This window comes from Sus scrofa, chromosome 17 (assembly GCF_000003025.6).
Source record: "Sus scrofa isolate TJ Tabasco breed Duroc chromosome 17, Sscrofa11.1, whole genome shotgun sequence".
In the NCBI taxonomy this organism is placed as follows: Eukaryota; Metazoa; Chordata; class Mammalia; order Artiodactyla; family Suidae; genus Sus; species Sus scrofa.
The window spans coordinates 40,307,993-40,419,601 of record NC_010459.5 but is presented as its reverse complement, the minus strand read 5'-3'; the positions used below and the strand labels follow the sequence as shown (position 1 = coordinate 40,419,601).

General features: G+C 45.3%; 2 protein-coding genes across 7 annotated transcripts; one reads left to right on the top strand and one right to left on the bottom strand.

Annotated features, from left to right (window-relative positions):
• GHRH (growth hormone releasing hormone) lies at window positions 21,290–32,877 on the top strand. 2 transcript variants are annotated; one of them, XM_005672915.3, is made up of 5 exons: window positions 21,290–21,787; window positions 25,784–25,884; window positions 26,167–26,271; window positions 29,692–29,811; window positions 32,120–32,877. In XM_005672915.3, the coding sequence occupies exons 2-5, from the start codon at window positions 25,805–25,807 to the stop codon at window positions 32,133–32,135; spliced, it is 321 nt and encodes a 106-aa protein (XP_005672972.1). In that variant the 5' UTR covers window positions 21,290–21,787; window positions 25,784–25,804; the 3' UTR covers window positions 32,136–32,877. The 2 variants fall into 2 exon arrangements, with proteins under 2 accessions (XP_005672972.1, NP_001182047.1); NM_001195118.1 differs by having other exon boundaries at window positions 21,745–21,905; window positions 32,120–32,258.
• RPN2 (ribophorin II) lies at window positions 40,736–97,238 on the bottom strand. Of its 5 annotated transcripts, none has more exons than XM_021077219.1 (18): window positions 96,900–97,238; window positions 93,201–93,394; window positions 80,365–80,460; window positions 79,436–79,611; window positions 74,951–75,026; window positions 73,573–73,707; window positions 71,298–71,474; window positions 69,263–69,381; window positions 68,204–68,309; window positions 56,755–56,846; window positions 54,585–54,699; window positions 51,615–51,809; window positions 50,154–50,240; window positions 49,212–49,307; window positions 46,952–47,027; window positions 45,265–45,394; window positions 43,726–43,773; window positions 40,736–41,067 (listed from the first exon to the last, which is right to left on the bottom strand). In XM_021077219.1, the coding sequence occupies exons 1-18, from the start codon at window positions 96,910–96,912 to the stop codon at window positions 41,055–41,057; spliced, it is 1,944 nt and encodes a 647-aa protein (XP_020932878.1). In that variant the 5' UTR covers window positions 96,913–97,238; the 3' UTR covers window positions 40,736–41,054.

Sequence of the window (111,609 nt, the reverse complement as noted above, 5' to 3'; positions counted from 1 at the left end):
TAGTTTTTTAAGGAAACTCATACTGTTTTCTATAGTGGCAGCACCAATTTACATTCCTACCAACAGTGAAGGGGGGTTCTCTTTCCTCCACACACTCTCCAGCATTTATTATTTGTAGACTTTTTGATGATGGCCATTCTGACTGATCTGATGTGATGCCTTAGTGTAGATTTGACTTGCATTGTATAGAAGCCTTAACTCTATGCTAGGGCCTGAGCTAAGAGCCTGCAATGCAGAGAGGAGACAAACAAGCACAGTTTTATAATTCAGACAGAAGCAGATTAATAGAATTCATTCAAAACATTCACTGAGTACCTAATCTATGCCTTGTGCTAGTTGCTGAACCACAGAGATGTGGTCTCAGCCCTTATGGGCAGCTTACAGTTTGAACACATTATCATAAAATGTGATGTGTTTGGCTGACAGTACAGAGTTCCTGACTGAGTATAGGTAGGGCATGTAATGGTAAGAAAGGAGAATTAGTAGGACATGGTAACCAGCTTCCACTATAGACCTGGATGATTCTTTTTTTTTTTTTTTTCTTTTTCTTTTTAGGACCCCGCCTTCAGCATAAGAAATTTCCCAGGCTAGGGGTTGAATTGGAACTGCACCTGCCAGCCTATACCACAGCTGGATCTGAGCTGCATCTGCGACCTATGCCACAGCTTGAAGCAGCACCAGATCCTTAACCCACTGAGCGAGGCTGGGGATCAAACCCACATCCTCATGAATACCAGCCATGTTCTTATCCCACTGAGCCACAATGGGAACTCCAAGAATGAATCTCCTATTTTTTTTTTTAATTTTATGGCTGCATCAGCAGCATATTGAAGTTCCTGGGCCAGGGGTTGAATCCGAGCCACAGCTGCAGCGTACACTGCAACTGCAGCAATCCAGATCCTTTAATCCACCACACTGGACCAGGGATTGGACCCACACTTCTGCAGCAACCAGAGCCGCTGCAATCAGGTTCTTAACCCACTGTGCCATGGCAGGAACTCAGACCTGGATGATTCTTGACTGCTGGTATCTATGCCCTTGTATGGCCCCTTCCCACATTGAATAGGGCTGACAGATAACAGCCAATAGGATACTGTGGAAATCATGGAGTATGAGTTCCAAGATTAAGACATAAAAGACGGAGTTCCTGTCGTGGCGCAGTGGTTAACGAATCCGACTAGGAGCCATGAGGTTGCGGGTTCGGTCCCTGCCACCTTGCTCAGTGGGTTAACGATCAGGTGTTGCCGTGAGCTGTGGTGTAGGTTGTAGACGTGGCTCGGATCCCGCGTTGCTGTGGCTCTGGCGTAGGCCGGTGGCTACAGCTCCAATTTGACCCCTAGTCTGGGAACCTCCATAGCAAAAAGACAAAAAAAAAAAAAAAAAAAGACGTAAAAGACATTGTTCTTCCTTGATCATTCATGGGATTCATGTTGTAAGGACACTCAAGCAGCCCTGGGGAGAGGTTTGCTTATATAATAGCTAAGCCTCTTGCCAACAACCAACTCCAACTTGCCAGCCATGTCTGTGTGCTATCTTGGGAGTGGATCCTCCAGTCAAAGCTTCAGATGACTACAGCTCTGGTCAAATCTTGAATATAATCTCATGAGAGACCTTGAGCCAGAAACACTCAGAAAAATGACTCTCAAATTCCTGACCCACAGAAATTGTGAAATAAAAATATCACTGTTTTAAACCTGAGTTTCAGGGTAATTTGCTTTCTGCATAGATAGCTAGTACAGAGAAGATCAAGGAGGAGGGGCTGGATGCTAGAGATTCAAAAAAGAATGAGACGTACTCTTACTCTCAAGGAACTCACTCTCTCTTGAAAGACACAGACAGAAATAATTATAATTCACTCAACATCCCCTAATCCCATGCTATGTGAGATGATATGGAGGGTCTAAAGATGTATTATTTATGCATTCACTCAAGAAATATTTGTGGAGTTTCTGCTCTGGATCATACACTGTGGAATCAGCAAGGCAATAATGAGTATATAGGTCCTACCCTCACTGTTTACAGATGAGGGGTTATCTGACACCCTCATTAATCGATTGCAAAGAAATGTATACTTGTGAGCCATGAAATGTGTAGGGAGAAGAGGAAACCAAGAGAAAATAAGCAACATGGGAGATACAATCAAGAAAAGGTGATCAAGGAGTTCTTATTGTGGCCTAGCGGGCTAAGCACTCTACCCAGTATCTGGGAGGATGCAGGTTTGATCCTTGGCCTTGAGGGTAAGATTAGGTCTCAGTGGGTTAAGGATCTGGTGTTAATGCGAGATGGTGTTTGCAAATGTGGCTCAGATCTTGTGTTGCTGTGGCTGTGGTACAGGCCTGCAGCTGCAGCTCGGATTCAGCCCCTACCCTAGGACCATATGCTACAGGTATAGCCATTAACAGAAAAAAAGAACAAGGAGAAGGGAGGGAGGGGGAAGGAGGGAGGAGGGAGTGGGAGGGAGGGGGGAGGGAGTCTTAACCCACTGCCCCACAGTGGGAACGCCTCCATTCTAAATGTAATAGTTTGCCTCTGCTAACCTCAAACTCTCAGTCCATCCCCCCTCCCTCTTGGCAACCACAAGTCTATTCTCCATGTCCTGGGGTCTGTTTCTGTTACAGAGATGCCATGTGTTCAATTGTGTCCCCCCAACAAAAAAAAAAATTTTTTTTTGTTGGAGAACTAACCCCAGTCCCTCAGAATGTGATCATATATGGAGACAGGGTCTTTGCAGAGGTAATCAAATTAAAATGAGGTTATTAGGATGGGCCCGAATCCCATATGATTGGTGTCCTCATTAAAGGGGGAGATTTGGACACACATAGGGAGCATGCCATGTGACGATGAAGGCAGAGATCAGGGTGATGCTTTTATAAGTCAAGGGATGCCAAAGATTGCCAGCAAACTGCTGGAAACCAGGGAAGAGACACGCAACAGATTCTTCTCCACAGCCCTTGGCCTTGATGTCTGATTCCTAGCTGCCAGGACTGTGAGAAAATAAATGTGCTGTTTAAGCCATCCAGTGTGCAGAACTGTGTTAGGGCAGCCCTAGCAACCTCATACAGATGTGCAGGTGCTTTGAAACCTGTTATTATCTGGATCCAAATGGGAAAGATCCCCAGCATGGCTGCTGCAAGCACAGCTCTTTTCTCACCCTCTGGAAGCTTCTGGATGGATCCAGCTGAGTCTTACTTATCTCTGTGCTTTGCATGGCTCCATTAGCACCACAACACAGGGGAGAGCTCTGCGGCATGCTTGCTCCTACCCGTAACATCTACGTGAGGCACGCTGCTTTGCATGATGAAAGAGGGAAAGTTGAAAAAGGCCTGGCATCTGCTCTGAGGAAACATTCTAAAATAGATTAACACGACAGGGTGAACCAGTCTGAAATGATTAATCAGAGCTGCTATGTCTTGAGTGTTCACCACCATGTGGCTTGGGCTTCTCACAGCTCTGTGGTCTCAGGCTTGTTGCACTTCCAGGGTGGCTGACTTCCAGGCCAGTTAGGCGCCAGGCCCAAAACATCTCTTCCACGCTACGCTAGGGGTCCGAGCAGCCATGAGGCCAAAGGGCCCGTGGGATGGGCAATTCTGCAGGAGCCACCTCTAGAAAAAAATGATTAGCTAGAAAGGGCCATCAGGGAAGTCTTTTCTGAAGACGCAGTATTTGGCTGAGCCCCAAGGGATGAGAGCAAGCCTGTCATGTGAAGAGCAGGGGAACAGAGCATTCCAAGGCAAGACACCAACAAAGGCAAAGGCTTGGAGGTGGAAAAGTGAGGCTTGCAGCTCCACTCTCCTTTTCCCATATCCAAATCCAGCCCGTCATATGAGACCCACACTGAGCCACCTCCCTCATGAAGCCCTCCCAGATACCTCATGTCCTGCTGACCCTTCTCCTCTTCCTGGAGAACTCAGGCCTGGAGCGCTCATCTGGCTTGAACTGCTTGGTTGGGTGGCGAGCCGGTTATGCACACAAGCTCTGAGAGGCCTGGGGGAAGTTGCTTAACCTCTCCAGCCCTCAGTTACTTCGCCTGTAGTTGAGAATAATAATACCTATCTTTCAGGGTTGCTGAGGGGAGAATATTGATAGATACAGAGTGCTGGGCACCTGGTGAATACTGCGTCTTCAGAAAGGACTTCCCTGATGGCCCTTTCTAGATAATCATTTTTTTCTAGAGGTGGCTCCTGCAGAATTGCCCATCCCACGGACCCTTTGGCCTCATGGCTGCTCGGACCCCTAGCGTAGCGTGGAAGAGATGTTTTGGGCCTGGCGCCTAACTGGCCTGGAAGTCAGCCACCCTGGAAGTGCAACAAGCCTGAGACCACAGAGCTGTGAGAAGCCCGAGCCACGTGGGGAGGAAGGGGATCCAGGAGTGTCAGACACCAGCCCTGGGAGTGAGGACACCACCTTGGGGAGGTGAGAGATGGGTAGATGTGCGATAAAGCAAAGACTGTCGAGTGGTAAGTGCAGAATGTAGGTGGTAGGTATAGTGCGTGCTGTTCAGGTCGTTCACTTTTTTTAATATATTTGAAAATTTTTCACTATAAAATGTGGACAGGGGGTTCCTGTTGTGCTTCAGCGGCAACAAACCCAACTAAGATCCATGAGGATGCAGGTTCGATCCCTGCCCTTGTTCAGTGGGTTGAGGATCCAGCATTGCCATGAGCTGTGGTATAGGTCACAAATGTGGCTCAGATCTGGCGTTGCTGTGGCTGTGGCATAGGCCGGCAGCTGGAGGTCTGATTCAACCCCTAGCCTGGGAACTTCTATATGCCTCAGGTGCAGCTCTAAAAAGCAAAAAAAAAAAAAAAAAGTGTGTGACAAAAAGAAACCGTCTTGGAAGTAGATTCTGCAGCCCCAGAAACCCTCAGCTGATATCGATGAGTCCAGCCCAGATACCTCCCAGGCCAGCCTTTCCCAAATTCCCCACCCACAACATCATGAGCTAAATAAATAAGGTTTTTCTTTGTTTTTTGTTTTTGTTTTAGCCACACCCACGGCGTATGAATTCCTGGGCCAGGGATCAAACCTCAGCCACAGCTGCAACCTACACCTCAGCTATGGCAACGCCAGATCCTTAACCCAATCTACCAGGTTAGGGATCAAACCCACACCTCAGCAGTGACCCAGGCCGCTGCAGAAATAACGCTGGATCCTTAACCCACTGCACCACAGAGGGAACTCCAATAAGTGAGTATTTTAAACCACTAGGTTTTGGGGTATAGGTTGCAGAGACTCTCTAAGTAGAAATTCTTTCTTTTCTTTTCTTTTTTTCTTTTTTTTTTTTTTTTTTTTTTTTTTGCTTTTTAGGGCCACACCCTCAGCATATGGAGGTTCCCAGACTATGGGTCCAATCAGAGCTATGGCTGCCTGCCTGCACCACAGCCACAGCAACATTGGATTCGAGCAGCATCTGTGACCCACGCTACAGGTCATGGCAACGCCAGATCCGTAACCCACTGATCGAGGCCAGGGATAAAACCCAAAACCTCATCGTTCCTAGTCAGATTCATTTCTGCTGTGCCACAACGGGAACTTCAGAACTTCCTTACTTTCTATCACGGCTCCCTGCCCACTTCCTCGATGGCACTATCACAATCTGTAACTCTTTTTTGCTTATTTATCATCAGTCTCAACCACTAGAATGTAAAATTTACTTCCTTTGTTCATTCCTGCCTCCTAGCACCTAGCACCCTGCTGGTACATGTAGGCTCAGATGAATGTTTGTTGAGTGACTAATTGGGCCCAGGAGAAGGTGTCCTTCTGAAGAGGACTAGAAGAGAATATGGGGTTCACAGAGTGGGGGGAAAGCTGGTATTTGTCACTTGGGCTGCACAAGATCTGAACCCCCATCTGGGAATCCTAAGAGATAGGAAGGGTCAGCCCTCCTCCCCCATTATGGCAGATGGATGAACTCATCCTCTTCTCAGTCCCTGATGGAACAAAGATGCTGTACCTAACCATGACCATCAGAAGCCCACAGCCCAGACTCTGAACCTGGAGGCAGCCGTGCCAGTGGCAAGGGTCAGCTAGAGACCGTGATGAGTTCCAAGTCCAGGACCTTGTTCAGAGCAGGGGGTTCTTGGGGCAGAATCTTGTCCACATCCGGCCTCGAGCCCAGCTCTGCAGTGTTCTATCACTCTTTCTCTGCCCTTAATTTCAGCTCCAGCATGAAACCAGGAATGCCAAGCATGGTTTCTGATGAATCCAGAAAGCAGGACCCAAACCAGGGGCCACTTTCCTCCAAATGGTAGGGCCATTTTCTATGTGCCGGAAAGGCCAGGAACTTCATTTCAGAGCCAGCAGAGCCCAGAGAGTGTTGGGGGCTCTATCTGGGCTCGTCGGGCCTCCAGGAGCCTTCTAGCTGATAACCAGCTTTGAGAGTTCAAGGCCTGTTCTCCTGCTTTCCACAAGGTGTAAACTGAGGGCTAGATTCTTGGGTGTCTGTAAACCCATGGTAGCCAGGTCCTATTCCTGTGCTCTCAGATCTTCCAGAATCTTCCTGTTACAAAGGAGAAGGGTTCACATGTCAATTCTGGGCTCCTTAGAGATGTCATCAAACAGAATTTCCATCAGAAGGGAGACAGACGCTTCAGCACCACAGAGGACTTGCCCATCCCAGGAAAATCCAAATGGCTATAACTTTTTTTTTTTTTCCCTGTTGCACCACAGCAGGAACTCCCATAACTTGTTCTTGAGACCCAAGGTTTCCCACAGTTTTGAAATCTGAAAAGCTTTGGAATTCCCTTGTGGTGCAGTAGGTTAAGGACCTGGCCTTGTCACTGCTGTGGCTCTGGTCCCTGCTGTGGCGCGGGTTCGATCCCTGACCTGGGAACTTCTGCATGCTTCGAGCACAGCCAATAAATAAATAAAAATGAAAAGCTTTATTCAGCAGACATTCTTTGGAGTGTCAGCTGTATGTCAGATAAACACTGGGAAAAAATCTTGGGCTCTTATGAGAGAGACAGACATAGAAACAAACTAATATAATAGAGTGTGTTCGGTTCTCCAAAGGAAGTGTGTGCAATGACATAAGAACCCTAGAGAAGGAATTCCATTGTGGCTCAGCGGGTTAAAAACCCAGCATGGTATCTGTGAGAATGAGGGTTCAATCCCTGACCTCACTCAGTGGGTTAAGGATCTGGACCTGCCATGAGTTGTGGCATAGGGCGTAGGTCAGAGTTGCAGCTTGGATCCTGTGTTGCTGTGGCTGTGGTATAGGCAGGCAGCTGCAGCTCTGATTCAGCCCCTAGCCTGGGAACTTCATATGCCACAGGTGCAGCCCTAAAAAAAAAAAAAAAAAAAAGAATCCAAGAGAAGCATCAGATTCTGCCTTTGGCAATCATGGAAGGCTCCCCAGAGTAGGTAGCATTCAATCTCCAGCAGGAGATTACAGCTGAAGCAAAGGCCCAGGCAGGGCACATACTTCCAGATCTCCCTGAGGAAAGACTCCAGAACTTCTTCTCCCTGAAAATGCTTCAGTCATAGAAGCTGCACAAACTTCACATGCATCCAGCATCTGGATGGTACTAATTACTTCCACATTATTAAGCGCCACATTAAACTTGACTCTAACCAGTTACACACAGCACAAGCAGAATCATATTGGGTGGAGATCAATTCACTTGGCCTGCGAAGGCGTTTTTCCAGCTGAATAATGATGGTGCCTTTCAATTGTGTGCTGTCTCCCTCCTGCGGGATTTTAAGTGAGACCATCTCACCACAGGGAACCAGAAACTGGGTGTTGTCATCTCCATTTTGTAGTCGGATGGACTCAGCAAAGAGATCTGGCCCCAGCTGGATTTCCCGTTGTGGCTCAGCAGTAACAAACCCAACTAGTATGCATGGGGACTCGGGTTCAGTCTCTGGCCTGGCTCGGTGGGTTAAGAATCCGGCCTTGCCGTGAGCTGTGATGTAGGTCACAGATGTGGCTTGGATCCCCCGTTGCTGTGGCTGTGGCATAGGCCAGCAGCTACAGCTCCAATTTGGCCCCCTAGCCTGGGAACCTCCATATACCATGGGTGTGGCCCTAAAAAGTCAAGAAAAAAAAAGAGAGAGAGCTCTGACCCCAGTCATATAACCTGAATCTTACTTCTCCCTCAGGGCCCAGCTCAAATTAACTCTTCTTAGAAGATTTGGGGTTCCTCCACCAGAATTTCCCTGCTGTACATGACGCTGGAAGAAGCTGAGAGAAATGGCTGAGTCCTCACTGTTGACAGGGTCCTGTGATGGATCCTTGACCTCCATTCACTCACTTGATCCTCCCAACAACTCTGAGATCTTATTCCCATTTCACAGCTGAAGAAACTGAGGCACAGAGAAATTGAGTGATGGGTCTTAGATTACACAACTAATAAATGTTAGAGTCAGGATTCAAACCCAGGTCTCCAAGCCCATTATCTTAACCACACACAATGCTGGCCCATTCATTAAGGATTTATTGAGCACCTACTATATACCCAGTGCTTATTACTGTAGTACTTGCTAGGGATGCAGGACAGAGGAAAATATGGTCCCTACCCTAACAAAGATGATCATCTAGCAGGGAAGACAGATTTGAAACACTTCCACTAACAATTATTTAATTACATGTCAGGCTTCAGGCAATCTTAGTAGAATTTACCCGAACTAGCAGGGCAAGAGAAGAAATCAGGTTTCAGGATGGCTCTTTCTTGCCTGCAATTCAAGAGTCAGTCAATTCTTCCTTCTTCCTTAGATTCAATGCCTATAGATGCTCACAGTTGCTTTGGAAGTTTCTATAAATCACTTCCCACCCTGAATCATGGCTTTTCCAGCTGTAAAATGGGGATGAAAATAGCAAAAGACTGAAAAGTAACCCAAATACCTATCAACAGAAGACTGCTTAAATAAGTGATGGTACATCTACACCATGGAATAGGCAGCTATTAAAAGCATGAGGTTGGGGAGTTCCCACTGTGCCTCAATGGGATTGGCAGTATCTCTGGAGCGCTTGGACACAGCTTCCATCCCTGGCCTGGCACAGTGAGTTAAGGATCTAGTGTTGGTTGCCGCAGTCACAGCTGTGGCTCAGTTGAATCTGATCCTTGGCCCAGGAACTCAATATGCCGAGGGGCAGCCAAAAAACAAACAAACAAACAAAAAGCATGAGGTTGGGAGTTCCCTGGTGGTCTAGTGATTAAGGACTCAGCATTGTCACTGCTATGGCTTGGGTTTGATCCCTGGCCTGGAAACTTTGGAATGCCATGGGCACAGCCAAAAAAAAAGATAAAAAGCATGAGGTGACTCTAAATGCTGGAGAATGACCCAGGGAGTCATGGGGTGACTTACTCTTAATGTGTGCTCTTTTGTTATGGGTGGGGTTTTTTTTGTTTGGTTTTTTTTTTCTATAGCCACAACTTCAGCATATGAAAGTCCCAGGGCCAGGCGTCAAATCAAAGCTGTAGCTTCGGCCTACACCCCAGCCACAGCAACACCAGAAATGAGCCATATCTCAGAGTTCCTGTCATGGCTCAGTGGAAATGGATCCGACTAGCATCCATGAGGACACAGTTTCGATCCCTACCCTTGTTCTGTGGGTTGAGGATCCAGCATTGCTGTGAGCTGTGGTATAGGTTGCAGACGCGGCATTGCTGTGGCTGCTGTGGTGTATGCCAGCAGCTGCATCTCCAATTCAACTCCTAGCCTGGGAACTTCCATATATCTCAGGTGCAGCACTAAAAAGCAAAAAAAAAAAAATAAGAAAAGAAATGAGTCACATCTGTGACCTATACTGCAGCTTATAGCAATTCCAGATCCTTAACCCACTGAGTGAGGCCAGGGATCAAACCTGCATCCTCAGAGACAACATTGGGTCCTTAACCTGCTGAGACACAATGGGAACTCAGTGTGTGCCATTTTGTATCTTTAGAATTTTGCACTCTATGCATGTACCTTATCAAAAGATAATCAATTCAAGAACATATTAATACAACATTTCGATGGAGATAAAAATGAATTCAAATAGCCCCCATTCACATCAGCCTACATTGTGGTGTTATTGTTAGTTTCAAAGGAGAGGTTAGATTTGGCAGCCCTTGGAAAATCTAAAACAATTAGAACACATGTTGCTTCTAATGAGTTGAGGGAGGAATAAGGGCCAGCTAGAGAAGAAAGGAGGAGGAAAAAAGGAGAAAAACAAAGAGGCCAGGCATAGACCAGCAGAGAAAAAATCCACAATCACTTTAGTGCCGCTGAGACCCCAAGGCAGCTGTGCTACCTGCTTCTTTCTAGCCAGCTGCCAGGTTGCCATGGTAATGTAATAGCCTGTGATAAGCTTATTTATGATTCTGAAAACATTAAAAAAAAAAAAAAAAACCACCAGTAAGCTGAAGCTATGCAGCAATGAGCAGAGAAGGTGCCCGCGTGAGAGAAGGCATCAAGGTGACCTTCCTGGAGCTTGTGGTCCCCCCTTGAAAACTGAGAGGGGGGATCAGCTTAGAGCAGAGGGTCCCAAACCTGAGCATGTAACCAAATCACCTGGGGGCTAGTTCAAACAGATTGTTACACCCATGCCAGAGATTCAGATTCCATAGGTCTCGGGTGGCCCATTTCAAACAAGTTCCCAGGAGGTCCAGAAACTGAGGTTTGGGGACCACCATTCTATTGATCGCTAAAGGCCTCTCCGTGAGATCCCTGATGGCTCAGCAGGTTAAGGATCAGGCATTGTCACTGCAGCAGATTGGGTCACTACTGTGGTGCAGGTTTGATCTCTGGCCTGGGAATTTCCCCATGCTGTGCACGTGACCAAAAAAATAAAATAAAATACAAAATAAAGGCCTCTCCAACTCAGGATTCCATGAGCTGTGGGCTCCAGCTCCCACTTGCCCTGAAATAGAAGATAATGCTTAAGAATTGAGGGGGAAAGCACATCCACCCCCTCCATCAGCTCCTCTGTTAACTGAGTAGCTGCAACATACTGACAGAAAGCCCAGCATGGGTTGTAAGGTAGCCCAAAGCACCTGGTGAGCCAAGGGCTTTGAGGGCAATTTCCGAAGCCGAGGCCAGCGCCTCATACAAGCAATTGCATGGGAAGATTGGCCGGCATCCCAGCTGTCTTTGCCAGAACTCTCTCATGGGGCCAATTAACTGGGTGTGATGGCCAACAGGTGCCACTGGGCCAGAGGAAAGGTGGCTGCCAGTCAAGACTGTGGCCGAGCAAGGGCCAGAGCTGGTGGGAGAGGATTTGAAAATGACAGAAGCCAAATCTTCAGGCACTATAATTTACCACAGTGGGATTCTGATTCCCCACAGAAATGGAGGCAGCCAGAAAATCCAAACACCCAACCCCATCCAGCACACACGGTGTCCTGAGTGAGAAAGCTCGTGGCTGGGGCAGGATGCAATATTAGTGACAAGTCCCTCCAAATTCAAGATTTCTTGTTATTCAACAAATATTTATAGTAGTTCCTGTCGTGGCTCAGTGCTCATGAGGATGCAGGTTTGATCCCTGGCCTTGCTCAGTGGGTTAAGGATCCGGCATTGCTGTGAGCTGCAGTGTAGAGCACAGACCAAGCTCAGATTTGGAGTTGCTGTGACTGTGGTGTAGCCTGGGGACTTCTATAGGCCACAGGTGCAGCCTTAAAAAGACAAGAAAAAAGCTCAAAAACCCCCCACAGTTATGTATATTATCTATTCATGTATGATTACATATATAACCTATATAATCTATATTATATAAATATACATAGGCAGAGAAATGATAGGGCAACTCTGTTAAAATGTTAACAATTGTTAAATCTGGGCAAAGAATAGATGGGAAGGGGTTCTTTGTATTGTTCTTATAATTTTTCTGAAAGCTTGAAGCTATTTTTAAATTAGAAATGTAAAAAAGGATCCCATTCTGAAATTGCAACTTGTCCTTTTTCTTAGAATTACAGGTGTTGCCAAAAGAATTTTTTAGGTCGAGTGTTGATGTATGGAAGCAAAGGAGCTGGTCTGCTGAATCAGAAGTGGTTTGAGATACTGAACTGTTATTTTTGCACCTTTGAACACTTTGCAGGCTGGCTCTGCAAAAACGTATCCTCTGGTTTTCTATACATTGTAAATATTTAGACCATAATTTCATTATAAACAGATGAATAAATGTGCAAAAAATAAAAATTTAAAAGGATCATGTAAATACATAACCAATTATAAATAGCCAAGAGAGCTATTTTTTTTAAAAGTATGTAATGATGTGAGGAACTAAAGATAGAGTGGTTTGTCTTTGATAAGGGAAGTCAAGGAGGGCTTCCTAGAGGAGGCAGGTTTGAGTTGAGGTTGGAGTAGAAGTTGACCAGCAGAAGAGAGTTGCCTTCTAGGTAGAGGACCAGCTCTGTCAAAAGCCCTTCATGGGAAAGAGCCGAGTTGGAGGAACCAAAGAAAAGATATCAGGGCAGCTGGAGCAGGACACATACTCTCCTTCCCAGCCTGATGCCTGGCGAGGAGCTGGGTCGGGGGCAGGGTGTCTGGAAAGGGCTGCTCTTCTGGCCCAGGATGGGATCTGCTTGGTGTCTCCCCTACCTGTTCAAGCTGCAGTTCTCTTGTATCTTCCTCTAGCTCCCCTCTGACTCCCAGTCTTAAGACTCTGTTCGAATGCAGCTCCCCAGGCCAAGGTCCAGAATCCCAGCAACATATGGCTCTGAGATCTGACAGCTTCTCACAGGCCCCTTCCCTTTAGCTCCATCTCAGCCCCACATCCCTGGTTGCCATCCATCAACCCCTTTACCTGCCGTAAAAAAACCACTGGCTGTCATTTAAACTTATTTCTACAATTTGCTTCCTGAGCCTCAGGCAACCAGCCCCATCTGCAGAGGGCTCTGTGCAGGTTCCGTCGGTCTCCATCCACCGCTGGTTTCCCAAGAGCGCATATGGAGCTGCTCTTGGATTTCCTCCCGGGGCTCAGCCAAGTGCAACCCTGGGTGATTTTGGAGCGTGAAGCTGCATGAGAAAACGTGGCGTCTCCATGGCATCCTGCATCTAGGTTAGCCAAGCATTTTGCAGACACGAAGTAACATCAAACCAAACCCTGGGAACACTTTCTAAACTCCAGGAGATGAGTGCCATTTCATCAGGTGTCCACTGAATCACCGAATTGAGGACCTGAAGGGAAATCTGAAGTCTTGGGGTCTAACACCCTCATGTTGCATATCAGCTCAGAGAGGTGAAGTAATTTGGCCAAGGTCACAGAGCAAGTTTGTAGAGGAGCTGGGCCTAGGAACCAGGTTGTTTGGAGCCCAGTGGAAGGACAGAGTCCAGTTAAGGGACCAGGTAATAAACAATATACAGGGTGTCCCAGGAAGCTAAGTCTGCACAGCAGTGGCGGCATGATAGTCCTTAGCTATGCAGTGAGCGTCTGAGCGCCTTGGTGGGAAACCTGCCCCATGAATCTGCCTTGTTGTGTTTAGAAACTACTCATTGTGTTATTTTTATCCATTTGGTTTCACTTTAGACCTGGTTCCTATTTCGCATTTATGACTAAGGGCCCTTGGGTGAGGAAAAGAGAAGTCAGAAAGAAGATTCTTTTCTCTTGTACTTTGCAAACTTTTCCAGGCTTTTTTTTTTTTTTTTTTTTTCCTTTACAACATTTCTTTCCAGGGCCCCCAAAGCTTCTCAAATCTCTTGCATTTCCAATCCCCTGTTCAGCCTTCACTCTAATTATCTTGGGAAAATTTAAATTTCTTATCGAGGCTCTGTGACAATACCGGCTCAAGATAAGCACCTTCTGAGGTCTTGTCAAATTGCCCTCAATAGATTCCCTTAATAGGAATTACCGCCAGAGTTTTCTTTACATGTGATAATGGTATTGTGACTATGTGGAGGAAAAAGCCCTTATCTTTTTGAGATACATCCTGAAATATTTATGGATGAGATGATATGAAGTCTAGGATTTGCTTCAGAATATTCTTGTGGGGAGAGCAAAAAAAAATGTTTCCTTAAGACACTGTTCTCCGCTGACGTTCTCTCGCAAGTTCTTCTGGCAGCATCTTCCCCTCCCGCAATCTATGAATCTGTTTATTTCGTATCCGGGGATGGGATTTGCCTCCTGGGGTCACAGCAGAGAAGAGAGTATAGGTGTTGGAGCCAAAGAGGCTTAGGTTCAAAATCCCAGCTCCACCCTCATGAAAACTGTGACCGAGGACAAGCCACTAAAATGTCTTAGTTCTAGTTTTCCCATCTGCAAAGAGGAGATAATACATTGACAACAAACCGCCTACTTTTCTAATCTGGTCTTTGCTCCCCAGTTTTTCTAATTTTCCCTCCACCTGCCCTGAAGATGTGGATCCCACCCAAGCCCTTCTGCGCTCCCAAGCCCCTCCCGTCGTCTCCACGGGCTCCTCTGCCGCGGCCCCTGGCTGGGAGCTCCAGGGTGGGTCCAAGTGCCTGGAGGTGCACTGAGTACGAAAAAATCACTCCACACGTGTACATTGGAACTCATTGCTCTTCCTCCCAGTCTGCCCCCCCACCTCCAAAGCATCCGATCACCCCTCAGGGCCCCTAGGGCTCCCCCTCCTCCCCCTCCCTCCCCCTGTCTACCTCAGGCCTGGGGTCCCATCTTCCAGAGTCCTCTCAAATCCACCTCCGCTGCTCCCCACCACCTCCTTTGTGGGCCTTGGCTCAGGCCCTCAGGCCCGCAGGCAGGGCCAGCTGTACAAGCGTCCTCACTGGGCTCTTTCCCCCGGGGTCCCCGCTCTGCTTTCCAGGACCCCCTTCCAGGCTGCTGACAACACTCTCCTTCCAAAGCCGTCACTCTTGGGCTGGAAGACCTCCCACGGGCTCGCTCCACTGAGAGGGGAGGCCCTAATTCCCTAGCACGGTATTCGACACCCTGAGCAGCGTGGCCTTTCGTGTATCATTCCAAAATCATCTTCTGCATTCCCTGCCAAAGAAGCCTTCGGCCTGGTTTCTCAGACTGCCGCCTCTCACACCTGCATCAGAATCACCTGGGGCCCTGGTGAAAAATGCAGACCCCTGGGCCCTATCCCCAGACAACCGAACCTGGGGGTCCGGGCCCGATGCACCTGAAACCTGAGGACCCTCTCTCTAGCCACACGGACCTGATCAGCCCCCAGGCCTCTGTTTAGGCTGCGTCAGTGTTTCTCCTCTCTTCGCTGCCCAGCCCAAATGTCATCTCTGTACAGCATCTCCTGCTCCCTTGAAAAGCGAATTCCCCACCTACCCTGCTCCTCTAACACCAGGCACACACCTCTATTGTGAACGTGTGTATCGCGCTGTACGTAATTATGTTTACCCGCCTGCCTGCTGGCCTGGCTTCCTAGCTGCACTCTCCATCAAAGCAAGGCCACTGAAGGCCTGGAACCCCCAACACAGTGAAAGGCACACAGCAGGCCCTTGATAAATATTAATTCATTTGAATCCTATCTTAATTATTTCTTGGCTCCAGGATCTTAAACAGAATGCTTAGCTCCCGGCAGGTTTTATTACATTGCTGTCTGATGGATGAATTATCAAAGGAAGGATGAGAGCCTGAATGAGTGATGAAATATGCAAATAAACTAATGATGAATTTTCATGGTTGATTAGGATTCTGGAATGCCTGTGTGTGCCTGAGACTGTCTCTAACCTGAAGATGTGGGCATCGGTTCCGAGGTGAGGCCAGGACTTTTGGTTCCAAGTTCACTGGTGAAATCACTGGATCAAAGTTCTGATGTTAATCAGACATGTCACCATCACCCTTATGAGTGCTTGTGAAAAATACAGTGCCATCTCCCACTGCAACTTCCATGGTATCAGCCATGGGAAATTATCACTTAGTATATTGATCACTCCATCTCACAGGGTCCACAGAGACCCAACTGATACCTGCTCAAAGGGAAATCTGATATCTGCTGTAAGGAGCTGGCCTTAAAATGCTGGGGCTGGGGCTGGGGCTGGGGCTGGGGCAGGGGGTAGCCTTGGGGAGCAAGGACATGAGGCTTGTCTGGAGGCAGAGAGGTGCCTTAAGATTATCAAATGAGATCATGTATGTTACATGATTAGCACATAGCATCGGGAGATGGTTATGGCCAAAAAGCCAAAAAAAAACAACAACAAAAAAAATTTTTTTAAGGGAGTTCCTGCTGTAATACAACAGGTTAAGGATCCAGCTTTGTCTCAGTAGAAGCTCAGGTTCAATCCCAAGCCTGAAACAGCGGGTTAAAGATCCAGCGTTGCCATTGCTGTGGTGTAGGTCTCAGATGCAGTTTGGATTGGATCCCTGGCCCAGGAACTTCCACATGCTGTGGATGCAGCCAAAAAAAAGGAAAAAAAAGAGATATGTTCTGGCTACACAGCCGTGACCCAGGACAACTAGATTCCTGTCAAGGATTTGGTGGTGGTGAGCGAGGCTGACCCAGGGCTAGAGGGATGGGAGTTAGGAAGCCAGGTCTTGGCCATCGATTAGGGACAGATTCCCAGATTAGAGGAGAGTTCCAGCTCCAAGGATGGGGTTGAGTGTGCAAGCTGACCTTCCTTCTGCTCTGTGGCCTAGGTGTTCAGGGACCAAAGGGCACAGAATGGGGAAAGGCCAGGAGAATGTGGCCAGAGCCAGAGGAAAACCCCAGCAACTCTTCTTCCAGTCTGGAGTCAAGGCTCTTTTAGCCCTGCAGCCACAGAGGGGAAGTGAAGCTGTACCCCGGCCCCTGCACCTGGTGCCCATTTCAGATGGGAAACTTGAAACTAGAGTCCCAGGCAGCCCTCGGGTTTTTCCTGTAGATATTCATTAATGGCAACTTCCTCTTTCTGTGTCTGCAGGTCCTGTCGTCACTGAGATGCAGCAACTCGGACTCTAAGTGAGAAGGGGCTTCCCAACATTGGCCTTAGTCCTCATCGGACCATGTTCTTGCCTGATGAGCCAGGCTGGAGGAAGGCTCCAAGTGCTGGGTTTTCTCCTTGGGACTTTGTCCTGGGGATCCTGGGGTAGGGGCTGGACTTGGGGATCCCGTAGCCTCCCCTAACTGGAAAAATAGCCGAGAACCCAGGGCAGGAACTGGGCAGAGAAAGATGGGGGGCCCAGGTGGCTGAGGAGGGGATGGCCTGATAATGTAACTGTCCTGGACAGTGCTCCCAGGATTTCACAAGGAACAAAGCCCTGGCTTTGGGGCATCTGGCTTTCTCAGCGAAGCCTGACATCACCAACGACTGGGAAACAGTGACATCTGCCGGCTGCCTGAGGCCAGAGCCCTCCTCCTTGGTTGGAGAACCACAGGGCGTTAGACCATCTTAGAATCCTGGAACAAAGAGGATTTGGCCTTTGATTCAGCTGTCTGGGAGGAGCCCAGGATTCTGCATTTCTAACAAGCCGCTAATACCACTGGGTCTGGGTCGGCAGTGCACCTTGTTTAGAAAGCTTTATTTATATCAATTATATCTCAGTAAAATTGAAGGAGTTCCTGTCGTGGCGCAGTGGTTAACAAATCCAACTAGGAACCATGAGGTTGTGGGTTCGATCCCTGGCCTTGCTCAGGGGGTCAAGGATCCTGCGTTGCCGTGAGCTGTGGTGTAGGTTGAAGACGCGGCTCGGATCCCTCGTTGCTGTGGCTCTGCCGTAAGCCAGTGGCTACAGCTCTGATTAGACCCCTAGCCTGGGAATCTCCATATGCTGCAGGAGCAGTCCTAGAAAAGGCAAAAAGACAAAAAGACAAAAAAAAAAAAAAAAAAAAAAAAAGGAGGAAAAAATGTTTTAGGGGGCTCAGAGATGAATCAGATCTGGTCCCAGACATCCCAAGTGTCTTAGGGGTGCTTTTCCACATATAAAATCTGTTGATCACAAGGCAAGACCAGTAGGGAACATTTCTTGGAGAGGTGGGATCCATAGAGTGCTTTGAAGAGGGGTCAGATAGATCTTTGCCTGGGAGAGCTTGCTTGAAGGATCAGCCAGGGACTGGCTTCCTGTGCTGCATGCCTGGCACCAGCACTTCATCTCCCAACCCAGAAAAACAGCCTGGTAAACAGCCATAATAACTGACTTGGGACAAGCCCAAAGATTCCAAGCAAGGTGACTGTTTAAAATACTAATGAGGGGGAGTTCCCCTTGTGGTGCAGTGGAAACCAATCCGACTAGGAACCATGAGGTTGCAGGTTTGATCCCTGGCCTTTCTTGGTGGGTTAAAGATCCAACATTGCTGTGAGCTGTGGTGCAGGTTGCAGGCACAGCTCAGATCTGGCTTTGCTGTGGCTCTGGCGTAGGCCAGCAGCTGTAGCTTCAATTAGACCCCTAGCCTGGGAACCTCCATATGCTGCAGGTGCGGCCCTTAAAAAAAAAAAAAAAAAAGCTAAATAAGTAAAAGTAAAGTAAAATACTCATGAGGGTAATATTTCCAAGCAACCCAGAGTCACTTAATTGACTTGCTAAGTACGACCGACTTTACCTCTTTAAAAGAGTTCTAATGGCCTTCCCAAATGCAGACTTTTCCAGAAAGAGGTGAACCTGGATCACCATCCATTCACAGGCACTTATGCTAGGATAGGACGTGAAATAGGAGACAGAACCTTTTGGCCCCATTTCACAGAAGAGGAAACCGAGGCTTGGGAAAGTCCTGTGACTTTGCCCGAGGCCACCAAGCCAGGCCAACCCCTACGACATCGCTCTCATAAGCACTCCTGTTGACATCTGCTGCTGCTGACTCCACAGAAGGGCCTAGAAGGCATAGAGTGGGCAGCAGGGGATAACAAAGGAATCTGGGAGTCTGGGGTCCAGGCCTTCCAGCCTTGCATGGTGGCCTCAGGCTGGGAACACCGCCGTCATCCAGGGAGAGCGATGAAAGCAGCTTTTACAAAGCAGGGTCTGAAGCCCTGGGACAGGCCCCCTTTGTCGATTCCCTCTGCGCTCCCCACCCCCAGGCCTAGGCCTCTAGCATCATCGCCCTCTGAATGGCTGGCTCCGGCACACTGGAAATTTGCAACACAAATGCTCCACTTGTCTCTCGGCGGAGCCTCGCTGCCCCAGCCTTTTGGGGCTTTTTAAAGCCAGCCTTTCTCTAGGGCGCTTTCTTTCCACAGCTCAAGCCCCCAACCCTTATACACAGGCACGATCACTAATTAGCGCTGGGTTCAAACCCATCCTGGGAAGAGAGCCGGGTGGTGAGCAAGCCGTTCCCACCCCTCGGAGGATAAGGACGAGGCGGCTGGCAGCAGGACTTGGTGGAGGGGGCCTGGCTCTCACTCTCAAGGCACATTTTCACTTCCTCCCTCCCATCTCCTTCCTTGATGGGTTGGAGCAATGACAGCAAATTAAGCTCCTCACCCAGGAGGGCTCCCAGCTCTCCCGCCTGGCTTTCTGAGCTCAGCTCTGATCATTAGACCTACAGTGATGGCTACATTTGCCAGGTGTATCAGGTACTTTACAAGCATAGTTTCTGATCCTCACAACAACCTGGGGAGGTAGGTATTATCATGCCCATTGTACAGATGTGGTAACTGAGGCTCAGCACAGCTAAACACCTTGCCCAAAAATCACACAGTTGGCTCCAAACCCATTTGATACTTTCCCAGCTTTACCGTGACTTCTCCCTTTTCTTGATTCTTGGAACATTTAGTGGTGTGTCCCTCTCTGGGTCCACCTCCTTGAGGTAGATGGTGGCACAACTGTAGAAGTTTATGAAGATTCACTGAACCATAGACTTCAAACAGGTGACTTTTTTGGTGTGTTAATTATACTTCAGTAAAACCCTTAACTTTTGGGAGGTTTTTTTTGGCTGCACCCATGGCATGTGGAAGGTCCCAGGCCAGGGACTGAATCCAAGTCACAGCAGTGACAACACCAGAGCCTTAACTTCTGGATCACCAAGAAACTCCTAAAGTTCTTAAAAAAAACTAGAAGAATTAGAATTGGTGGGCCATAGTAGCTCAGGTTGTTGTGGAATACTAAATTTGCAAGCTAGAAAACTTTGAGTCCTGGCTCTACCATTGCACAGCTGTGTGACTGTGGAAAAGTGGGTAACCTTTCTGTGCCTCTTTCCTCATTTAGAACAACGGTGATAGCAGTAGGAGCTTACTTATGTGACTTACTCTATTCCAGGCCTGTACCCTATCCACAGTCATATTTAATCCTCACCCAACAGCCTCATGAGATGAGCCCCATCACTCTCATTTCACAGATGAGAAAACTGAGATTAGGCATGAAGTCTTTAGCTCAATCCCTAACACAGAGCTTCAGCTGGGGTTGAATTCTCATCCCTGTGGTTTCTTGGGCCAGTTCTGTGTGTCCCATGTCTGTACTCTGGCCTGGTGTCCATTCTGGGTGCCCAACTCTGGGTGGTACCCACCTTGCATTCGCTGAGATAACCCCACACCTCCTGACTGTAAGAGAGCCCACTGCCCTGGGCTTCCTAACTCCTCCATCTGCCACCTGCAGCTGTGACCCATCAGCCATTCTTAGTCCCTGGGGATCTGGCCTGACCTGACCACACCACGTTGTGTCCAGGCCTGCAGGGTGATGCTGCTCAGTCCCTGCTTCTCTGGGGAACATCCCATGTTTGCTCTGTGCCAGGAACATGGCTCAGTGAAGGCTAAGAAGCAGGTTCATAAAGTGTCACTTGGAGGAGGTTCCAGAAACTACTGGTTCTAACTGCGAACCAGAGAGGTGTCCCGGGGCAGGCAAAGGCAGTCTCCACTCCTCAATCTCTAACCAGTGCAGCTCCATTTTAAAAATCTGTTTTAGGAGTTTCCTGGTGGCTCAGCAAGTTAAGGACCTGGTCACTGCTATGGCTCAGGTTCCTCAGCAGTGACCTGGGTTTGATTCCTGGTCCCAGAATTTCTGCATGCAGTGGGTACGGCCAAGAAAAAAATCTGCTTTGTATACTGCACTTCCATAGACGATTTCCAAAGAAAGTTCTGTGTCACTATTTACAAACTTGGAAAACTTCTGTTCTCTGCTGTTTTCCCTGAGCTGTGATGGGAGTAGAAATCGATAGTGTAGAAACTGAGGCCTGGAAGGCAGAAGTAACTTCTGAAGGTCACCAAAGTCATGACGGACAGACACGGAGGGGTAGTTGGACTCAGCTCACAGCAATTTCCAGTCCTCCACAGCAGCCCTATGGGAAACCAGGGCTTCTGCCTCGCACACTTTCATGCCGTTCTTGAGGCTTCTTTTGCTATCGGCTAGAGAAATCTGGAAGCACAACTCTCCCAAGGCACTCCATCTCTCCCCTCTCACCTCACACACCTCTGAGGCAGCCTTGACACATGAAACAGATGCTCCCCAGGCTCGCTGCCTACACCGACCTGTGACCGCAGCAGGTACAAGTCAAGAGGGGAAAATCTTGATAATTGGATGACAAGGGAAATAGCAAGCAACTTTCCTCACTAAGAGGAGAAAAACACCCAGCCTGTAATGTTGGCTGCCCTAAAGTGAAATAAAGTTGCACACGGACAAAACAAGATTATACCAACTTTTTAAAACGCCCATTTATCTCTGAGAGTAAATGGTGGTTCACTGTTCTGAGTACTCCAATTATTAGAGTAGCAGGATTATACTCTCTCTTCTTCTCGGAATAATATAATTTTTTTTTTTTTGCTCTGTCCGTGCTCTCGAAGATAAAGGGCAAGTTCAATACGAGTCTGAATTGGCGAGGGGCAAAACCTCTTTCCCCCGTTAGGGTTTGTCAGTGCGATGCTAAAAACGGTCCTTTGGTGGACTTGTGTGTAATTGATTCTCTGACGCTGACAACACTTAGGAAAATGAAGGTATAAATGATGCGAGTACCACGCAGGCGCTGAAGCAAACGGCGAGCCCGAGGCCCGTGGAACTGGAGCCGCGTCTTCTGGCAGAGGGAGACCTGCCACATCGGAGGTGAGAGGGGGGTGGCCCTGGGGGCCGGGCTGGATGGGGGCAAGACAGTTGATCTTCTCACCAGTTCAGAGACACCCAGTTCACCAGGCCCACTGCCGTCTTCTTTGCCCGTGGACTGGTGAGTACCTTTTAGGCCCCTTGTTAGTGGCTCTGGAACGTGCTCTTGATGGTTGGCGCCATTTTGAGGTTGTCTTGGACGCTTGGCCACTCAGTCCTCGGAGAGGTGGCAGGCAGACATGTGCCAGGTGTCTGTCAGGGGCAGCTGAGGTCTCGGTGCTCCTTCATGGGTGTGGGGGTGGGCTGCTAGAGCAAGGCACCCGCTGGCTAGATTCTCCTGCCCACAACGGGATTCTGCCACGGACCCGAAAGGAAGCAAGTGGCTGTGCAAATCAATACCACTCACCGATTGCTCAGGACCGATTTAATACAATTGCCTGGAAATTGATAACGTTTTGCTTTCTTGCTCAATTGCAGCCGCACTCCTTACTCTAGGTTTTAGACACAATGACCTGCTCCTGAAGCTTGTCTCTTGACCCTTCGGGGCTTCAGGGATCCTGAGTATTTGCGTCTTTTACCATAAGCCACCTCCAACCTTTCTGGAAGGGGGTGGGGCACCACCCTTTTGAATGACCGTTCAAGATGCTTCCTCACTAAAAACTTAGATCTCCCTCAACTTAGAGCACTATTGCTGGAAACAGTTTATAAACAGAGTCAGGATTGGGGGGGGCGGGGTTCTTAAATCACACAGTAGAATATTCGAGAAAGGTAAAAGATTTGTTTTTTTTCCCCCAGGAGTTCAAAAATGGCCTCGCTAGTTTGGCACTTGAGATCTGACCTCTGTCGTCAGTTGAAGGTTCATCTGCAGAATTCTTGTAGCATTCTTGGCACCAAGTCTGGCAAAAGGTGCCAGCTGCTGTGAATCAAGTGCCCATTTTTCCTGAAGCCAGACAACCTCGAATATATCTAATGACAAAATTAGTTTGTAAGCACTGTTGAGAACTGACTGATACTTGTAATGATAGATGATAAACCCTAAGATGACTTTGAGGCCATCAAGGAGTTGTCGGTGGTGCTGTTGGATATGCACTAGATTTAATTCCATGAATTCTAGCTCCTTGGACTGGCCATGTGGAAGATATCTGTCAACAGCTAGCTTCTCCGCTGTTCTCATCTCATAGGCTGGGTTATTCTTGTTGTTTTCCTTTTTTGTCCAGTGGGATTTTGCAACCACATGGATTAGGTTCTCAGCCCAGAGGTTACAAGGGTGTCATGACCCATCCCTCGGGCATGTGGTTTATAGCAAATGTGGTGCCTCTTGGTGGACCAGACTATGAGGTTACCCCACCTCATTCCTGAATGACCAGGGGTCATTGGACTTACGTTGACTTGCCCCCCAAAGACTGCCCTCTTATCGGGCTATTTTCAACTCCCTAAAACCACTGGCTGTGCATAGGAACACGCCAACCAAGCAGGTGTTCCTGTCTTTCCCCCTTATTTCTTCCCCAGAGACTTAGTGACAAAGAGCAAAAGCATGTGGTCTTCTCAGAACCGTTTCCCACGCACAGGTGATGAATTCTGAGGCGCCCGCATGAATAGGGGATTGTATCTGAGAGGGCGCCTCGCGGAGCAGGAGGAAGTCTGCTGGCCTGGGAATCACGAGGCCCCTTCTGAAGTGCCCACTCCGAGACTAATTTGTTGGAGGACCACAGAAAAAGGCCCTTCTCTTCTCTGGGCTCATTTCCCTGATGGTAAAATAGAGGTGGTGATACCTGCTCTGGAGGACAAAGGTGGGGGTGTCCTGGGAATCCCTTGAGCCAGCCCTGGGAGAAGTGGTGGCGGGTGGGGAGACCCAGGGGGAGCCTAGGCCAAGAGCAGGGGTTTGGGTTTCACTCTGGCGGGGATGGAGTGCCAAGGCTTCTGAGAGGTGAGTGAGTGATTAAGGGTCTGGATGTGCCCTGGTGGTTAAAGGACCAGCAGGACAGAAGGCAAGAAAGCCCAGGCTGCAGCTGGGAGACGGAAGAGCAGTGGTGTGTGGAGGAGATTTTCTGCCTCCAAATATCTCCCTGCTGAGGAAACCAGCAGTGGACCAGCTCAGAAAAGGGGGAGCCAGTTGTGACAGTGTGATGAGAAGGGCAGAAGACGAAAGACCCTCGGTTTGGGGGACGGGGTCTAAGTCAGGTGCAAAGCGCATCTAAAGGGCTTTTCGTGGGAGCTCCTCCTGTGGCACAAGGGGATCGGTGGCGGCGTGTTGGGAGCGCTGGGACATGGGTTCGATCCCCAGCCCAGCTCAGTGGGTTAAGGATCCAGCATTGCTGCAACTGTGTCTTAGGTCGTGATGGCAGCTAGGATCTGATCCCTGGCCCGGGAACTCTGTATGCCTCAGGGTGGCCAAAAATAAAAAAATAAAGGGCTTTTCGTGTGGATGGAGGTGCAGAAGCTCTGGGAGGCACAGCAGGTAGACATCGAAGGGGCTGCCCTCGAGGGCCGATATCACGGTCTCATCTTTTCTCTGGCCCCAACCCTCCCCAGAATCATGAAAGCTTAACAAGAATTTGCAGCAAAAGGGGACTTGGAACTTGATGCAATGAGAAAAACCTCCTAACAAGAGGAGCTGCCTGGAAATGGGACAGACTGGCTTGGAGGTAGTGAGCTCCCTGTCACTCACTGGCAGTGAGTGTTTGAGCTGAAACTGGAGATTGTCTGTCTGGGGGGAGAGGGCGCACGTCAAAGAGGAGCTGGTGACTGAGGTCTGGACCGCCCCCTCCTCTAGCTCTGGAGGTGCAGGGGTCTCAAGGCATGCCTGGGTTAGTTGAGACCCCAGTGTCTGGGAGAAGGGGGGTGAGCCCAGAAAAGGGAGTGGATTCCTGCAGCGCTGGCTCTGCCTGCCGGAAATCCCTCCTCAGCAGGACCAACTGGAAATGGAACCTGATGGGCAGATGGTCCTGGCCTCTCTGGGGCTGGCTGGGCCTCCAGGGCGGGGGGCTGCATCCCCATGGAGTGGACATCCTGCGGAGAGGGGGTGCCCCTGGGATATGAGAAGACCCAACTCTTAGGTGGCCGAGACACGCCGAAGCCAGCCATCTCTGCCACGCACTCGGTCTGCGTTGACGGCAGAGGCACCTCCCCTGCCGAGGCGCGAGGCGGGCTCTCTCCCCTGTTGACTGTTCTTCCCCTAATTGCATGGTGTCAGCAGGCCCCAATTAAGGATAATTACGTGATCTATGAGATGCTTCTGCCTCACGGGCTCCCCAGGCTCCCTGGTTTCTATCAGGACTAGAAGTCTTTGGCAAAATCTAAGCATCTGGAGCAAGAGGTATAGCCTCCCCCCACCCCACCCCCAGCTCCACACAAAAACAAAGCAGCCTGCCCTCTGAGCATCAGAGGATTGTGGAGAATTCCCCACACACCACACCCTCCAGGTACCCCATCTCATGCTCACAAGGACCCTATGCCCTGGGCAGAGTTAGCAACTCCATTTTGTGGGTAAACGGAGATCCAGAAAAGAGAAGCCCCCCGTCCTGGGATGCACAGCTAGTGATGGATGTGAACTCTGATTTGTCTGACCCAGAGCCTGAGCTGTTAGTCCCGCTCACCGCTGTCAGTGCCGCTGATTTAGAGGACGAAGGGAAGATGCTTGCTTTCCCCTGCTTCCTCGATGAGGCCTGAATGCCACGTGCAATGCCTCACAGCCAGGGGCAGGTTCACCATTATCCTTCACTTAATACGCAACCCCGTGAGGTCAGCCGGGTGGCTTTATCATACCCATTTTACAGATGAAAAAAAAAATGAGGTCAGAGCTTGTGTCTAGCAGAGGCCAGACTTGAACCCAACTGTGTCTGACTTCCAAAGTCTGTGTTCTTTTTCCTGCCCCACAGCTTCCAAAGGACAAGGACCAAAGCTTGCATGGGGCCAAGACCTGAGCTGGGCCCAGCCAGCAAAAGGTGTCCCAGTGGCTATGGCTCCAGCTGACCTTTTCCTCCTGTCTGTCACTCCCAGGTGCCACCACAGGGGTGAAGGATGCTGCTCTGGGTGTTCTTCCTCGTCACCCTCACCCTCAGCAGCGGCTCCCTCAGCTCCCTGCCGTCCCAGCCCCTCAGGTAAGCAGTCCTGACAACAGGCCCTGGGGTTCCTGCCAGCCCACTGCTGTCCGTGCAGGTGTGGTGTCAGGGGATGCAGAATTGAGCTGTCAGCTGGCCACAGGCAGCCTCCCCTGCTCCTCTCTGGGAGGGAGGTGGACTCCGAGCCCCAGAGAGGTCACCCCCACCCTCCTCTCTAGGGGGTGAGCAGGGCAAAGGGCAACAGAAGGACCTTACTGAGATCCGGTGAGACAGCCCACCGGCCTCCCACCCTGTCCTTTGACCTCTGACTCCTTCCACTAGGATGCCGCGGTATGCAGATGCCATCTTCACCAACAGCTACCGGAAGGTGCTGGGCCAGCTCTCTGCCCGAAAGCTCCTCCAGGACATCATGAGCAGGCAGCAGGGGTGAGCCGACATTCTAGTGACTTCTTGCACTCCAAATGCCCCTCAGTTTGCAGGGACCAACTCTGGTCTCTTCCCTTGCTCAGTACCTGTCATTTCGGGAGTTGCCAAATCTCAGCTTACTTCTAATAAATGATCATTGGACCCCCACTATGTGGTTGTCCCCATTACCACTTGGTTATGACTCTGTGCCAGAAACAAAGGCTACATGGGGACAGGTACACACCTTTGACACAGCGCCGGGCACAGAGTAAGCCCTTGGTAGTATTAGCCATTTTCTTAGTTTCATTGCTCTAACAACTCTGCAAAGGAGGTACTCTTACCCCCATCATACAGAAGCTACATTAATAGCTTCCAAAGGGCACACACCAGAGTGGCAGAGTCAGCATCCAAGGAGCCTGACTGCACAGCTTGAACACATTTTATGTTTCTTTTTTCTTTTCGTTTTTAGGGCTACACTTGCAGCATATGGAAGTTCCCAGGCTACACCAGGGCAGCACCAAACCCGAGCCACGACTTCAACCTACGCCACAGCTCATGGTAACTGGATCCTTAACCCACTGAGCAAGGCCAGGGTAAACTAGTCAGGTTTGTTTACCTCTGAGCCACATCAGAAACTCCCTGAACACATTTTGGTTTTTATTTTGAAAAAATTCCACGAGTTCCTGCTATGGCACAGAGGGTTAAGGAACCAACTTCAGTGGCTCAAGTCACTGCAGAGGTGTGGGTTGGATCCCTGGCCTAGCACACTGGGTTAAAGGATCCAGCACTACCACAGCTATGGCACAGGTCACAGCTGTGACCCTGATTCAACCCCTGGCCAGGGAACTTCCATATGCCATGGGTGCAGCCATTTAAAAAAAAAAAAAAAAAATCCAGGAGTTCCCGTCGTGGCGCAGTGGTTAACGAATCCGACTAGGAACCATGAGGTTGCGGGTTCGATCCCTGCCCTTGCTCAGTGGGTTAACGATCCGGCGTTGCCGTGAGCTGTGGTGTAGGTTGCAGACGCGGCTCAGATCCTGCGTTGCTGTGGCTCTGGCATAGGCTGGCGGCCACAGCTCCGAGTAGACCCCTAGCCTGGGAACCTCCACATGCCGCGGGAGCGGCCCAAGAAATAGCAAAGAGACAAAAAAAAAAAAAATTCCAAAATTTCAGAGAAGTTTCAGCAATAATACAAAGAGCTTTCATATATCTTTCCTCATATTCAACAATTCCTAATATTTTTATTATATTTGCTTGCTCTATATCTGTACATCGATACACTAACCCATGTACATATTATTATTATTGTTTTGCTGAGCCATTTGAGAGTGAATTGCTGTCATCGTGACCCTCTACCCTTAAGGACTGCCTGTGTCCTAATATCCAAACAAAGAATACTCTTTGAGGAGTTCCCGTCTAGCATAGTGGTTAATGAATCCGACTAGGAACCATGAGGTTGCGGGTTCGATCCCTGCCCTTGCTCAGGGGGTTAAGGATCCTGCGTTGCCGTGAGCTGTGGTGTAGGTTGCAGACATGGCTCGGATCCCGCGTTGCTGTGGCTGTGGCGTAGGCCAGTGGCTACAGCTCTGATTAGACCCCTAGCCTGGGAACCTCCATATGTCATGGGAGCAGCCCTAGAAAAAGGCAAAAAGACAAAAAAAAAAAAAAAAAAAAAAAAAGAATACTCTTTGAGGAGTCCCCGTCATGTGGCTCAGGAGAAACGAAACTGATGAGCATCCAAGAGGACACAGGTTCCATCCCTGGCCTCCCTCAGTGGGTTGAGGATCTGACGTTGCTGTGAGCTGTGGTGTGTGGTCCTAAAAAGACCGAAAAAAAAAAAAAAAAGAATACTCTTTGACATAATCACAGTGTAATCATTTCTAAGAGTCCATATTCAAATTTTACCAGTTGTCTCCCCATGTCCTTTAGAACAATTATTGATATTCCTCATTCAGGATCCAAACTAGCATCACAGGTGGCATTTAGTTGTCATGTCTCTTCAGTTTTTTTTCATCTGGACCCATCTTTCGTGATACTGACTTTAGTGATTAGTAAAGGCCAATTCTTGGTAAAATGTCCCTCATCTTGGACTTGCCTGGTCCTTCTTCATGATTGGAGTCATGCTGTATAAAGGAAGTGATGTCTCACCCTATCACGAGGCAGCAGGTGTCAATTTCTCCCATTTGCAATGGTGACTTTGATCCCTTGGTTAACATGATATTTGCCAGGTTTCTCCTCTGTAGAGTTAACATTTTCTCCGTTGTAGTTACTAAGTCACGGGGTTAGTAGATGCAAACTGTTACATTTAGAATGGATAAGCAATGGGGTCCCGCTGTATAGCCCAGGGAACTATACCCAACCAATCACTTGTGATGGAACATGATGGAAGATAATATGAGAAAAAGAATGTGTGTATATATATATATATACATATATATATATATTCATTATTATGCGTCACTTTGCTGTACCACAGAAATTGACAGAACATTATAAATCAATGATTATTTATTTATTTTTGCCTTTTTTAGGGCCTCACCTGTGGCATATGGAGTTTCCCAGGCTAGGGGTCAAATTGGAGCTACACCACAGCCACAGCCACAGCAATACCATATCCAAGCTGTATCTGCAACCTACACCACAGCTCATGGCAACGCTGGATCCTTAACACACTGAACGAGGGCAGGGATTGAACCTGCGTCCTCATGGGTACTAGTCAGATTCCTTTCCACTGAGCCATGAAGGGAATTCCCTAAATCAACTATAATTTAAAAAAAAGAATTCAGGGAGTTCCCATTGTGGCGAGCAGATATGAATACGACTAGGAACCATGAAGTTTCAGGTTCCATCCCTGGCCTCGCTCAACAGGGTGAGGATCTGGCATTGCCGTGAGCTGTGGTGTAGGTCACAGATGCAGCTTGGATCTGGCATTGCTGTGGCTGGCATAGGCCGGCAGCTGTAGCTCTGATTAGACCCCTGGCCTGGGAACTGTCATATGCCGCAGATGTGGCCCTAAAAAGCAAAAAAATAATAAAATATATAAAATTAAAAAAAGAAATTCAATGAAGAATACTAAGTCATCAGGGGGAAGATATTTGCAAAAGTATATTTCATAGCTTATAGTCTTCACTCCTATATATACCACCTTTTTTTGGGGGGGGGGCAGAAGTCCCAGGCCAGGGATCAAACCTGCACCACATCAGCGACCCCAGCCACTGCAATGACAACGCCTTAAACCGCTGCACAGCAAAGGAACTCCTATACGGCCTTCTTAAATGTTGCTGAGTACTGTCGGGTACGAGAGTCGAGAGTCTATGCCAGACATTGGCCTCGGCACAGAGACACCCCCAGCTCTGCTCCCTTTGCCCTGGCTTTTCCCAGGCCTCTCTGTGTCCTACCCAATTAGCAACCTCAGGTGTTTATCTTTGTCTGCTCGAATAGGGAGAGAAACCAGGAGCAAGGAGCAAGGGTACGGCTTGGCCGTCAGGTGGACAGCATGTGGGCAGACCAAAAGCAGATGGCATTGGAGAGCATCCTGGCGACCCTGCTGCAAGAGCACAGGTAGGAATCCGTGTGCACGTGTGCCTATGTGTGTGTGTTTAGGGACCTCGGTGGCTTCCTTCCCAGAGGGTAGCCAGGGAAAGGACAGAAGCGCCTCCTTTCCAAAGGCGCGGGGCTCTGCCAAGCAAACTGCGGACGAGGGCCCTCCTTCCATACATCAAGAACTGGAAGAAGGAGAGAAAACGCATGCCGGAGACTGGATCTCATCCACTGCTGTACCTCCAGTGTGTCTCAAGAGGCCAGGCTCAGTGTCTGTGTCCAGAAATATTACTTACTCAACAGTTCTGGGATAGGACCCAGGAACCTGAAGGGTTTTTTTTGTTTCTTTTTTGGCCACCCTGAGACATATGGAGCTCCCGGGCCAGGGCTCAGATCTGAGCCACAGTCATGACCCACACTGCAGCTGCAGCAATGCAGGATGCTTTAACCCGCTGTGCCAGGCTGGGGATCCAACCCGCATCCTGGTGCTGCAGAGATGCTGCTGATCCCATTGCACCACAGCTGGAGCTGCAGAACCTGAAATTTAACCAGGTTCCCAGGGGACTCTGCTGCTGATGGTCTGAGAGGCATGCCCCTGATCTCTTGCCAAGTTCACAAAACTGTACTGTCAAAGGAAGACCAGCCCTCCCCACACCCTCAGGTGGACTAGTGTGAACAGTGCTCCTGAGAGGGAGGGAAGGGAGTGACGGTCATCTCCCATCTCACTGACCCTCACATTCCCCCTGGGAATCAGGGAAGATGAGGAATGAGTTTTCCCATTTTATAGAGGAAAACAGAGACAAAGAAAGGGGCACCATCAGGGACTAGGCAGCCCTGAGACCCTCACCCAAACTCCACAGACCAAGTTTCCCCAAGAGGACCTGACTGTTGGCACAAACTCTGCTATAATCTCAGAGCCTGGCTTTGAACTGTGAGCATAAACAGGTCCCGGCAGGTCTCTGCCAGGCATTTCTGGACCAACCAGCTCCCAGCAGGGCTCTCTGTGTGTGCCCTCACCTTCGTCCCAGCCTAATTAGACACCAAGAGCTCACAGATCTGGCCAAAAGCAGTCCCGGGGAGACGCAAGCAGCAGCAGCTGAAAGGCAGCGCACAGGGGGTGAGTGAACCAGCCTGGGAGGCAGGATGCACACCTGAACCCCAGCCCCACTTCTGCAGCCGGCTCTCCGCACACAGCAAATCAGTTTCCCAGTTCCCTCCTCCAGGAAAGGAGTGGGTCAGCTCCAATTACTGCCAAGGTCCCTTAGGCTAGAATTCTAAAAATAATGCCCCTAAGAATAATGCCTCTCACGCTGAGATTAGGTAATCATTCCCCTGCTTCGTGGCTCCCACCAGACCCCGGTGGGGTGGAGTGGCCCCGAGGAAGGCCAAGCCCTAAGAATGCAGGCTTTGTTCCTGTGGTTAAAAGCCAGAGACTTCACAGAGCTTGAAGTCAGAGAGCAGCAGGAGGGGCCTGGAGGCTGCTCCAGCCATTGTTTCCCCTCCAGTTGAACTGCTGCAATACTAGGACCTAACTGGTGGGCCTGAAAAAACATAACAAAATGCGTTCTTATACCTTAATGGCACAGAGTAGGAGCTGGCAGATGGCATCCTCTTGCATCCACCTCCCTTTATGTGCATATAACAGTCCTGTAAGGTAACAAGTTCAGATTTCTCCATCTTCCCATCCTTTGAAAAGCACCCAAAAATGGCCAGGCTCTGGGCTGGGGGTACAGTGGCGGTTTTGGCTCTCATGGAAATCATAATGCACTGAGGCAGACAGAGATTAAACATGTACTTGTACAGTGGGTTATTTAATTTGTGGTAAATGGTAAGAGATGTTGGGGTGGATGAATGTGCGTGCTGGAAGGAATAACTCGATCTAACCTGGTCTGGGTATTATGGTGGCTGCTGCTTCTTCTCCTTCTCCTCCTTTTCCTCCTTCTTCCTCTTCTTCCTTTTTCTTCTCCTCCTCCCTCCACCTTCTCCTTCCCCTTCTTCTTCTTGTTTGGCTGCATACTTTGCATGTGGAAATTCCCAGGCCAGGGATCAAACCCACACCACAGCAGCGACCTGAGCCACTATAGTGACAACGCTGGATCCTCCACCTGCTGAGCCACACAGGCAGCTCAGCTTCTTTAATGGGAGGTGACTGGCCCAGATCTCACTGGGAGTGAGTTGGGAGAGCTGGGACTAAGATGGAGGTCCTTTTGGGACCCCAGCAGTCAGTCTTGACACTGGAGCCTCCATCACCCTAGTTCCAGGTGCCCTGTCCTATTTTCTCTTACTCCAGTGCCCCCAGATTGAACTTTCTCTTCTTTTTCTGCAACAGGAATTCCCAAGGATGAAGATTCTGCCTGTGTTTTCTGCTACCTGCAGCTGAGACAAAACTGCATCCAGTTAAAGCTATTTAATTTCTGACCTGCTTTTTCCTTTATAAATACAATAAAATTCCCCCATACTGGTCTGCATTTCAATTTCCTTTTATCTTCAGCCTATTTTTTTACATGCTTTACATAGTTACATTTCCAAAAATGGTATCACAAGATAAAAAAAAAAAAAAAAAAAAAAAAAAAGCTAACATTTACCAAACACTCAGAGACCCAGGCCAGGCAGCTTCACATGTACAGTCTCACGTGCTGCTCACACAGCCTAATGGGAGGTGTCAGCACCCTTCTCGTCACTGATACGGAACTGAGGCACAGAAGGGTGAACAGAATTGCCATGGTCACAACTGACAAGGAGAGAGTTGGGATTCAAACCCATGTGGTCCAGCCCAGAACTGGGCTCTTAAACACATTCATCCACTCTGGGTAAAGTCATCCTTGATCCACTGGTGACGTAGGAGCGATACCATTTAGTCAATTCAACAAATACCTACAAAGCTATGGGCCAAGAACTGTTCTAGACCCTGGGAATACAGTCGTGAGTAAAACAAAGCCTCTAACCTCAAACAGCTTATGTTCTAACAGGGGAAAGAATGAAAACAAATACAGAAGATGTAAGATGGTGGTGACTGCAAAGGGAAAAAAATTAAGGGGATGACGAGTGCTGGAGGGCATTATTATTTTTTAAAATATTTTTATCTTATTTCATTTTATTTTATTTTTAGGATTGTACCCGCACATAGAGGTTCCAGGGCTAGGGGTTGAATTGGAATTGCAGCTGCTGGCCTACATCACAGCCATAGCAAGATCCAAGCCACATCTGCAACCTACGCCACAGCTTATTGCAAAGCCAGATCCTCGACCCACTGAGTGAGGCCAGGGATCACACCCACGTCTTCATGGACACTATGTCAGGTTGTTAACCTGCTGAACCACAACGGGAACACCCTGATCTGATATGCATTTAATGTCAGTCTAAGAAAGGGTCAAATTTGGGTACATTCTTAGTGCAGAACTCATTTGCTGATGGATAGAGTGTGGGAATTGGAGAGGGGTCAAGAACAACTCCAAAGTTTTTGGCCTGAGCAACTCGAAGCATGGAGTTGCCATTTGGAGCTTTGCAGGGAGAATTAGGAGTTTGGGTTTAGACATGTTGAATCTGAGATATCCTTTAAAAGTCCCAGTAAGGATGTTGCGTAGGCATCTGAGTGTAAGAGTCTGGAGCCAGGAGAGAGGTCTGGGCAGATGGTTTGGTTTGGTAGCTGTCACCATTTAGACGGCCTTTAAAAAGTCAGGAGAGGAGTTCCCATCGTGGCGCAGTGGTTAACGACTAGGAACCATGAGGTTGAGGGTTCGATCCCTGCCCTTCCTCAGTGGGTTAAGGATCCGGCGTTGCCGTGAGCTGTGGTGTAGGTTGCAGACGCGGCTCGGATCCCGCGTTGCTGTGGCTCTGGCGTAGGCTGGTGGCTACAGCTCCGATTCAATCCCTAGCCTGGGAACCTCCATATGCCGCGGGAGCGGCCCAAAGAAATAGCAAAAAGACAAAAAAAAATAATAATAAAAAAAATAAAAAGTCAGGAGAGTGGGTAAAATCACTGAAGAAGAACAGAAAGAGCAGAGGTGCAAGGGCTAACCCCAGGGGCACCCCACATTTAAAGTTTGGAGGGGAGTTCCCATTGAAGCTCAGCAGGTTGAGAACCCAACATAGCCTCCATGAAGATGCAGGTTCAATTTCTGTCCTCACGCAGTGAGTTAGAGATCTGGTGTTGCTGCAAGCTGCAGCATAGTTTGCAGATCTGGCTGGGATCCAGCACTGCTGTGGCTGTGGTGTATATTGCAGCTGCAGCTCCGATTCGACTTCTAGCACAGGAACTTCCATATGCTGCAGATGTGGCCATAAAAAGGAAAAAAAAAAAAAGAAAAAGAAAAGACAAAAAAATAATAAAATTTGGAGGAAAGATGAGGAATCAGCAAAGGAGACTAAGAAACAAGCAGTGAGATAACTATAAGAAAACTACAAGAGAGGAATTCCAGAAGCCAACTGAAGAAAGCATTTCAAGAAGAGAGAGATCTACTATACAAAATGCTGCTGATGGGTCAAGCCAGCTGAGAATTGAACATGAAAGTGACCGTGAAAGTCACTGATGACCTGAGCAAGAACAAATGTTGGGTGGATGATGGAGGCAAAAGTCTGACTCGAGCGTGTTCAAGAGCAAATGGTAGGAGAGGAATTAGAGCTGGTGGGTAGAGACCTGGCTGTCCAGTATGGTAGCCACCAGCCTATGTGGCTGCTGAACACTTGAAATGTGGCTAGTATCAACTGAGATGTGTTTTAAGTGGATTTCAGAGACAGTATGAAAAAAGAATACCCAAATATCTCAATAAAGTCTTTATATTGACTACAAATTAAAATAATATTTGGGATAGACTGGGTTAAATAAAATATATGAAAATTGATTTCACCTGCTTCTTTTTTTTAACCTCTTTATTGTCATTACTACAAAATTTTCAGTCACCCATGCAGCTTGCATTATATTTCTATTGGATGGCACTGATAGAGACAGTTGAGAAGTATTACTGTAAAGGGAAGCAGAGAGCTGAAGCCATGACCAGAGGTAGCTATGGCAGGGATTACTCATCTTTTTCTGCTCCTGAGCCATTTGACATGGGCCAGATATCCCACACATCACCCAACACATCAGCTCTTATTAGAATCTGTGGAGTTCCCGTCATGGCACAGTGGAAACAAATCCAACTAGTACCCATGAGGATGCGGGTTCCATCCCTGGCTTTGCTAAGTGGGTCGGGGATCTGGCATTGCCATGTGCTGTGGTGTAGGCCGCAGACGTGGCTCAGATCCTCCGTGGCTGTGGCTCCAGCGCAGGCCAGCAGCTGTGGCTCCAGAGATTCCACCCCTAGCCTGGGAACCTCTATATGCTGTGGCCCTATAAAGCAAAAAAACAAACAAAAAAACCCAAAAAACTGAATCTGTGAAGTTTCTGGGGGAGATCAAAATGTTCTACATTATGATTTGGGTAATGGTTACACTAGTGTGGTTAGATATGAAAACGCACTTAAGGTTTGTGCACTTTACTATACGTTAAATCTTTTTTTTTTTATGGTCTTTTTAGGAAGTTCCCCAGCCTAGGGGTCCAATCCCAGCTGTAGCCACCACAGCCATGACGGCTCCAGATCCAAGCTGCATCCTTGACCTATGCTGCAGCAATGCCAGATCCTTAACCCACTGAGCAAGGCCAGGGATCAAACCCGAACCCTCATGTAGACTAGTCGGGTTCTTAACCTACTGAGTCACAATGGGAACTCCAGTATACTAAATCTTAAAAAAAAAAAAAAAAAAGTGAGGAGCTCCCTGGTGGCCTAGCAGTTAAGGATTTGGCATTGTCGTTACTGTGGCTCAAGTCACTGCTGCAGCTTGAGTTCCATCTCTGGCCTGGGAACGCCTGCTTACCGCAGGCTCCACCAAAGAATAAACTAAAATTAAATAAAAGTGAAAAGTCTGGATGATGGGATTCTGTGTCGATTAAAAGTACAAGAAGATTGGCAGCATCTCAGAGTCACTGGGGACTGGGAGCTGAGCCATCCCATCTCCAGCCTTCTCCACCCTGGGACCCCCAGGGCTGGCCCCGTGTCCCATGGGCCTGTCTCTCACACCAGGGCTGTAGAGCCAGCTCAGGGCTTCACAGGGTTCAGACCACCTGCTCTCCCTGAGAGTCCCCCAGTTCCCCTCCAAGAAAGAATACGAAGCGTGGGAAAGGCTGGGGGGGGCCACTGCAGCTCCCCGGAGGAGACAATACCAACAATGGGGAACAAAAGCCCCCTCCAGAGGAGAAGGCTGGCCATTGAGGGCCGCAGTCCACTTCAACCAAGCCGAGCAGGCTGCCCAGGACCTGCCAAGGAAGGAGAACAAAGGCGGAGGCTGCTGAATGCGGGCCTCGCCGGCCAGCCCGAGCCCCCCTCCATCCCCCAGCCCCACCTGCTCATCTCTTTCCTCCGCCTGCCCCGACAAAGGCAAAGACTGAGGGCTCTCTCAATTTCCAATTAGTTTTTCAAATGAAATAATGACCACTGGGACCCACTGCTACTTGCGGTTTTCGAGGTGAATGCAGTTATAAAGGAAAGGACCCTGATGGCAACAATTCCGGTGCTTTATCTCCATTAACTACAACGCTAATGGCGGCTTGAAGGACTTAACCCCTCCCCACAGAGGTGCTGGGAGCGCCCATTTCCTTGGGGGTCCCACTTAAGACAGAATGCTATTATTTTTCCCCCTAAAGAAATGCTCTGATCAAAGGGGAACTTGTTGCTTATGATAATCCCTTATGTTTGTATGAAAGTTCACAAAGGGGTTTCCCATCCCTTGCTTCATGTGCTCCCTACCACAGCCCTGAGGGAGGGCAGAGTGGAGGTAAGAGGTCAGCTCAGAGGGAGCAAAGCTGGGAACTGACTCCCAATTCCATGACAGTGCTCAGTGCTCTTACATTGTTTCAAGACTCCAGGCCATGCGAGCCGAGGAAGCAAGTGAATTCAACCAACTGACAAAGAAACAAAGAAAAATGGACCCGGTACAAACTGCTTATTGGGCTCCTGCTAACAACACACAGGAAGTAACAGTGATAAGAGCTACACTAATCAGAGCAAACTCTGAGTCAACCTAAGTGCCAGGCACTGTGGTCTGTGTTTTGGGTGTGACCTCATTTAATCCGTATAAAGCCCTGGGAGGTCTTACCCCACTTTTACTGATAGGAAACGAAGGCCTACAGGGTGAAGAAAGGGCAGCTGAACCTGCTGTGCTTAAGTATTCTTTAGAGAAGGCCAGGCCCAGGCACTACTGTGATATCAAATTAAAACCCGAGCTGCACAGCCGTTAAAGTGGTAAAAACAGATTTTATTCAGGACTATTGCAACAGGGGGAAAGAGACCTCAGTATAAAAGTGGACTCAGTTCCAAATGCAGCATAGCCTGGTGGGAACTGACAGTTAAGGAGCAGGGTGGGGTGGGGGTGGACTGGATGGAAACTTACTAAGAAGAAACATCAGGGTAAGGGGATTCTGGATAAACCCACCTAACAGGATTCTTGCCCTCAGGCCAAGGAGATCTGACCTCTCCTGGGAAATGCGGGAGGGTGAGGAATCTGACCAGATACCAAGGCGATGGGATATCAAAGAGGAGGTTCTGATTAAACTACTTAGCAGGGTTCTTGCTAAAACTAGATTTTTTTCTTCTTCTTTTTAGGGCCACACCTGTGGCATATGGAGGTTCCCAGGCTAGGCGTCTAATCGGAGCTACAGCTGCTGGCCTATGCCAGAGCCACAGCAACGCCAGATCCGAGCTGCGTCTGTGACCTACACCACAGCTCATGGCAATGCCAGATCCTTAATCCACTGAGCCAGGCCAGTGATCGAACCTGCATTCTCATGGACACTATGTCAGGTTCTTAACCCACTGAGCCACAACAGAACTTCTAAAACTAGATTTTTAAAGGAAGAGCACAGATGGGTATAGAAGAAATTTCAGGAGCTTGACTAAAATTTGGTCAAGCAGGAGCTCCTGTCATGGCGCAGCAGAAACGAATCTGACTAGGAACCATGAGGTTGTGGGTTCAACCCCTGGCCTTGCTCAGTGGGTTAAGGATCCGGTGTTGCCATGAGCTGTGGTGTAGGTTGCAAGCATGGCTCACAGTTTGCGTTGCTGTGGCTGAGGCCGGCAGCTATAGCTCCAATTAGATCCCTAGGCTGGGAACCTCCATATACCACGGGCACAGACCTAAAAAGCAAAAATATACAAATAAAATAAAATTTGGTCAAGCAAACACTTTTTACAATTACCAAGTAATTTGAGCAATGAATCCAGCGCATTTTGTAAATCTAAGGAGTTAGACCTATTCTCAAATGCAGCTTTTCCAGATCCACGGCTGGGCCACAGGCAAGCTGACTCTCTCTTGCAGCCTTCGAGAATGCTTTTCCCAGTGGGTAGGGACAGAAACACAGCTTGAGAGGAGTTGTGACCTTTGCTATATCCCAGCATAAAATTCAAGTCCCCCAAATTTGCTGCTGGTCCTAAAATAAAATCTATCTCCTCTAGCACGGCTTAAGAGCTGTTTGTTCCAGCTTCCAAGGATCCTCTCTTCATTGCTAACTCCACCCTAGTTACACTGGCCAGCTTCCAGTTCAAATGCACCAAGCTCTGGCCTCAGAGCCTTCATATATGTTGCTTCTCTGCCTTGAATGTTCTTCCCCAGCTCTGCAAAGACTGCTTTTTTTCCTTCAATTGTCAGCTTAGCCTTCCCAACCTCTCTAGATAAAAACTGCTTCCTTTTCAGATTTATGATCTGCTCTCTTTTCCTCGTCCCCTCCAGGGCAGGGGATGTATCTGTCTTGCTCACTGCCACGGCCCAACAAAGTGCAGAGCCTGGCACGTAACAAGTGTCCTCTCTGTGCTTTATTCACCAGCTCCCCTTGGTCTGCAGGCCAGCCCTGAACCGGCCCTGGTGCCCCCGAGCCCTGCTGGCCCCTTCTCCGGGAAGCTGTCTCCTGATTGCCTTCCCTCCAGCCACTGCTGTCTTATTCTCAGGCCCTTCTCTATACTTCTGTCCAGCAGGCCTTAGCCAGTCTGTCCTCCAGAACCATCCAACCTGGTTACAGGTGTGAAAGTCCCAGCTGGGCCCAGGAGTCCCTGCCCTCCTCCATTCCCCACCATGCTGAGCTGCTGAGGTCCTGGCATCTCTGAGGAGGAATGGCGGGAGTCACCAAACAGCAGTGGGAGGGCAACATCACCTTTTCCCCTCAGGGTGGGACAGGAAACTCAACTCAAAGGCAAGGCTTTCAAAGTCACTTGTCTATAAGAGCCAGGCAGGTACCAATTGCATGTGAGGTTCGTGGAGAACAGTGCCAAGGCTGGTGGAACTGACATGGCTGGGGGGGTGGTGTGTGGCTATGGCAAATTAGAAGGTATGGGCCCATCCCAAGTTAGGAGTTGCTTGCTGCTCAGCTCTAGCTGACGGTTGCCATGCAGGAAGCAGGCCCAAGAGAATCCCAAACTTGGATTTTTATATGAAATCTCTCAATTCGTAACTGTTAGGAACTAACTCATTAAAAAACCCCAAAACTATGGGAGTTCCCTGGTAGCCTAGTGGTTAAGGACTTTGTGTTGCCACTGCTGTGGCTCAAGTTATTACTATGGTGCAGGTTTGATCCCTGGCCCCCCAGGGAACTTACACATGCTGTGGATGCAGCAAAACACACACACACGCTAGGGATCAAAAAAGAATATTTATGGGCCACTGGTTTGTAACCACTGTGAAAGGTGAGGTCGTCCCATCTTAGAGGCACCTCTGTAATTGCCCATATTAGCCTCTCCCCTGCAGAATACCATTTATTTTATTATTATTTTTTTTTATAAATTTTTTGAAGGTTTTTTTTTTGTCTTTTTGCCATTTCTTGGGCCGCTCCCTCGGCATATGGAGGTTCCCAGGCTAGGGGTCGAATCGGAGCTGCAGCTGCCAGCCTAAGCCAGAGCCACAGCAACGCAGGATCCGAGCCGCGTCTGCGACCTACACCACAGCTCAGGGCAATGCCGGATCTTTAACCCACTGAGCAAGGGCAGGGACCGAACCCGCAACCTCATGGTTCCTAGTCGGATTCGTTAACCACTGCGCCACGACGGGAACTCCCAGAATCCCATTTAGAACTAGCCCAAACTTCCAGGATTTCCTTTCCTCTTTCCCCAGTCAAAATCCCAATTTCCTTACCATAGCGAAATCCAGCTAAATTGGAAAGCAATCTGATTAAGATAATTTCTACCCTCCAAACTCTATAAATACTCTTAGGATTACCTGCATTTCAAAAGTTATCTATTATTATGTTTCAATTAATAGAAGTAGAAGCAACGAGCCAAAGTCCACAACTATGAGCCAGTGAGGGCAGATGCCAAGCACTGAGCCAAGCACTTTAGAGGCATGAAACTCCCACATGCACACGAGGAGGTACTGTTATTATCTCTCTTTTAAGAAGAAAAAAAAGGAGCCTTAGAGACATTAAGCCACTTGCCCAAGGTCCTTCACCCTGTAAGTGGTGACAGCAGGCTTGCCCAACACTGAAATCTGTACACATAAACACAGTATTCAGTATGACTTCTCTAAGTGATATCGTACAGCCACCACGTAATGATGGTCCTGGGACACAACTTCAAAAGGGCCGTTCTTGAGATGTGTGTGTCCCTCTAAGAACCTGAGATAAACTCATGGGCTCAGTCTTCTGTTAAGATAAGCCTTTCCCTTGCCCACTGCATGCCAAGGCCAAACTTTCAAGGCAAAAGCACAGGGGCCTTCACATATCGACAGGGCAGAGTGGGTACCTACTGCTGGAGATGCAGAAAGGATGCTGGCTTTTCCAGGCAATTCTCAGTTCCTCTGAGAAGGACCAATATAAAAGGTCCTGGAGAAACACCCTGGCCATTGTATCAAGCATACTTCCCAGCTAAGATCTCACGTCACGTGCCCCAGGGATCCCATCAGCCCCAAAGTACCAGAAGAAACTCTCAGGTCTTTGTTCCTGTTATTCTTTTTATTCCATAATAGCTTAATTACAGATTTCAACTTTTCAACGCAACATGTGGGTAAGTTAGAATATTCACAGCATCTTGCTAGGGCCCCATGCCAAAGAAGAGAGGATCTGGGCTCACAGGTATCTATCTGCTCTGTGTCAGGGAAATAGAAATACAAGCAAAAGTATAACCACAATTTTAACTTTTTTCTTTTTAAATAAACTTTTTAAAAATCCCTCTTTTCAAACCGTGAATTGTTCTTGACTCCTTGTCTTGATATTCACTTCAGCTTTCAGAATCTCCTTCCTTTTTCTGGAGCTAATGTGCTGTTCTGAAAGAAAATGAAGATCAACACAAAATCATTGAAGGTTTCAATTCACTGCTCCAGTTCCTAACTGGTGATAACAGAGAAACCAAGCTACTCTCCCACTATGAGGTCTCACTTATAAGGGAATAATCATTTGTCTATTGATTCTATTTATTTCTGCCCCATCTCATTTCACAGAAGAATGTAAGGCAGAGAGCTCAAACTAAAAGCTGATGACAATTTAAATAAAAACAATGAAACACACTTGATGATAAGAGGGTGGTATGTGAACACAGGAGGAGATGAGGTAATTCCAGGCACACCTCTCACAGTACAAGGCCAGGAAGATAGTGTACATTTCAACTAGATGAAGAGTTTAAAGAATGCTCATCTTCGATTTCCCAGGCTCTAGGTCCTCCAAACAACACACAGCCCTCACGTAGCTTGGAAGGTGACACTGAACTTTCAGTATAGAAATCTGCCCCATATTCCTGGCATGTGCTCAAGTTCTTGGCAATGATCAGACTCGATGTCTAAGAATGAATGATTCTCAAAAACTGGACTCAGCTCACAGAAAGATTTTAAAGAGGGGACAAAAACACTAAATTTCTTTATTTCTTCTTTCTCCACAGCTGCCTTCCCTAGACTCTGAGAAGTGATGGGGAAACACCAGAAGGTAAACGACAACCTAGACGGACGCTGTGCAACCAGGGCGTGACAGCACCAAGGAAGTGATCCAGGCGGTTCTGGTGAGCAGAGGCAGGGTGCTGACACAGGCTGTCCTCAGCACCCAGTGGCGAGGGCTGATGTGACAAGGCAGTCTTGCAGAATGGCAGGCTCCAAACCAACTAATCAATAGTTCCAAGGGCATCACCCACAGGCGCGGGACTAATCCTAAAGGCCTGAGTGAGTGCTCCTAATTCCCTGCCAACATTCAGAGGTTCCTGGGTACATTAAAATATCTGTTGTTGGAAACATTCATGCAGGGAGGAGAGTGTAATTATGAAATAAGAATAGCTGAAGCCTCTGTCTTGGCCAAGAAAGCCCTGTCTTATGCCTGATCAAATCAGTAACTGTCCTCAGATCGAAAACATTAGCTACCAGGGACTTGGTTTTAAAAGACCAGGTCCCAACCTCAGAAAGTCCCAAAAGTCCAAAAGATCAAGTGACTTTTTTCTCTCTCAAGCAGTAAAGTTTGGGGGTAGACTATCAAAAATCAAGAAAAACAAAACCAACCCGGAGTTAGTTTTAAAGAATTAAAGAACTCAATATTTAGCAGAAAGGACTAGTTCTGAAAGCAAACCTCAGACAGAGCGACCATAATTTAGGACAAAACCAAACAGATGAGGCTCAGGAATGGGGGCAGGGAGAAAGGACGACCACAAAGGCACACGGAAACTTGCTGGATGTGGAAAGTCTGTATCTTCATTGAGGTGGTGTTTATAACACTCTAAGTTTTTCAAGATTCACAGAACTATACCCTAAAAAGGGTGAATTTTACTGTATATGAATTAAACCCAAAACAAACGTAGTTGCTTTCTGTGTTGAGAACTAGATGTTCCAGCTCATGTTCACACATCAGTGAAAAGCTCTACATTCCACGCTTTTGTTGATTTCTCCTATTTTCAGAGGAGTGAAAATTAGTGGCTTAGTTGCTTTGGCAGGGAAAGCCATTTCCATGGCAAGGGACGAGAGGGAACATGACTTGAAAATTCAAATACCTCCCTCTTCTTTGTTGGTCTAGCACAGGGGTCAGTAAACCGGCCCCGAGGGCCGAATTCAGCCCTCCACCAGTTTTCGTAAACAAAGTTTCACTGGAACACAGCCATGCTCGTTTGTTTCGGTGGTCTGTGGCTGCTCTCACACTGCAGGGGCAGAGCTGAGTAGCTGTAACAGAGACTGTATGGCCTGAAAAGCCTAACATACTATCTGGTTCTTTCTAGAAAATTTTTGCCAACCCCTAGTAGGGGAGCTGATCAATGGAGCACCAGACACTCTCCTTCCCTTCCTTTACACAGCCTCCACTTTCATCCTCGTCCTGGGACGGATACAACGGAGAACAGGTGACATTTCACTTGACATTTCTGTCACACATGGAGCAGCCCTGAGCCACATCCTGAACTCTAGCAATCTGGGTTCTGATGCTGGCGTTATCTATTGGTGGACATCAGTCTTCACAATTGAGAGTCTCACTACACCACGCTGGCCCAACCAGAGGTTAATGTTACAGAAAGGCCTAGAACAGTGACAAGGTGTGCCAGGATTTGCCCTGGGACCATTATGACTTCAGATGTTCTGAATGGGGTCCCCTTTTAAGAAGCCCAAGGTTGAATCTGTCTCATCCCATCTCTGCTCTCCTATGAACACAGAGAGAGGGGCTGTGTCTATAAAGGACCCCGTAAGACACAAGGGAGGATGGAGCTTTACAGTCAAAGACAGGTCAAAGCCACTTTGCTGCAGTTACCCCCTCAGCTGGGCTGGCGCGGGGGGCTTTGGCTTTGCTCTGGGCCAGTTACTACCTGGCCCAGGAAGTGGGGACATGGCCTCAGAATTTGGCTTCAGCTTAGGGAGGGACAGGGAGGAATAAGTGCGCTGAATCTTAGCTAAGTAACTGACATGCATGAGGTGGGCAAGATGGAAAAGGGGCCCTGCTTCTGGGATGAGTCCACCCTTTATCTTTACCGTAGTGTCCTATATTTTGCCAATCTACTGCTCTGCTCTGCAGCGATCCTGCCAAAGGAAAGAGGGTTTGAGAGTCAAGAAAGGACAGTAGGAAGAGAAATAAGCTGAGGAAAGAAATGGCAACCACCCAACCAGAGCTTCTGGTAGAGTCACCGTTTTCCCCAGTGGCAGAGATTGTTCTAGGACTTATGAGGGTGGCAATGCAGAGTGGGCTTCTACGTAGGACAGGGCCTGAGATGAGACCATGGTCTTCTTCCCCAGAAACGTGCACAATTTTAGCATTCCAGATTAGGAACTCTGCTAAGCAAGAACTAAATCAAATGGTCTCCATTCCTATCCCCCTTTAATTTTGTTCATTTTGTGTGTGCAACTTCCAGAAAAGAGAGAACTCAGCAGAGGACAACCTTCTGGCTCCCTGGGGTCTGGATGGACTGCTGTGAGGGATCAGGGTCCCGCTTAGAAAAATCAGCTGAGTCCTTGGCTCCTTCTCAGATGCAGTGCAGAGCCGCCAAGTTAAGGCTGCCGGAGCGGCAGACAAAGGACCCAGCTGCCACTGTGGTGCTAAGGGAAGCTCTGGTGGAATCAGAAGGACTACAGGGGAACAAGGAGCATGCTGGGGCCGGTGTCCATGGTGAGGCACTCAGGCAAGGCTGAGACGTGTGGCTCTCCCACCCAGAACCATCTCCAAGAGCACCACTCTCTCATCTGACCCACCTAATTGGCAGCCGAGTTAGGGGGTACATTATTGAGTTACATTCTTCCAGCAAAAGTCTCAGAGAGGAGAAAGCAGGGCACGTCTGAAAATGTTAACTTCCAAAGGTGAAAGCAATTCGGACCTTTTCTCATTGACCTTTATGTGCTTGAAATCACCCAAGTTCTAATAAAGTCAAATCAATGAGAAACACCTATATGACATTTAAATTTGCTTCTAATCCAGGTTCGGAAGTCAAGCTGCCAGCAAGGTGCCAACATGTCGACCTAACCATTTGTGTGAACCTAAGTTTGTCTGTCTTGAGAACATGCTGGGGCCCCCTGAGCAGCGCTCCCTGCTGGGGCCTCTGCAAAGCCTGCAAAGCAGTTTCTGGGGGGAAGAGCATGGACCTCATAATTAGGAGGAAAAGCTCCGGGGTGGGGGGGGGCGGTGCTGCTGGGGTTACAGAGGAGTCACTCTCTGGGGCACGGAGGACGGAACAGGATTCTCTGCGGCGGCAGAGGAGAAAATCATTACACAGCCAGCGTATTAACAACAATCTCCGCCACATGTCCTAATCCATTTTAATCTTCATAGAGCAATTATTTTCTTCTCTTGTTCTAATGTGTCAGGGCATAAACTGTTGTGGTTTTAATATATTTAAAGCTTATCACCAAGGCTCTTTTCTGATTTAAAAAGCTTCTGTATCGGGCTGGATTAAGGTGTCACACTTGCCCCAAAGGATATGAATCATTTTGTCACATACCGCTGTTCAAAGAGCTGGGTGAACAGAGCTGACAGAAATTTTCTAATCCTACTTTGGGTCCCTAGTCTGTCCCCAGCCTTACCTCTTGATTGCCTGCTGGGCCAGCATCCGATTGCCAGCCAAAAATGTCACACTGCCCAGGATGGCCAGGTATTTCAGGGTCTGGAACATGTTGAGTTGAGTCCAGTAGACATACATGAGCCCCAGCATAGCTACGAGAACAGGTGACATGATAGGCAATTAGGTGAAACAGTGATATCACCCCAGGGCTCAGGACAGTCAGAAGCCAGTAACTGCGGATCTCAAAAAGGTCTGTATTTATAAGCCAGCTTGTTTTATTCCTTTTATCTGATGCCAGAAAATAAATAACTGAATATACTTGCTTCTCAGTCTTGGCTGCCAAGAAATCCAGAGGTAAAAATCAGATATCAGCAACTTTGTCTGGTTCTACGTTCCAGTTCGTATCTCTTTTCATTAACACAGGTTTTGATTTTGTTTTTTAATGACTCTCGTGTTAAGTTCAGGACTCAGCTGATTTTTCAAATTCTGACTGGAAGCCCACAGGATCAGAGAAATGACTAATTTCCTTTTCATTAAACCGACCTTAAGGCTAATCTGCCACTGTGACTAGGAAGGAAGCAAGGAGGGCTGAGGAGGGAGGTTTAGGCCAAAGGGCTCAGGGCTGGGCACTGAGAACCCTGGGCTCTGGTCCAGGCTCTGCCCCTCACAGCCACTTCATTTCTGTGAGCCTAAATGCTCTCACCCGTCAAACAAGGATCGTAATTCTTGCCCTGGTCACCCCCATCAGGGTTGTGAGGAGAACCAAATGAGGGAATGGGCACAAAAAGCTCTCCAGCGAGAGCAGTCATGGCTCTAAACAAATTTACATTCAGGTTTTGTTCTCAGCCTGACCTGGGAGGGCTATCACTCAAATCCAGTAACTGGGCTGGAGAGAAAGGTCATGTTGTCAGTTCTGCCCAGAAGGATGACGGATGAACCACAGCAGGGGTTCTTAGCCATTTCTGAGGTCGTGGACCACTGTGAGAATTTTGATCACAGTCACGGCTCTTTCCCCAGAAAAACAAAGATATACGTTTGCCTAGAGTTTTGAGGGATTCATCTGCACACCATTACAGAATCCACGCACTATGGACACATGGAGGGTGACTCCTGAAAGAACCAAGGAAATCAGAAATGAATACCAAAGACTCAGTGAAATGCAAGGCGCCACCAACCCAATAGTGTCCAAAGTTTCTGAAATGCTTAACTGATTTGTGAATTTACTGCCTTGCAGCGTTTAGGTCCTAAGTTCTCAAGAAAACAAAGCAGGACAGCGTGTCTGACTGTGGAAGGGACTGTTTTCTATTACTGCCCAGACACAGCTGCCGGCAAATGTGAAGATCGATATGGTGGGGAAGATAACCTTTGGAAACTGCATTAACGCTCTTCATCCAGGAAGATGGCTCAATGTAAAGATACGATAAGTGAGTAATCTCTGGAAATGAACAGAGCTATTAAATGAGGGTAAAATGGCCTGCCAACGGCAGCCGAGTACAATGAAACCCAATATAATGACAGCTGTTCTAAACTGATGGGCCAAACAGGTTTATCATCATATTAACTGTCGTAAAAGGCCAGGAGGAAGAGGGAAATGTTATGCTATTAAGTCATTATAGTTAATAGGTTGTGGCTCTACTTAACAGAGCTTTCGTGTGGGCAGGCTAAATGTCAAAGGAGGTTAAATGGAATTAGCAGCCTGGGGCGCTTACCAGCATGTCCCAGGTGAAATATAATCGTGCTAGGCGCAAAAGTGAAGTTGGAGATGTTGGCACCAATCCGGATCCACTGAACGATGGGGAGAAATAAATTGAAAAGACATTAGAACTTGAAAGGGAGGCTACCCATGCCAGGCCAATGCTAATTCAATAAACAGCCCTAAGGGCTTAAAAGTTCATGCATACTTGAAGGACAGGGAATTTTTCCAAGTGACAACCATCCTATTATAAGTCCTCAGGAAAAACTGTTCCCTTTTTGTCTTTAGAAAGGTATTCTGACACCTGCTCTCAACTGTGCTTGGGTAACAAACTTGAACATCATCTTTAATGACAGCAAACCTTTCTGCTTTAAAACAGGTGAAACCAGAGTTCCTGTCGTGGCTCAGCGGAAATGACTCTGACTAGCATCCATGAGGACGCAGGTTCAATCCCTGACCTCGATCAGTGGGTTAAGGATCTGGTGCTGCCATGAGCTGTGGTGTAGGTCGCAGACAAGGCTCAGATCTGGCATTGCTGTGGCTGTGGCTGTGGCTGTGGCTGGCAGCTACAGCTCCAATTCGACCCCTAGCCTGGAAACCGCCATATGCTGCGGGTGTGGACCTAAAAGACAAAAAAAATAAAAACAATTAACAAATGGAATAAAACAGGCAAAACCATGAAGCTATAAGGTCAGAAACCTATTTATGATGAAATAACTGGCACCCCTGCTAACTTCTCTAAGTATTGGTAAGATAAACCCATTGGCAGCTGGTATGATGCATGCTCTTGCTATGGGTTCTGTGCCTTTTGAAATTCTGGTCACTCAGAAGAACAGGTGCCCAGACCCTAGGCCCGGTTTCTCAAAGCTTGTGGTATGCTTTCCAGATTTAGATTGACCAATAATTCTTTTACTAAAATCAATGAATGAATTAGGAACACAGGCAACTTTCCAAAGAGCTGATGAGTTTTCCATAGAGTTCTCAAAATTCTTTGAACTTTGAGAATATGCAGCTATGTTTATAATTTTATTTATTATTATTATTTTTTTGTCTTTTTGCCTTTTCTAGGGCCGCTCCCGCGGCACATGGAGGTTCCCAGGCTAGGGGTCCAATTGGAGCTATAGCCGCCAGCCTACACCAGAGCCACAGCAACGCTGGATCCGAGCCGTGTCTGCAACCTACACCACAGCTCACGGCAACGCCAGATCCTTAACCCACTGAGCAAGGCCAGGGATTGAACCTGCAACCTCATGGTTCCTAGTCAGATTCGTTAACCACTGCACCACGCCGGGAACTCCTATGTTTATAATTTTAAAAAAGAGACAAGGGAAGAAAAAGTTGGTTAAAAATAAATCTCAAACAGTATGTTCAAGTATAAAAGGTAAAAATTTCCTTCTTCTCTACTCCCTACAAGGCCCTCTCCTTCGAGGTGACCAATCTAATAGATACCAACAGATAATGCCTTTTAAAGGATACACAGGGAGGATTTACTAAACACTCTATCCTATCCCTTGCCTTCTTCATTTACAGGATGGACATGTTGGCGATCAGTACATAAATCTATCCATTCTTTTAATAAGCTGCATATTATTCCACAGTATGGATGTACCAAATTTAACATTTGATTTTATGAAGACTTTAGTTGTTTATAGTTTGATACCCCAATCACTGCTGAAATGCACAGCCTCCGTACTCTTTTTTTTGCCTTTTTTTAGGGCCACACCCACAGCATATGGAAATTCCCAGGCTAGGGGTCAAGTTAGAGCTACAGCTGCCAGCCTAGGCCATAGCCACAGCAACGCAGGATCTGAGCCTCAACTGCGACCTACACCATAGCTTGCAGCAATGCCAGATCCTTTAACCCCCTGAGAGTGGCCAGGGATCGAACTTGCGTCCTGGATACTAGTCGGTTTTGTTTCCGCTGGGCCACATTGGGAACTCCTGTATTCTTTCTCTACAGCTATCGGCATCAGGCCTTGCTTTTTTCACACTTGACCTCATCTGAACATTCCTACAGAGCACCCCTGTCCACACACTTTTACCATTTCTTTGTTAAGGGATCAGTTTTTTGGAACTGAACAGTTAGAGTAACTAAACCTCTCCATAGCAGGGAGGTTCAGTTATTCTAAAATTTTTTTGACCATCAGTTCAAGTCACAGCTGCTGGACCCCTTCGGAGCTATGCTGAGGCTAGAGCACAAAGCCTCTTTTGGCAGGGCTACATCTGCTGAGTCTGACGCAAGACACACGCTGCCCATGCTAATTACAGCTACTCACCAGAGCAAAGAGCAGGAGCAAGGGCGAGAGGATCAGGGCAGTGAATGTATTGGACACCACCGTGGGAGGCCTCTTCTCAGGCTCGCGGAACAGATGCTGCCAAAGGAAGACACACCAAAAATATTTTATTTTTTTATTTTTTGCCTTTTAGGGTCTCACCCGGGGCATATGGACGTCCCGGGCTAGGAGTCAAATTAGAGCTACAGCTGCCAGCCTACACCACAGCCACAACAATGCTAGATCTGAGCCGAGTCTGTGACCTACACCACAGCTTATGGCAGTGCTCGATCCTTACCCCACTGAGCTGGGACAGGGATCAAACCTGCATCCTCATGGATACTCAGTGGTACTTTGTTACCACTGAGCCACAATGGGAACTCTTGAAACTTTTCAAAAAAAGCTTTTCTTTCCTTATCTGTGAACTACTCTGGCCCTTACAACAATCCCTATGGGCTGGGAAGGGATGCTGATATCTGTGTGTAAGGAAGGTGAGTCCCAGGAGAGAGGAAGGGCGTGCCCAAGGGGGAGGAAAAGTCCTTTCTCCAGTTGAGCTGACCACCTGCAAGACCCATTGGCCTTGGTCTATGCAGGAGCAGAGAGGAAGAAAGCCAATCCCATCTGTGCTGTAGAGTCAAACAGTGATCTGAGGGCTGAATCTCCTGGATGTTTAAGTGAAACAGACTCAGGTTCTGACTGTGTCTCCAACTATCTGCTTCGTGGGAACTGGTCGGTGGGCAAGTTGAGCCTGTTTTTTCAGCTCTATGACAAGATGGATATTTGTCCTGTCTGATTCACAGGGTGGTAAAGACCAAACTATAAAATATCATCTAAACAGGTTAAAGAAAGGACCAGAGCCTCAGTCCAGGGGTTGGCTGCTCTCTCTGACCATGCCTGATCCACATTTCTCCTCCATGATTACGGAAGAAGCCCTCTGGGATGTACCTGAATTTCCTGTTTGGCAGTGAAAAGGTTCTTGGACAGGACAGTCGACGGAGCATCTTCTTCAGGGAACCTGATGACAACATCAGCCTAAAAAAATAAAGGCAGCCATCAGAGGCACAGGGGCAGACAAGGGGGTGAAACTCATCAGCACGATAGTGACCCCTATCTCTCGTCCAGGACCATAACTGAAAAAAGCTCCAAACCGTCCAGGCACCTCTGACCCATGAGCCAACAAACTGAGGCAGTAAAAATTTCAAGAACAAAATAAGTATTTGTTGAAAATGCTTTTTAGAACAAAGTACTCCAATTTTCTACTGGTCTGGTGAGCTTCACAGAGCTGCTTAATACAAAAATCCCAGCTGTACTTAGGCTGTTATAGTTGCAATCAGAAACTGCTCCATGGCCCTGGGAAGAGTAATTTAGTCAGAGACAAAAAAAAAAGGAAAAGAAATGAAAATGTGCTGTCATACAAAAAGCAGCCCAAAGTCCAAGAGAAGAAAAGGAGCTTTGAATACAACACAAGAAAATGCAGCTGCCCTCTGTCTCACAAAGGGAGCCAACCTCTCAAGGCCTGCAATCTGGCCTCTGCTACCTTTCCAGCCTCATTGCTGACTGCTCTCGACCAGATTCAGGTGCTCCATCAAAATGGACCCACTCACATCTCTCTGAAAGCACCTCAGGCTTTTCTGGAGGCTGACCCCTGGTGATCATCCTATAGCCCCGGACACTATTCTGATAAACTCCTGCAATTCTTCAACACCGAGCTCAAATGCTACGTCTTTCAAGAAGCTTTCTCTCACCACACCAATCAAAAGTGAGTTATGTGGGAGTTCCCTGGTGATCTAGTGGTTAGGACTTGGTGGTCTGGGTTCAATCTCTGGGCTGGGAACCAAGATCCCACATTAAGCCGCTACACGGTGCGGCCAAAAAAAAAAAGGTGAGTTATGTAAGTCAAAAGCACTATGTAAACTTTAACACACCAGGCAGATGTTGCTTATTAGTTTATTACCATTTTATATATCCTATCCACACCATCTTGAATTGGAATTCCAATCTTAGGCCCCTCCCCGACCCACTCTGTGAGGCTGTACCATATCTCAAAGAAGCCTTTATCTCTTCTGTCTATATGTCTCCCCCACAGTGCTCTGCTGTAATATGAAAACCTCTTCTAATACAGAAAAATCTTCTTCTTCTATGAAGATTTGCTAGAACCCACGAGGACAAATTTGTACTTCATTCATTCACTCAATCACTATTAAGCCCCTATTGCATGCCAGGCCACATGCATGCCCCTAAGACCACTGATGGGGACAGCACACAGCCCCTACCCACCTCCCAACACATACTCGTGGTCCCTGGGGAGGCACAGGCAAGGCTAAGGGTCGAGAGCCCATGCCCTAGAAAGGAGCCTGTGTTGACACAGCCACTCCTGCCTGGGTCAGGGGACATGGAGACACATACCACATTCCAATGGATTGGGTTCTTCAAAGTAGCATCTCCGATGATCAAGTAGAGAGTGTAGGTGCCGGATGCAGAGTCAAACTCAATCTTTCTCTCGGAGGTATCCAGTTCAAACCTGTACACATTCTTGCTGTCTGGCTCTGCGACAAACACCACTTCCTGGCCAGTCTTCTGGTTGTGGAGTCGGACAAATGTCTGGATGGAACCAATAACGCAACCATTCATCTGATAATTTCAAAACTCCCTCTGGGCCCAACCTCAGATCAACAAGGCAGCAGACTGTCAGCTCTTTCGTCCCCGTGGGAGCTCTGGGATCGGCCAGGCCTGCCCGAGGAAGCAGGAGGAGTGGCCATCCCACTCAGCTTACTAGCACAGAGTTCAGAGATAATTTTTAGCTGGTATAAGACATTTAACTTAGGAGTCGAGCCAATTCTCAACGACTTGTAGGCCGAATGCCCAGTTTGTGGATGATTTAAGCCCTTTGCTGTTGCTGTAATTTCTTCATCCTGCCAGCCTTTTGGCCACTTTGCTGCCCAATTAACTTCTTCACCAGAGGGTGAAAAGAAGGGAAATGAGGTGGAACTGTAAGAAGCCCATTTTCAATTTCCTAGTGCCTCCAGCTAAAGATTTAGGAGAGGAGGTTTGGGGATTGATAGCAAGGCAGAGTTCCAATCCGGCAGAGCAGTCTAATGTCAGGAAGAAAGCCTAGGCTCTAAGACAGACGGATTTGGTTCCACTGTTACTGGCTGAGCAGGTTACTTAACCTCCCTGGGCCTTAATTTCTTCATCTTTAAGACAGAAAGATTAACTTCTACATGTGGTGCGTCTGCGTGAAGATTCATAATAATGGACGCATAGCACTTAGTCCAGGACCTGCTAGGTACTAGCTAGTCAACAAACATTTATCAATACGACGGTATGAGTCTAAACACCTTATCCCCCCAGTGGCATAAGAAACTAAGGTTTCTGCACATTAGAACTGCAGCAAAACTTAGTATCCATTCAGCTTTTCTTTTAAGTGTTTCAAAATAAAGAATTCAACAAAGCAGGTAGATTGGTCCCATTTTACAGATCATAACCACGGAGATTAAGTAAAAGAGTTGCCATGGTCACACAGCTAGCGCTGGACCCACAGAAACAATATAAGTCTCATTCATTACTCTACACCTGAGCAACAAAGACCAACCAGAAAAATAATTAGGGAAAGAGGCCCAGAGGTGTGAGGCATCCTGACTAGGGCAGTCTTGGCCAAGAATGGGACTCGGGAGTCTGGATGCCTGATCTTCCTCCTGTCACGGCCAAGCGCAGGCAGCAGCCAGGCTCATCTGTAAAATGCCATCTCTACCTAAGAGGTCTGCAAGCCATGGTTCCCAGACCAGAATCTTAGATGAGACAAGGACTCAGTTCAAGTTATACTTCCTTACTAACTCTTCCTGCCCTAACCACAAACCCAACAATTTAGTCTGGTAATTACTTCTCTTCATATTCTTTCTCCCCTTGTGCTGTTTGGTTGGCAAATGTCATTCTGAGAAGGAGCTAGGAAGTGGTAAGGGGTTGAAGAGTTAGTCACAGCTCAGTGCCCTGACCAAGCTCTCTGGGGCTTGGGTGTGGAGGGGAGAAAAGCAGAGAAGGGCCAGGACAGTGGTGCTGAGGGCAGTCACTCAGGGCCTGGGCACAAGGGCAACAGCTGCAGCTACAAGAAACAGAAGGCAGAAAGGTCTCTGAGTAAATCCACCCTCTTCAGAGGTCTGTTTTGCAGCTGCCTCTCAGCATGGATACACATCTGCTGGCTCCTGCTAAAGTACTGCTGCAAAGCACCTAAACCAAGGCCACAAGGTCAATGTTCTTTCCCGTCTTTCCACATTCAAAGTATTTATCTGAATTTCCCTTTCACAATATAGCATGATGCGGCAGGGCTCAGGGCAGTTATTCTTAATCAAGTGGGATGGGGATGACAGAAGTGGCTGAGAGGACAAGGGGCCAGATCAGGTTCTCTGTGGAAAAGATACGGTTTGAAAATCTTTTTTTAAAATTTTTACTGTTTTGGCTTTTCAGGGCCGCACCCACTCATATGGAAGTTTCCAGACTAGGGGTTGAATCGGAGCTATAGCTGCTGGCCTACACCACAGCCACAGCATCTTGGGATCTGAACCATGTCTGCGACCTACACCACAGCTCATGGCAATGCCAGACCCTTAACCCACTGAGAAAGGCCAGGGATTGAACCTGCATCCTCATGGATACTAGTCAGATTCGCTTCCACTGAGCACAAAGGGAACTCCTTAAAAATCTTTTAAATAGGGAGTTCCCGTCGTGGCGCAGTGGTTAATGAATCCCACTAGGAACCATGAGGTTGCGGGTTCGGTCCCTGCCCTTGCTCAGTGGGTTAACGATCCGGCGTTGCCGTGAGCTGTGGTGTAGGTTGCAGACGCGGCTCGGATCCTGTGTTGCTGTGGCTCTGGCGTAGGCCGGTGGCTACAGCTCCGATTCAACCCCTAGCCTGGGAACCTCCATATGCTGCGGGAGCAGCCCAAGAAATAGCAACAACAACAAAAGACAAAAGACAAAAAAAAAAAGTGTTAGTTTTCAGATTCCTACAAATAAAAAATCTGCTTTGGCCAGAACAAAAACATACTTTGGGCTCACTGCCTAGGTTTTCCTTTTTTCAAAATTATTTCAATGTATGTTTTATAGTCAGAAAGATAAAACCTTCAATTATGGGCTTATCTGCCTTTAAATATATTAAATACCAGCTAATCTCTTTCAAAGAAGAGTGCATTCCAGGTTCAAGGTCACAACCAGTACCAGGGTGGGCAGAGTATAATGTGGGAGAACCATGGACCATCGGGGTTCAGAGTGAAGATCTGAAAGCAGGAATTGGGAATTTTCTCAACTGTTGTGCACCACATCAACAATTATCATGTATATCAACGTTTCAGGCCAAGAGAACTGTCTTGGCTTTTTCCTGACCTGGTGAGGGGTGAGTTCAGCACCAGTGTTCACATCTACCAGCTGGAAGAATAAAGCAAAGTTCTGGTGGCTGTCTGCGATGAAAGCGCCCTTGGCCTTGGCTGGGTAGGTCACCCTGAAAGAGACATTTATACAGTTAGTCTTCAGAGAAGACCTGCAGATCTGAGAACAGAGTGAAGAGCACAAACTTCACACCACTGCCTAATCCTCCTTCTCCCAAGTGTATCTCCCAATTGTAACACTTTTTTGTTGTGGACACACAGAGTGGAGAATTATCTGTGGTCTGAGGGCAAATTGGACTGATAAAGCCAGGACTGAGAAAAGCACAGAAATGTCCATCAGGGTCTGGGGAAAAGGCTATATGCAGCTGCTTCGGGGTTTCACTTCAAGGACCTCAGGATAGCAACTCAACCAAGTCAGGTACCAGTGAGGTTACAGCGGAATGGAGAGCTGGGCTGGCAACACCACAAGGAGAGAAAAATCACAGGATCGATGTTAGCAGCCTATGTGAGCAAGGTCAGGAGACCAGGGGTTAGATGATACAAAGGAAAGAAGAGCACATACAGCTTTTTCTTTTTTAAGGCTGTATTTTTTTCCTAGACACTGTTTCAATTTATTTTTCTGCCCAAAATTGAGCTTTAAAAAGTCATTTTCTCAAAAGGCAGAGTTGATGAGAAAACTATTCTTTTCAGAGCTATCTCCTGGGATTTGAGGTTAAGACGGCCGGGGGTTAAAACAAGCCAAATGGTTACACAGCTTTCAACTGGCCGTATTTCATGCTAAGGCTTTATATTTACTTATGAGTAATACCAACTCTTCATCTATATAGAGTATTAAACTTTGCAACGCACTCTTACAGACATGATTTCAGTGGATTCTCAACAGTACTCTCATTTCCAATGTCACTATAAAAATATCCAAGCCTCTGGCTGAAAGCCTAGACCTTTCACATAACCTAAAAGGACTAAATGCTTGGCTTCTAGTCACGGGCTAACATCCCATCTTGAAAACGCCCTCAAGGAGTTCCCTTGTGGTATACTGGGTTAAGGATCTGGCATTGCCACTGCAGTGGCTTGGGTTACTTGTGTGGCATGGGTTCAATCCCTGGCCCAGGAATTTTGGCATGCCATGGGCATAGCCAAAAAAAAAGAAAAGGGCCTTGAGGGTTCCCCTACTTTCTTTGGCATCTACAAACCCCAGTTGAGTAAAGTTGGGGTCTAGATGCCTAGATGCCGCCTCACCAAAAGGATCTGGGAGAGGGCTAAGAAATGGGTTTCATACAATGTTCTGACCCAACTCTGATCAAATGCTAATGGTTACCTAGAAGGTTGTCTTAAAAAAAAAAATTCTGAGTTCAGCAGAAACAAATGCTGTGACGATTAGTGATACCTTCCATGGATTTGAGAAAAGGAACCGGAGCCCCAGTATCTGCCATCTCACCTCTAAGGACCTGTGAGACATGCAACTTATTTCAAACCCACTGTGGGCCGAACACACCTGCCAGGAGGTGACTAAAAGAAAGTTCAAGACTGTGAAGATAAGGAGTTCCCATCGTGGCTCAGCGGTTAACAAATCCGACTAGTAACCACAAGGATGTGGGTTCAATCCTTGGTCTTGCTCAGCAGGTTAAGGATCTAGTGTTGTCGTGAGCTGTGGTATAGGTCACAGATGCAGCTCGGATGCCAAGTTTCTATGGCTGTGGCATAGGCTGGCAGCTGTAGCTCCAATTCAACCCCTAGCCTGGAAACCTCCATATGCCGTGGGTGCAGCCCTAATAAGACAAGGGAAAAAAAAAAAAAAAAAAGACTGTGAAGATGAAGAGACGACATCAGAAAATAAATCAATACACTGCTTCCTTCATTGAGAAAGTCTTGGTTTAAAAAAAAATTGTCTTCTGAACTAAATAATGTGCTTGGTAATATAGCTGACTGACCATACATTTTGAGGTGAGCTTCGTACCTATTGTTAAAAAACAGTTTATTCAGGGACTGACCACCAATACACACAACCCCCCAATTTGTTTGGATGCCCAGCAGCACCCCTGATGTGCTACCAGAGGAATGACAGCCTTCATTTGGAGTAGAAGCTGGGTCACTGCTGACACTGAAATGACATCTGGAGGGCTCAGGCCTTGGCGAGCTCCTCTCAGCTCAAGAGGCACCCCACCTACCGTGTGGTTTTGGGTGCAATGCTCTGATCCTTATCCACAGTGGAGAGATCAACATTTGTGATGCCAACTTCAGTGGAAATCTTGACTCTAAGCTAGAGGAGAAGACAGAAGAAAATCACCAAGTCAACCAGTGAATATACCAGGAATGAACATACACATCCAAATTTTCCTTACAGGTGAGTAAAGGCATACAAAAACCCTAGGACAGGAGCCTTCAATGATTTTAGAAAAACTTACCCAGCCAGCCAATCTACCTCTCCCATTCCAAGGCCTAAAAGTAACTCCTCAATTCTTATCCCTTCCTCCCTTCTTTGGTTTTAGCATGAATGGTATATATTAAAAAAGAAAGGAAAAGGAAAATTATTTTCATGTATTCTTTAAAAGAAATAGGGGGGAAATCCTGAAGTAGTAACCTTCAAATAATTTAAATAAGTACTCAATTCTTTTCTTTTTTTTAAGAGTCGCACCCATGGCATATGGAGGTTCCCAGTTCCTAGGCTAGGGTTTGAACTGGAGCTGTAGCCGCTGGCCTACACCACAGCCACAGCAATGCCAGATCCCAGCTGCATTTGCAACCCACACCACAGCTCATGGCAACACTGGATCTTTAACCCACTGAGCAAGGCTGGGGATCGAAACTGCATCCTCATGGATGCTAGTCAGATTCATTTCCGCTGAGCCAATAACTCCAATAAGTACTCAATTCTAATGACAGCTAATGTTTATTGAGTGTTTACTGTCTGAAAGACACTGGGATTACAATGATGATCTCATTTAATCCTCACAACAACTCTGTAAGGTAGTGCTATTTCAGATGGGGAAATTAAAGATTAGAGAAATGAAGCCATTTGCTCAAGTTCAGACAGCTAGACAGAACTAGGGTTTGAGCTCAGGCATCCTGACTCAGAATCCATGTTCTTAGGTATCTTGCTGTCCAGCTTTCTAGCCAACATTTAATTCTGTGCCAATTAATTCTGGCAGAATTGTAAGTCTGCCCAGGAAGCTCCAAGAAGCTATGGCAGTGACCTGTGCCATTCACCAAGTACTTCTGCTTCTCCTTCTAAGCATGTGGCAGAACTGTACTTCCTTGTCCTTCTGGAGTCAGGTCATGTGACTGGTTCTGGCTAATGAAATGAGAGCAGAAGTGGGTCTCACCCAAGTGGAAGCTTAAGAGTCAGTGTGTGATTCTCTTTTCCTCTGACTTGGACATAGACAATGTGCAGAGAGGCTTGCTACTTTAACCTGGGTTCTGGAATAAAAGTAACAAAGCAGAGCCTCCACTTGACACATTAAAGATTTCTAGCATGGAGTTCCCTGGTGGCCTGGCAGGTAAAGGATCTGGTATTATCACTGCTGTGGCCTGTCATTGCTGTGGCACAGGTTCAATCCCTGGCCTGGGAACTTCGGCATGCTGCAGGTATGGCCAGAGATAAAAAAAGATATCTAGTAGCATGGGTAAAAAAGAAACTTTTTTTTTTTTTTTGCTTTTTAGGGCCACACCTGCAGCACACAGAGGTTCCCAGGCTAGGGGCCAAATTGGAGTGGTAGCCACCAGCCTACACCACAGCCACAGCCAACACCAGATCCACTGAATCTGTGTCCTCATGCATGCCAGTCAGATTCATTAACTGCTGAGCCACGACGGGAACTCCCGAAACTTGTTGTTTTAAGCCATATTTGGAGTTTGCTACAAGCATAAATCAACTCATCTTGACTCTACAGTATTTAAATTCTTTTTTGTTCCCTTTGTATAGCCGCACCTATGGCATATATAAGTTCCCGGGCCAGGGGCTGAATCAGAACTGCAGCATAGCCTGTGCCACAGCCAAAGCAACACGGGAACCGAGCCTGGCTTACAGCAATGCCAGATCCTTAACCCATTGAGTGAGGCCAGGGATCAAACTCACATCCTCACAGAGACAAATGAGGTCCTTAACCTACTGATCCACAACAGGAACTCCAGTATGTAAATTCTATATGTGCCTTATAAACATTTTCACAAAGAGGAACTAGCCAATGCTAGTAAGCAAGAAATTTAAAAAATTTGATGAAAAGTCTCCAAAAGAGATGGAACAAATGCTAAAAGTCTGAAAGGGCCTTTTTTTTTTTTTTTGGCCATGACATTTTTTATTTAAAACCTAAGTTTCAGTGTACAAATTATACAATCCCAGGGCATTTTTAATGTGTAAACATATCTGTGAGATTTCCAAATATTTGACAAGCTTGAATGAAATGCTTATGGAAAGCCTTGCCAAATCCACTGGTTTATCATCTAAGTCAGGATCAAGGAACAAAGTTAGAAGCCTGGGCAAATAATTGAAGGAGAGCTTCAGCATTTTTCTAAAGTGTACTATCAAGGTGTAACAACCTCAAATCAAGGGCAAAGAAGAAAAATTAAAAAGGGATAAAGATAGCTAGCAAGTAATTCCTTTTCATAGCCTTCTCCTCTACCTCTATAACTACTATTTTGTAACAATAGCCTCAATTATCAGGTTGAACAGAGGTGCTCTGTTTTGTTTTAAGAAAAATAAAAACAGGAGTTCCCGTTGTGGCACAGTGGTTTACGAATCCGACTAGGAACCATGAGGTTGCGGGTTCGATCCCTGCCCTTGCTCAGTGGGTTAACGATCCGGCGTTGCCGTGACCTGTGGTGTAGGTTGCAGACGCGGCTTGGATCCCGCGTTGCTGTGGTTCTGGTGTAGGCTGGCAGCTACAGCTCCGATTCGACCCCTAGCCTGGGAACCTCCATATGCCGCGGGAGCGGCCCAAGAAATAGCAGAAAGATGGAAAAAAAAAAAAAAAAAGAAAGAAAAAAAGAAAAATAAAAACAAAAAACCACACATGCATCCCTAAGAGATTTATTACCAGAGTCTATAAGGGCATTATTACCTCCTGCTTTTGAATATACAGCCACCTATTGGCAGAATTATATAGCTTGTCATCATAGCTTGTCACTGAATCTAGGTAACTAGGGAATTATGGTGGGGGGAGGGGAACAGACGGTTTTCAAGTTGAATAAGCCACCAGAGAGAGCTTGGACCCTCTACTATGGCTCTTTGGGCACTCTGCTGAGCAAACAACTTCACAACTCATTTAGAGCTCGGAACCAGAGCCAACTTTGCTCATCCCAGAGAGGCACTGATGGCACTTCCATTTGAAGAAATACTAAAGTGGAATGCTCAAGCAAAGAAGCAGCCAAAGAGCTTTGATTAGCAAGACTCCCCACTGAGACCACTTCTCTACACCCTCCTAGAGCATGTGGAGCACCTAGGGTACAGGAATATAAGAAATGGCAAGACACACTCCCTGTCCTAAAGGGAAGCCAAAAAGCAAAGATAAATTACAACAGACCAGGCTGTTATTAATGGAGGGAGGGACAAAGTGCTACAGAGGGAACTATGACCCAAGTCGGCCTGGGGCAGCCTTTGGTTGGGAAGTGGGAAATGGGAGGCGGGAGGGCTTGGGCAGTCTGCCAGCTTCAGGAGAAGTAGAAGTCTAGCAATACTCAGTGCTATAAAAATAATGTTTTCATAGGTAATTACGCTGCAATCTTCATCAACATTAACTAGATAATTCCCTCTTCACTTCTGTGGCTCATTCTCTTAAGGACTCACTCATTTAATTTGTAAATGTGATTTTAAAATTATCATCCCACCTAAATGTCCACAAACAGGAGACTAGTTAAATAATGGCATATACACCTACAACTTGAATTACTTTGGGGCAATTTAAAAGAAGAAGGTAGGAGTTTATGGACTGATACAGAGATACTACCTCCTACTCTTGAATACACAGCCATCCATTGGGAGAATTCTATTTAACACTGCCTGTCACTGAGTCCAGGCAACTGGGTGAATTATGGCAGGGGAGCAGGGCCAGGCAGTGGGGGGTGCATCAAGTTGAATAGACCCCCAAGGGGAAAGCTGGGAGCCCCCAGTTTGTGACAAAAGCAAAGAATATAACTGTGCATAGAATGGTCCCTTTAGTGTAAATAAGAAAGGATATTCATACATTCAATGATATGCATCTTTCTTTTTCAAAGTATACACAATTAACTGTTAATAATAGATTCCTCTAAGAAGAGGGATTGGATTGAAGGGGTAAGAAAAAGCTCTTATATTTCATTATATACCTTTTTGTACTCTGAATTTTTTTAAACTACATGCATATTTTACTCCAATTTTTTAAAAATATGGATTATTTGAACAATGAGATTTTATGACATATACTTTCTTCTTTACAAACACTTTTATTAAAAAATATCACTCGATAAATATGATTTAGAAAATAATCACTCTCCCTTTCAACAGATGGATAAACACAAACAGATGTTTAAAGACTTGTGGGAGGCTCCTCAACATATCCTAATTATAAAGATAAGGAAACCATCATCTTGCAGGTTTTACTTAGAATCCTGACTATAAACTTTCAATAATAACATGGTCACCATGGCCAGCTAATCAAGATTCAACTGTGTATCTGTCCTAAAGACGTTATAAGCATTCACAATGCACACATATGGAATAACGAAAAGGTAAAGTGCAGTGAACTCACCATTTTGGGCTTGCTCTCAGCCCCAATTTTATTTTTTTTATATGCACCTGCGGCATATGGAAGTTCCCAGGTTAGGGGGTCAAATCAGAGGTGCAGCTGCTGGCCTATGCCACAGCAATGCCAGATCCAAGCAGCATCTGTGACCTACACCACAGCTCACTGGATTGAACAGCTCACAGCAACGCTGGACCAGGGATTGAACCCGCATCCTCATGGATACTAGTCGGGTTTGTTCCCACTGAGCCACAATGGGAACTCCTCAGCCCTAATTTTAGAAGGCCTCCCTAAGTTACAGCTTTCTGTGTTGCACAGAAACACTGCAGGGCTGTCCTTGAATAGGGAACAGTTTAAAACAAGTCCTTCTGCTCCTAAAACCTTACTACAAATGGGTTTGCTAGTACTCTTTTAAGGCAAATTGAGAAATAAAAATCATCGTAACTTTTCTCAAAGCCCCACTGTAAAGAGTTCAGAGTAGGATCCCTGTTGGTCACCTGCTTCTGCCTTCCAATTTCCACTGCAGGATTAGTTTTTACAATAGGAAAGGGACTTGTTTAGCTACTTTAAATGCAGCTAAGCCCGCTTTACAGTGAATCAGCTAGTCCTACCTTTGCCTGTACTGCACGCCACATACACCTCAAAAAATGTTTTAATGCCAGGAAATGCAGTCTTTCTGCTGAGTAATAACCTCCCTGTTTAGCTCATTACTGTCAGAAATGATGGTGCATTAAGGGCAATTAATGCTAATGACAGCTTCTAAAACCCATGCTTCCCCTGACAGCAAGTCCAATGTCAATGAGTGCTATTACAGGCCTTCCACACCAAACCACCGTTAATGCACTCTGACCAATGTCAAGCATCTCACAGGAGAGTAAACAGGACCTGCTGACCTCCTCTGAGGCTCTAAGTGTGACTATTACTGAAATTACAAAGTAAAATTGCTTGTGACAGAGGTCAGAGCATGCGCGCACACACACACACACACACACACACGCACACAAAGTTTAACACCATGAAGAGGAAGAATGTTGTGGCTCCGCGGAAATGAATATGACTAGTATCCATGAAGATGCAGGTTCAATCCCTGGCCTCACTCAGTGGGTTAAGGATCTGGTGTTGGTGTGAGCTGTGGTGTAGGTCACAGACGTGGCTCGGATCCAGCGTTGCTGTTGCTGTGGCTATGGCGTAGGCTGGTGGCTACAGCTCTGACTTGACCTCTAGCCCGAGAACCTCCATATACCATGGGTGTGGCCCTGAATAGACAAAAGACAAAAAAACAACCAAAAAATGGACAGATAATAAATAATAAGAGTTGGTAAGTTAAAAAAAAAAGCAAAAACAAAAAGGGAGTTGATAAGGATGTGAAAAATGTAGAGAAATCGGAACCCTCATACATTGCTGGTGGGAATGTAAAATGCTGCAGCTTCTTTGAGAAACAATTTGTCAGCTCCTCAAAAAGTTAAAATACAGAATTATCACATGACCCAGCAATTTCATTCCTAGGCATAAACCTTAAAGAACTGAAAACAAGTGTCCAAACAAAAACTTGTACATGAATATTCAAAGCAGCATTATCTATAAGAGCCAAAACATGTATAAATGTCCATCAAATGATGAATGGATAAACAAGATGTGGTATATTTGCACAATGGAGTATTAAATTTTTCAGCCATGAAAAGGGATAAATTACTGATACACCTACAACACGAACAAACTTTAAAATATTATGCTAAATAAGAAATAAAGGCTACATATTATATGATTCCACATATCAGTTATATGAAATCTCCCAAATAGGAAAACCATAGATTCAAAAAGTAGATCAGTAGTTGCCAGGGCTGGGAGGAGGATATATTCCTATAGAATAAGGAATGTCTACAAATAGTTGCTTTTTGGGGTGATTAAAATGCCCTGGAATTAGATGGTGTGATGGTTGCACAACTCTGTAAATATACTATAAAGATGCTGAATTGTATGCTTCTAATGTGAAATTTTATGGTATGCGAATTACACATATTCTCAATAATGCTGTTATTTGAAAGAAAAAAGAAAGCTATTTTGTGTAGGGTAAAAGGTTCACTCGCCCCTGCCCCTAGAAGATGAATTACGTAGTTCTAAGGGCCTTGGAATGTGTGAAAAGATCTTTCGACCACTCCATCCTTTTCCTCTTTTAAGTGGTCTGAGATGGAAACTAAGCACTGAAAAAGTAACATTTGGCCTCCCTGCATAGGGAGCACCCAGCCCAATGAAACAGCAATATAATATAAGCAAAAAATGGTAATACAATGCAATAAATAAGAATAATCATAGACCCGGTATAAAATACTATATAGCAACAGAAATAAAGCAAGTAGACCAAAGGGGAAAAAAACTTAAATACACTGTTAGAGAATATCTTTTTGATCTTAGAGCAGGGTAGGATTTTTCAAAGACACAAAAAATCTAGGGAAAAAAAGACTTTTAAATTAGGCTTCATTGAAATTAAATTTTGTGCATCAGAAGATGCCAGAAAACAACACTGAAGGACAATATCTGATGCTTATAACTGAAGATTCATATCCACAACATAAACAGCTCCTAAAAAACAGTAATAAAAAGACTAACAAACCGAAAGAAAAAGACAAAAGATACATGACAATTCACAGAAGAAACCTAAATGGTCAATGAACACACGAAAAGATGCTCAATCTCACTAGCAACTAAAGAAAAACATACAAGATACCATTTCATATCCATCAGATTATTGAAACTCATAATACCAAATACCAGTGAGAAGATGAAAAAAGAGCAATATGGCAATACCTAATAAAGCTGGAAGATGAGCGTATCCTAGATCCCACAACTTTATTCTCGATAAATAAAACATGAATAAAGAAAACTTACTAGGAAGTTTTACAATAACCAATAAAGCTGTTCATAGCAATTATTACTGTTTGTAATAGTGAAAGTCTAAATGTCCAACAACAGGAAAATGAATTAATAAATCTGATTAATTCAGAAGAGGAAGACAATTTTATGAAAATCATTTATTTTATGCATACAGCTCTAGTTCTACATGCATAAATATAGCCAATGGTCATAAAATTAATATTGAGTGAAAATAAGCAAATTGCAAAGGATATATACAGTATAACAAAGTGTATAAATTTGGGGAAGATGCAAACCAATGCAATATACTGTTTAAAAATACGCATGCAGTGGGAGTTCTCTTGTGGCACAGCGGGTCAAGGATCCGGCACTGTCACTACAGTGGCTTGGGTGGCTGCTGTGGCGAGGGTTCTACCCCTAGGTGGGGAACTTCAACATGCCAAAGGCGAGGCCAAAAAAAAAAAACCCAAACAAACATGTGCAGCAGAAATATAAAAACTGGCATTGAAACATAAACCTCAAATCTAGGGAAAGAAGGAAGAAAAAGTGTTCGGGGAACACATAGAGAGCTTAAATTTGATCTGTAGGGTTTTATTTCTTACCAAAATAAAACAGGAGAGGGAGTTCCTGTCATGGCTCAGTGGTAAGGAACCTGACTAGTATCATGAGGACACGGGTTTGATCTCTGGCCTCACTCGGTGAGTTAAGGACTCAGTGTTGCTGAGCTGTGGTGTGGATCGCAGACTCGGTTCAGATCTGGCATTGCTGTGGCTGTGGCGCAGGCTGGCAGCTGCAGCTCTGAACTGACCCCTAGCCTGGGAACTGCCATATGCCACGGGCGTGGCCCTAAAAAGACAAAAAAAATAATAATAGTAAAATTTAAAAATTAAGTAAACTAAAGGAGAAAATATAGCAGGATGTTATGCTTTGAGGGAGATGAGTGGCCAGTAAGTATACGACAATCATTACATTATTTTCTTTTCTGTATATCTGAAATAGTCCATACTAAAAATAAAATAAAATAAAAATAAAATGCTATGGAAGTACAAACGAAGGAGCAGCATTTGAACTATATGTTACAGGATGAGAAGGTCAGCAAGGGAGGGGAAGAACATTCCTCATGCAGGAAACAAGAGAAGAATCCCAAAGGCACGTGCACGTCAAGTCCACATGAGGACCAGTAAGCCGTCAAGAGTGGCTAGAACTGAGGGGATGGGAGGGCACCTGCAGTGAAGGATGTGTGCGTGCCTTGTGGAGGACCCTCTAAAACCACGATGAGGAGTCCAGACTTCACCCATAGGCAATAGGGAACCAAAGAAATGTTGAGGCAAAGGAACGCTGTGACCTTATCATTCTCGTGATGCTTATGGAAAATTAAATGGAAGGGGCAGAAACTGAAGACAATGAAATCAGCTGGAAACTACCTAACCTACCTGGGATCTACCCAGGTAGGAAAACTGGGACCAAAGAACAAAGGACTCATGCAAAACACCATTCAAAGGTGGAGTCAACAGAACCTGGTGACTGACTAGAAGTCAGAAGCGGAGAGAAAGGAAAAGGTTAAGAAAAACTGTGATATATGGGTATGGCACTTAAACTGGAGATGTTGTGATCCAAGTCTGCCCTTCAATGTGTTCAGCTGCAAATAAGGCCCCGTAATGAAGGAAACTAAAATGGAAAGAATCAGGATTTTAAAGGTTCAAGGCACATATTACAACAGTTTCTGTCCAAATTCTGTGTTAGGGAATGGACTAGTAACAGATGTCCCCTGCCCAAAAAGGTCAGACATGAGGTAGAGAAAAGGCAGAGATTAGAGTTCCAGAAAGTATCTTCCCTTCTGCCAAACTTTAAACATGTGCGTAATCTACCTATGTCGAGTAATGCCCCGCTTTGGGAAAGGTCAAACTTTCTAGCTGCCTTGTCTTTTCATTAAAAGAAAGTGACATGGAGCCAACCTGAGGACCTCTCCACAGGCCAAATCTGGATAACAGGAGCCAAAAAAAAAAAAAAAAAGATGACAGTAATGGATTATAACCTACAAAGTAAAATGAATATCCATGAATCCAAAGTATTATAAATAATTGAATAAACAAATGCAGGGGGAGGAGGGCAGCTTTTTCTTATAGTAGAATTCCAACTAAGAAATGCAGAGGAATGCAAGAAAGAAAAAACCACCTGTCAGCAATAACCATGGCAGGCAAGATCATCAGGATATTTGCGGAGTCTCAAAATATCACTCCACCAGACACTTAATTATAAAACAAAAAAAAAAGAGCAACTTTACGGTGGAGAATCCGAGCAGACACCACCTTCACCAAGGGATCAAGGTTAACAATACCAACAAGGAGACATAGCAACAGCCTAACAGAATGTGCTGAGAAGCAGCAGCACTTCTGAAGTATTCTTGCAAAAGATCTGAATTTAATTATGAGGAGACATCAGACTAACTCAAAGTGAGGGACATTCTACAAACTGGCCAGTACCTTTCAAAAGTGTCAAGGTCACAAAAGACAAATTATTCTAAATTGGAGGAGGCTAAAAGGGCATGACAGCTAAAAGAATATGTGATCCCAGGTTGAATCCTGGACCAGAAAAGGAACATAAGTAAGATAACTAGTAGAATTTGAATTAAGTCTATAAAGTTTAGTTAATAGTATTGGATCCAGTGTTGCAGTGAGCTGCGGTGTAAGCCGATTCGACCCCTAGCCTGGGAACCTCCATATGCCATAGGTGCGGCCCTAAAGAGACAAAAGACTAAAAAAAACCCAAAATTAAAGTTATTTCAAAATGAAAAAATAAAAAAGTTTAATTAAAAAAAGAAAAGTGACTGGAAAATTTAAAGTGAAGAAAACAGTTGTCACAAACAGCGTATGTTTATTCAGGAAAAGGACAGTACCACTTCAAATTGCCTTGGCCCAACAAAATGCATGACAGTGTGGTCAAGTAGATGCAACAAGACCCAGTAGCAGAAACGCTGAGAAATGGCAGCTGAAAGGAGAAAGTAATATCATAGAAAGGCCAGTTGCTGGACTGTACACAGCTCTGCAGCCTCTAAGTTAGCTCAGTATTTCACCAGGGCACACTGACCAAACTGATATTGTGCAGGGGATCCACCTGAGCACAGACAGACTGAGTGATCTTGGACAAGTTACTCTATCCCTCTGAGCCTCATCTAAGAAACAAAGGGGACTCCATGCATCTGTTAGGACTGTCGCAAGAATAAAATGATAAAAGCAAAAGCACACAGAACTGTGCTACTCATGTCACAGCCATTCAATAAAGGGTTCATACTGGTGATCCTAAGCCGAATAAGAGAAGGTTAAACCATATCCTGGTTCAAGAAAGGGGGAAAATGCGGAATTCATCTTAAATAAACTTCTATCCAAAAAGGTTAAAAAGAAAGCCACAGTGCCTGAAGGGGTAAACTTCAATTAGCTGGGAAAACCACTAATGTGAAATACCTCATTCCCACAAAGCATCAGATAAATGAGGCATAGCTTTCCATCCTTAAAACCACTTGGATCTTCAGCACAAGTAGAGACAGCTAAACATCTGAAACACAGTTCATTATGAAAGATTGCCGATTTTCTTTTGTTCTTCCCCCAGATAACCTCGCTATGGTGCGGTGATAGGTCACTTGATGCTTTTGGTCCCTTAATTAAACATTAATTTAACATCAAGCACTTTTCTAAATCAATCATGGCCAACCACAGCAATCATCTTAAGTACAGAGTTACACCTGAATTAAGAGTGATTTTTATTTTTTCTATTTCCAAAATTTTATGTAAGATGTAATCCTAAACTATAATGGAAAATGAATAATTTAGAAACAGAAGAAAACTTGCTCTGATCAAGTTCTTGGCCAAGTCTGTCAAGCAGCATCATTCAAAACCCATCCCTCTCCTAGCATATTCACATCAAGCTGGTTGGAAGTGAAGTCGGTGTAGCAGATCCTTAATACTGTGTCCCTATTTGGTCATTTCCTTGGGTATATTAACATGGCAATGGGAATGACAAGAAAAGCACTTACCTCTACAGTATTTGCAATATAACGATTGTCACCCTCAACTTTGACAGAAAAGTCATAATAACCACTGGAAAACTTGACATTCACGAAGTTTAGCTCAAAAACATCTCTGTTAAGAATGACAGTGGGGTTAGCAAGAACTCACACAGTAAAATCATGAATGTAGCAAACGCTACAAAGCGAGGCCTTCCCTAAGACAGCCCAGGGCTACACCTCCTCTTTCCTTTTCAACTTCCCACCCACCTTGGGCCACCTCCTGATCAATCACAGATTATAATGAGGGGAAGACTTCAAAATGAACTCTTTCAAGTCTCCAGTCTTTTCCTTCTTCCCTTCTCTCTGCTCCCCAAAATTCCACCTCCTTCAGGTAAGACTTCCTCAGTTAAATGCAAAATAGGTAAGTCTACAGTACAATACCAATTATGATTAAAAAAAAAAAAAAAGAGCAGAAATGTTCAAAGAGGTTAGTGTAGGGTGGTATAATTGTATGTAATTTTCTGCATTAGTTCTACTTTCTGGTGCTTTGTGAATTTCCCAAAAAGGGCTTATTTTACTTTAATTCTAAAATATTAATAATTATTTTAAAGTAGAAAAAAATGGAAGAGAATTCTTAACTCTTTAACTACACAGCAAAATCCATTACCACTCTACTGATCATCCCTAAAAATGGTTTTGCTTTTGAATTTCACATATTGTCTATGTATCTTTACGACCGGGTAAGAAAACATGTTTTCTTTCTAAAACTCAAAGATCCCAATCTCATTAACTTACTAATTTAACACTTAGGAAAGTTTCAGATAAAAACTGACCCTGTTTAAAAACAGTTCATCTAACAATAACACACAGCCACGGAAGATAAGACTGCAGAAGAACATTAATCCTATGAGGGAAATGTTCATGACACGTTGTTATAAATAAAGCACAAACAGTCTTCAAGTTATGTGAATGTGGCCTGATGATCTTGGTAATAACCACATTAATCTGGGTGATACTGGCTGCAGGCTAACTTTCTGAAACAGGAAGACCGTCGTGTCGGCCTGCAGGGAGCAGCTCAGGACTTACCCCACAGGGGTGAAAGACGTCTTCTGGAGGACCGTGGCTCTGGAAGCAACAGACTTAGCATGTTCTAGTTTAACAGTGGCCTGAGTCAGAGGCTGGGACAGAACGTTGGTGACCTGCAACTGGAAATAAATTTTTAAATCATCTCTAGCAACAAAAGAGGAGGGAGAGGAGTACTGATTTTGCTTCGCGGGTGGGTGTTTTATCCCTTTATCCACAGGGAGCAAGCTCTACAGAGGAAGAATCAGGTCAATTTGGGAAACTGTCACTGACCTTTTGGTCTACAAATACAGGAAAACATAATTAGTTTGGGAATGGGATAAATCATAGATGTTACAGAGGTTGGGAAGATCTTAAAGATGATCCTACCCAATGATCTCATTTTTCAGATAAGGAAACCAGAGCCCAGCAAAAGAAAAGGACTGGCCCCAGATCACACAGCTAACGTTTCCTTCTCTCTGATCCCCTGATCCATCTACTCTACTAAAGCATCTTACCAAAAAAAAAAAAAAAAAGTTCCCATGTGGCTCAGCAGTGACTAACCTGACTAGATTCCATGAGGATGCAGGTTCAATCTCTGGCCTCACTCAGTGGATTAAGGATCCAGCCTTGCTGCAAGCTGCAGCGTAGGTCACAGATGTGGCTAGTATCTGCCGTTGCTGTGGCTGTGGCACAGGCTGGCAGATGCAGCTCTGATTCAAGCCCTAGCCCAGGAATTTCCATATGCTGCATGTGTGGCCCTAAAAACCAAAAAAAAAAAAACCAAACCAAAACAAACAAACAAAAAAAACCCACACAAAACCAAAAAACAACACTTAGGGAGATCCCTGGTGGCTCAGTGGGTTACGGATCTGGCACTGTCTGTCACTGCTATAGCAAACGTTCGATCCTAGCTAGGAAGTTCTGCATGCTGCAGGCACAACCAAAAAAAAAGAGAGAAAAAGAAAAATACTTTAGGAAGGTAGATATGGGCAATGGAAAAATTGAAGAAATACGGCTAACACGAGTAACTCTCATTTGTTGAAAGAGAACAATCCGTCAAATTCCAGGCTAGGCCCATATATCTATCCTCCCACCAATCGTCTGAGATAGATAACATGATCTCTCTTTTACAGATGAAGAAACAGCCCACAAGAGGTTACAGGGCTGCCAAAGGCCACATGGCTAAGGACTCAAACCCCAGCTTATCAAAAACCAATATTTTTTCTACTTTGCTCTCTTAGCTCCCCTGACTCATGGTGACCTATGTTAATCAGGCTAGTTCTCACCCCAGTCTTTGGTGAGGGGATGTGACTTGTAAGCAGAAACAGAAGAAGCAGCTTTGGAGTACAGGGCACTTCCTCAGAACATGTGCAGGGCCCTTCAAGGTAGAGGAATTGATGGGACAGGTGGAACTGTCCTATGTGGAATCCACATGTTTAGACATAAATAAAATGCTAATTTCTTATAAAGATTTTAGCTTATCCCTGGTTTCCAAACAATAGCAAGAAACGCCTTATTTGAATGGAAAACTCTAAGTGTGTGCATTTTGCTCTGTTCAGTTAACAAACAAAAACAGTCTGGGCTCACTGCTGAGTGAGAGGGAGGGCTATGTTATCAAGAGGCTGGCTTCAAGGAAGAAAAGGCCTGATACTGATTTTAACAATGATAAGCACCAGAATTACCTTGGAATTTAAAAAGCTGTCTTAAAATAATGTATTTAGAAAGTTTTGGTACTAGAAAATACATTTTAGAGGACTTCCCTATACATCTGAACTTAGGAACTCCAAAAATGCAATTTTCTAGCAATTTATTAAAAGCCTTACTATTTAAAGTACTCTAGAAAAAAAGGGATTTCTGAAAGATCTGAAGGGTTCTGTGACTAGTTCACCCAGTGGCCATTCCTATTTCCACGCAAAAGGAAATGAGGCTTGCTCTTCATTTATGGGGTCTGTCCTCATGAGGGTTACAGTCAGCTGTGTACCAGTCTTTGGATTTCTGGAAGCCTTACACTGGAAATGGCAGTCAGAGCAGCACAGTGGGGGCTTGGAAGTCATACCCGCAGGAAAGCCTGTTCCTGAGTGTCGGAAGGAGAGCCTTCAGGCACAACCACAACAGGCACATGGTAGCGATTCTGGGAGAGTGCAGCGGCAGCAGAGGCCACACTGAAGGCTTCTGGGAGTGACTCAAAGTTCTTCTTGCTAAAGATGGTGTTCATTAGCTGGATGACCTGATCCTAAAAGAAAGGGGAAACACAGCTTGAGATCCCCCTCAGCCGGGAAGGTGGGACAGCCACCTACCCTCCTCACGTGGCTCAAGTCAACCCTTATCTGTTTCCAGGTGTTCACGCGGAAGATCTTTTAGCTATTAATCCACACTGATAGGGGTGGGTGGAGGAAGCAAATATTCTGCAATTAAGCTTAAGATTTGAATTTGTTTTTTTCCCATCTTCTAGTACAAATAGAAATTCATACATTTATTTGTCAACCATTTATGGATGTTTATTATTCAAGTACAAGGTACTTCTCGATAACTGAGACTGAAAGCATATCATAAAACACCTAGAGCAGTACCCACCTATTCCATGCCTACACGTGCCAGGCACGGTGACAGGGGCTTTACTCAAATCTTGATAAAAATCCTATAAAGACTGATATTATCAATCCTTTTCAAATAAGGAAACTGAAGCTAAAGCAAGTTAAGAAACAAGTTAGAACAGGAAGAAAAGAAGGACCAAATTTCACATGTCGGTCTGTTTGTCTCCAAAGTCCTTCCATAATAAAATAGGGCCTTTCCTGATTCCCCTCACCCTCTCAGCTAAGCTACCTTCTTTCAAAACCTGCCTCCACGCAATATGCTGGGGCTAAGTTTATGTTTATAAGACCAAACTTTATAGCCAAAATGTACATTAGAGAGAAACTAAAATAACTCTCCATTAAGAACTAATGGGTTGCTTAGAGGAGAAAACTGAAAGCAATTTTTTTAAAAAAAAGTAGAACCTAAAAGGCATTATTAAAATTCTAGAGGTTGTTTGCTTAAGAGGAAACATTTTCCACTTCAATCAGTTTTGTTTTTTTTTAAATCTACCATCTAACAAAAGAGCTCCCTTGTTCCCGACAGTGTTATTCACAGTCGACATGAAATAATTTTCTTTAATTGTACCAATTACATTTTCCATCACTAAGCTGTTGACATGTTAAAATGGGTGAATGTTCACCAGAATGGTTATGTCAAAAGCAGTGACAGCACAATTATTCCAGCCAAATACCTGGTTAGTAGGAGCTTGGGAATAAAGCAAGAGGAAGTTGAAGTACTTCTATGTAGAATATCGCCATTTCATCTACCACACCATGTATAAAGAATCCCTAAACAATTCGTACCATCAGACGCCTATTCTTGCACTTTCACCCACAACAAAAATTTAAGTAGAGGGTGGTATCTCTAGACCTACACTTAGGATGAAGGAAAGACAACATAAAAATGCCAATCCATGAATAAATTATTAGATCATATCCTCCAGAGAAAACATGAAATTAACTCAAATTACTCAAGACAGGTAATTATTTACTGTTTACTTGAAACCCGGCACCTAACTCACAGTGCACTCACAATGCCTAAAGAAATAAAAGTTCTAACTTTTAGAACCCAAATCTCTCCTCCTGAAATTAAAACAGCAGCAGCTTGTATTTTAAGTCCTTTAGATCAAGGGTTGGTAACCTTCTCATAAACAAGGGGTACAAAGAGGGTCCTACTCAAAAGACTTCCCATACACATTCCAGCCAAAAGTTCTTTCAGGTTAACAAACTCCTCTTGAGAGAAAAAAAATGAAAGAAAAGAATTAACTCTTGGCGGATGTCTGGTAGACACACATGCCTCTCAGTGAACTAAGTCAATCAGCAGAGATTAGCTCAGATTTAGCCACTGCTGAGGATGGGGGCAGGGGGGTGGGGGGGAGAACAGGCAATTCTGCAGTGCAGGGCACTTCTCAAGAGAAAGAAGATTTGCATGGGCCACCAACGTGGAAAGCATTCACAAGACAAGCAGGCACATCAAGGAGGAAAGGGAGGTGGCGCGAGAGTAATGCACTTGGCCCTCTGGCCACTCTACCTCATGACTCGTCCATAGCCCTCTGAGGCCAGCGTCCATGCCTAGCCCACTGACAACCAGTTTCTGGAGAACAGGCTATATAGAGTTTTCTATTTTTCATTCTCGATACCTAACCCAAGACACCCCAAAGCTAACGGAACAGCCCTCTCTGAAAACACTATCCTTAGCAGATAAAGTCAACAATGCCTTTGGGTTTCACACTGGAGAACTATTATATAGACAGGCACCTCCTTAATGGACGGCTCAGTCCCCACGTGGTCCATGAGCTTGTAGGTGGCAGCTACAAATAACGCTGTTGTTTCCAGTCCTTCTTCAAACTGGAGATACACACCTCCCAGTTCATCCAGGCGAGCGACAAGGTCCTAACACGACAAAACAGAGGCAGGTTGGAAGTTCACGTAATAAGAGAAATGAGATGTACAAGCCCTGTCACCCCAGTGCAGACACGGTTTTGAGAACTCTTACTCTACACCTGCAGACCACGCAGCTACTTAGTGCTTTCTCAAAAAAGGTGCGAAGGCACAGTGTAAAGCACATCCTCTAGGCTTTTGGCGAGAACGGTATTTCTGCACCTCTGGGAGCGTTCCTTCCCTGACCCCCCGTATTGAAGCCCAAGCCCAGAAGTCATGGTGCTGAAGGCACCAAATGCTCTGGACAGAAGGCCAGACTGCACTGAACCCAAGAAGCATCGTGACACAGATGGATCTGATGGCCATCCATTTGGATACAACCTGTAGAGCAGAGGATTTCTCTTCCCTATCCAACGCTCTAAAAGGTGAAGAGAGAGACACACTGCTCTCCCACACCTGCCCGTGGGGCATCCAGTGATGACGCTGTCAGACCACCTGTCTTCACTGGCCAGTGGCCCAGGAGGTCCTGGGCACAGGGAAGGACAGGGCAATAACAAAGACCACAGTGACCATTCGCTGAGCACTGCTTATGCACTAGGCTCTTTAGAACGTCACTTGTTCCCAACCACCATCATATAAGGAAACTGAGGCTCAAACATTAATAACTTGCCTGAGATTACAAAGAAGTAGAAAAAATATATGAATTTCAGGATTTGTTAGGCCCTAAAATCTGTGGCCTATGAGACCATACCTACTAAAGGCTGAAGTAGTTTGTTGTCTAACTGACTGTGTAACTATACTAGCCTAACAAATACTCCCTAGGAAATACTGCTCTGATACAAAGGACAAAAGTGTGCTATGGATATGAAAGGAAATGTCACTAGCTGAAACAAAGCATTCACGTCTATCTACCAGACTTCTAAAGAGTTTCAAAGACAGGAGCTGGGGAGTTCCCGTCGTGGTGCAGCGGTTAATGAATCCGACTAGGAACCATGAGGTTGCGGGTTTGATCCCTGCCCTTGCTCAATGGGTTAACGACCCGGCGTTGCCGTGAGCTGTGGTGTAGGTTGCAGATGCAGCTCGGATCCTGCATTGCGTTGCTGTGGCTCTGGCGTAGGCCGGCGGCTACAGCTCCGATTCGACCCCTAGCCTGGGAACCTCCATATGCCGCGGAAGCGGCCCAAGAAATGGCAAAAAGACAAAAAAAAAAAAAAGACAGGAGCTGGGAAATTCTTTAGGCAAAATAAATTCGCACCTCAATCTCCTCCACGATGCTTCTCAGGTCAGCCTGCTGGGACAGGTAGGATGCTGTCTGCAGAGCCTGGACCGTTCTGGAAAGTAGAGAGAAGAACCACAATAAATGTTAAGTCTCTCACCCTCCTCTACTTACCCCTTCCCGTGTTGGGGTATCTTCACAAATATCCCGCTCTTGTTCCCTGGAAGTTTAAGTCAGTCCCGGCCCTGAAGAAGCTTATTTACCATCTAGTTGGGAAAGATGTGCCAAAGACCATTACATTACAAAGTTCATGAAAGCTAGAGAGAAGGCAATTCAGGCAACAGGACCCACGTAAGTACTGAGGGCAAAGAGAAGAGAGGGTGCACCAGTTCAGCCCCCTCTGAAAATGTGCTTGGTTCCTAAAGGCATCACATATAGAACACTGGACTAAGACTTAACTGGACTGAGAAGAGATATACTCTTAGTGAGAAAACAGTATTCAATTTGACCAAGGCTCTATCTGGCCACCCCCATGTTGGATGGAGGCCCTGTGCTGGGCAAAGGTTGGCTGCCTGTTAAATTTTCTACTTTTCTTACTCCAAGACCAAAGAAATACTGTGGAATCTACACATGGAGATTGTTGGGTAGAACTTGGAGCAACTTTTCTGAAACTAAGTTAATGCAATATAAACAGGAAGTATTTGGTAAGCACATGTTGAGTGGCCAATGATTGTGCTTATAATCCTGCTGGGAAACCTGAGAGTCACTCATTCTTTAGGCCCTAAACAAGATGAAGAGAACAAAAGATTTGGTTCTCAAACCAGAGTCTGTTCTCCTTTTCTTTTCCTATTTCTGATTATGAAAGTACATATCTGTTATTAGTATTAGTAAAGAAGAAAGTTAAAATTTCTGTAATGTCTACCCCTAAAAGATAACTGTTCTCTAATTTATTTGGGTTTTTTTGCAATTTATTTTTAACTTAATAGACTGTATACATCTTTCCACACGTATTTCATTCTTATTAACAATAACATAGCACTATACTGCTTAGATGAACCATGATTTACTCAATCTCCAACTAATAAAATTTATGTTTTACTAAGTCATACAGTGCTGTAACTGTTAATCCTTACTCACAGTTGTATATGTATATACACATTTTAATTTATTGAAGTGAAATTCACATAAAATTAGCCATTTGAAAGTGAACAATTCAGTGGCATTTAGTATATTTCCTAATGTTGTACAATCTCCACCTCTATCTAGTCCTAAAACATTTCCACCAGTCCAAAAGAAAACCCTGCACCCTTTGAATAGTTTCATCCCATTCCCCATCCCTCAGACCACAACCCGTGTTCTGTCTCTATGGATGTACCTATTCAGGAGATTTCATACAAATGGAATCATATACATGTGACCCTTTGTGTCTAGCTTCTTCCACTGAGCATTAGGTTTCCAAGGCCCATCCATTCTGTAACATGTATCAGCACTTCATTCTTTTTTATGGTTTATTAATGTATTTTTATCCACTTATGAGTGTATTTTTATAAGGTAAACGTTTAAGGTGGAATGTAGTAAGTATACCCACATAAGATTTTTTGTTAGATTCTATTTTCTTAATGTGGACAATGCAGAAAAGAGAAATGGTGCTTTTCAGGGTGGAAGGGAGAAGGCTGAGGACCCCTGGTGGCTACACAGATGGCTGCTCAAACCCAGAATGGTTCCCTAATTTCCAAGAGATGACAGGCCTTTGTGTAAAACCACCATTTATCAAGTCAGTGTGTTGGGGCATGTACAGTGGGACTGTTCCTCGCGATCCTAACAATTTAGATTCCCTCCATGGAAAACAAAGTTCCGTCCAGACGGCAAGCTGGAAAAGAGTCACAATTCAGAGAGGGAAGCCGCCGAGTGCTCAACCACCCCTCTGGGATGCCTGTTGTTACAGTGCACTTGAGAAAATGAAAGCTGCGTTTTCAAACAAGATAAAAACCCCACATTTGCCCGTGATAAATGCGGAGCACAGAAAAGCCTGCTAGGATAGTCTAGAAAGAACTTTTCAATTAAGATATCGTTCTTCTCTTCTTTGGAACGAGTGAGCATCATGCTGGTAACAACTTCAGAAGGTTTTAGAATGAAATTAATTCACGTAGCTTTTGAAAAGTTTTGTCACTGGCTTTAATTGCTTATTCCCCAATCGGCAATTTCCCTCCCTCTGGAGGGAGCACTATATTCAAACACTAAGAAAGCAGATCCTGTCTTGCTAATATACAGCAGATGATTCAAAGAAACTGGGTTATGACAGACCACAACAGCATCTCTTCAGGTTGTTCATTCAAACCTATAAATATTTTTTTTCCATTCTACACAAGTTTATGAACATTCACTCCTTAGAGTAAGTCCAATTAAGTGCAGGAGGCCCATTTAGAAGAGTCCTAATTTATATCAATTTCCCTAAACAAAGCAAATTAGTAGTAATACCATATAAGGCATCCTGCCAGTTTGATCTTCACAATGGCCCTATGAGACAGATGGTATTCTTCCTGCTTTACATACAGAAACACTGAGGTTTAAGGAGGCTAAAGAGCCTGCTCAAGTCACAGAGGTATTAAATAGAAGAGTCTGGAATTGAACACAGTTCTCTCTGATCCCAAGGTCCATGTGCTCCTTCTACCTGAAGCTTTTTATGAGATAGAACAGAAACAAAAGTTAGCTCCAGGCTCTATTAACCTTTTCTCTTTTTTTTTTTTCTTTTTTTTTTTTTGTCTTTTGTCTTTTGTTGTTGTTGTTGCTATCTCTTGGGCCGCTTCCGCGGCATATGGAGGTTCCCAGGCTAGGGGTTGAATCGGAGCTGTAGCCACTGGCCTACGCCAGAGCCACAGCAACGCTGGATCCGAGCCGCGTCTGCAACCTACACCACAGCTCACGGCAACGCCGGATCGTTAACCCACTGAGCAAGGGCAGGGTCCGAACCCGTGACCTCATGGTTCCTAGTCGGATTCGTTAACCACTGAGCCACGACGGGAACTCCTATTAACCTTTTCTTGAGCACCTACCATTAGCCAGGCTTTCTGAGCATAAAAATAAACAAACTTACAATGTAAAAAAAACCTACAATACAACCAAGGAAGTAACCAGCTCGCTAAGAAAGGGACCTAAGAAGGAAATGCTCTAGACGAGCACGAACTCCTATTTGTTCCATAACCACTAAGACTGTATTAGGCCAACCATATGTATTATCTTATTTAATCTTGACATTTGTTCTATGGATGGAAGGATTACTGGTCTCATTTTACAGATGAGGCTCAGAGAGGTTAGTAACTTGCCCAAAGTCACACAGCAAGGAAGAAACAGAGTTGGTGTTCAAACCCAAGTCTAACTGACTCTAAAATGGATGTAATTCCTTTGCATTTCTTTCTGATCTGGGTCTTAGAGGGGTAGAGAATTCCCTTTTTGCTTGGGAGGAAATGGAGAGATTTTTCTCAAGAAGAGTGAGGCACTGACACTGATTTCATGACAAAAGATATGGTGGTGACTGGGGAGGCAATTCCACGAGGGATTATGAGAAGGGATCAAAGTAATGTGACCTAAAGTGAAGGGACCACAAGGGTCAAGCACTGGGCAAAGTATGCACAGAATGTCATCCCCAGGATAAGTAGCAGCCCCAGAGTCACTGATCACTGACCATGTGAATATGAGCAGGGTGTGGGTGTGCCAGAGAGGACACTGACTGACCTGCAACCCTGCCTTTAACAAACCTTCCAGTTTAGAAACATTTTGGCTCTTAAAAACAACAAAAAAAAACCAAAAAGCAAAAAAACAAAATCCAACCCTGGCAAGCAACTGAACTATTCTGCAGTAGGGTACTGGTGTCACTAACGTCTTGCTGAATGATGAGCAAGAGTCCAGGTGTTCCAATATCACTCAGGGTTGTAATTAAATGGGGGACACACAAAAAATGAAAAATATATACTTTGTGTCAAAGAAAAAAAAAAAAACCACTACATATATTGTTGTTTAGCGTTCCTTCCTAGAGGGTTTTCTCCTTCACCTGAGTCTGTTGCAGGGGACAGGGTCTAATTTCTAGAATACTCTCCCCACCGAGAACCTCTCCCACCAGCTGCTGTCTCCCACACCTCCAAGGGGCCCTGAGAGTCCTTCTCCAGAGCAGAGCGTCCACTGCAACATCCCACTGTGGCCTGGCCCAGCCTCAGTAAGGGAGGCACGTGGTCCCTGGCCCCACTCTCCCTCGGCTGCTCCTAGAGTAGCAGTGTGTCTCTACGAGGCAGTGTCTCCATGTTCTGACTCAGTGTTTGCCTTCTGCCTGAGCAGCTTGAGGGAAAGCATGTGGAGGTGGGCGGCCCTACCTAGCCTACCTCCTTAGTACAATATGACACCTACAGTGCCAGCAGGGCCCCCGGCACACAGCAGGTGCCCAGAAAATATCTGCTGAACCCATGGATGACATGTCTCAGGACAGGAGGTGACACAAATGAAGGCTGAGATGCGCTGGAGATGAGGACTTACGCTAGCACGGTCTCTTCCTTGCTGAGGCGAGCAGTGAGAGCACCGAGCGCTTCTTGGGAAGCCAAGGGAAGGCCAAAGCCACTGAGAGCTGCAACTGCATGGTAGATCTGGGTCACAGAGGAGTCTTCACTGACAGCTGCCAGAAGCAGATCTTTGGTCTCATTTGAAATAGAGATCTGGGGGAGGATTGGCAGACACAGAGTCAGGTGCTGGCAGCCTGTGGCAGGTACACCAAAGATGGAACACAAAGCAACCGTCAAAGTCATACCACCTACCTGGTCCATGGTCATTCCTCCTCGACTCCTCAGACATCAGAATTAAATGTCTGTAAAACCTCAGCATCATTTTGAAAGGATTCTCACAAGTCACTTGTCTACTGCTATGGTTCTCCTTTGGTCAAAAAAATGGATTTCTAGAAATCTGATGTGGGGGCATTCTTCCTTTGCTTTAAACATTAAAAAAAAAAAAAATTTTTTTTTTCTTCTCTCTCTCTCTCTTTTTTTTTTGGCCTGGCATGTGGAAGTTCCCAGGCCAGGGATCAAACCCGCATCACAGCAGTGACCTAAGCTGCAGCAGTGACCTGAGCTGCAGCAGTGACAATACCAGATCCTTAACCTCTAGGTCACCAGTAAACTCCTAAGCATGTTTAAATTTTAATATTTAAGGGAGGTGGAAAGAAAAATCAAGGTTTCCCAGAAGAGAGGCAACTACAGGAAAAAGTTATTGAAAATCCATGAAAAATGAAAACCCAGGAAAAAATAAACTCCATTTCCTTAAGGAAAAAAAAAAAAAAAAAAAAATCACAAGACTGTAATTCCCACCCATACTAATGGATTCTCATTGTTAAAAAAATAATCGTAATATTAGTCTCTTTCCTTAAAAATATTTTACAGTTTAAGGTCAATACAAATGTAAGCAGCTGGACTCACCTCACACCCTGAGAGGGCCTGGCTGGACTGGGCAGTGTAGAAAAGGGAATCCACGTTGCTGGGATCAAGGTTTGACTTAATGAAGGTGCACGCTTTCTAAACGGGGGAAAAACATCAAGGAGTGGTGATATACACAGTGACTGGGGAAAAAATACGTGGTTTTCAGATGACGAAATTCTAAGCAATCTACAATGGCTCAAGTATGAGCTATACCAGACTTCATTTTTTAAGCAGGTACTTTCCTCAGGACACTGTATTACCCCAAACTGCTAACTTCATAAAAAGAGCAATAATCCTCAATGCACTCTAGTCCTGAACCTGGAAAGGAAGAAAAGAAGCCACTTCCACTGATGACTTGCTCTGGCCATAACCTGTGTGGAAATGTTTATGATGCTCTTTCTTTTAATGAACATAAGGACCCTATGGTAGATATTTTCACCCCCATTTAACAGAATAAGATACTGAGGCCTGGAGTTGGTAAGTAACCTAATGAAGGTGACAGAGCTAGTAAAACGACAAGTAACCTAATGAAGGTGACAAAGCTAGTAAACGACAGACTATCTCTGCTGAGATGTCTCCAAAGCTAAGTCAGGTTCCACACATCTAAAATGAGCTAGAACCCTTCTGTTTCTTCCTCTGGACTTACTGGCTCATGTATGGACATCACTGTGCACCTAACCATCTAAAGCAGAAACCCAGGCATCCTTCTCGACTTTTCCCTCCCCCTCCAAGCCTCTGGAGCCTGTCTCCCTTTAGGTTCTCAAACCCGATCCCCTCCTTGCCTTATTTCAGGCCCTGCCGGTTCTCACTTAGATCATTACACTCATCTCCTCAAGCCATGCAATCCATTCTGCATCCTGCTTCACAACCATTTTTACAAGACAACAGATGTAACTTTGCTATGAAAGCTCTTGGGTGGTTCCTTATTCTTCTCAGAACAAGATTCAATGTTTTTGATCTGGCATCAAATGCCCTCATGACTAACCCTCCCTTCTGTGCCAGCTTCATCACCACAGTCCCAACTCCAACCCCACGATCTTACCCTCCAGCCCACTGTAGCTCCCAGATAAACCACGCTCTCACCATTTATGTTTCTGACCCTGCGACCCTCCCTGCCGGGAACACCTTTCTCTTGTCCTTTTGGTCTACCAAACCAGGTCCTATCTTTATCCTCGCTCAGATGTCACCTCTTCAAGAGAACGTTCTCTGACATTCATCTGAGCACAGGTCAGATGCCCTCCCTCCCGAGAGCCCCCCCCCCAACCCCAAAGCACTTACCACACTGTACTAACTACCTCCCCAGGGACTAGTTACCTGAGAGCAGAGACTGAGAAACTCCCATCACAGTACCTGGCACAGAGTGGGCACATAAGAAAACCCATATGCTATTCTTACTATATCAGGAAATATCATTTAGTAGCTGCTTACAACACTAAATACTTTAGTTGAGGTAAAAAAAATTCAGCTATTCAACATTAAATGGTAATAAGAACAGGTGAAATTAGGTTCTTCCAAGGAGTAGGACCAAGCTGGCCCATGGGATGGACTGTTGCTTTTCACCAATGGCTGTTTTGTAATATTTGCTATTTTCCTATGGGTATGTACTACTTCAACCAAAAAACTATCAGGATTAATTTTGAGAATAAAATTTAAGTCTCAACCAGAAGTTTGAAAGAAACCAAAGAGAAAAAGAAGGGAGTTCCCGTTATGGTGCAGCAGAAAAGAATCCGACTAGTATCCATGAAGATTTGGGTTTGATCCCTGGACTCGCTGAATGGGTCGGGGATCTGGTGTTGCTGTGGCTGTGAAGTAGGCCAGCAGCTGTACCTCCGATTCAACCCCTAGCCTGGGAACCTCCATACGCCACGAGTGTGGCCCAAAAGCAAAAAACCCAAAAGCAAACAAACAAACAAAAAAACCCAAACAAAGAGAGAAAAAAAGGTAACAAAATTAGGGAGCTGAAGAAAACAATCTATTGGAGGAATCCTTTGAGCAGAATGTGGGTAAACTTAAGCACGTGTGCTTTGTCGCCACCTGGTGCTATAACAATAGAACAACACCCAAGACCCCTAACAATGACTATGGTTACCGCGACCACTTTTTGAGCACTTAAAAGCACTGTTCCAAGAGCTATACATGCATTTCTTATTTAATAAGAGGAAAAGTGGGGCATGAGAGAGGCAAAGTAACTTGTCCGAGGTCACTTAGCTCCTAATGGAGGAGAGAGAATTCAAACCCAGGCAGCCTGGCTCCAGAGTCTGAACAATACAACCACCACTGTCTCTCAAGGGACTACTATATATTTTTTGTTTGTCTGCACCTGTGGCATGAGGAAGTTCCTGGGCCCAGAGATGGAACCTGCGCCACAGCAGTGACAACACCAGATTCTTAACCCACTGCGCCACCAGGGAACTCCTTCAAGGGACTACACAAAATGACCTGTTCTGGAGTTAAGGCCAGCATCATGCCTACTCTACTTCTTTGTACAGACAGATCTAGATTAACAGTAACAGTGGTCAGTGGCTTCAAAGCTCAAAATGTTGACAGCCTGGTTTCAATAACAGCAAAAGTGAGGGACCACACAAAATACGCTCTGGGCCCTCAGGAAGCCCACCGAGTGCCAAGGATTCAGCAGCCAACTGCAAGGGATCTGTTATTTGGACTCCCTCAGCCCTCGTTCCCAACTGACAGCTGAAAATCACCCCCTAAATGTCCATTCCCTCTCTGTTCCCCTCCAACTTCCTGAACCTAATCATTAAAACATCCTCCTGAGTGAGGACAGCAGTACTTTCCTCAATCCACTCTTCCCTGCAACTCTCTGAACCAAATCAAGAACCAAGAAAAGAGAATAAACCTCTTTCTCATCTGTCCTTTCCTCTCCATCAATAGCTCCCAACTCTTGTCTCCCCCCAGCTCTTCTGCTTTGTAATCTCATCAGACTCTGTTACATGTCCAGCTACTGAGGCATGCCCTGGTGAAAGCTCCCATGCCACGTCCCTGGTAACTGGGCCCACTTTTTTCATGTGCACCTCTTACCACACCTCTGCTACAGGCGCCCTGGATGGCAGACTCACTGCCTCCAAAACACAACAAGTAGAATTCTCGTAGTGGCTCAGTGGGTAAAGAACCTGACTAGGAACCATGAGGTTGTGGGTTCAATCCCTGGCCTCACTCAGTGGGTTAAGGATCTGGTGTTGCCATGATCTGCGGTGTAGGTCAAAGACACAGCTTAGATCTGGAGTTGCTGTGGCTATGGCACAGACCAGCAGCTGTAGCTCCAATTCGACTCCTAGGCTGGGAACTTCCATATGCTACAGGTGAAGCCCTAAACACCAAACCAAACAAACCACAGCAAGCACTTTTAAGCCTGGAGGCTTAGAATAGGCTGTTCTCTCCATCAGGAAGCTCATTCACATCATCAACTCAACTTCTCCCTCTCAACTGGTAACTCCTAATACACTAACGAAACAAGACTTATTTTATTTTACTTTTTGCTTTTTAGTGACGCGCCCATGGCATATAGAAGGTACTAGGCTATGGGTCAAATTGGAACTGCAGTTGCCGGCCTAAGCCACAGTCACAGCAAGGTTGTGTCTGCGACCTACACCACAGCTCACGACAATGTTGGATCCTTAATCCACTGAGCAAAGCCAGGGACTGAACCCGAGTCCTCATGGATCCTAGTCGGATTCGTTTCTGCTGTGCCACAATGGGAACTCCCAAGACCCATTTTAAAGTAAAACTTTCCTTGATCCTTCTCTCCCCTCCAGCTGCTACTTTCTATCTCTTCCCACCAGTGACATCCAAATTATGGAAAACAAAGGACATTTTCCAGTGCTCATGCCCTCAACACAAGACAGAACCAATCACTTCCTTCCTCTGGAACAGTCGCTTCCCTTCACTTCCAGGACTCCCCTGCACTCCCCTCTCCGCCCCCTTCTCAGCTGATCTTCAAGTTTCATCCTCTTCTGCCTGACCATTCAACACTGGTGTTTTTCAACTCCTTGACCCACTTCTCATACATCCGTGCTCTCTTCCTAGGCAATCTTTCATGCCCATGGCTTCATCCAGAACCTCTATGCAGATAATTCTCAGATTTGTACCCCCAGCCCAGACGTCTATCAAAGTCTATTTACATGACCCAAAGGCATCTAATGTTCAACATTTTTAAGACCAAATTTCTGATCTTTCCTGCACAAACATTCTCTTCCTGTGTTCCTATCTTAAGGAATGGCCCAACCATCCCTCCACATGGCAGAAGTCAGAAGTCCAGTTGTTGTCTTTTGCACCCCTCCAGCATTCAATCTTGCCCTACGTTCCTCTGTCAACACCTATTCTCCACAAGGCAGGAGAGAAATCTTTTCAAAATGGAAGTTGGATCCTGTTACTTGCTCTTAAAATCACCTGCTCTTGGAGTTCCCATGGCTCAGCAGTAACGAACCTGACTAGTATCCATGAGGATGTGGGTTCGATCCCTGGCCTCACTCAGTGGGTTAAGGATCTAGTATTGCCATGAGCTGTGACGTAGGTCACAGATGTAGCTCGGATCTGGCTTTGCTGTGGCTGTGGTACAGGCCAGCAGCTACAGCTCTTACTCAACCTCTAGCCTGAATGTCCATGCTGTGGGTGCAGCCTTAAAAAGACAAAAAAAAAAAAAAAACCCAAAAAAACAAAACAAACAAAAAAACTACTGCTCTTTAGAGAAAAAGCAAAATCTTCCCTGTAACCATCAAGGCACTGAGGCTTAGCCCCAGCCTTCCTCTCAAGCTTTACCTCTCTCTTCCATTCTCTCTCTGTTTGATACATAGCCTCCTTTCAGTCTCACAAATGTAATCTATTCCCGACCTGCACAGGTTCTTTGCACATGCTCTTCCCTCTGCCGGTCTCCTGGTTAGCTTCTACCCTCCCTTTAGAATTCAGATCAATCACACCATCCTCCATTTAGTAAATAGCTATCAAGTATTGCCACACGCCAGGTGCTATCTAGGTACTGGAGATACACAACAAATAAAGCGAACATAATTTGTACCCTCAAGGAGTTGTAATTTAGGAAGATGTAGAGTGAGATTAAAGTTAAAATTAGGAGTTCCCATCGTGGCTCAGTGGTTAACGAATCTGACTAGGAACGATGAGGTTGTGGGTTCGATCCCTGGCCTTGCTCAGTGGGTTAAGGATCCGGAGTTGCCGTGAGCTCTGGTGTAGGTTGCAGACAGGACTTGGATCTGGCGTTGCTGTGGCTCTGGCGTAGGCCAGTGGCTACAGCTCTAATTAGACCCCCTAGCCTGGGAACCTCCATATGCTGCGAGTGTGGCCCCAGAAAAGACAAAAAATAAAATAAAGTTAAAATTAAAGAGATTTCTTTAGAAAAGCCTTCCCTGACCAGGTCAAAGTCCCCTATTATACACCTATAACACTATATAGCTCACCTTCATAAAACTTGCCTTTGTTACAAATATTCATTTTATATTTATTACATGACTAATGCTTGTCTCCACTATTAGAGGTTATGTTCCAAGAGGCAGATGCTCTCTTTGCTGTTTCAACACTGAATCCCCAGTGCCTAGTACACAGCAGAAACTCATGAAATATCTGACAAATGAATAAATGAATTGTGCAGCAGCCAGCACAGAGGGCAAATCCCCTGCACAAGGTTGGGACTAAGTTTTTTTGGCAGACAGGGTGAGTGAGCAGCTCCCTCTGCTGGATGCCCCTGGTGCTTTCCATACTCACGCTTGGTCTCACTGTTTCGGTACCTGTCTCTCACTAGATAATGAGCTCCGTCTCCTCTGCACTTAGCATTATGCTTTGCACAAAGCAGATGCTCCATAACTGATTACTGCCTAAAGGAGTGCCGGATTCTCTGCTATCCCCCAGCACCCACCTGAGAGCCTGGCTCTCAACAAGCACTCAGTTACTATTTGCTGAATGGATACAGAAATACTTAACTTATTTTTATTTTACTTTTTTTGCTTTTTAGGGCCACAACTGCAGCATATGGAAGTTCCCAGGCTAGGGGTGGAATTGGAGCTACAGTTACCAGCCTACACCACAGCCACAGCCATGCCAGATCCAAGCTGTGTCTGCAAAGTACACTGCAGCTCACAGCAATCCCGGATCCTTAACCCACTGATTGAGGCTGGGGATCGAACCCGCATCTTCATAGATACTAGTCAGGTTTTTATCTGCTGAGCCACAATGGGAACTCCAAACTTTATATGTACTCACCATGTGCAAGATACTTAGCTGAGCACTTTATACTTACCATCTCATTTAATTTTTACAACAACCCCATAAGAAAGATATTCTTACCCTTTTCACAGATTGGGGAAGTGCGTGACTGACTTATAACCTGTGAACACTGTCTAATGTGTCCTAATTTCAGTCATTCAAATCTAAACCACTGTCACGATTTTGCATAGTACATCTATTTACTTAATATTTTTATTAAAATGAAGACAATGAATACCATCATTGCTCTTAAGTCTTGTAAAAAGATAAGCAATAATATCTACAAAATCCCCATTCTCATGTGCTTATGTTTTAAAAATATGCATACACAGTACCTGACTACCAAAATGAAAGATGTTCACTCTTCATAACACCTAAGATCAACTCTCATTCCATACTCCACGGTTCCCAGAGCTGTCTTCTGCTCTCAGATTTTTATTAGACCCCATTCCTCTCAGTTTTTCTACTAAAATTAAAATCTCTTCTAACAAAATAACCAACATCTCCTCTAAGGATCTAACTGTGAGAACAACCAACTTAGTGCATCTGGCAGGGCTGAAGGAATTCCCTCTATGCAGCTGAAAGCAACAGCAGCTGAGCAGGACACGAACCACTATAAGAAGTGGCAGTCATGGGAGACTTCTTCTCAATGGATTTTCTTAGTAGCATTCCTTTTTTCTCTTTAATTAATTTTTCCTTTTTACAGCCACACCTGCAACATATGGAAGGTAGGGTGAGCTATAGCTGCCGGCCTACGCCAGAGCCACAGCAATGCCAGATCTGAACCTCATCTGCGACCTACACCACAGCTCATGGCAACACCGGATCCTTAACCCACTGAGGGAGGCCAGGGATCGAACCCACAACCTCATGGTTCCTAGTCGGATTCGTTAACCACTGAGCCACGACAGGAACTCCTACTGTGTGCTTCTAATAAGGAAATCCACCAGCTCTGAGGCATCCATTCAGCTCCCTTCCTTTTACACAACACACACATGATGAAATGAACACACAGCACATTTCTTAAGTGACTATAAGATGGAAGTATGTGATGAACCCATTTATTTTCTGATTAAGAGGCACATTTAGAGAGCTTTCATTTCTATTAAAGTTTACAATTCATTCATTCAACAAATATTTGTTGAACACCCTCTGCTCATTAGGCATGAAGCAGTGGGGATGACAGTTTGAGAAAAAATGAAATGTCAATCAATGTACATTTAACGCTACCGCTGTATAACAGTTCTACCAAAAGGTAATCCTTACTACACGCCACCACCATGCTCACCACCCTACATCCATCACCTGCCGCTGAGTACTGTTACTGTCTCCATCTCACACGTGGGAAAAAGTGTCGGAAAGGTTCAGTGAACCGCACAGGTTACTCAGTGGTGCAGCTGTGAAGACCCTGAAGCAAAGCTTTGTGACTTTAGAGTCTGTATTATAAACAGAAGGCCTCAGTTAACCACACAATTACCCCCAAGTCACACTGCCCTGCAGCTGTCTGGATGGCTTTGGTTGACATCTTCAGTCCTGACCAACATCCCCTCTCTGCTCATGATATCAGCAGAGAACACCCTGACAAGTGAGTGTTCAACCCACATCCATGCGCAGCTCCAAATCATGAGCAGCTAATAAGGTGTCATTCAAATTAGAGTGAGAGGGTCTCACTCCTCCAGGAAGCCCCTTGACTGAGTCCTATAGGTCCAAAGAAGTTTGAAACTCATCAGTAGAAACCTCTCATCCTGCATTCAAATCTGCCAATTATTATGGCAACGCTGGATCCTTAACCCACTGAGTGAGGCCAGGGATCGAACCCGCAACCTCATGGATCCTAGTTGGATTTGTTTCTGCTGCGCCACGATGGGAACTCCCAACCTGCCAAAATTTAACAGTAACCTAATATTCCAATTTTACCTCCTGCACCTTATGAAACAAAACCTCTACTGGTCAAGACTGGGCCACCTATGTCTCCCAACTGTTTGTTCTCTCTCCTCCCCAGGCCTTTTACAGACACTGCGGGCCTTCTGTACAGCATCTGCGCCAGCATTGTCTGAACTCGCCAGCACTGTCTGAACTTGTCTGAATAAGTTACAAAGAGAAGCAAGACTTTTAAAATATTAATAATAATAATAGTTAATTCAAAGGGCCTTTCATGGGCTAGTCACTTACTAGGCATAACATGACTGCATTTTATATTTACAATGATCCAGTGAGGAAGGCACCACAACTCCCACTTTTACATTGAGATGGAGCCAGAGTTAAAAACTTGGGTTAACTGACTCTGCTGCCTGTACTCTTTCTTTTTGAGCAAAACTAATTTTATTAGGAGGTACACTGACCTGGAAGGGTTTACAACAACACGAGGAAAGTCTGCTTCATTAACCGTCACACACAGGAAGGAAATACTGGGCAGGAATAAGAGCTACTGTCAGGAAGAAATCTAAGCCTAGCACTCACACAGCAGGAATCAGCAAACTTTCTATAAAGGGCCAAGGAGTACACATTCAACTTTGGGGGCCAGAGAAGTCTCATTAGTAACTACTCAACTCTACTGTTAAAGTGCAAAAGCAGCCACACACAACATGTAAATGATGAGCATGGCTGTGAGGCTTCAAGCTTGATTTGACCCTGGGGGCTATTATTCAGATGATGGTTGGTAGACACTGGGCAATTTTCTAAACCTTTCTGAGCTTATGTTTCCTCCTCTATTACAGGATAATATTTCTGACCATACAGAAGTAAGACAATTCAAGATAACATATCCAGTGTACCTGGCACATAGGAGACATTCAATAAATAATAGCAGTTACTGATTCTAGTCTCAGCCAGGAAATATAAAAGATAAACCAAAGACATCAGAAACCCTCAAAGTTTATTTTATGGATCACGTAAAAATAAACAACACATTCTGGCCCACTGGCAAATTGGGACATTTTGGGCATCAAAAAGAATAACAACTGCAAAGGATTGCAAGGCATCAACTGGGACTACCAGTTCTTCCCAGGACAGATTTAAACATATAGCACTTATCGCCCTGCCATAAATAACTTTAAAAATGGACACAGACAACACAAGGCTGTGACTCTTGAAATGAAGTAAAAAGCATGACAATAGCACAGATGATGGGAGTTTAAAGAGAAATACATCTTATGAGGTCCTTTATCCATAATATGGCAAAATAATAATTCAAAGTATATTGTGATAAATTAAAATGCATATTACAATCTCTAGAGCAACACCTAAAAAAATAAGTAAGCCAAAAAGGCCAATAGAAGAGATAAACTGGAATTTTTTAAAAAAATGATTCGAAGTTCTTGCTGTGGCACAGTGGTTAACGAATCTGACTAGGAACCACGAGGTTGCGGGTTCGATCCCTGGCCTCACTCAGTGGGTTAAGGATCAGGTGTTGCCATGAGCTGTGGTGTAGGTCACAGACTCGGCTCAGATCTGGCATTGCTGTGGCTCCAGCATAGGCCGGCAGCTCCAGCTCTTGATTAGACCCCTAGCCTGGGAACCTCCATATGCCTCGGCAGCAGTGCAAGAAATGACAAAGACAAAAAAAAAAAAAAAAAAAAAGATTCAATCCGAGGAAAGGAGGAGGAAAGAATGGATAAACAAACAGAAAACAACAGGACAATAAACTTAAACCCAATAGCATAGTTAGAGAAAATACAAATGAAGTAAATCCCCAACTAAAAGACAGAGGTTGTCGGAATGGATAAAAACCAAGTCCAAGGCTTGGATCCAACGTTGCTGTGGCTGTGGTGTAGGCTGGCAGCTACAGTTCCGATTCGACCCCTAGCCTGGAACCTCCATATGCTACAGGTATGGCCCTCAAAAGACCAAAAAAAAAAAAAAAAAAAAAAAAAAAAAAAAAAAAAGTGATGTTTAAAAAAAAAAAAGTATAGATGCAAGTCAAACGAAATGTATGGCATTTATTATTGCTTTAAAACACTCGAGCAAAAAATAGAGAGAGAGTAAATGTAATAAAAATGGCAAAATGTGAACACTTATTCAAGCTGGCAAATGGTACAAGGAGGGCTCAATATACATTCTCACCACTTTTTTTTATGGCCTCACCCATGGCATATGGAAGTCCTCCAGCCGAAAATTCAAGTTGCAGCTGTGATCTACACTGCAGCTGCAGCAACGCTGGATTCTTTAACCCACTGCACCTGGTGGAGGATTGAGGACACGCCTCTATAGCAACCTGAGCCACTACAGTCGGGTTATTAATCTAATGCACCACAGCAGGAACTCCAATGTTCTTGCCACCTTTGTGAATGTTTGCAAACTTCCATAATGAAAGGTTGAAACAAAAAGAGTTGCTATTCTTTTAACTCCCACTAGACTGTAAGCTCTCTGAAGCCAGTGATTTTGACTGGTTGGTCCACCACTGTATGCTGGGGGCCTTGCCCGGGGCAGCAACCTCTCCAGGAATGAGGAGTTCATACAAAAGTGGGCTGAACTGTGGATCCAGTAGGTCAGGTGGTCACCACTCACCTCAGACAAGGAACCAATAGCCATGGAGCTCCCGTCGTGGCTCAGTGGTTAACGAATCCGACTAGGAACCATGAGGTTGCGGGTTCGATCCCTGGCCTTGCCTAGTGGGTTAAGGATCCGGTGTTGCCATAAGCTGTGGTGTAGGTCGCAGACACAGCTCAGATCTCGTGTTGCTGTGGCTGTGGTGTAGGCCTGCGGCTACAGCTCCGAGTGGACCCCTAGCCTGGGAACCTCCATATGCCGAAGGAGCAGCCCTAGAAAAGGCAAAAGGACCAAAAAAAAAAAAAAAAAGAAAGAAAGAAAAAGAAAAGAAAAAAGAAAGAAAAGGAACCAATAGCCTTGAAGGAAGCGAAAGGAAGAGGGCAAGCCCAGAACCAGGGAGGATGCTGGAACAGCCGAGAGGCAGAGGGACTCAGAAGAGGCTAATTGGACAAACTGTTATTAACTAAAATGCACTGTCCTCTGAAGATTACCCTTCCCTCATCTGTTGAACCCAGGCATGGCCATGGGACTTGCTTTAGGTGAAAAAAACGAGAAATACGAAAGAGGAGACGTATCTCTTCTGAGCAGAAGTTTTAAAAGCCATGCTTTCATGTGTACACACTCCAGAAAGAGTCTGCTCCATCAGGCTAAATCCTGGACTAAAGAAACACAGAACAAAGCCTCAGGTGACTGTTGATGGCCATATAGAATGAGCAAAATATACACTTTAGTCATAAGCAATTCATATCTGAGGTCACCTCTATGGTAATATAAGAAAGGAAAGGGAGAAGTCTAAAGATGCCATCTTTAGATAATCATCTACTAATTATTTATTTAAACACTGTGATGTTTAAAAAAAAATAGTGGAGGAACTGCTACAAAGGGGTTTTGCAGGTGTAATTCAAGCCCCAAATCAGCTGACCTTAAAATATGGAGATTATCCAGGGAGGCCTGACCCAAGCAATAAGTCCTGTAATAGCAGAGCTTTCTTCGACTGGCAGCAGCAGAGGAGGTTAGTGAGACTTGAAGAGGAAAAGGACTTGACTTAGATGGAGAGGGGACAAGATGAGAAGAAATGTGCTGGCCCTGAGGAGCAGAGCGCAGTCCTTGGCTGACAAGAAACTGGGGACCTCAGACTTACAACCACAGGGAAGTGGATTCTGCCAACAACCTGAAGAAGCTTAAGGAAGATTCTTCCCCAGAGCCTTCGGTTTAGAGCCCAGCCTGGCCAACACCTTCATTTCAACCTTAGGAGACACTAAGCAGAGAGCCCAGCCAAGACTGCCTGGACTTCTGACTTATACAACTCTCTTCTCCTAAATGAGTGTCATTTTAAATCACTAAGTTTATAGTGATTTGTTACACAGCCAGAGAAAACAACAACACAAGGCTCTTGTGAGAACACTGGCCCTACTTCCTCACCTGCTGTCCATGCTGCTGTAATAAATAAAACGTATATTCACTTAAGACTGTACCTAAATCCAGGAAAGGTTTCGATCATGATGCACTGTCCTTATCAAAGGTCCAAAAAGTTTATCAAAACGGCCTGATGCTGTGACTGTCACTGTTTAATTAATGCAAACGTTCCCCACCTTGAATTCCTTCATTTATTAGCCACACAAATAGAGCACTTATCATGTACAGTCTCACTGTACAAGATTCAGTAAAAGTTTCTAGAGGATCTATGACTTGCTCTTCTCCATAGTCTACTATAACACCTGGCATGGTCCTAACATACATTAGGCATTCCAAAAAAAAAAAAAAAAAAAAAGATCTGTTAGAATGATACAGATATTTATTATATTGGATTAGCCTTGATTATCTTCAAATAAGCAAAAGTTAGTTTTGGTTTTTTCTTTTTAAGGCCACCCCTGTGGCAAATGGAAGTTCCCAGGTTAGGGGCTGAATCAAAGCGGCAGCTGCTGGCCTACACCACAGCCACAGCAACGCCAGATCCTTAACCCACTGAGCGAGATCAGGGATTGAGCCCACATCTTCATGGATACTAGTCGGGTTTTTAACCCACTAAGCCACAAATGGGAATGACCAGGAATTAGTTTTGAGGTACACGAAAGGAACACAGTGATGGGATGAAGCCACCAAGACCAAAGTGGCCTTACCTTTTCATCTGGCACCTGGGCACCAAGGCTGCTGAGTCCCACAATGGAGTAGAAAGCAGATTCCAAACTTGTGAAAGGGCGGTCCAGTGAGGCTTTCAGTCTCTCCACATCATGCTTGGTGAGGTAGTGGGTGGGCGTCAGAGCCTGGGCGCTGGCTATGATTGTCAGGGCCAACAGCAAGACAGTGCTTGAACCTTGGGGGGAAATGACTATTAAATAAATACACTCCACACTATTCCAGAGTTCTATACAAAGTTCCAGTGACGAGGTACACCAAGGTCTGGGAACCAAATCACGTGTGGAAGGGTGAGGGAACTGGGAGGTTCAGCCTGGAGAGCTGCCTGAGGGAAGTGGTGGGTATGGGCTCAGCCATCTAAATGGCAGTCCTCCCAGCAGCCTCCGTGCACCTGAAGCTCAGGACTCATCGTGCCATTCCCATTTCAATTATGTTTGTAACTCCTAGGCCACGAAGGACAAATCCAATCATGAATCTTCACCGTGGCCTTGCCCATCTCACAACCATATCTCTTCCATCTGTGGCTCTCTGGCCTCCTCTCTGTTCCTCTAAGGGGTCATGTTCTCTGCTATCCAGCTCTTTTGCATGCCTCCCCCTGCTTAATTTTTACTTTCAGATTTCAGTTCGAGTATCTCTTCCTTAAAAGGCCCCTCTCCCGTCAACAGCCCTCCCTTGCATAAGCTCCCAGTACTATGAGTAGTGAAGAATGAGGCCTCATGGGGTCAGGTTTAAATCCTAGCCCTGTCACTCATTAGCAAGGTGGCTGTGGCAGTTACAATGTGACCAGCCTGTGCCTCAGTTTCCTCAAGAGTAAAGTGGGATAATAAGAGTATCTACCTCAGGCTCATTAGGATTACATGGATTAATATGAAAAATCTGAATGGCGCATAACAAGTGCTATATAAATGTTAGCTACTCCTTCTCTTATTGTTATTGTTGTTCCTATATCTGCTCACAGCGACCTATGCTTCTATGCAGTATTTTTCACAACTATAATTAATAGTGTAATGTCTGATTCCTCTGCTAAACTGTAAATTCCATGAAGATGGAGACTGTTGCTTTTAATCACCCCAGTATTTCCAAGTCTTGCACATTGCCTGGCACACAGTAGTACTGAATTCGTATCTGCTGAATAAATGGAAAGAAAAATTAATCCTCATTTATTATATCCCAGGGGACAGAAAAAAACTATAAGACTGGTACATTTCTACTTTTCATTTTGGGGGGGAACACTTTCAAATGGGCAGCTTCATGAACTATTTGCCTTTTAAGTAACAATAATCACCAGGAGAACATTAATGATTAATGGTCCTTTGCTTATAGTGTCAAAGTTAGTTTTAACTAGAACCCCTTAAGAAAGGCATTTTACAAATAAAACTGAGGACCAGAACACCTTGGATAAAGCCAATCTTGGACTCAAACCAAGATTCAGAGTTCAATCATGCTCCATTACTTTTTGGAGAATGTTGTAGAAGGGGCATGAATGTCAGTGCTATCTAAGTCCTCATGTGGGTTAAACGACCTAAAGAATGAGAAAGATCTTTTAAAAAACTAGAAAGAGATCTATTATGGGGATCATCATTCATCAAACATTTATTGAATGCCTGCTATGTACCAAGCACTATTTTTGGTGTTAAAAATACAAGAGGAAACAGAACAAAACCGGCTAACCTCACGGAGCTTGCATTCTAGTGGAAAAAGAAAGACATTACATGAAATAATTAAGAAACATTATGTTAGAAGGTGAAAAGTGCTATGAAGAAAAATAAAGTACAGAAGGGATATATCTGGGAAGAGCTGCAACTCTAAATATGGTAACCTATGAAGCCCTAACCAAGAAATAAAGATACTGTGTATAGACCTGAAGCAAAAGGACCCAAGTTATGAAGATATTTGAAGGGAAACTATCCCAAGATGAAAAGCAAAGGCAAGAGTTCCCTGGTGGCTCAGCAAGTTAAGGATGCAGCATTGTCACTTCTATGGCTTGGGTCGCTGCTCTCATGGGGGTTTGATCCCTGGGCCAGGAACTTCTGCATGCCACAGATGTCGCCAAGAGAAAAAAACCAAGCGCAAAGACCCTGAATCAGGAACATGGATGGTGCTTTTTTGCATTAGCAAGGAGGATAATACAACTGGAGAGGAGAAGCAAGGGGTGGGAAGTAGGGACATGGTGACAGACATAGCAGAGGCCAAATCTGGAGGGCCTTATAGGGTCTTTGGCTTTTATAAAGATGGAAGCCACTGGAAAATCTTGATCAGAGAAGTGATTTGGCTTGCATTTTAACAGGAACTTTGTGTTGAGAGTAGAAAACACTGTGCTGCGACTACAGCAGAGCAAGGACAGAAAAAGGGATACCAGTTGGGAGACTACGGCTATAATCTAAGAAAAAGAGTGGTGGTCTAAGCCAGGATGGCAGCAGTAGAGATGGTAATTAGTGGCCGGAGTCTGGTTGGAATTCAAAGTTAAAGCCGGAATTGCTAGTGGGTAGAAAGATGTAGAAGAGGAATCTATGACACCAATGCTGACTCCCCAGTGCCTTGAATACATGCATGTACTTCATCTATTAAGACCTAGTGAGTGACTATGAGTAACATTTTCCCAGCTAGGCTGTAAATTACTATAACACAGTATTTGCGCCAGAATCCTTTTCTTCCCACCCCGTGTTAATCCTAACAACTGTGGGGGCTAAAATTTGAGCACTTAACATGTGTCCCGTATGCCCATACTGTGCTGAGTATTTTGCACGGATTTAGTCATTAAATCCTCACACTATCTAAGTGAGTGCGATTTACAGACCAAGAAAGGGTCTCAAAAACAGTTATCTGCCCTAAGACTTGTAACTAGCTGAGAAACAAACTGCAGAAACTCTATTATCCTCAACTTCTCAATTTTGGAGAAGTTACTTCCCCTGTGTGGAATTCCATCTTTTCCACTTGTCAATAGTACACATTTCCCAAGTTGTGTGGCTGGACTACCTGAGATTCCATCCCGCACAGTGCCCACGCATTAGCTAGCAATATAGTTAGGTTTCCTGGCTGCTTACTTAGTGCCACGCACTGTTCTACGCTATGTAGAAAGACTATCTCATTCATTACACACAGGAATGCATGAGGCAGATAATGTGGCCAATCTATTTTACAAATGAGAAACTGAGATGCAGAGGAGTTAAGCAAACAGCGCAGCAGGGGAATACGTGGCAGACTAAGTTTGCAACTGGATACTCCAACTTCAGAACTCATGCTCTAAGCTCCTAAAAAGAGGTGAGTGATTGTCTTGCCCCTATCTTTAAAAAAACTACTGTCCAAAGAAAGAAGAATTAGCCAAAATCTCACTCTTAGGCCGCCTGGCCCGGATGCCCGCGCGAGTCAAATGAATGAGCAAAGCCAGACCCAGGGTTATCCGCGGCTGTGGTATCCGGCTGGGCCTCTGGGGGACCCGTAGACCCGCGCCGCACCCACCCCCACCGTCTCCTCCGCTCGCTGGCAGTTCCACCCGCTGGACAGCCCTCCGTCAGACCCCCGACCCCAAGAGACCCCAAGCCCATGCCCCTGTCCCACAGGGGAAGGGGGACCCGCCCGGCCGGCTCCCGAGTGGCAAGCACTAGCCTGCCGCGGGCGACGGCCCACTCGCCGAGGCGTGCGGTCCCCGGGACCCCGTTATCGAACCATGCGCAACGCCTCACCCGGCGGCGCCATTCCTCCGAGCAGGTCCCACTAGGGCCCGAGCCGCAGGCGGACTTCCGCTCGGGAAAGTGGCTCCAAGAGCGCGCCGGAGGGGACGCCCGGGACTCGCAACAGACTCCGCGTGCTGGGATGGGCTCTAAGCACAGGTCAGTCCACGCTGTCCCGCGGAACCGGGCCTCTCCTAGGAGCCGCGGCCAGAATGCCAGTCCTTCGGCGCACAGGGCACCGCGGTCTTCGCGTACAGGCCCGCTTCCCCCCTCGCTGTGGCCCACTTGGAACCGTCCGCTTCTCAACGCCCGATTCTGGGCACCACTGGCACGCGGTTGGACGCGGCGTCTGGGGTGGGCCCGAGACGGGGCCTGCTGTGATTGGCCGATTACACTGTCACTCAGGCGTCTGTCTGCAGCCCGGCGGATTTTAAAGGAATGGGAAGGGTTCGGTGGAGTAGGAAGAGTAGTATTCGAGGCTTTTGCTGGTAGTTTGTTTGTTCGTTTGCTTTTAATTAGAAAATTATGGCGATTTTCTCCAAAGGTTGTTTTGGTTTTTAATAACTGACCTATGAATGACGTTTTAATTGATTTGCAAAGCATTTGGGTGAGGAGCATACTAGCCCAAATTTTGCAGATGAATTAAGAGACTCAAAAATGGAAATGACTCATCCAAGAACTCTGTACTAACTCCAGTTTTTGATCGTTTGGGGCATAGCCCGCAGTGTACTAAGCACTCCATGTACTATTTCATCACCATTCTGTGAGGTATGTACAATTAGTATTCCCATTTTGCAGCGAAGGAAACAAAGATTTGAACCTATGCAGTCTGACTCCATAATCTGTGCTTTTAACTATTACGAACATTTATTCACAATGCAGTAACTATTATTAACATTAGTGTCCCAGATATTATTATCCCAAACAGGGGTGAGTCAGTTATTTCTATGTCTGGTACTGTGCTGTTGAATATGGTATACTAGCTATATGTTGATATTTAAATTTGAATTTAAGTTAATTAAAATTTAAAATTCTGTTCCTCAGTTATACTAACCACATTTCAAGCACGCAGTAGCCACATGGGGCTGGTGGAGATCATATTGGACAGCACAGAATTATAGAACATTTCCACCGTCACAGAAAGTTCCCTTGGGCAGTTCTGATCTAGAATACATAAAGTACTCTTCCAACTCAGTATGCGCGAAAGTCTCATATTGGCTTGAGAGTCAGTTGTTAAATTTATCAGAAATTTTGCAAATTGGTTGTTAAATACAGCTATTTAGAAAAGTTGAGGAGGAGTTCCCTTCGTGGCTCAGGGGAAATGACCCCAACTAGTATCCATGAGGATGCGGGTTTGATCCCTGGCTTTGATCAGTGGGTTAAGGTTCTGGTGTTGCCATGAGCTGTGGTGTAGGTCGCAGACGTGGATCGGATCTGGCATTGCTGTGACTGTGGTGCAGGCCAGCAGCTGCAGCTCCGACTCGATCCCTAGCCTAGGAACCTCCATATGCCAAGGGTGCGGCCCTAAAAGGCAAAATACATACATTCATACGTACAAATAAAGTTTAAAAATAAGGAAGATATTTTTAAGGAGTTCCCATCAGGGCTCAGTGGTCAATGAACCCGACTAGCATCCATGAGGACTCTGGTCCAATCCCTGGCCTCGTTCAGTGGGTTAAGGATCTGGAGTTGCCATGAGCTGTGGTGCAGGTTGCAGAAGCGGCTAGGATCCCAAGTTTCTGTGGCTCTGGTGTAGGCCAGTGACTGCAGCTCCAATTGGACCCCTAGCCTGGGAACCTCCATATACCACAGGTGTGGCCCTAAAAAAAAAGAAAAAAATATTTCTAAAAAGCTAAAACAAAGAATTAAAAAAACAGCCAAAGATCCTTGCCCTCATAGAGCTTACATTTTAGTAGAAGGAAATAAATGATAAACAATATCCATAAATAAGTGAATGATTTATTAGAAATTGTTGTGTGCTATTACAAAGACAAGAAGAAGGAAAAGCTAACAGGGTTTGAGAGAGGTGGGGTGGTATTCTACCTCGGTCTCTTTTTAACAGTGTCATAGCATCTCTTACCTATCTATTCATTCCCCATGAGGCTGACAGCATGCTAGGTATTAGGGATACAACTGTGACCATGTAGACAAGTTTCTTCTCTCATGAAGCTTGTAGTCTGATGGGAGACAGTAAATAAACACAAATGAACTTGATAATTGTAAATAATCGTTCAATACAATGAAAAAAAAAAACAAATAAATGTGGAATTGTGAAGGGAGAAGGTACTTAATCCAGACTGGTGATCTATAAATGCCTCTCTGAGAAGATGACATTTAAGTTTTCACTTGAGTGATGAGGCAGAAGCAGTCCTGAAAAAACTAAGTTTTTTAATCCCCTCTTCCTTCCTAGGATCTGTAGTCAGGAAGATGTAGTGATCCCTTGGGCTTCTGATAATGATTCAGGAAGTGTGGATTTGCAGCTGAGCAACCTAGAGGATATTAAAAAAGGCCCAAGTAGCCTTGAACTTATAGGTCAAAAGGGGAAAGGATAAAAAGGGAGGAGGGGGGAGGGGAAAAGGAATCTTTTTTCAGGCCAAGTTGCAGGGTGACTGGCCCTTGACTAGACTTTGACAATGAATTTGGTCCCTGACTTTAAGACTTTGGAATATGATTGGCAGAATGAGATAAGATATGTTATTATAGACATATAGGAAACTAAACTTAGTCCTGAGATGGATAGTCTCAAAGACTTGCACAGAGTCTAAGCTCTAGAAGGATTCTGAGAAGGGAAGGGAAGGGTAGGAGTGGGTAGAAGCTGGATTGGGCTACTAAATAACTATCTTTCATTTACAGCATTTATTGAGTACCAGTTACTGGGCATACAACAATGAGCAAGACCATCATGGTCCCTGCCCTCAGTATGATTTATGTTATACTACTGAAAAGGGCCAAAAAAGTTAATGGACAATAAATAAAGTAATTACAAGTTATAGTAAACACTACGAAAGAATTGGACAAGGGGCTGAGACAAAAAATAGGGGAGATGGGAACCTACTTTAAACCATGGTTGTCAGAGAACACCTCTCTGAGATGGTGCTGCTTAAAGCTAAAGAGGGCCTCAAGGACATAAAAAAGAAGTAAGGGGAAGAGCATTCCAGGTGGGTGGAACAGCATATGCATGAGATGGCAACTACATTCATTCATTTGACAAATATTATTGAAGCTCTGTTATGCTTTAAACACTGATCTAGCTGTAGAACAAACACCATGCACTTACAAACAAATGCTTGGAACTCAGCCTGAACTGAGTTCACAATGTGTGTGACTAGGGGTTGGGGAGGGGAGTAGGGAGCAAATACAGAGAGGTTAATAAGCAGCTAGGAAGGTACTTAGCCAAAATGGGCAAAGAGGGGATTCAGGAAAGGGATCCTGGAGCTGAGCCCTGATGGATGAACAGGAGTTAGCTAGACAGAGAGAGGCAAGGGAAGGTGGGGGAGAGGAAACAGGCTGAAGGAAAGCCTGTGCAAAGATCAGAGGTGAAGGAGAACATGGCTTCCAGTGGGTGGCAAGAGGCTATTCAGGAAACCAAGATGAGTGCTGAAGAAGAATGGGAGAAACCTTCAGATGATATGTGTGTTAGGGAGAAACTGGGAAAAGTATCTGCCCAGTAGGAATAAGGGATGTAGTGTTGGAAAATGGGGGAGGCGAGGATGTAAAGCTACATGAAGAGGAAAATGATGCTGCCGTAATGATCGCCACTCAGCCAAGGAATAAGACAATTGGAGCTAGCTCTGTATCATCCAAATGAGGTAGGTTCTGTTATCACCACCGTTTGGGAAATGTGGAGTAGGCCCAGAGAAGGTAAGGTCACACACGGTCAGAATCTCAGAAAGAGACAGAACAAGGATCTGAGCCAAAGGAGACTGTGGAGCCTGTGCCGTTAATCAGAGTATATCACGGGTCTGAAAGAAGATAGCTGAGGCACTTGCTCTGCACCCTGGTCCAGTGGGAAGAGATGGGCACCAGGGGCCGCTGTATTTTAAGCTCTTGTCACCACAGGGTACAAAACTTTTTTTGCCTATGCCTGCGGCATGTGGAAGTTCAGAGGCCAGAGATCAAAGCCCTGCCATGGCAGCAACCTGAGCTGCTGCAATGACAATGCCAGATCCTTAACCCACTGTGCCACAAGGGAACACCAAAGGCCTTTGAATTTGAATAATAATATCTACCATTTAAGTACTTACCATGGGCCGTGTTCTGGGATAAGCTTTCTACATGTATAACATACAAAATATAACCCTGTTTTATAGGTATGGAGTCTAGGTTTCCAGGAGGCGTCCAATTTAATAAAGGTCATGGAGGAGCTCCTGTCGTGGCTCAGTGGTTAACGAACCTGACTAGCATCCATGAGGATGCAGGTTCGATCCCTGGCCTCCCTCAGTGGGTTAAGGATCCAGCATTGCTGTGAGCTGTGAGCTGTGGTGTAGGTCACAGATGCAGCTCGGATCCTGTGTTGCTGTGTCTGTGGTGTAGGCCAGCAGCTACAGCTCCGATTTGACGTCTAGCCTGGGAACCTCCGTATGCCAGGGGTGTGGACATAAGAAAAGACAAAAGACCAAAAATAAATAAATAAATAAAATAAAGGTCACAGAACTAATAAGTGGCAGAGCTAGGATTCAAACCATTTTCAGACTGAGAAAAGTCCTTGCTCTTACCTAGCCTGCTACAGCTGAGTCTTAAAGGTTTTTGTAGTTTAGGAGGCCCTTAGGGAACATTGAATTTGTAATTGAAAAAACTGAGACTCAGGAGGGAAAGGGAATTGCCCAAGTTTGCAGAGTAAATAGTAAAGGTGAGAACAGGACCTATCAATTCTGATAGCCAGTGGTTCTCCCCACTGAACTGTGCGACTGCACATAGTACAGAGGCATCATCCAATGTCTTTTTTCAATGTTAGACTCAGACATCTTGGACATCCCTGGACTCCCTCGGGAACCCCTCACAGACACCTTCAGACAGCTGACCCACCAAGGGCCCCTTGGCAAGGTCATTGTTGAGAGGTTGATCCAGTTCATTCGTGAGTTTTTTAATGGTGAACTAAAGGTATGCACAAGCAGTCTTCCAAGTTATCCAAATTATTCCTCCATTCCAACAAATATTCTAAACATTTATTATGTAAATAATGTATATTATAAGCTGTAACATTTATGTTTATACTGTCAACGGAAGAAGAAAAAAAGCACAACCTACAAGTTGAGAGTTACATTTTTTCAGCAGCCTCGAGGTCTATAGCCTGGGATGACAATCTCTCAGATACCTTTGAGGGACTGTTCCAAAGAGGTTAGGGCAGGGAGTTCCCATCGTGGTGCAGTGGTTAACGAATCCGACTAGGAACCATGAGGTTGTGGGTTCGATCCCTGGCCTTGCTCAGTGGGTTAAGGATCCAGCGTTGCCATGAGCTGTGGTGTAGGTTGCAGGTGTGGCTCTGGCATAGGCTGGTGATTCGATCCCAAGCCTGGGAACCTCCATATGCCTCGGGAGCGGCTCAAGAAAATGGCAAAAAGATTAAAAAAAAAAAAAAAAGAGGTTAGGGAGGAGCCAGGATATTTTTTTTTTTTTTGCTGGGGAAAAAAAAAATATCGTGAACATCAAAAGCTCACTGCTAATCCCAAAAACAGACATCTCAAGTTAATGACTTTAGTGTTTTTCTGTATATGAGAAGGTACAGGGCAGCTGTGGTGGCTGATGGCTTGATGGCCACAACATCCTTTGTTTACTGAAAAGGCAGACGACACTCTGTTTACAGTACTTTTATGTTTATTTTTATATTTACAGTAAATGTATTTACATATTCTTATAAATTATATTTATAAAAAATTTTTTAAATTCCTATAAAAATACAGAAAACTATAATAAAAGTTAAAGGTTAATCGTCCCTAATCCCACTGTCTTAAAATAACTACTGTTAACATGTTTGTATATGTGTTTTCAGGTTTTTTTTTTCTGTGCATACAAATGCATGTACTTATAGAAAAAGGCACATCAAATATGGTAGAAGAAAAAAAAAATTCCTAGGTCCATAACTATAGATCTGTATTATTTTACTTAGCAAAGTATGCCTTGTTTAGGTGAAATAGTCATTCTGTGGGAGCATGTAGCATAAGAATTATAACAGAAGAATTAATGTTTTTGTTTTTGGCCACACCCATGGCGTGTGAAAGTTCCTGGTCCAGGGATCAAACCCACACCACTGCAGTGACAACATTAGAACCTTAACCCACTGTGCCGCAAGAGAACTCCCAAAAGAACTAATCTTAACCTATGGTTAAGGGAGGGCACTTCTGAAGAAGTAACCATTGAGTTCGAATCTAAGGAATGAATAAGAGAAACGAGGAGAAGTTAGAACTGGAGGGAGTGTTCCAGAAATAGGAAATGAAATGTTTAACAACCTTGTGGCAGAAAGGAGCAGAGCACATCTGATGAACTCAAAGAAGGTTAAATCACAGTGTCAAAGGTGTCTGTCATTTGTCAACAGACACTTAGGTTGTTTCCATGTATGGACTATGAATAATGCTGCAGTGAACATGGGAGTTCAGATGCCTCTTTGAGATCCAGATTTCATTTCCTGTGAATATGTGTATGTGAATAGCTGGGGACTTGTGGAAATTCAGCAAGCTTTACGTTTTTCTTTATGTATAATACCAATAAATTTTTTCCAAAAAACACTTAAAGCCACAATGTTGGTTTTCACTTTTGAAGACCAACTTTTGAACTCTTCTTTATACTTTATGTCAGCAAAGCTTTATAAAGGATTTCATGGTAATTAATAAAGGGCTTGGATTGCTGTAGTGAATTGGAAAGAAAAGTTTGTTCCCTGCCTTGACCTAAATCCACAGCTTGAGTGAATAAAGAAGCTAATTTTGTTAGGGTATCACAAATACTCTGTTAGCAATATACACCTGTGGTTTTTGGTTACTCTGAGAAGGGTACCCAGCCCAGCTTCAGCAGAAAATGCATGATTCAAGTCTTCAAGCATATTTAGATTTCAGTCAGTGCACAGAAAGAAAAAGTGTAGAGAATTCAGAAGATGGAAAGGCCAGAAGCAAGAAAGGACAGCACGAAACTTAATTGGGCTAAAGCTCAGAATGCTACTAGGCAAGGCAAGAGATGAATTTTTTAAAAAATTTTTTCGTTAGAGTTGATTTACAATGTTCTGTCAATTTCTGCTGTCCAGCAAAGTGACCCAGTTATACATTTATATACATTCTTTTTTTTCACATTATCTTCCATGTTCCATCTCAAGTGATTAGATATAGTTCCCTGTGAAGAGATGAATTTAAAGAGGTTAGCTGGGGTCATATTGAGAAGGGCCTTGAACTCCATAGGTGCTATTGAAAGAGTTTCAGTAGGGTGTTACCTGATCAAATTTGCATTTTATAAAGATGAATTTAGTGTTAGCCAGGGGAATGCATTGGAAGGGGGCAAAACTGAAGCAGAGTAACCAAATGTTGGCTAGCTATACAAGTGAGAGAAAGGGCCCCAAAGTCAGCTTCTTGCTGTATATTGCTACTTGCTATCCAGAGAGCTTATACCAGTTTATATCATGTACCTGCAGGAGAGAAAAAACTGCCAGAAATATTCTCAAGATATGTAGAATTATTGGTGTCTTTTCTTTTTTTTTTTTTTCTTTGCTTTTTAGGGCCACACTCACGCATATGGAAGTTCCTGGGCTAGGGGTCAAACTGGAGATGCAACTGCTGGCCTACACCGCAGCCATAGCAACGCAGGATCCCAGACACACCTGTGACCCACATCGCAGCTCATGGCAACTCCGGGTCCTTAACACACTGAGCGAGGCCAGGGATTGAACCCGCATCCTCGTGGACACTAGTCGGACTCATTTCTTCTGTGCCACAGTGGGATCTCCCTATCTTCTTCTTTATACTTTTTTCAAAATTTCTATGATAAATAGATACTGCTTTTATATATAGAAAAAAAAAGGCTAATGCAAAAGAGAGTTTTTTCTTCAAATCAGAACTTGCATTTTAATAGGAAACCTTAAAGACTCAAAATAATGAATTTTAATGATATCAGGAGAGTTGGAAGTAACAGCATCCGAGGTCACCTTTAGGAAGCTTAATCAGAGAGCAGTACACAGGGTAGATAGGTGTGGAGAGCTGTCATGGAGCATTTGGTAGAATCTAGCTAAGAGGGAAAATGTCCCAAACCATGCCATGGCAGGGCCAGGGGACAAGGAATTTTATTCCTCGTAATTTATTCATTCCTTACAATAAAAACTAATATTGCATTGAATGAGGCATCATGTTTAAAACATTCCAGGAAACTTTCCCAAAGCCCTTTACAGTTAGCAAATGAGATTATAACGTATAATTGTGTTTTTACCATTTTTCCACAAACTCAGAGTGAACTGGAGAAGCTGACATTCCTAAGATCTCTGTCTTCTCTCAGCCAAACTTTACCTTACGATGAAACCACAGAATCATTCATTTACAGCCATAGAGCAGACATTGTGCATATGCTAAATGTGAGTATTGTGACCTTAGTACGAATTATTGGGACCATGCAAATTCAGTGACTTGGCTAACAAAATTTTTAGTGACTTCATCTATATTCTCAATTCCCTTAGCTTCTTCTCATAGCAGTATCACTGCATGGAGGACAAATACTCAGGCTACTCCACAAATCTAATTACCTTTGGAAAAACAAAAACAAAAAAACAAAAGAGTAGAAAGAAGAGGAACAGTGTTTAATTTTCTCAATTAGGGCAATGCTGCATAACCAAGCAGTAGTTTTGAGGCAGATTCTATATTCAGTTGTCCAGATTCAAGTACCAGTTGCCTTTTTCTAGCTGTGTGACTTTAGGAAACTATTTGACTTCTCAGTGCCTGTCTCCTCATCTATAAAATGAGAATAGCTGTATCTACTTCTCAGAGCTGTTGAGAGCGTTGAATAAATAAATGTAAGTCACATAACATGGTCTCTAACACATATTTTGCACTTGAGAAACGTGAATGTATCCTTTTGTATTATAGTGTTTCGTTCCATTTGTACTTAAATCCAGCTTCACTCTGCCACTAACTCATTTATTCATTGCCTTATTAAGTATCTGAGAGTTCCAGGCAGTGATCTGGGAATCAGGGCTGCAGAGACAAAGCCATAATCCCTGTTCCTGTAGCCAAGCATAGTGTAATCAAGTGTCACAAGGACTGTGGCAAAAGTTTGAATAGGTATGGTAAAGGCACAGAGGAGTGAGTGGCCAATTCCATGTCAAAGAAGCCAAAAGGACTCTACAGAGGCAGTGCGCTTAAGCAAGCACTTAACTTTTCGATGCTTTAGTGTTCTCATCAGTAAAATGTTCCCTTCAGTTTCTCTACAGCTCTAAAGTTCTGAATCTAAGGTTTCTTTTTTTGGTCTTTTTAGGGCCACACTTGTGGCATATGGAGGCTCCCAGGTTAGGGGTCAAATCAGAGCTGTAGCCACCAGCCTAAGCCACAACCACAGCAACACCAGATCCAAGCCACATCTGCGACCTACATCACAGCTCTCAGTGACACCAGATTCTTAACCCAATGAGCGATGCCAGGGATTGAACCTGTGTCCTCATGGATACCAGTCATATTCGTTTCTGCTGAGCCACGGAAACTTTTGAATCTGAGATTTCTTATACACTTCAGAAAAATGAACAGCTTGTTTTCTTGTTTTGTTTTGTTTTGTTTTGTTTTCTTTTTTGGTCTTTTGTCTTTTACCCACAGCATATGGAGGTTCCCAGGCTAGGGGTCGAATTGGAGCTGTAGCCACCAGACTATACCACAGCCACAGCAGCGCCAAATCCAAGCTGCATCTGCACCCTACACCACAGCTCATGGCAATGCTGGATCCTTAACCCACTGAGCAAAGTCAGGGATCAAACCTGTGTCCTCATAGATGCTAGTCAGATTCATTTCCACTGAGCCACTACGGGAATTCCCGAGCAGCTCATTTTCTTTTCGTTTTATCTTTTTTCTTTCTTTTTTTTTTTTTTTTTTCCTGTCTTTTCTGTGGCCACACCTACAGCACATGGAGATTCCCAGGCTAGGGGTCTAATCGGAGCTGTAGCCACCAGCCTACACCAGAGCCACAGCAACGTGGGATCCGAGCTGCGTCTGCGACCCACACCACAGCTCACGGCAACGCCAGATCCTTAACCCACTGAGCAAGGCCAGGGATCGAACCCACAACCTCATGGTTCCTAGTCGGATTTGTTAACCACAACGGGAACTCCACTGAGCAGCTCATTTTCAACCCACAAATCTGGAAGGCTGATTAGATTGATGATTAGTTTTTGGAATGGAAGGGTCTGTGAAGCAATACGCAGTATCAAAGGCCTTCTGTATTTGGAACCCTGTGGAGCTTTGAAAAGGATACAAGTTTCCTGGAAATGTTCTTCCTTGCCCTCTAACAGTTTACAATTAGTTTGAAAGTGACTACACCTCATAAATAGGTTGAGAACCAGTTCCAAATAAGACATCTAGAAGAACAGAATGATATAATGCAGTTTGAAGAATGAGTACAGCTTTCTTCTTGGCTCTATTTTACAGAAAGTAACCTATACACAGCTGTAGGACCCAACCAAAATGGTGTGATTCCAGAGTCCCGCTTTCACAAGAATTGGCAGCAGTGAATTGCCATATGGCTCAACCAGTGAGCTCAGAAAATCCACAAGTGCAAATTTCAAACAGCAAAAACCACACTGAAATTCTCCATGCTCTATGTCTGGATCTGTCCAGCCAGTGGTAAAATACCCACTGTCAGGCATCAACCAACGTTTGGGCTGACAAGGGGTTCAGACCAGAAGAATTAAGGGTAGTTGGTGTCCATGAGAAAGTTGCATGGATTGGTGGATCATTGTTCAAGTCTACCAAGTCCCTGCAAGCCCATGTGCAGGGGCACAATGCTTCTCCCAACAACCAAGAGGAGAGGAAGTTCTGCGGAGGAGAAAGCCAAGGTCATTATGAAGAAAGAAGTATTTTGAGGCATTCTTATGACCCCTGCCAATGCATGGCTCTTTGGTATCCCAATAAAGACAGCCAAGGAAGCTAAGAACAGAATATAGAAAGGAAGGGGGAAAAACATCTGTTATAAACTTCACCAAAGAAGAGTTATAAATAAGAACGTGAGGAGTTCCCCTTGTGGCTCAGTGGTAACAAACCCAACAGGTATCCATGAGGATGCAGGTTTGATCCCTGGCCTCACTAAATGGGTTAAGGATCTGGCATTGCCATGAGATGCGGTGTAGCTTACATACATGGCTCAGATCTGGTATTGCCGTAGCGATGGTGTAGGCCAGCAGCTATAGCTCCTATTTGATCTTTAGCCTGGGAACTTCCATATGCCATGTGTAAAAGACAAAAAAAAAAAAAAAAGAAAAGAAAAGAAAACCTGAAAAGATGCTCCATTGTGATTAGAAAAAAGCAAATCAAGACCACAGTGAAGTTCAATTATACACCCGCCAGAATGGCCAAAATAAAAAGAAAGGTAATACCAAATATTGGTGAGGATATGGCAAAACTAAAACTTGCATACACCACTAGTGGGAAGTTAAAGTGGTACAACCATTTTGGAAAACAGTTTAGCAGTTTCTTTTTATTTTTTTTCTTCTTTTTTGGCTGCCCCACAGCATATGGAGTTCTTGCATCAGAGATCAGATTCAAGCTGTAGTTGTGGCTTATGTCACAGCTGTAGCAACGCTGGATCCTTTAACACACTGTGCTGGGCCGGGGGTTGAACCTGCATCCTGGTGCTCCAGAGACCTGGCCGATCCTATTGTGCCACAGCAGGAACTACCAGTTTGGCAGTTTCTTAAGTTAAATACATACTTACCACCTGACCCAGCAATTTTATTCCTAGGTAAAATGAAGCCTATGTCCACACAAAGACTTGAACACAAATGTTCATAGCACCTCTGTTTGTAATAACCAAACAGTGGAAACAACCCAAAGGTCCATCAACAGATGAGTGAATGACAATTTTTGGTATATGGGATACAGTGGAATGTTACTCAGCAATGAAAAATAATGAACTATTGATACACTATATGACTTGGATGAATCTCAGAAAGATTTTGCTGAGTGAAAGAAACCAGATAAAAAGAGGATATATTCCATTTATATAACACTCTAGAAAATGCAGACTTGTCTATAGTGACATCACATCAGTGGTTTCTGGAGTAGATTGGAGAGGAGCAGGAGAGAGAATTTACAAAGTAGCACGAAAAAACTTTTGGGAGTGATCCATATGTTCATTATCTTGATTGTGGTGATGGTTTGATGCATGCATACATATGTCCAAAATCATCAAACTCTACACTTTAAATGTCTACAGTCTATGGTATGTCTGTTACCTCAAAATCAAAAAAGATGCAAACAGTATCTTAAGAACTGCAGTGAAAACTGGGATGTAAAGTAATGACAAAAAAAATTATAATAATGACAAGATTTGAGTGAAATTAATCCAGGTAGATCTCCTGATCTATGCCTCAAAGGATGTGATGCATAAGGGTTGAGAGAAGGAACCAGTGAGTAGGGGCTTAGATGGTAAATTATTACCTGGCTATGCAGAGCCAGGATTCTGCATCCTGAAATACGGCAGAATGACCATGGGTATAGGTTTTAGGCGCTCTTGTTGCCCAGTGGCAGACACGGGCACCAAGACCTGCTGTAATAGAATGTTAATGTAGCCAGACCTGTCCTTAGTGCCACTCAGTTCCCCTCTGACAGCTTGGGGGTCCACCCTAATTCTGCACTGGGGTCCTCCGCAAAACCCTACTTCTGCACTGGCGTCCTCTACAAAACCCTACTACTATATTGTTGTTGGGTAAATAGTTAAGGAGTGTACTCAGCATTGAAGAGGCACTGTGTTGTTTGAGCAGTGAAGGCAGGAAATGAATGAGAATGATGTTTCAGGAAGACTCTTCAGTAGTGTGGATAATAAATGTTGGGGTTCAGAGGACCAACAATTCATCATAGACTGAACTAGTATGAAAATAATCTGTCTAGTTGTCTTAGTGAGGGTTTGAACTCTCTGAAGCAGAAGAATGTAAAGGAAAGGGAGCTATTTTAGTAATCAAAAGACAGTTTCTAGAAGTTCCCATTGTGGTGCAGCGGAAACTAATCCGACTAGGAAGCATGAGGTTGCAGGTTGGATCCCTGGCCTCACTCAGTGGGTTAATGATGTGGCGTTGCCATGAGTTGTGGTGTAGGTCGAAGATGAGGCTCAGATCTGGTGTTGCTGTGGCTGTGGCGAAGGCCGGCAGCCACAGCTCTGATTGGACCCCTAGCCTGGGAACCTCCATATGCTGCGGGTACAGCCCTAAAAGGACAAAAGACAAAAAAAAAAAAAAAAAAAAAAAAAGGCAGCTTCTAGTTTTAGTTCTGTGCAGCACAACCCGTGTGATCTTAGACAAGTCACTTTGCTTCTCTGAACCTCTAGCCCCACCTGGAAAGTGGAGACAGTAATATCTATATGGCTTTCTATAAGACCTTTGAGACAAATATCTCATTTTGTTAAGATTGGTTAAGATTCTTCTTGAGGCAAGCAACAAAATTTAGCTCTGGCTCGCTTAAGTTGAAAACAAAAGAAAAGGATGCTGGGATATTCTCCCCTAGCTTGTAAGGAGGAGGTTTAATGATCAAACCTCCAAAAGAGCCTGTTCCAGGACACCCAGAGGGGTCTAAAGGCAGGAGCTGCTCTGCCATCACTCTGACTCTGACCTCTAGCAGCTTCCAGTCTGTGTCACTCTGTAATGCCAGACTCTGGGGGAGAGCATCTGATTAGCCCAGACTGGGTCCTTCTCCAGTCTTGCATCAATCAAGTGTGTCTGGGGGCAGCATCATACAGTGATGACAGGACTTCTGGGCATCCCTCCCTGTATATTTATTATAGGCCATTCCCAGATAAAAGGCAATTGCTGTAATCTGGATAGTCACCCCAGGAGGTCCCTGCTTTACACACATACTTCACAATCAAGAAATAACCTCTAAATGTCTAATTCCCCACAATTGTTAGCATAATTTTGAATATATAATAAGCCACTCATATCTAACTGATTAAAGGAAGAAAACAAGGTTATTCTGACAGAAGCGGTCAAGTAGATTGAAGTCAGAAGGGATTGCAGGCCTGGTCATTGAGCTGAGAGGCATTGTCTTCATTCACAGGTGAGGTATATGGCTTCAGAAATGGTGAATCAGAATCTGCAGAGCAGGGAGGGGCCGTCACTGTGATGGATTGGACTGGGAAGTAAAGAAAGGAGAAAAAAAGTCATAAACCATCTATTTTATGAGCCCTTGGAGAGGGCACCATTGCCAACAATTGAAGGCAGGACTGTGTGCCTTCTGGAGCGGGGCCAAAATGGGCTCTCTCATTAACACCACATTGCCAGGATGTAGCTGGTCTTAGTGGTGGTGCCCTTGAGGGGATGAGATCCGGGTGAGGAGAAGCCTGTTGGCCTGAAGGCGAAGTCTTAGGCTTTGTTTCTTCCCAACTATTAAACCATAAATGTAAGTCAGCTCCGGTGGGGAAATAAAAAGAAGCAGGCCACCTGCAAGATGTGACCAGAATTGGAAAGTGAGAAGAGAAAAACTCAGAAGGGCACGAAGAAGATGGTAATGCTTACTGAGCACTGCCTCCTGCGTGCCCTCCTAATAAGCTCTGAGTGAGGTCTCCTTGG

Coding starts and splice junctions, on each gene's coding strand:
- GHRH (XM_005672915.3), top strand. CDS start 25,805: ATGCTGCTCTGGGTGTTCTTCCTCGTCACCCTCACCCTCAGCAGCGGC. Junction 25,885..26,166: donor CTGCCGTCCCAGCCCCTCAG/GTAAGCAGTCCT, acceptor TCCTTCCACTAG/GATGCCGCGGTATGCAGATG. Junction 26,272..29,691: donor ATCATGAGCAGGCAGCAGGG/GTGAGCCGACAT, acceptor CTGCTCGAATAG/GGAGAGAAACCAGGAGCAAG.
- RPN2 (XM_021077216.1), bottom strand. CDS start 94,310: ATGTGCAAGACTTGGAAATACTGGG. Junction 80,461..93,200: donor CCCAGGTGCCAGATGAAAAG/GTAAGGCCACTT, acceptor TCCCCCGTTTAG/AAAGCGTGCACCTTCATTAA. Junction 79,612..80,364: donor AGGCCCTCTCAGGGTGTGAG/GTGAGTCCAGCT, acceptor ATCCTCCCCCAG/ATCTCTATTTCAAATGAGAC.